Source organism: Trachurus japonicus, chromosome 6, assembly GCF_045865225.1.
Source record: "Trachurus japonicus isolate A0001 chromosome 6, Traja_1.0".
In the NCBI taxonomy this organism is placed as follows: domain Eukaryota; kingdom Metazoa; phylum Chordata; class Actinopteri; order Carangiformes; family Carangidae; genus Trachurus; species Trachurus japonicus.
The window spans coordinates 6,836,320-6,980,498 of NC_140912.1; the positions used below are offsets into that span (position 1 = coordinate 6,836,320).

The 144,179-nt window shown below is 41.6% G+C and overlaps 1 protein-coding gene across 1 annotated transcript; it reads right to left on the reverse strand.

The window, feature by feature from the left end:
- Positions 1-8,966: 8,966 nt before the first annotated feature.
- On the reverse strand, positions 8,967-85,638 carry cspg4 (chondroitin sulfate proteoglycan 4). The gene is made up of 11 exons (XM_085778521.1): positions 85,464-85,638; positions 41,388-41,551; positions 36,532-40,083; positions 34,656-34,844; positions 34,203-34,478; positions 30,315-30,491; positions 20,007-20,205; positions 18,524-18,655; positions 17,206-17,366; positions 13,902-14,085; positions 8,967-12,874 (listed from the first exon to the last, which is right to left on the reverse strand). Exons 1-11 carry the CDS (start codon positions 85,537-85,539, stop codon positions 11,058-11,060), a joined length of 6,927 nt encoding a protein of 2,308 aa, XP_085634647.1. The 5' UTR covers positions 85,540-85,638; the 3' UTR covers positions 8,967-11,057.
- Positions 85,639-144,179: the final 58,541 nt, after the last annotated feature.

Here is a 144,179-nt window from a genome sequence, read left to right on the forward strand (position 1 = left end):
AATGAGATAATAACGGAACGCTACGAGACAGAGTTGTTTTGAGGTAAATTCATGCAAAACTGCTGATGCATGTTCCTGTCAAAGCAGTTTTCTGGCAAGCAGTCTCTGCATTTACCTCAAAAACAACTCTGTCTGGTAACGTTGTGTTATTATCTCATAGCGTGGTGAATGTGCAGGTCACAACTTGTTCACCAGAGCGTTGTGGAGTTGTTGGATTGTGTATTTGATGAGTTTGATGAGGGAAACCAAGAAATCCCATTAGCCTCCGTAGCCTAGCTCTGAGCAGCTCGCAGCTCTGCTCTGCCGTTCTAAAAATACCTCGCAACACAAATGAAGGTAACAAACCTACTGCTATGAATGTAGGGATTATGGCCAATTTGCCAAAAATGTTGAACCATCCCTTTAACTTTCTCTGTGTCATAGCAAAGATATCTCTAAACAAGATCTCTCTAAATGATTATTTGACTGAAAGTTGTTTACAATAAAGAAAGTAATATCTATTGAACAGCTTGCTAATATCACGGGCTGGGACAACAACTCATCAGGATTAGTCAGTGTGTTCTGGCAGGTACAGTAATCCTTATTTGTGAAATATGCAACAAGATGCAACTGGATGGTGGCCTCAAGGACATAACTCACACTTCACAGTTTCGCAATACTTTTTCTACACCACTGGTTCTCCCCAGACGTGACAGGTGCCTGTAGGAGATTTGTAACATTTGTGTGTGACAAAGAGCAGCAGCTGCATTCATCTCACATGTTGGTTTTTAGAGCGGAGGAAAAAGTGTTGTAACTGTAGCGACTTCTTAAATGACCCCTGCAGCGCCATCTGATTTGTATTGTATGTGTTCAAAGACACAACAGCTGCACTGCTTGAAACAATTAAACAGTATGCAAATGCTGGCAACACAAACACAGTGTACGAAGTCTCAGTGAGGGGACTGAGGTGCACGCTGGGACCGGGTTCAAGTGCTACCTGTTGCTCTAACTCAGGGCCCGTCCCTCCCTGTTACCTGTAATCAGCAGCAGGTCCCAGCCAGCAGGAGAGCTGCTGCAGATTAAACACTGTTAATACTACATTATTAAATATTCATAAAACATTATTCATTCAGGTTTTTATTATATATTTTTAGATGTGTCAGTTAGTGGAAGTCAGTGAACTGACTTATTTTTCTCATTCATTTTATGGTGCTTTTTGGAAAGTAACCTTTTGTCAGGTAGATAAGTATTGTTTGAGGTTGCAGATTTTATTCTTTAACTTTAAACTTTGTAAACATCATAGTTAAATAAAAGGAGAGTCTGTTTTCGAGCTTTATAAATGATGCTCTCTTTCCTTCTCTCCTTTCTCTCTCTGCCCTTTTTCTACGTCCAATCCAACCGGTCAAGGCAGATGGTTGGTCGAGGGAGTTCTTAGTTGCTAAATGCTTGTTATGTTGGGTCTTTGGAAAGAACATCATGAGTCTTGACCTGCTCCATATAAAAAGTACACGGTGATAACTTCAGCTCTGATTCTGTGACACATAAAACTGAACTGAATGTGACACCACAAGGAGGTTCATGTGCTCAGATAGAAATCTGTCAAGGTTAGGGAACAACTGGACCCAAATTCAGAGTGATGGGTACCAAAAGGGTATTTACTGAAAAATGTGTGCAAAAAGGCAAAAGTCTAAGAACAAAAAACAAAAACAACAACCTCAAAGTACCAAAGGAAAGATCAACGGGCCTAAGTCCTGGACAAACGCACAGAGGAATACAAAGTACAGCAGAAAATAAGAAAGTACAACACAAAAGAACAGATCAAGGAATCACTAGGGATGAAGAAAGAAGCATGGAGGGGGGGACAGGTTGGTGAGGAAGGTGAGACACAGGTGAGGGGAGTGTAAGGGCCTGTCCCAGTATGCACACTCCATCACACTTACACACTTGGGCACTTGGTATGTGCGTTCATGGGCTTAGTGTCAGTGCACAAGTGTGTCCCATTACTCCAACGACCAAAAGTGCAGCGCATTTGATTTGCACTTTACCGCATCAGAGCGGTATTTATCCCACAATGCACCACGGTGAAGTCCGCCGTCACCCAGCCAGAGCCACAAGTCATGTTTAGGAAATGCTTTTGAATTAATTTCAATAAAATAAAATTAACTTTCTATCTCATAATTATGACTTTCTAATGTCATATTTCATATTCATCATGCTCCGTTCATGTTTTTATTTTTATTTTTTCGTTTTTCTTGTTTGTTTTATTTACTTCCGGAGTTGGGGTTACACATTTATGATGAGACTGTGATCCAGCAGCACTGTTTATTAATACTGTTGCTGTGCTGTGTGTGTGACACAGGCTGCATGTGTCAAGTATGTCCTGATTGCATAAATATCCCCCCACGCGCTTGGCCACTTAATACAGTACATGCTTGCACACTATGCAAATATACCGTACTGTACGTTCCGCCGGCAAAACGTCACCAAAGTGTGTGCGTAACCAAGCGCACTGAGCCAAGTGCGGCCCTCAGTGCACAGACAAAGGGGAGACAATGAGACACAGGTGCAACACATTAGGGCGGGGCAGGTGCTGATTAAAGGAGGGAAACACAAGAGGGCAGGAAGAAGACAAGTGGTTTTCAAAATAAAACATCAACAGACTATTAAACTAAACCAGGAACATGACAGAAATCAGAGCTGTAGCGTGGAACACACGGTCTCTTCCAGCTGTGCATCGCTCCGACTGAAAGGCCTCTGTCTCTGTCTCTGCAGGACGGAGCACAGCCGCAGCAGGGCGGCAGCAGTCTCTCTTCCTGGCCCCGGCCCAGCAGCACATTACACGTCTCTCATGACCCCAACATATGGCTGCAGGGCCCACCTCCACTCTGACAGCTGAGGTTTGCACGTGTTGTGTTCAGAGTGAATCCCTGAGGATCTCTTTACAGTACATGCACAAAATATCAGCTTTTAACCCAGTTACTGGATGGTTAGGGTTATTACTACAATAATACACACTTTTGTGCTCTTATTGTTGCTCTGTTACAAACAAACTAAGAGCATTTAAAAGTGTACTTCTACAAGTAGGGGGGACCAGGGATGATTGTAACAGCATCACTTTCACCAATACAGGATAACATTAGAGTTATGTGATCAATATTACATGTACCCACTCATTCCATGACATTGCATGTGAATTTGCATGGCTGTGTCAATAAGTGTGTAGGCTTTTTTAGGTCAAAAACTAATAATTTGGACCAAGCCTAAATTTTGACTAGTATCGATACTGTTGAAGTTTGAATTAGGTAACTTGTATAAGATGAAAAAGCAGGTTCTTAGGTAAAATACGAGTCATTTCATCAATGTTTATTTCAAACCACCATTCTGACAGTCAAGCAATGGCTGCCAGGGGTGGGGATGGTTGTTACACCTTTTACCTTTGTTGTTTTATTAGTGTAAGTGTCATTAATTGTCACCATCTTCCCTGGAATTGTATCATCTGCTTCTGACCTCCTGCTGAAAGTTTCCATTCATACATGTTCAGCATTCACTGCTATTATCAGAATATGTTCTAATGTTAGGATCCACACCACTGTTACTGTTCTTCATTTACCCCTCAGTGATGAATTATTTTTGTTCATACTGAACCATAGGAAGATGCTTTAGTGTTGGAACATGCACAATAAACTTACATAGATGCATGTTTTTTTTGGTTTGGTCTCAGTTTTTAGTTTTTAATCTCACTGTTACAATTTACCCCAAGTGTTGTTACAACCCCTGGCAGTGGGGTAGGTAGTAACAGTGGCACTCCTTGCATTTGACATCAAATAGTGAATTCTGTGATATACTTTGTGAAGTTTAGGGCATTGCTATTTGTAGAGGACAAATGAGGGTACTCTTTGAGAGCCCTACCATGAACACTCTGCAAGTTATGGGAGACAAAAAGTGTTCCAACATCCCCGGTCTCCCCTACACTGACATATATATCCCTAGAAGAAGCAGTGTTCATTTACACAGGACTGTGATTCAGCCGCTTTACCAGGTCACTCAGTGCAACATGGTGCCACCAGTGAGTGCCCAAATGCATTTTTACATTTCATGCTCTACTTGTTCTTCCCTGGGAAAGAATACGATTTTGTCCAACTTCAAAGTGTTTTAGCAGAGAAAACATGGACTTCCTGGAATAAACAGATTGCATGCCACTTACAGAAATCACCAAATAACTAAGAAATAAATAATGTGACATTACTTTACCGCCCACACTGACTGACAAATAAACCATTCAAGGTGCAGCACAGTAACTCCATGTTGCCAAAATGAGACAAGCAGGAACTTGTGGATAACCACATCAGTGTGAGAGAGGGTGACTCACTGGATGATTACATTTGACAACGGTGATGCACCAATCAATGGAGAATTTTTTTTTTCTCCCAGGTCGTGACTTTCTGCGCTGATGTGAGAGATGTCAGGGGAAGGTGGGGAGCATGCACTGAAACACATCTAGGTTTGGAGGTTTGTTCTGTTGTATACGCCACTAACGGCGCTGTGAGTGCTGATGGAGTGTGTAGATAAGGAAGCAGGGTGAAGTCCAAAGTAAACAGGCATGTCTCTTCTACTGAAGCTGACTCAGAGCCAGTCTTTAAGGACCAAAGCTAAAGTCAACACAACCCGGCTCAGAGTTATATTGAAGGTTAACAAGCAAAATAATGTCCTGACTCTGTAGCTTGATGAGTCGCTTGTGAAGTAACTTGGGTTATAAGCATGTACTGTAATGTAGCTACACCGATCAGGTATAGGCCTATAACATTATGACCACTGACGGGTGAAGTGAATAACACTGAATAAACTTACAACACAGTGGGTCCTGATACTCAATATTAAAGGGAAAGTTGCTGCATAAGAGAGTGGGTGAGTTGTTATCGTCTCATTTCAATAGAAACCAGTCAAAGCTAACAGATGTTTGATGCCTCGTATTATGGGCTGGGACCCTGTTTGTACTGTTGATGACATTTGGTGCTGTTCTGAGCATTATTTGTGGCTTTTTGATCGCAGTTTGTGCGTGGATCAATAGACTGTGCTGTTTGTTATGGTGCGGTCATTGCTAATGTTGCTACAACTAGAGAAGCTAGCGGTTAGCAGACTTCATCTCTCGAGGGGGGGGGTCTAACTCGGTGTCACGGTGCGTTGGACCATGGGTTAAATTTACGCCAGAATATCCCTTTAAGCTCCATACATCAAGGAACTGCACTTATTATAACATTAACAGCAGAAGAGAGAAGTGTTAACAGTATCAACTCCACATGGTTACAGTCTGCAAACAGATGAAACGCTTTGTTGCCAGGCAACGTGAGATACATTAAAGCCATTTGATGGACTGTTTGAACAAGAGTGGGTGAGTCCTTCACAATCTGCTCTACATGTCTCCAGTTTCCCTTCACTCTAACCAGCCCAGCCTCTGTTTCCTCACTGAACTGCTCCGAGCTTTCAACCACTGAGCCAGTCAGCTACACACATACACATTTACTCTATGACAGAAAATGTCTAGGGGATTTTGAGATGGGATCTAAGTTTTTCTCATCCCGAAAAACAATAAGTTCATTTTCAGAACATAACTGGCACCATCTGGATTGACAAACAAGTAACTACAACAAACTTATGTAATTCTGACACTTTTGTGACACTGCGCCTGGCCCCTTCATTCTCTCTGAGAGTTCAAACATTTATCTTCCCTGGCTCTGCCTTCCCAGCCTTGTGTGTGTTTTCATTCCTCTTATTGGTCTTTTGGGAGAAAGGAGGAGTCTTTTAGTTCCAAACTACAGCTGAGCAGCAACACCCACCAATCAGCTCCTCGGCCTCTCTGACCAGGCTAGGCTACGCCATGAAAGAAGAGGCCCTACATTTTTGATCCAAATCAGAAATCTGGGATCTGCAAAGAGTTCTGTGGTTACAAAAACGACATCCAGCCTCAACACACAGGCACATACTATAGTATCTGTGGAAAGATATATGAGAGGACATTATTTTTTCTCAGACACATGTTGTGTTTCTACACAGGTTCTGGTCGGAGAGGACGAATGTTCCTAATACATCACAACATGTCATCTTTATGCTCCGGTCTGTTTATAACGGCCTCTAATACACAAATCTGAGTGTTCTTTTCAACACTTTCATAAACGTTTGATCTTCAGAGCAGGCATCTTCATTAGCCAATAACTCTTCTACACATGTTTCCCACTTGTTCATTTTTTTTGCGTAATAATTTCTGCTGAAGTCAAGCAAAACAATTGCCCCCCTGGATACTATTTACTCCAAGTTGAAATGAAATCTAGGGCTCTATAGTTTCTTTTACTATCAGTTTCATTTTTGCTTTACTGGATGAAACTTCAATTAGACTTAGAATTACTTTGTAAAGGACATTTGTTAGTTTTAGTGAAATATTGTTTTGTTCAGCCTGATCACAGTTTGAATGTACATTATGGTTTAGACCTAGATTGTCACAGTATTGGCATCAGTGGCCTTTATTATTCATATTAAGTATGTATGTATGTATGTATGTATGACTCTTTTGTTTAGTTCAAATCACAGTGATCAGATCATAACACATGCAGCTTGAGACCTGACATCCACAGCACAGTGACTGCTCAGAGACTTATGACATAAGCAGACACATGTGGAGGAACAGCTGTGCCAAGCAGCTTATGAAAGCCGCAGGAGGAGCGCTGAGAGAGGCAGAGGCCGAGGCAGAGAGATGGTGTGACGCTAGGAGAAAGACAAGAGAACAGGAAAATGTAAAAAAAAAAAAAAAAAGCTGAAGAAACGCTGAAACGCAAAGGCCAGTCTCTGGAAAGAATGACGGCTGGAGAATGCCTTGTTAAATGCTGACGAATGGCTGCAGGAGCTGCTCCGGCTTCCTCTGAGGCCCGGCTGCACTGTAACGCCACCTGGTGGTCGACAGGAGTTACAGCAGCAGATAACAAGCTGAACAAAAAGACGTTTCCCTGGGAAAAGTCATAGGCCTACTGCCTCCTACCTACATCAGTAACAGAAACACAGCTGCTGTCTTTCTCTAGGAAACTGTATTTAACACATTCCCTGAGTAATGAGAAGAATTTCTTCACTTCCTCCCAAAGTCAACACATCTCTGTACAATACACATTTAATACTTTGGACTTGCTGTAAATACATTTGCAGCTTGGTTATTTTATGGTGCATCTTCATGAATCAGGTGATGCAGTAATGATATGTAAGTATGCATTAGTTAAGCATTAATAAATACTGAATTCTTCATTTATAATGCATGAATATTCATTAGTATGTAGTTTATAAATACAGTTAGTGCTTATCAATGATGAGTAAAACATTTTAACTGTGTTTATAAACTACTACATATTGAGTATTCATGTGTTAATTAATGCTGAGTAATGCATACATAATGATAACTTATTACATTATTCAACTTTTATCATTACTTAATTTATTAACTAACTTGGAGTAGTAAACATTAATTAACTGCTTACTAATAGGCTACATTAATTAATGTGTTTCCTAATCCTAAGTAATACATAATACTGATTGTTAATATATCTGTAAACAGTTAATTAATGCTTAATAATGTACTAACTAACATTAATTAAAGGACACTTATTGTAAAGTGTTACCAAAATGAAATACTAATGGGGATTCTAAAAATGTTGCACTGTAATACAGTATATCAATCACTGTAATTATAGCAGCAACTACGGCAAAATGACCACACATTAAACATTTAGTTTTGGACTAAAACTGTGAGTGACATTTCTTTATATGCTGGGATGTTGTAGGCGCAGCAAGCTGGTATCAAAATGGCACAAGAGCAACAATACGGTGGAAAACAGATACTACTAAAAAATGTAGGGCTATGCAACAGAACTGGTAACACTGAGCAGACACTGTTCACTCTGCTTCTTCAACATGTTGTCTGTGTTGTCAAGACAATACTCACACACAAAACCTTCACGCCTTTCCGAATACGTCCCCACACCAAACCTAACAGATCTAAACAACAGGGCCATTAGCATTGCAACCTCAATAGAACAGGACATCACACATCCACCTCACCCCACTCCCCCCAGGATGCAGATACAGGGCACTGGGGTGCAGAAGGACTCCCTATGGGAAAAGCCTGATCCCTGCTGTCATAGTGGCCCTGAACAAAGGGCCTCGCTGAACAGGCGTGTGTGTGTGGACCTTGTTTTCCAATGTGTTTGTACGTATATAAGTAATGTGTTTTCTGTTTTGTTCTGTCTGTGGAACGGAGACGACGATGTGATGCACACAGGGGACAAATAAAGTATAGGTCTATCTGGGAGACTTAGTTACATTAATGGCAGAACAATTCAGAAAGGCACTGTGTTTAGCTAAAACAAACAAACATAAAAAATCAGTTAATTATAATATGATTTTTATCTTAAAAAACAAAACAAAAAACAATCTTGTTGCTATTATTACAATATCATGTGATTTAACGTCACTGGGAGGCAGCAAAGAGAAGCTGTTGCTGGAGTGATGCACATGCTGTGTTATTCTGCACCATTTGAAGATGCAGATGATAAATAATGAATTATAGTAATCTACTTGCAATGACACAAAATCATGGATTTCCCTACGGATCGTAAAAGGTCTGATTGGCCAAAAATATGACAGAAGGAAATGAGTTTCATAATGTTATAACGTCATGATTATGTGATGTAAACAACACAATGACAATAAATACTAAAAACATAATTCTCTGAAGATGGAAGTAAACCGCAGAGGTCTTACACATCAAAGAAGCTGATTGGGTGACTCATCTCCCGCCAGGAGGTTGAAACAGAGATGAGAACGAACAGAGTGAGCAAACATACTACACAGACACAGAAAAGAGACTGACGGCTGTAAAAATGTCCACCTGAAGCCTGGAGGTGAGGTGAGTGCATAAAGCAAAGGTTGCAAACAGAATGATGAACGCAGGATTTGTTGCATGATCATTTTATTTCCATTAGTGCTGAGAACAAGCTCAGAGGCATACTGCAGCTTTAAGAGACATTTAACTTCTATTCTCTGAATCTAAACAATGCTTTGTGTTACCATTATTCTCAAAGGCACCTGCAGGTGTCAGATAACAGTTGAATCTCTGACAGAGCACATCAAATGAGCAGGAGCTGATGTGTGGGGAATGAAAGAAATAATAAATAATGAAGAATAAGGGGTGGTGATGAGCTGGACCTCCAGTAAGCAGAGAACAGAGAGATGAGATGGGCACTAACACAAACACACACTCACACACACACAAACATAGACAAGCTCACACTCATGCACTTTGTAGTTGACTGTAATTGAATGTAGTTACATGTACATATCTGACTGACGCCCACAACTCTAACTCAAAGACAGAACATTTACTGATAGGACGTGGACGTGATGTCCTGAATGAAGGACCGATCATATTATTTCAGTTACCTGTCACTGGAAACAAACACCGAGCTCTGTGAAATCTCTACCTACATTTCCTGCTCTCAAAACACTACAAAAATAGACAATCACTAGATGATGAATACTGCAAAGACATAAATGTATATTCAGTATATGACTAAAGAATAAGGTGTCATCGGTATACAGTATGAGAAAAGAAATATACAGCAAATAGTAAAACACAGTCAGAAAAAAATAATACTTTGAGTCTTTCTCTTCTTTAGTGGATCAAAAGCACTTTCGGAGTTTCTCTGTTTCACACTTTCTTCTTCAGCTTAAGTAACATTCAGCAATGAGATAACTTAACCACGACAGGTCAGAGTGACAAACAATGATGCCTAAAGAGAGTCTCATTTACAGTAACGCTCAATATACAAAACAAGTGTAAAGAGTTAAAGAATCTGTATATTCAGCTTACATATGGAATGCTTAAAATCAAATGTAGCTTTGAAGACTTAAACTTTGTCAGCGTCTTCATTCTAAATCAAAGAAACCTAAGGAGTGGAGCATTTTATTCATCCCCATACAAGCACCAACCAGTATTTATGAATTCTTAATTGCAGACTTGGAAACTGGAAACATCCCAGATTAAAGATGGCCTCACCCATGCCTGTCAGCCAATACGGATGTGTGAAAGACCAATAACACCAAAATAACCTACAAACTGTGTACTGTGTCATTTTGTGGTCAGTGCTGTGCCAGTCCAGTGAATATTTACAAGCACTTTGGAAGCATGCAGAAATAATAAGATATGACAGATGAAGACACGACTGCCGAGCTAAATTCAATCAAAACCTGTGCGAGGTGTTTTTGATTTTAAACAGTTTCTTAGGATTAGAACCATCTGCTTTCCACACAAAGATCAAACTACTGACTGATGACATGAAAAGTAATAGATTGATAGATTTGGGAAATATGCTTATTTGCTTCCTTGTTGAGAGTTAGATGAGAAGACTGATACTACTATGCAAGAGAGTGAATATGCATATTTCCCAAAATTATCAGTGTTTCTTTAAACTGAATTTAGCCCTGAGAAACAACATACAGCGGTACCTTCAAAACATTGAAAATTAAAGAGAAAACACTAAGAGGCAGTTTGTCATCTTCTCGACAATACAGCAGTCTATTTACCTCATCATCTATGTACACACTTATCAACTTTTTAATGAACCGACAACTAAAATCAAATTATTACAGAGACTTTAAATTATCTACCCACTCGAATGAATAATATTGGCCTATGAGATCTTGTGGATTAACAATGACAGAGCACAACCAAAATACTTCTTGCAAACATGTAGCATGTTTATGTCTTTATCTGTGCCCTTTGACAAACAGGAATGATATTACCAAAATAAATAGACATGGCATGAACCTCTTAAGATAAGAAACTGCCTCTTTCTTTGCCAATGCGTATTCAGTGTTTCATTGCCTGAGAATTTGTCCACAGTTGTGTTTAGATAAGCAAATAACCAATGGCGTCAAAAATATATTTTCATTTAAACTGCTGTGGCAAGAGGTCTTTAATACTGAGAGGAATGATTTGAGGAGGCTTCCACCTCTCTCTGTGTCCCACTGTATCTCAAAGGGTCTCAGACCCAGTACTGGTTCTTTTTCAAGGCTGGGTTCGTCGTCCGACAGTGCTGCAACAACTCCGGGTCTGCGTCTTTGGAGTCCATGTTGGACATGGGGATGTTATTGGCTGGGTCAGTTTTGCGAAAGGTTTCTGCGCTGGCCACCTCTCCATTTTTGGGTTTGATTGCTGCCGTCTGGACGTTATGCTTGCCCGTCTTGTTTTTACGGATCAGGTAGTAGGCCAGGATGGCTGCCAGCAGCAAAAGCAGGAGGATCACCAGGATGGGGATGAGAATAGACCAGAAGTTGCTGCGACGAGAAACATGTGGTTTCCCGTTAGAGCTAGGACCAGACGATGCTGTAGTGGGGGCATCACCACGGGGCCAGTCGCCCCTCCAGTGGGGGCTGCCCGGAGTGGCGACCGGGGCATCTAGGGGGATCCTCAACAGAGTGGCAGGGTATACCCCAGAGGCATTGTAGGGGCCTGTCTGGAAGGGCAGAACACATTCAGCAGGAGGTACCCCATGAGCTTTAAGCAGGAAGCGGGCCTCGTCTTGAGTGACATCGCCTTGAGATCCAGATGGTTGAATTTCCATGGCAACGCGGCCCTCGTCCAAGTCCCTTTGGCTGAACGTATCCACGGGCTGACCTGCACCAGGACCTCCAGACCTCACAAATCGAGCCCCCCGTGGCTTTTGGATGACGGTGAAGGTAGGGATCGCTCTGGTCTTGTTTTCCAGAGGAGTGGCATCCAGAAGCTTCCTGTCCAGCTGGACCAGAGACCCTCGGGGTAAGAGAGGGTCTTGAGCGATGTTGGCCAGAGGCTGCACGGTGATGTTGAGGACAGAGGAGACATTAGCAGCCTTGCTACGTGCCATGAATGCAACACTATCTCGAGGTGAAGTGGACTTCACAAACCGGACACTGACCCGGCCCTCTTTGATCTGTTTCTGGGTGAAGGCTGATGTGGGTTGCCGGTCCACCATGACGGCTGCATACTTGGGAACACTTGTGATCTTGTAGAGGATGTTCTCCTCGACGGGGCCCCCGGTGGTGGCCCTCAACATCTCTTCTGTAACCAGGGTCTCATCATCACCTTGTTTCACCTTGATCTCAGGTGCTTTGTCGAGAAACAAGGTGCGAGCTAGGACGCCAACATGGAGCGTGTGAGGCTCCGTTTGGTGTTCTCCATCTGACACAGTGAATTCCATGAAGCCATCTGCAAGGCTGTCGTCGCTGTAGAAGCCCACCTGCCCACGGTTGACCATCTCCTGCGTGAACTCAGAGATGGGGTCCATGGTGTGCGAGTCGACCAGTCGACCGTTGCTTGGGGCTTTTGTCACCTTGAAGTGCACCTCATCTGGTGGGCTGTCCTCATCTTGGGTGTTGAGATGCTTCTTGGTCAAGATAGTCATGGAGCCTTGAAGAACCTCCAAGAGCATGTCTGTGGTGACGAGTTCGGGGGGGTCCGATCCTCGTCGTTTGATTGAGATCTTAAAGACTTCCTCCAGGACCACGGCCTCTGCAGGCGCGGCCACACCACCGCCCTCAGACTTCAGACGAGCTCTGAAAGAGAAGCTGTCGGAGGATGCTCCCGAGTCGTCATGGAGATACTCCACCTTTCCTTGAGTGACATCTTCCTGCATGAAGGACGGGGCGTTACGGGGCAGGTCCTGACCACCCAGGGTTATACGACCGTGACCAGGGAAACTCTTAATTTCAAAAACCACATCCACATCATTTTGGTTAGCCTCACGGACACTGGCCAGAAGGTTGGCGGCGTCAAGGATTGAATCGTCAATGGTCTTCCTCTGACCCTGCACGATATCCAGACCTGAGTGGAAACAACAAAATCAAACAAAAATATCTTAAATGACACCAAGTTCAGTATGCTGAAATACTTTCTAACTAGTTTTGGCTGCCTCCCGTCACTTTTTAATTAGGCAGCACAGTACATTTAGGCTGTTGGCATGTTAGGAGGGACAGATGGAGCAGGGTGCTTGTTGTTTTGGCAGCAATTGAGGCAGGGGTGATAAAACTCTTTATGATTCTGGACCATTCAGGCTGCGATGAATTACAGGAGATAACAAGAAAGTTTCTCTCTTTAAAAAATTTAAATGAAGAATAATGAAGAACAAACTGAGGCAATTTCCCAGAATAATAGCAAATCAATCAGAAATGGACATCACTGTGATTCTGACCAGACCAGACGCTGCGGTTTATTTTTCGACCACACAATGATTTGCTTTTTTTTTCATTGACAGTGACTCAATAGTGATTTAGATTTAAGCAAAATATGTTAATAAATCCAAAGCTGCAAACAGAAACAAGTCATAAAACTACAGTAAATCAGTGTTTCCTACCTAAAATGTACTGTAGCACCTCTACCTCATGATATATAAAATGTATTTATACTCCAAGATACTGAAACAACTTGCGAAGCCACCTGCAGAGGTTCATACGCATAGTTTCTGCTTGATTAATGAATATCTGGCCATTTTGTTTTTGGCAGGAGAAGAGCATGTATGTTCAGTCAGGACACCCTGTATGACTAGAGGTTAAATAAATGAATAATCCCATAGCTCTAACTGAACACACCAAAGCTGCAGCTGGTGAAAACAATATTAATTGATTGTGACTCTAACACTATTACTTCTAATGCAGCTTTGCAGGGTTGGACACTCATCTGTGGATCTCAACATCTGTGGAAATGTGTAAATAGTAATTATAGATTCCCTATTAGTTCTGATGTAATGTGAGTGGTCATTTATCCAGACACTGATTTATTAGACTGGTCTTTAAAACGCAATGTGATTTATCCATCTGAAAACATTTTGTCCCTCTTCAATTTTCTCATTTACCTTTGTTCTTCCACAGCTGTGAAGAGATGTTGCTGTGAGCGGCGTAGTATGAGACGGTGATGGGCAGGATGTGGCGCACATCTGGAGCAGGCTGGGATGAGAGCGTGAGCTCGACGGAGTCCCTCACCACCCAGAAAGGCTCCTCGGGTATCTGGTGTTCGTAGTAGACCGCTCCTGACTCCAGCTGTGGATCAGGGGAAACACAATCAGAGGATGATGAAGCTGCTCCTGGTTAAATTCAAGACTCCCTAAGATCACAAATCTATTATATATTTAATGTTAAAAGTACATTGTGTAGGAATTACTCCCATCCAGCGTTGCGGTTGTAGATCGCAAGAAACTCAATCATATTTTTCATGCTGCATTCACCTGAAATTGGGCAGACGGCAGACGGACGACAGCCGCTGCACGTAACGGCATAAACAAGCCTCTATGTAAACAAGTGGTCGGTCAGCACGAGGCAAAACAATACACGTGACAATGTGTTGTCATGGCGATGTCGTATTGTTTTACCGTCTTTCTCTGGACTTCTGTGACTAAAATGACATCTGGTTTGTTAGCGACGGCCGTCTGCCCGACTGCAGGTGAATGCAGCATCAGTGTAACGCTCCATTCCTCCTCACTGCGTTACCACGGTGACTTTTCACAGACGCCACCTCCACCTGAGCCGACAGCTCCGGTGTCTCCGCTGAGTTTCCGTGGTTACCTACCGTCACGCTGCCACTGAACGTAAAAACATGGAGACACCACATGGCAGCAGCACCGAGCTTACCGTCTCCATGGAGATATGAATGATATGAACGGCTCATTCAGAGCTGAAAGGAACACTTCACTTTGTTGATGGGGGGATTACTGGTTAATGAAAAACAGACTTTTGAATGAAATAATTGATTTTCGTGAATAAATAAGTTACACAATGTCCCTTTAAATATTAATTTTAAAAAGACTAATAGGAAACTGTATCTGGGGGAAGGATTTGATTGCATGGTGATATAAGTTCATTAACACTGTTGTTGATTTTGACTTGATTAATTTTATATAAACAGAGTCAGACATTCAAGTTAGTAAAATTATTTTATTGCTCTGTTCCTCTGACATTTGCAGCCTCACAGTTAAAACACAGCTCTAATGGCTGCAGCAGCGGTTTGGCTCAGCTGAACTGGGATACGTGCTGGAGAACTGGAATGTGACGGCCTGCGTTCGCTCTCTGAGGTCACTGTGTCCTAAACTCAACTCTGCTCTCTCGCTCCGTCTCCCTTGCGCACGCACACACACACACACACACACACACACACACACACACACACACACACACACACACACACACACATGGGGTATATTCACACAAGCGCGCACAAACACACACTGCTGAATAACTCATCAAATCTTGTTTTCAGCTCAACCTACTGTTAGATTTTCTGTCACACTCTAAACGGTGCAGTTTGCACGGAAAGAATTTGCTCTCATGCTCTTCCAAGCACGGTCAGATGTCAGGAATGGAAATGAACGGATTCAACCGTCTTGAATTGGTTAGAGATGACAGTGAGAGCACAAACACTGCACTGGGCCTGCACAGGGGCACTGCCAGTACATATAAATATATCAGTAATATTTTTATTTACATTTTTTCCTCAAATGCAATCTAGATGTTTGGTTATGTGATCTGAGTAAACATTAAAATAATAGTGTGTCTTTACTTTAGAGTCTATCAGAGTATAAAGTTAAAAAAAAAATCAATCACACTCAATGAACAAAGGAAGTCTTTGAATCCAGAGCCACACCCTGATGATGAGTTTTGCTGAAACATTCATGTAGGTGTCAGCCATATAAACACTGACAGTTTCTCACAGTCTTCACACTTCCAACAGCTAAAAGTAGTTCCTGATATCTCTTAGTTTGTGGTTCTGTTCTCTGCCTGAGCTCCACCCACCAGCGTATGTTTGAAACCTCTCCAAACCTGGTGATTACATACCGTAGCTTATACAATCAAAATTGCCAAAGGTAAATGCCCAATATTTAAGAGGAGAACATAACGCTAGGACCCTAAACATCAAAGTGACACAATGTCAGAGTCAATGATGCCCCCTGCTGGTCAAGGAGAGGAATGTGTCTAGACCTTACATGATCACTCAAACACAGCACTGAACAGACTGCAGAATGAGAACACATCCAGAACAATAAAAGTGGAGTTGGATAGTGGTGTGCTCATAATCAGGTGATAAAGCAGGTCAGTGTAACGGTTAACGGTGCATAATAAAAGTAAGTTAGAAGTCTCTGTGTTGAGTAAGCTGAGGGTTAGAGTTACACTGAGGACACAGGCAGGGGGTGTGATGTGTGACCGACAGTCATTAATATTGTAACATTTAATTAGCTTGTCAGTCAAAATGGTTATTTTGCTCCGAGTGTTTCACTTGTAATTATAATGAACCATTTGCCAGCTCAATCTACTTAAAAGTCACGAATGCTCTTATCTGCAAAAGACTTTACAAACAACAACTCAACTAATTATGAGTGTTTAACTTTGTAACTATGGCTAAAGCTCGTTTCAATCTAAGAAACTAAAAGTAAGTGCAGTGAAGTGAAGGACAACTGAACCACACGGTGAATTAATTTCAGTAGTTCGACGTGTTGTTTTTCTAATGAGTCTGTTTTTAGTCTCAGACACGACTTGAGCTTCACGATTGAGTCCATTGCTCCAACTTCTCAGGTGTAAATAAAAGTTAACAAAGAGGAAGATATGTGAAAAAAAACTCTTTGTCAGGAGCTGCAACTTTAAAACTCTGTAATTACTTAATTTCCACTTCTGGAAGAGTGTCTGGTTCTGCAGCACCGGCTTGTGCTGAAAGTCGGATTAGCTGCATTTTTATGCATTCAAGCAGTATTATGTCTTCTTATGTATCTCTGTGATGGAGTGTGTGGCAGACGATGCCTTTAGCTGCCATGACTGCAAAAACCTGCTATTATTGGAATGTTAAACCTGGGAATGAAAAGAGAGGATCTATCTGAAAAAAAAGCAAAGAAAATGAAGCTGAACTTTCAGTGACCTCTCCACTGTTAGTGAAAGAAGAAACACACTAAAAAAAAGCTCCTTCCTCTGATTTTCCTGGCAGCTTTTTATCCACAAGCCTTTTATTATGTGTCACTGTTCTAATATTTACTTTTTACTGTCACTTATATTATCATTAACACGTACTAGAAATCATTCATTGTAAGAAGGGAGGAAGGGAATTTGAACGCGTCCTAGAAGGAATAAATCTCAGAAATACACTTCTAGCATCACACACTCACACACACAAGTAATTACCTGTGTTTGTGAGAAGCGGGTGATTTCCTCATACTGGTTCCTGTCATTGGCCAGGATGAGTCTTCCCAAACGAGGTGGGCGGATGAGTGAGTAGCTTATCTCATTTCCATCCTCATTGGTTACAGCCCCCAGATTGGCACTTGTGATGGGCTGCCTTGTTCCTGTGAAGACACACACACACACACACACACACACACACACACACACACAGTCACACATGCTCCACTGAGTGCTCTGATGATTCAGTGGAAAAACGGCCACTTGGCAGCCTCACTGTGCTTGTGAAATTAAGCGGAGTTTAGAAACACCTCAAACTTTAGTGGTTACAGTAACTCAGGCGCACAAGTGTGCACTGGGGGGGTGGGGGGGGGGGGGGGGGTATGATGTGGACAGTTTCATTGCAAGATTTTATCCAAGCTTTAAAAAAATGTGACAACTCATCTCCTGTGTCAGCTGTAAAACCACTGTCTGTTATGGAAACAGCTGAGCTCTGACTGGCCGTGCTGCCGTTCCTGCTCGTTAAAAGTTTCACTTCTCAAAACTTTCATTGTGTTATGATGTTCTTAAACAATGCACGTAAGCAGATTTTTTTTTATATTTACAAAGTATTTGAATCTTGTAATGAACTGCATGTTTTGCCATGGCAACATTCAAAATGAAGCTTTGAAACACACCATGATATCACAGTGACTGACAGTACGCTGCTATTGCTCTTACTTTGTTTGTTATGACCAAGATTGTTAGGATTGACTCTGACTCTGAACATTATATCAAAGTCAAGAGAAAATGATGTAATAGAGTGACACAGGGAAATAAAAAAGAAAAACAAGAGGTTATTCTATACTACTGTATGTAATTTTTCTTAATGATTAAAAATGATTAATGTGAAAAGCCTAGAAACATAATTTAGTTTTCATTTCCTGTGTTTTTTGTGTTTCTTTTATTGTTGGTGATGGTCTTCCTGTGTTTCCTACTTTCTTTGTGTATGTGATAACATAAGAAATGTGATTTATGAGGAATGGATGGTACATTTTTACTATCTGCACACCATAAAAAGTTGCTTGCCCACTGAAAAATCAATAACCTTCAACACAATAACTCTGTTTGTCTCAAAGTCATGACCTTTATATGGGAGATCAGGACGAACTGTCTCCGACTGTGTTTTGTGTGTCTGTCAAACTTCAAAACAGAAAGAATACACTGGATAAAAAAAGGTTGTTACGCTGCTGTAACGTCAAGTCAGCCCACTCTGTTATTATCCCTCCGTCGCTGCTGTCCTCATCACCTTACAATCTTGGAGGAGATTTTGGCATCTTACCTGGAAACACCATGAGCTCCTCCTGCGTTACCATGGTGATGGTGAGAGGCCTGGCTGTGATGACAAATTGGTAGAGAGGAGACGTGTGCTCTCCGTCTGTCACGGTGAAACTGAAACCACCAGACTCCTCACCTAGAGGAACAGACCAGTTTGTTACTGCTCGTTCACCTGTTCTCTTCTGTTGGGTTCAGTCCAGTTCACTTCAGTAGAGTGCAGACATCTTGGTTTTTCTTTCATTGTATTCATTATTTGGTAACAAGAAGACTTTCCTCTCTTTCTCTGTAAACAATACACCTCTAATGCTTTGGACTTGCTGAATATATTTGCAGCTTGGTTATTTTATGGTCCATATTCATGAATCAGGTGATGCAGTAATGATATGTGGTAACACTTTATAATAAGTACACACTATTAAGCATTAGATAAGCAATAATAAATACTGAATTCTTCATTTATAACAAATGAATACTCATTAGCATGTAGTTTATAAATACAGTTAGTGCTTATCAATGATATGTAAAACATGTTTAACTGTGTTTATAAACTACATACTAATGAGTGTTCATGTGATGGATTCAGTATTTAATGCTTAACTAACGCTTAATACTGTGTACTTACTATAAAGTGTATAAGTATAAAGTTGTATTGTTATAATTGTTGTTACTGTTATTATAAAATGTTATTTGAACAAATATGAATTAAAATGTGAAATTAGTCATAAATCGCAAAAAACTAATATACACATCTAGACCACATCATTACGTCACTTGTGTAATTAGTCGCTTCTGCTAATTCAGGGTTCACTTGTGGAGAACAACAGCAAAGCTTCAGAAATGAAAAAAGAGTATTGCCATGTGTAGGGCGGTATGTAATAAAGCTGCTGATCAATACCAGAGACTTATTGATTGCTTTGCCACACATTAACATTTCTGGTGAGGCTGAAAATGTACAGCTGTGTTCTTGTAATTCAAGTGGTCTCAGCCACATGTCTATAAAAGTCATATATTATAAAAACATTTGGTAACACTTTACTTGAATAGGTATTCATAATATTGACATAACACTGTCATAAACATCAATGAATACTTCTGACAGCTGTGGTTAAGTGTCATTCGGTAAGTTATGTCACTTTTGATGCAAAGTTGACATTGTTTGAGATGTTTTTGTTATGAGAACTTGACATAAAGACAATTTAAACTGTCATAGCAGACCTAATGGACAAACTTTAAACATTATGTCAAGTTGTCAGAACAAAAACATCTCAAACAATGTCAACTTTGCATCAAAAGTGACATAACTTACCGAATGACACTTAACATTGATGTTTATGACAGCTGCTGTTATGTCATGGTTATGACAGTGTTATGTCAATATTATGAATACCTATTCAAGTAAAGTGTTACCAAACATTTTCTAAATCTCCCTGTGTAGAAGTGTAGATATTGACATTGTGGAGCGATCTGGGGGCTTTTGTTGCTCTCACCCTCGTGGATAAAGATGACCTCCCCTCTGTTTATCTGAGCCTGTGTGAAGTTCAGGACGCCCTCCTCAGGCGCCTCCTTCAACGCCACCATCCCATTGGTTGGCACCTCCACGTTGTAGACCAGTTCCTCTACGGGGGTATCAGCATCGTCAGTGTTCAGCATGCTGGAGGTGATATCAGCTTCCTCTCCAGCAAGAACCTGGGAAATATCAGAGACAGCAGGGAAGAGAGGGAGAGAAATGAGATGAAAAGACGCATCAGATCACCCAGTCTGAGTTCTGTTTGAAGGAATGTAATTCAAGGCTGGAGTCCTGAGTTTATCTGAACATAATTAGAATCTAAGCAGGATATAGGAGGACAATATGATGCTGTGTAATAGTCTAGATAGATAGATAGATGGATAGACAGATGCAAAGAAAAAGAAACAGACAAAGAGGAACTAAAGTAATAAACAAGAGTAAAACTTAAAAAAAGAAACAAGGCCAAAACCATCCTACAAACAGCCACTTCCAAAGTAACAATTTAAAAGGTTAATTATTTCTGGGTGGCAGTCTAGACGCTCCTGTTATCAGAAGATGGAGCACAGCAGTGGAGGCTGAACGACTCTCCCAGGGTGGAGGGGCTTTAATGGACTTCTAATGGCCGCCTGGCTGAAAGAAGCATTAATTGAAAGAAATGGGCCAGATCCCCACAGAAAGACTTTCTTAAAGAGTTGGAATCAGTTGGGAGAGTGAGCCGAGGGCACCCTACAGTAAGAGCTGCATATCGATCCTGACAGCCATTCACCCTCTGATACGTATCAGGCTTTCTCTGGCTCGATCCGCCTCTCTCTCTCTAGGCTTCAGGCTGAAAAGCACGAGGCCTCAGGCAGAAGGAGAGGAGGCTTGAGTCTCAGGAGTCACTCATAGTGCCATTCAGATTTACAAATTCATTTATGGTACATGCCAATGTCTGGAATTATTATTTTTAAATCATATTTTACAGGTAAATCACTAAGCTCACTATAATGGCTTCCGATGACATTTGGAGAAAGGACATTAAAGGGATACCAACTTTCTTCGTCCAAAAAGACACACCAAAAAACATCCAAATACCTCCATGCTGCTCGTCTGTAATGTCCCTCTGGTATTGAAGCCCCGACATGAGAAATTGTTCCACCGGTCAGTGCAAATCACACGAGATTTGCACTGACACAGGAAGAGCAGTGAACTGAGACACTGGGAGCTTCCGCTACAAACAAGCTTAAAACATATAGACTTATTTAATTTTTTTCGGAACAATTTCTCATGTCGGGGCTTCAATACAAGAGGGACATTACAGACGAGCACTATGGAGGTATTTGGATGTTTTTTGGTGTGTCTTTTTGGACGAAGAAAGTTGGTATCCATTGACAACCATTATATGGACAAATACTGCTGCGCGGACCCCCCCGTAACTCAGAGAAGGGACGGAGGACTCTGAAAATTCTCACAGCTCTTAGTTGACATGAGGGTGAGTGAAATTTGAATTTTGGGTGAACTATCACTTTAACTTGTGACATTCATTTGTGGGGTAAATGAAGAAGTAAAGGGAGAGACGACATTAAAGACTTGAGAAAAAGTGAGTCAAACTTCAAACTCCTCCTCTTGGAGCAGTGTTGCAGTCTGATCTACAGAGGGCGCTGTTCACAGGCATAAAGAAATATCTCTGGATCAGCCCCGGTGCAAGAAATGAGCCGTTTTCTTCAAACACTGATGTTTATTGTTCACATCGGAATTGCAATAAATGCTGCTGCTATTTCTGTAGTTACCATAGCTGCACTACGTGATGTCACACTGTGTACGTGTGCCCAGTTTTCTATGGGAATTTGAAAACACTCCACTAAATAATACAAGTGAGCCAGAGAGTCATGGTAGATTAACAACAGCTGTTTTCAAAAGTGCTTCAATGCTTCAGGGCAGATTTTCTACCTAATTTACTGTAAGAGCATAAATACTTGATCCAGTATTTAAGTTAATACTGTAAGCGATCCAAACACACATCTAGACTCTGAAATTAAAATGGAATTCAGTGGAGAACAATATTGTGCCAACCGTTCCCATCTCAGTGATGCTTGGAGCTAAATACAAGACTGATACCAACATGCTAACCAAGTGACTTCTTATATAACTCACACTTGAATTTTATAATGTTATGTATAATTGAGGGCGTGCCACTTTAAGTGACAGGGTGACTAACTGTATGTCTAGGTTGCATCTTTACTTACAGTCTATGGTGCTGACATATTCACAGTGAAAATGCTAATATGTTTATATGCAGGTGTAATGTTTTACCAGTTAAAGATGTTAGCAACAAGAGCTGAGGCTGATGGGAGTATCATTAGGTGTTTTTCACCTGAAGAGTTAACAGATCATCTGTTGCAGGGAAATACATGTGTGAATATTACTGTAATGGTAAAATGTAATTTTAATGGGAATCCAGCAAAGTACAGTAACTCATGCTGAGATGTACTCCAAACCACAACATCGATCTCATGGTGGTGCTACTGGAAATGTTGGTGAATAGCTGACATCCCTGGAGGAACTGGGTATCAAACATCTGATTTTGACTTCTCTACTTCAGAGTAAAACCCAGAAAAGTGCCGTGTCTTCCACTGCTCTGTGTCATTCTGCTGCTCCACACCCATCCAGACCGGCTAATATAACAAATATGTTGTAAAGTGTATAATTTAGTTGCTTTTCCAGTCCACAGTTCCTAACATCCCATTCAGTTTGACACTGCATCAAAGCTCCACCACCGTGACGCACTGCACCAGGAGTTCAAAGCTGTAATTCATCATGACACACTTTGTGCTTTCTTGCTTCCTCTCAAATTATAACTTTTAAAACAGGTGACATAAAGGGTTTGAGCTGAAGTCAAGTCAACACAACTGTTCAGCACAGCTTCTGCAACTAGATTTACTTCACCGGTATTGTGTAGCAACAGCAGATGGCATTAAAAAGTAAACCGCCTGACAGCGCTGTCACTGTGTGTTCAGCTGATAATAAATAATACGTAAGAAATACATAATGTGCAGAACACACAGTGTAGCCACCACATTCACACAGGAAACTGGTTTTTGCTGTGACTGATCGATGTTTATATCTGTTCTTCCTAAATCACTGGTAATTTCATTGGAAACTTGTAGTTTTTTTCTTTTCTTTTATTCAAAAACATATTTTTATTAATTTTTATTTGATAGGACAGTGTAGAGAGACAGGACAGCAAGGAGAGAGACTGGGGGGATGATATGTGCTTCAGACATGGGACATGCTCTCTAACCACTGAGCATCCCTAATCTGTAGTTTCAATTGTTTTCCACACCTTCATAGCTCAGTCAAAAAATACACAAATTAGTCACAATGTTAAAGGGATAGTTCAACATTTTGGCAAATTGGCCCATTGCCATAATCCCAATAGTCATAGCAGTAGGTTCGTTACCTTTAATTGTCGGTGCAAGCTATTTTTAGAACAGCGGAGCAGAGCCGCAAGCTGCTCAGAGCGAACTCTGTCTCGTAACGTTCTGTTATTATCTCATAGCGTGGTGAATGTGCAGGTCACAACTTGTCCCCCAGAGGGTTTTGGAGTTGTTGGATTGTGTATTTGATGAGTTTGATGAGGGAAACCAAGAAATCCCATTAGCCTCCGTAGCGTAGCTCTGAGCAGCTTGCGGCTCTGCTCCACCGATCTAAAAATAGCTTGCACCAACAAATAAAGGTAACGAACCTACTGCTATGACTATAGGGATTATGGCAATGGGCCAATTTGCCAAAATGTTGAACCATCACTTTATAACCAGCCAAATGTTTCAATGGTATGGCTGATCGATGTATAAACCAATTAAAGCAACCAGGCAGCATTTAAGTACTGTAGTAATACAGTTTAAAAAGACTTTCAACGAGTTTGTGACAGTAAATGCTCCTGGTTCAAACACAAGCACTGATGTGATGATGTGTATAACTGTTGTCATCAGCATTAAAATGACTATTTTCAAATCTATACTTAGCCCTGGTTGCACTGAGTGTAGCCATTAAAATGCTCCGTGGGCAGCTGTGGGTGCCAGGGTGTGGAGAGCAGCAGAGGTTTTGATGTTTGTAAGGAACACAGTTTGCTAAATTTAGGACGATCCGTAAACTAGCCACCAGTTTGCAGAGGAGAGAGGCCTACTGCTCGGATCGGCAGTGAACAGGGACCCCTGCTATAATCTCTTAAGCACCTGAAGTGGAATTGGAGTAGAACTGCACCGTATCAGCCTACAGCAACAAACAGGGGAGCATTTTTATCCACTGTGTTTTTGAAGCCTGCAGAGAAACTGTGATATCGGGTCTTAAAGAAGCTCTGCCTCCATGGGGCAGTTTACATTTCTGGCCTGCAAGAAAGCTGAGCCTGATAGTTTGTCTGGGGGGGAGAAAGCCCTGGTGGGGGGTGGGGGAACAGAACCCAAACATTCTGAGTCAAATCTGGACTCTGTTAGGGAGAGTGGAAGTGAGTGTGTTTGCCTGGAGGCAGAGGACCCAAGGAAGAGACAGCTGCTCAGTGCATCCCCCTCCCTCTGTTTTATCCTTCCTCGTATACAGACTCAGACATGAGAGGCTCAGAGTCCTTCTGGTGGCTCTGGACATGGTACGGTACGCACAGATGACTCAACTCAAAACAGCACCACCCACCTGGACCATTTCTCAGTATTAAGAAGCACTGTTTCAGGCAAAAAAAACTAAACAAAACAAGTGTTACTACGTACTACACCCAAACACCGTTCCTCCAGCACCACTAACAGAACTGGGGCTGTCAGAGATTTATTTTCAAAGAACGGGGGAACGAGCTTCAGGCACCGAGCGGCAGGAAATATGGTGTTAATTTTGAGAAATGTTTTGCACAAACAGTACCACAGCCTGAGGACAGAAAGCTTCTACTCATCTCAAGCATGGTTTAATTTGTTTTTGGTAACATTAAAAAGGTATTACAAAGAAATGGCAGAATTACTCAGGTTCTCCAGCAGATCCAAACACAACAATGCTTTCAAAAGAAATTTCACTTTTTTTTTTTTTTTTTTGCTGTCATCTCTAGTTAAAGGTTTCAAGTCTACAGTATTTCACCTTTGACAATACGGATCATCCCTGACGGGTATGGTCGAAGGTGTGTCTTTATGGCATCCTTCAATATATATAAACACATACACATAGGCTATATATTCCATGTTGTAAACTGTTTTCTTGTCTGTTCACAACATCTATTGCACGTCTGCCTGTCCTGGGTGAGGAATCCCTCCTCTGTTTCTCACCCTGACGTTTCTCCAGTTGTTGTTTTTTCTTGGGAGTTTTTCCTCAGTGGATGTGAGGGTCTAAGGCCAGAGGATGTTGTCATGATGCTGTGTAAAGCCCTTTGAGACAAACTGTTTGTAAAAATGGGTTATACAAATAAACCTACCTTGCCTTGCCTATAAATAAATCTGTTTCTTTTCTCTTGAACTACCTTATTCATTTCAGAATCATTTAGACATACAAAATGAGGGTGAACAAAGACCCAAAAATAGATTTAACACCCACATGGAGGAAGACAAGAGGTTTCACCGACAGACTGAGACCGATCAGTAAAAGGCCTTTGACTGCTCCTGCTTTTGCATCTTGTTGCCACTGTTTCCCATAATAATCCTTCTTTCCAAATCAATTGTGCACTTGGACAGAAAATGTGAACAAACCCTAGCAGTAGCTCATGTGAGATAGTGCTCACACTTCTTTTTCTTAAAATTGATCATACATTATGTCCATTATGAAGATGATAACAAATGCAAGTGGCACTGATTAACTACTGAGCTGAATAGCAAAAGTGTACAGATCTGAATAATAATAAAAGGTTTCAGCCTTTACTGTAAAATGAGGTCACATCACTTGGTTCATTGTCAGCAATAGCCGTCTAGGATGTTATTCTTTGCAGCTGCAATTCACAATCGTGACCACCAGATGGCCCCATCATCCCACCATGTGCCCCCATGCAGAGCACCAGACAGTCTGGGGCAGGTAATCTGAAAATGGCCTTGCAGATGGATGGTTTATGTAACAATCAATGCGTTTAGCACCTAAGAGGATGGGCTGCGAATTCAATTTGATCGGACACAATGGCTGATATTTCATTTGGAGGCAGAAACGAAGGAGCTGCCACCGGCAAATGACTTAGTTTGCTGATGACTCAACAGGATACCACCTTCTCTTAAGTGTTTAAGACTGTGAGGGGCGCCACACGTCTGAAGCTGTATCCCATCCTGCCCGGGCATCTGAAATCTTGGCCGGTTTAAGTGCAAGGTACGCTGCTGTGTTCCTAATTCTGTGTTTGGGAAGTGGGAGGTAAAGCTGGACAGAATACAAGACAACAACAACAACAACAACAACAACAAAAAGGATGATAGCAGCTGTGGTAACCGAGGAGGAGAGGAGACTGTTGTTGGTGTATCTGCTCCTCATCTGCAGCCATGAAAGATTAACTGCTTCTTCCATCTCTGCTTTGTGTTTTCGATGAGGAATAAAATAAAATAAAATGACTCTGCTCCATCAATCACTCACTGGTCATATGAGGGATTAGGCTGCAGTCAACAGCAAAGATGATATAATCCAGCAAAAACGTGACAGACTCAAAAGAGATGGCACATGGATAGATAGATAGATAGATAGATAGATAGATAGATAGATAGATAGATAGATAGATAGATAGATAGATAGATAGATAGATAGATAGATAGATAGATAGATAGATAGATAGATAGATAGATACAGTAGAGAGATAGATGGAGAGATGGATAGATAGATAGATAGATAGATAGATAGATAGATAGATAGATAGATAGATAGATAGATAGATAGATAGATAGATAGATACAGTAGAGAGATAGATGATAGAGAAAAAGAAAGATAGATAGATAGATAGATAGATAGATAGATAGATAGATAGATAGATAGATAGATAGATAGAGAGATAGATAGATAGATAGATGATAGATAGATAGATAGATAGATAGATAGATAGATAGATAGATAGATAGATAGATAGATAGATAGATAGATAGATAGATAGATAGATAGATAGATAGATAGATAGATAGATAGATAGATAGATAGAGTCATATTGGAGCAGGCAGAGAACTATAAACTCTAATAGAGACCAGTTGTGTCCTATAGACTGAGCCAAGTGGGATCAATGGTGAACTTGAGTGGAGTCTGATCACAGCCATGTTTGTCATCATGTCTGATCATCTGCTGCAGAGGTCACTAAACACACACACACACACACACACACACGTTTCCTGCTGTAAATCACTCCCAGTGCCTGTGGGCCGGCCCAGGCTGTGTGTGGGTTAGACATCCACATATGATTATGTTGCATTCTGCAGCCCCTGCTGAGGAGGCGCAGGGATTGGATGCCGCCCTCGCTCTGCCAAAAAGCCGCGGTCTCGTCGACCATCTTGGTTTTCCAAAAATACAGGTTGCCACGGAGACGTGGAGCTGCAGGCAGAGCAGGGAGGGCTGAATGACACAGTGGGTTTCCAGTTCTGTGAGCTGATTACTGCTGCTTTTTCCTACTGCTGCTTACTCTTACAGTAAAACCTACGTCACTGATACAAAAACTTTACTCTTTATGACAGACGTGAATCAGTTTGACAGAAAATTGCAAACACACTGTGATCCTCCGAGAGATTCACTTAAAGGTCCCATCTTATATGAAGTGACACTTCCATGTGTTTTTAAGATTATAAAGCAGCTCTAGGTTCTATATTAATACTGTGGAAGTATCAAAGCCAACAAGAAATACATACAACCTTTATTTTTACACACAACAATTTACTCTAAGTGAGACTTAAAATAAACTGCCAGGGCTCCTGTAACTTTGTGATGTCACAACAAAGCGCTCAGCCATGCCCCAGGCTCTGCCCACCCAGACCCATCATCCAGACTTGCAGGATTGGGTTTCAGTGAGTGTTTAGCTGAGATGGGCTGTATTTTCATTCCATCACTCCAACAGTGAAGCCTGTTGTTACTGCAGCTCCAGAGAGAAGCCAGAGAGTCGGAGATGTAAAACTACACTGAGATGGTTTTTGGTTCTTAAAATCACAAACACATGTGTTGATCCATGAGAAAATATATTTGTGATTTTAAGGAACTGAAAACCATCTCAGTGTAGTTTTATGTCTCCCCTTTAACAAAACAAAGACACTAATGAATATCCACTAACAAACACTATTTATAGGGATGAAATGATTTAGTTACAGAATGTTATTTAGTAAAGATGTTGATGATAGAATAAAGTAAGTACACACGGGATGGAGCATAGTTACTACATCCACATCACATGGTGGCACAGTTCTCCTGCAAATCAAGAATATGAAAGAAAACTGTTGTAAACTTAGATTGTGTAAATTTAGGCACATGTTGAGCACAACATGTCTTGGTAGCTGTAATCTCTGCAATAGCACACATATACTTTATATGTATGTGAAATGATGTAAAATTACTGTTTTCATCGGGGCTGGGGATCAATTATTTTGATAGAATCACAGTATTTATAAATAATGTATTAGTTCTCTTATAAATATTAATTAAATATCTATTCGATTCTGAGAAATGTTTCCCATTTTCACATATTTGAAGTAAAAACTTAAAGTTAATTTTTCATGACATTTATGGAAATATAATTTATTATTACATTATTATTATTCATTTGTGGCTCTTAAACATATATTTGGGTGTTTGTCTTGCCTTCCAGCCCCCAAAATGTGAGAATTGACAAAAAAAGGCTGCCTAGGTTGAAATCGATTGTTGCTGTTCCCTCGGTTCTCTGGCAGCGATACTTGTTTTCGAATTTGCATAATACCACCCCTACCTGGTACCGGTAGAAGGGGCGGGGCAAGCAGTGGTTTATTTGCATTTAAAGGGACAGGCACTGAAACCAGCCGTTCTGAACAGGGCTGTTTAGAGAGGATGAAAAGAGCTGTGATGTTTGATCCTTGGGGTATTTTGACCAAAGCATGTCACAGACATGTCTTTAAGACACCTGGGAACTATTTCAATTCATGGAAAAGGGGCATGATATGTCTCCTTTAAGATATGTGCCTCAGTACAGACACTGACTTCCAGTGGTAAACTGTTTCCAACCCTGTAGCAGTGTAAACTGACATCATTAGCTAATTTGGGACTGCCTCACAAAATGCACACAGATACTGTTAACCTGAGGTTCTGCTTGTCACTGCATGACACACATACAGTAGTGAATCACCGCCCTTTCATAGTTCTGGGACTTACATGATTCACTTTCCACAATGTGGGGCAGACAAGCCGAGAATGTGCTAATTCACTTGTGTTTTAAGCTCTTTATAAACACAAATAGGCTGCTGGGGCCACAACTGCACTGATGCAGCACGCGTCATCATGTGAGAGGTCAGTCTCTGCATCTGAGAGTAAAAACGTCTCTGTGTTTATTATACTTTCAGCGCCGAGTCGATTTAAGTCTCAGGTCATACAGGATTCATGACAGCGGGCTGTAAGTGCGGATGAAACTATCCAGTATGGATGTGAGAGAGAGATCAGTCAACTCACAGGGTTCACTCAGAGTTCAGAGTTTAGTAACTCTTAAAACTATGATTCTAGTTCAGATCGGGCTGATATGCTGATCAATTTACCCTTGAACCTCTGATTCTGAAATAATCCCGGGGGTGGGGGGTGAATCTCATGGGACTTAGTGTGAGAAATCAAGACTAAATCAAAAGCAAAACGCAGCAAGGAGGAATTCTTACATAAAGTGACCTTTAAATATGTCAGACCCTCATCAGCCACCCCAAAGCCACTCATCTGCCCTGCTTCCATGTTTTGTGTCTTTGACATCAGATTAATCACACAGAGTCTGCAGCAGGTGGAAATGCCTCCTCCTCTCCATCACAAACACACCAGTCAGAATAGTTCTCTTTTCCAGCAGGACACAGTGCAAACACATCCACAATGGTAACGAGAAGAAAAGCTATTTACTGAAAGCGCAGTGTACCTGTGGGGAACTTCTTTTCTCCACGGCTTCATCTTTTTTTTTTTAGCATAAAATATTCATTCCAGTGTTTTGACAGACTGCAAAGAAAAGTTTGCTCTTCCTCCTTTACACAGAATGATGGTTGTGGTCAGCTCCAATTCTCATCAGCCTGAAAAACTAACTCAAAGTTTATATTTTATAAAGGTATAAAAGATTTCCCTACAGCTACACTTCTATAGCCGTTGAGTGTGTAGAAGGAGAGCTCAGAGTAAAGGAGTAAAACATTACCTCCAGGCCCGTGTTGCGTGTCAGTTTTGGCGGCTCGTCGTTGACGGGGATGACAGTCACCGAGATGGTGACGGGGACGCTCCGGCGCTCAATCTCATAAGCCGTGGCGGAGAGAGTAAAACTGTCCTCGGTGCTCTCGGTGCTGTCATGCATGTAGTAGACGTGTCCAGCTTTCACCTGGAGGAGACAAAGAGTTCCCAAATCAGACCTGAGTGTTAGGAAGTATGAGACAGTAGGGGAAGGCTAAGACTGTGTCTCTTTACACTTGTATCCAAAGGACAGAAACAAGGAGCCATGATACCTTTGTTTACTTGGATGAAGTAAGTGACAATTGGAAAACATTAAAAATTCATGATTTCATTTTCTTCTAGAGCTTCATTTCACAACTTGATTCAGGAATAGCAGAAAGTCTATGTTAGAATCATAAGTTCGAAGTGTGCAGACTGATTGATTGCATTATGGGAAGTGTATTTATACAGTGTCAAACGATTCCTTTCAGTGTTTATTTCAGTTAATGTGGGAGAAAAAACATCCACTGCTCTAAGAAAACCAAATCTTTCTGAAGTCCACACTGTATCTTTTGTTTAGCTCCTGAGCAAATCATAGTATATCCCTTCAAAAGTTGTGAGTGGACGGCTGTAATCAGGTCTACGGTGTGGCAGCGGGGCAGCGGGGCAGCGGGGCCGGAGCAGAGAGGATCTCCCCTGTGGGACCAAACCTTGAGGGAAACCAGATGCACAAAGGAATCAGTCATCCAGTGTCAAGCCAGTTAGATGGAAAACAGCACCTGCGGCCAGGACAAGCCGACTCTGTTGACTCTCCTGCGCGGACAAGAGGAAACCTCAGCATCCCATGATGCTGTTGTTTCTCAGGTCAGTGGTCCTGTCACATAATCTGTCTGTCAAACCTCCTCCTTTGATACTATCTGACAAATTTACAGAGCTTCAAGGACGCTCCCCTTGCAAAAGAGGACAGGCTGAAACTTTGTGTAAGACAAAAGCCAGTAAGCTGCTGGGATGAGAGGACCCACTTCAGCAGAGCAGGAAGTACCAAATGGATCCCATATGACTGGCATCCCTGTGGAAATAACAACCCCCATCATCATTACTGATCGGGGAAAGTCGGGGTAGACAATCAGTCTTCTGGCTGGGACAATAAACAGTGGGTGGTTGTTGGGCATGTGGCCTTCACATCTACTCGGAGAAAAGACTGATGCGTGTGTCAATATTTGATACGAGCTGCATAATTTATTTTTGCTTTCACTTATGATTGATGTAATATCCCAGCTTCTGTGTACCTGTTGCGTTTTGTGGGTTTGCTGATTTTGTCTCTGAAAACATTTTGTACATTGTGGAAAAATAAAAGGCACCTGTGCTGCGTGTGGGGTTTTAATAGGTTTCCGCAGATGGAGGAACTAATGCAGACCTGCTGGAGAAGCCAACCTGATTAAAGTTCAGGTGTATTAGAGCTAAGTGTCTCAGATTTTCCTGTACTTCTTCAAAATTGGATCCCGCTCTGCACGGCATATGTTACCGAGGGCGTTCACGACTTCATCGTTCAAAGCCAAGTGAATCGTAGTCGGCGCTGTGGTTGGCAAAACACCATACATTGTCTGACACAGATTCTATGCATATGTGACACATCTGGGCCACACGGCACATAGACTTATTTAGCATTCTTGTGGTTGGTGTTCATGTAGTTCTTCTGCATGAGTCACTCTCAGTTTTTCCTCACTACCCCCCCCCATGTTACTGTTCGCTTACATAACCTCAGTGAACCACCCCAAATGATGACTTTATCACAAAATTACTGCACACTCCAGTAGGTCCACTGTCCATTCCCAAGGGTAGGGGGACTTGCCCAGTGGACCTTAAAACAGCTTTTAACTCAGAGGGGGAAATAAATGCAGTAAAGAAAAAGGTACACAGACTTCCGACTTTTATTTTTGGAACAAATAAAGTCTGGTTTTAAATGCTGACTGAAGCTTGGACGTTTATTCCTCAATGTGGTACTCATTTGTAGGAACTGATTACGTTTCATGTAGTGAGTGTAACAATAAAAGAAAACAGGAGGAGAAAAAAAAAAGCACCCGCATAAAAATCACCAAGAAGCAGCATAAAAGAAGCTTTTCTCTCATTTCCATACTGGCAGATGATGATATGTCTGTTCACATTTGCCTCTCTGCTATACCAGTGCAATCGCTGCTACAGTATGTTACTGGGCCCATTTGAGTTGCACATTAGGGTCTATGAGAGACAGTATGAGTGAGTCTGGCAGTAGCAAAGTGCAGGAGGTTTGGGTGCACTCACACATTATTATAGGAATATAGCGGGCCAGTTTATTTTGGCTTAAGGCGGTCCAAAGGCATCGTCAGTTTTTCCACAATGGTTCAGCAAAGTAGAGAGGAGTACAGGCAGAGCAGCGCTAGATGTACAAGCTATAAGATATGTGTCCAGACACATGTGCTCCACTAAACTATGTGGTCCATTCAGAATGCATGAGGTTTTTCCACTGGTAACTACTCATGCATTTTTAATATTTTCCTAAAGCTGGGGCCTCTGAACCACAAGGAGGGAGACCAGATAACTGTGCTGCAGCAGCTCCCAGATTCTCCCTCCTCTCTCTCTCTATCTGGTACAACATAACAAATCCAAAACAGCACTGAGTGTGTAAGTGGTAGAAAGTTCCCTGGTGATGCCTTGCTGTGGTAACCACCATGGTCTAGTCAGGAGAGGAGGATGTTACACTCCCCAGAGTCACTTAAATAGGATAAAATATGGATAGTTTTTTTTAAAGGGTCTTCTCAGAAATAATTTCCCAGAGTGAAAAAGAAACATATTAATCTCTGCCTGGGTGAAATTCAAATACTGGACTATTAATCAATTCTATTTAATCCTTAAAAACACTTTATGTAGGCCTACATTTTTTGCTGCCAGCAGTAATAGTTATTGGCTATTGTGAATGAACTTCAGTCATTCTTATGTTAACAAGACAGGAGGTTATCATGCTGTACTGAGGGCACATTGGACACTACAGTGACTCACTATTAATAAGTAGTATAACAAGACTGGACAGGCCAGAGCTTGGCAGGTCAGCATGCTTCTTTCAGAAGAACATTTCTGATAGAAGCAAAGTAAGAGTTAAGACAAATCTTGCATAACTGAATTAAGTTTGATGCTGAACTTGTTTTTTAAATCTGGTGAGTAAACATCTATTCATCAACCATTTGGCGTATGAAAAATCTTTGTCTCAGTTGACAAGGCTACTATCTGCCAATAGGAAGGACAAAAAAACAAATGAGATAATTTTAAGTGGATCTTTGAAAACAGCAAGAAAAGGCCAAATTAATGTAACCCTGCGATGTTTAAAGTGGGTAAAATGAATGTTTTCATGTTGGCAATGAATCGCATGACTACTTGTTCGTGAAAGGTGTTGCTCAAAGAAACAACCCCACACATCAATATTAGCCCGCTCTGCTGCTTGACTCTAGTGGAGCATTCATTCACTTAGTCAAAACCAAACAGGGACAATTGTTTGGATTCACACAGTGGATATAATGCAAGCTAAATGCATATGGTGATGCAATGGTGATGCATAAGAGAAAAAGGCAGTACGATTTGATTGAGAAGGCAATGGTGGGGTAACTCTTTATTTGACGCCTATCTCTATAACGCATTATAACCATACTTATAATGAGTTATAATGCAGTTATAGCACTGTATAACTATAGTTATAAACACTCATAAATGATCATAATGCTTTATAACAACAGTTATACAGTGCTATAACTGCATTATAACTCATTATAAGTATGGTTATAATGCGTTATAGAGATAGGCGTCAAATAAAGTGTTACCACACTGTTACTTCCATAAAGACACAACGTACCTCTTCCCACGTAAAGTAAGTGACTTCGTCTCCATCGACGTAGCGGAGGTCCCCGTGCTGTGGTGACTCCTCGACAATAAACTCAATGTTTATTGAGTTGTAGAAGGGATGTGAGATGTTTACAATGTCTGCATTAATGACTCTGCTGAGGCCTTCCTTCACGGTGAAGTTGAAGAACTGGATGGGGATGAGACGGGGGACGATGTTCACAGAGACCCGCAGGTCCTCCACTGTGGTAAAGCCATTACTGACATCCACTGTGAAGGCGTCATTGCCCTGAAAGAAATGGACATTGAAATTCTTCATTGATATACTAAAATTAAACCTGATGCCTCTGAGCCATGATAGGCTGAGACTGGCTTTTTGTCTGACTTTACTTTGGGTGTGAATATGAAAGGGAACATGTTGCCACGTTTGATTTATAACAACGGAATAAATCAAATGCCACCAAACCTGGATGGATGCAGACACATAGAGAATGTGCCCCTGATCGATGTCCTCCTGGGTGAAGGAGTGAATGTAGTCGAGGACAGGTGAGGCCGTGCCGTCTGAGCTGTTTGTCAACTTGACCACATGACCAAGCCGAGGGGGCTCTTTAATGGTGAACACCATTTCTGTCTGCAGAATATCGGCTTGATCCACCTAAAAAGCAAAGGTAGTGTAGAAAAGCACAGGTGATTGGTACTGTTACATGTTGTAGAATTATACGTTTGCACACATACATACCCCTGTTAATAACTGTGTCCAAAATACCATACAGAACCCTGATTGTAACTGTGTTCTGCACAAAATAACAATTATTATTCAGAGAAATCAAAGACACACATGCTGTGCTGTGAAAATCATGCATCTACTGTACAAAAACATTTGTTAACAACTTTTCATGAGCTTAGAAAAACAGCTTTGGGAGTGCATGTGCTTTCCAGGGGGTTTTGAATGGTTAATTTCGCTAAAGAAGCAGAGGATCCCATAAAAAGAACACTTAATCATTCAGTCACACTGAGAAACTTTAAATCACCAAACTTTGTTTTTACTGAATGGCGACAATGCTTTAATTGGTTGACTTCTTCCGTGTGGTTAGGGTGGATGTTTCTGTCCCCAAACACACCACATAAGAAAAATAGAGGAAGTTCCCTCAGCTGAAAAAAATAGGAGAAAGTTGTGCAACTTCTCTGACAACAGTTGGCAAAACAAATCAGATTAGCTAATGAAATGTCGAAAAACTGTTTTCATTTGAAATTGGCAGCAGTGCTTCAGGGATGTGGTTTGACTGACAAGGAGTTAGGAGGCACAGTATGCTATTTAAAAGTTAGTGCACTGCATTGATCTACTGTTCATTTAAATAATGTAAGTTAGATTAAATACATAGTGTAAACTGACAACTATAGTTGTCTATACAGGAAATTGGGGCACAGTGTTAGACAGTACAGTGAACCAAAGCAGACACATCAGTAAAGCTGTAGATTCACACTAAGGCAGGTTTACTGTCATCCCACTTTGGAAAGTCTTAATAAACTCTCTGGTGCCTAAAGCCTTGCAGTATTTAGCAGTCACGCTTGTGTTTGATAATATTTCACAAAATCATACTGCTTTCCATTTCATAGTAAGGACACATATTGGAAAGGCTCCCAGAAGCTAAGTCAATATTTTACATCCTGTAAAGGCCATTCTGTCAAGGCTTCGTTCAATACATATTTCAATAGTATGTGCGCTGGGTGTCGAGGTTCTTCACCAGTCAATACTGCAGTTTCAAGATGTGTGCACTATTGTGAAATGAAAGTTTAAAAGGAGGATTATTTTACTTTCAGAAATGCTCCTCATTATTTTAAAAGTCAAGCTATATGTACAGGGAATGCGTTATGAATGGTCCGACAATTTAAACCTTATTAATTGCTTTCAAGATGAAGTGCAGGCAGACTCATCTTATAAATTACAGTGGGCTTCAGGAAGCTCCTCAGGGGATACTTAATGCTCTGTTTTTCACACTTAATAGACTGTAATTTAGTACATAAACTAGATGAAAAGCAGCAACTGCAGAGTCATATTTAGCTCCGCTTTCATCTGGTTATAATTTAGACTAGAGACAGGGTTACACAACAGGGCAGTGTGGTTGAAAGAGTCATGTGAAAGATCTTTTTCACACAGAACAAATAAACTTGAAAAGACAAAGATGATTTGCTGTCACATTGTCATTGCCAAATTATATAACAATTAAATGCTGTCTTTTTGAATGAAACCAAATGTGTGCGGCACAAATGTAAATGTCATGAAGGAAAATGAATGTAAATTGCAGATTTAAAGTGCAGATCTCACAGTAAGTAAACATTACCTTGAGATGATCCTGGTTGATGATGGTGTGCTCTCCCTCATAGGCAATGATGACTTCGTTGGTTACCACCTCAGGCTCAGAGAAGTAACCTTGCTTGAATATTTTAATCCTGAACGTGCCCTCCTCAGAATGTCCTTGTGCTTGGACTGTGAAGCCGAAAGAGTCCTTGGACCTCAGACTCTCATAATTATGCTCATATGACACAACACCTTTTTTCAGGTCCTCTTGGGTGAATGCTGAAGCCTCAATCCCACTCACGATGATTCTGCCGTCGCTAGGTGGTGTTGTAATCTGGAACTTGATCTCGCCGTCGTCTCTGATGTCCATGTTGGTGTCGGCGCTCAACAGGGTGGTGTTGAGGGTCTTGGTGCTTCCATGGTCGATGACGATGATTGTGTTGTTCACCACGCGCAGGTAGGGCTCGCCTGCCTGGATCTCCAGTAAAGTCGTGGTCTTGTGGAAGCCGTCCGACACTTGGAGCGAGAAGCGTTCCCGATCCGCTCCGTGGTGAATGAAGAGGATGTTCTTATCTCGCAGGTCGGCTTGCGTGAAACGGAAAAGAGGCAGTGACGGATTCGATGTTGAGACGATGTTGCCTGAGAGGATCCCCTCACGAGCGTAGACTATCTGGGTGTCATTGAAACCCGAGTCGTCATCCTTGAACTGGATGACGTCGGTTGTTAGCAGACGCTGACCGTGGCGGGCCACGTTGAAGATCTTATCCACAACCCTCACGGGGGCATGCTCGTTCTTGGACTGGATCATTATTCTAAAAACACCACTCACTGTTTCCTGAACATCTGAACTGTCTCCTCCTTGATCAGCTGATGAGAAATGGAACTCATCACTGGTTGTCTTGGAGCCGTCGTGCTTGTAAATAAGCCTGTCAAGGTGGAGGTCTTCATTACTGAAAACTCTAATTGCCCCTTCAAATCTGGGCTGCCCAGGAGGGGAGTCCCTTATCAGTCGCCCATACTTTGGTCCTTGACTAATCCGGTAAACGAAATCTGTGGAGCTTGCTGACTGCACCCAGAGAAAGTTTTTGTTCAGAGTATGCTCACCGCCCTGCAAGACAACCAGCATCTCATTGGTCAAAACGGGAGCATCTGCATTTGCGAGGATGTTGATTGGGAAGGTGTAGGTTGGAGAGTACTGATCCTCGGAGAAGACTCGGAACTGAAACTGGTCTATGCTATCCACAGCTCTTTGTACCCGAACTCTGTAGCTAAGGGTATTGCCCATGACGTCTTTCTGGGTGAAGGTGTCACCCTCGGCTAACTCTTTGTCAAACAACTTTAGACTACCCAGTGTTGGAGGCTTGACAATGATGTATTTGATAGCTTGTGGATCTGGGGTTTTTCCTTGTACTTCAGCTTGAAGCTCTGTGAGTGAAATTTTTCGCTCCTCACCAGCCTCCATCTCCAGTGGAACCAGGTTAGAAACTTTTACTTGTGCAGGGGTGATCTTCACTAGAAAGGTGTTGTTCCAAAGAGAGAACTGCCCCAGATGGGTGTCGAACTGGATCCGCTCCACCACGATATCTTCCTGGTCCCTCGAGTCAGTGCTGACGTACCTAAGTCGGTTGTGATCCAGATCAGATTGATGGAAAGTGGTAATCTGCTTGTACATTCCATCATTTGTCATGATCTGCAGCTCTCCAAATGTCAGCGCTTCCGTGACGTTATACAGGATATCTCCATTGCGAGGATGAGCGATGGCAGCCAAGTTTTGAATGCTTATGGACGCGTTGCTTCCTTGAGACAACAGAATGCCAGTGTTGGTGACAATGGTCATATGTGGTGATGTCACAGACAGCTGGAGAGTAGTTGAATGGCTTACTGACTGTCCATCAGACACTTCCAGGGTAATCCTTGCAGCACGACCCCCCCTGTGCACAAAGTAGATATTCCCGTCTTTCAACTCCCTGCAAGTGAACTCTGAGATGCTTTTTCCGGGCTGTTGACCATTTTCTAAATAACCAGCTTCCATGGACGGCTCTGATGTAACAGTGACTACTAATTCATCACAGCGGGTGTCAGAGTCCGTGATTCTTATGAGGCTGGGGCTCAGACGAGTTCTGCCATTTTCTGTGATGGTGATTTCTCCTCCACTGATCTGTGGTATATCATTGACAGGAAGTATTTCAACAGGGATGACATACTCACGGGGAGTGCTTAGACATTCTGGAAGGTAACCACTGCTGTGAACAACCACCTCCAGCTGGATCTGATCCGCATGCCTCTCATTTCCATCATGCATGTACTTAATTTTCTTATTGACAACATCCAGAAGAGTGAACTTCAGTGTGCGTTTTGTGTTGATGTTCATGTCAATCAATCCATACCACGGGTCATTCTGGAGAGTAAAGATAATGTCCGACTGACGTATTCCTGCAGCACTGAGGTCAAATGTAGGGATTAGGTTGCTGATATCAAGAAAGCCTTCCCCACCTTCAGGCACAAGCAATGGGATGACATCGAGAAGTTTTGAAACATTTTTGAATATCTCTGGCGTGTCGGCTGTCGGGAAGCAATGTTGTTCATTCAAGTCCATATCAACATATCGGATCTGGACGGGAGGAGAAGTTGTAGCGTCTGCATCATAGTAACTTGAGTAGTCATAATCCTCTCCTTCACATTTAACATGAACATCTTTAGTCACCAGAGCATCCTGCAGGCTTCTGTCCTTCTGGTTGACTTTGATCTCTCCCAAACACCCAATAAAGGACTCCACTGTAATTTCCTCCTCTGCACGATTTAAGGAGCCGCTTTCACGGAAAACATCCTTCATCTTCCCCTGGATGCCTCCCAAATACAGGTTTCCCACCAAATCCAGTTTTTCTGATGAGTCAAAGGGGAGAGAGGAGGCCTGGCTATCAACGTTAATGGAGAAAGAATCCTGACCGACCTGAACCCTGACTCTATGCCACTGATCATCATCCAGCTTCACGTGGGTATTCTCCAGGACCTCCATGCCACCACCGATGTCCAGAACTCCTTTGAGAAAGCCACCCGAAACACCAACAGCGATGAAGTCTGACTCTCGGCCAGGGTGGAAAACAAGCAATGCGTCCTCAATGGTGGTTTTCATCAGGAACTCCAAGACCCTCGGAGCTCCACTGGCTCCGCTCCAGGTGGGAAAAGAAATGAAGGAATCAGGGGTGCTGAAACTAGTTGCTTCACCATCACCGGCCTCAAACTCACTGCTGCAGGACTCCTTTGTGTCGTGGCACTGTTTAAATGCTGTGCTGAGGATATCAAACTGATGAGACTCAAATTTGACCTCGGTCATGCACCCACGGAAAGGGGGAATGGCGTTGCTGAGGTAGGGAGTGTCCAGGTCTCCTGTTCCCCCAAGCCAAATGCCCTGGTCGATATTGAGCTGTTCCCCATCATCATTCACGGGAACATATGTGGAAAATAGCTCGTCAATGGTCATGGTGAGTTTGTCATCTTGCAGCATCAGAGAGATTTTGTGGTCCAGCAGGTTGTTCAGCTGTACTCCCTGGGAGGAGGACAGAATGACCTCGCCAGCTCCCATGTTCATCCGGGCCTGAAGGAAAATGAAAACATTTTAAATAAAATACATATCCATTTTTTTATACAGTATATACTGTATATAGTAGCATATGAAGTATTTATCATTTAGTATTTGGTTGTCCATACAAATTGATTATATCCAGGGATAATGTTTAAAATGAAATGCCTCCTCTGCAGGGAGTGAATTAAATTACCTTGTGCAGTTGTGTTAATATTTATGAACAAGAAACTTTTTCTCGACCACAATATCAAACCAATCTGCTCATGAACACTTCTGGATCCTTTCACCTATGAAAGGCTAATTCGTTGACCCCATAAAACAGTCAAGATTTGTTTTACTAGAATATTGACATTTATGGTTTTGGCAGTGTATCTGAAAACCCCTGAACTTTTTTTTGGTGTGCTCACAGTGTAAACTAAACCATTTTTTTTTTAAATTAGCCAGTTCAAGAAAGCTTCATCGATAACATCAGAGATCTGACTTTTGATTGAAAGATGTTAAACATGATTATACACATGCAAGGCAGATGAAGCAATTTAATTTATGTCTATTTGTTTACAGTGTCTCATATCACTAGGTAGAGCAGAATGCAGAAGATTAAATAAAGGTCACATTCCCTTCCAAACACGGTGAGATGTTACCCCATTACATAAACAAGTCTGGGTAAATATATATGAATTCCTGTGATTGCACACCTGACACTTATCTTGCTGCTTTTTTGAGCCTCTAACTGTGGATTTTAAAATGTCATGGCTTTTTATTCCAGTAAGACAACAAGAGAGAGACAATCTGATCAATTTCAGATGGTGGTGAAATAGCACCTAATGAAATGTGTCAAATACAAATACCACACTGAAGCACAAATGGAGCTAAAATGCCCATTTAAATTCACAGTCTTCACAACCTAATATTGCTTCCTTGTAAAGCATTCAATGTGTGAAGTACATTTTGCAGCTAATGCACCCAATTTCTCTTTAAATAAGATATTTCGTATTTGATGCCTTTCAAACTGTAGCAGAGCATGAACCAATAGGTTATTACTCAGCCAAAATAACATTTGACTCTAGTGTCACTGCAGTGTACAAGACATTCTCCCTGTCTTAAATGATTCTTAAGTAAAATGCATCTTAATAATACAGTAACTCACAGGCTTCAACATCTCTATGTAGGCTCACACCACATGTGCTAATTGTGCTAATAGGTGGAAACCAATCACCAAGTGGTGCTACCTGGTGAGTTTTGGGACTGACCATTCAATGTTACATAACCCGTTCTAAAAATACATCAGCCTTCACCACAGTTTGTTAACCACTCACCTGTATTTTACCGTTTTGGAGCTCAAGGAACAGGTAGTCCTCCATCCCTGCAGCCAGGAGCAGTAGCCCACTTCGCCGACTTGTCTTAATCTGAAGTGACAGGTGGAAGGTGGAGACATCTTGGAAAGCTTGTAAAGTGCAGTAGCTGTCCCCAAAGTAGGATTCTGTGAAGAGAGAAAATAGTATATAGATAAGACAAATGCATAATGTTAGCCCACAAATCAAAAGTATACAAGATATTTATGCGAACATATGAACAGTATATTTTATTTGACAGTGTAGCTACTATTGAGTGAAGTGAAATGCCCAGAACTAGCACCAAATTCTAGTTGGCAAAAATAAAATAGTTGGATTTCACTACTTTCTCTGCACTGTATCAACACAACATAGCTCACTGCCTTGGGATAACACCAAAAGACACCTGCTTACAACGTTATATACTCATCCTACAACTGCTGACAGGCAGCTCAGCTAAAACATGGATGTTTAGGGAAACCAATTAGCTGAGCATTTTTCTGATTCTCATTACAGTGCAACTTTCTCAGGACTTATTTCTGTATTATCAGGTGTCGTCCAGCTGCTTCTCGGTTAAGAGGAGCTCCTCTGGCCTCAAAGGGATTCTCTCACTGAGACATCAGGCATTACTCCTGTGGAGGTTTTTCCAGGCATATACAGTCTTGAGGCTGCAGGATTTCCCAGGCTTGAGCTGTCTCATTTCCAGTGATATGCAAATTCAGCCACCTGCCTTCGACTGTGCTGTCCGGGACCCTCGACAAAATGTAAACCACGGAGGAAGTCAATTATTTCTCAGTGCATATGCTCTGAGATTAAACTGGACCACCTCCAAGACCCTGTTTCCTCAGCATGGGTTTTCCATGGCCTCTGCCAGGAGATATAGTAACGGGGCTTTCCATTAGCAATCCATTCAGCATCTTTGGGGTGACATTTCAAGACCCAGACACTCATTGGGAAACAGAACGAGGAGTGAAGAATGCTAATGCTTTGGAGCATTTGGAATATTGAAGCAAAGAGAGGCATTGCTGTGTCAAAGTTAGAACATTCTTAGGAGATCACGGAGGCCAAAACATTCCCCCAGAATCAACAGCAGCATCCAGTAGCTGAGCAGGACGGAGGGCTGGATGCCAAGGGGCAGAGATCTCCAAAAAAACAACAAAAAAAACTCTTAGACACGACTGAGTCAGAAAATAGAAGAGAGAAAGAAAAAGAAAACAGATGCTAAACATTGATATTCCTAACTATAAATGGAAAAAGTATTTTCTCAAGAGTCTGTTTGAAGGTGTCCATGTGAGAGCAACTGTCTGTGCCTTTAAAGGGCAGTCTGTGTGTCTGTGTCTGCGTCTGTGTTGCGTCTGCATTAATGCCATGCTGCCAAACTTTCAAACACTGATGGGTACGTTTGTCCTCTGCTTTCTCATCCTGTAAATGAACCCTTCCTCCCCAGAGCTGCTACCGACGCTGGAGACGTTGGACAGAGGCGATCATTTTGATGTCAGCAAGCGGGAAAGCGGAGCTTTTATCATCACGCCCATGCTTTTGTGATTTACCTAAGAGGCGATTGCTTTTGGTTCCAAGGCTGCTCTGTCATGAACAAAATCGGTGATGAACGGTCTCAGCACCGGGCCAAGTACACACAGACTTTCAATAATACACAGCTGTGCAGCACCGGCCTCCTGCAGCCACACAAACCCCATGTAGGTGGCTTTGAGGAATAAACATCACAGGAAAACTGGTTCTGACAACATCACATGCTTCACTTTGTAATCCATATGTGTGGATGTTAAGCTAGCAAAACTAAAGCACTGCCATCCCTTGCAAAATATGCATGCAAATATTATTTATGTTACTGAATCCAGCAAAATTATCACAGTTACACATCATTCATTTTCCAAATGTCACTTTTCGGAGGCTATTGTCGCAAGTTGTTGCTGACTGTGCTCTGGGCTGTTATGGTACAGTTCAGAGAGTTTCTGCTAAGGCTAAGGTATTCCAAATGAAAGACTACTGCTAATTGCTCTGGGGCCTTCAGGCTGAAACTGAAAAATGGGGGAACAGAATCTTTTCTTACAGGCAATTGCATTAACAAAGAAAATCGCAATGAGCTCCATGGTTCTTAAACCCAAGCTTTTGTTGGATTGTTCACTGAGCATGGGGATAAAAAGCTGAAGGAGAGAGCGATGCCAAGACAATTCTGCCTGGGGATTTTCTGGTTCAAATTCAGCCTGCTGCTGTTGCCTTCAGGAAAAAGGAGCACATTTTCTAATGACATACACAATAGCTTTACTCTCTGCTGTGTACCTGGACCTGGAATTCATTAGTTCCCCGGCTAAGCTGTGTAAAGCTCTGTGTAGAATAGGCTTCGTGTAGGAAAAGCACATTTTCAGTATGCTATCTGTACAAATGCCCCACTCATTGACACTTCTATTGTCTCTGCACCCTTGCTTAAACTGCCTCTGCAGTCACAGCATCTAACAAGTTTGCACAGAGGGAATCAGACCTACATGATGAAAAAAAAGAACAACAACACATGATTATGAAGGGCTTTTGACAACAAGACTGCAACTCGCAAGTTGCCTGTTATCTACTGCAATACTGCACTCCGCTATATTCCCCATGTCCCAGGGGCTGGCTGGAGATGGGATCTAGCTGAGGTGATTTTGCTGACAAGGCATCATTATCTGTAAAGAGTCATCTCTGGTGCTGCGAGGCTGCTGCCGCGGTTGATGTGGGCCCGTGTGAGTTGGTTTAACCATCTAAGAGGACGGTCTCTGATACCCTACAGCGGCCACGCCCCTCCTCACACTACTTTATTGTGCATCAGGCAGAATCCTGGTCACAGGCCAGTGCAGATGGCTATAATTTGATGACTGACTGCGTTTGTATTTATAATGCTCGGAGGAAACGGAGTCTTCCTTCTCTTTCACGGACCACCGAATGAATTACTCTGTTGTCTCTCTTTCCCTTTCCTCCTCCTCCCCCTCCTCCTCCTCCTCTTCTCTGTCCTCTTTTGGTCTCGATCTAGCAACACATGTCCGGAAAATCTATGGGGAAGAGAGACACGCTGACCACAAGTGCAGGAAGATTGGAGACATTCAGTCCGCGTCGCGTCCTGTGACTCGTCTGCGCTGATGAGTCAGAGTCACTTCAGTCGTATTTTAAGTGCGTGTGAAGATGCGTGGGACACACACATCTGAACCTTTAACAATGCTGATTTTTCACTCCTTCTTTTGAACTTTTTCACTTAAGGAAATTCTCAACAGTCCAAATGTTTCTCAAATAACACTGTTTTCCTGTTTCAAATGTTATTCAGTAGCAAGGATACCCAGCATGTGTTTCTCCTCTACAATTTCACCATGGTAACACGGCCCCAAACAAACCACCTACTTTCATAACCCATGGTTAAACCATGGTTAGCTTAACTCTTACGGTAAATAGTGGTTATGTCGGCCATTCATTTCCTATGCTGGGCTGTGTCTACTACAACAGGGCACAATGGCTCCTGGATATAATTATATGAAGGATAGGGTGTTGTTAACCATAGATAGAACTGGAGAGCCTGTAAGGGTGTAACAGCGTTTGCCATATGCCAACACGGTCATTACCACGATGAGCAATTACATCCCTCACAAGGGTCAATAGCTCTTGTGCCTGTGACAAACATTATTTTTTCCAGTTATGTCTGAACAAAGCTTCTCTGTGGATTATCAGGACATTGTCAGTATATAACAGTGGCTGAGCATCAGGAATGGGCTGCCTGACTGTCAGAAAATTGATCAACAATATATACATCAATATATAATACTTTCTACTTCTAAAATTTGACAACTTACTGCTTTTCTGTCATTCCATGCTCATTGAACAGGACAAAAGGTGGAGACCACACATGGCATTACGGTTTAAACAACAGAAACTCAGGAAGATGTCACTGTCACACCATCATTGTCACAAACATTAAAAAACCTTACAAGCAATCTGATCAATCAATCAAAAACAGGATTCTCAACTAAATCCAAAATTCAAATTCTGTAAGTAATTATTTGTGGCTATTTAGGTTAGAAACATATAGACATATTTTCTGTGTTCCAAATACATTGAAGTTATTGTGGTTTGTCAGTGTTGGAGCTTTCTGCAGCACCTGTCTCTAGAGATCAGGTCTACTCACAACCGGCACACAACAAAAATACACACACATGTGATTATACCTGAAATATTATATTGCATTATGTCAAATTCAGCATCTAAAATTGTGTCTTCTTCTGAGTGTGTTTGCAAAACAAAGAGATGATAAGTGTGTCTTGTTTTCCTTACAATTTCCATGTTTTCGTTACAAAAATCAGACTGAAGCAACTTGAGCATGAGTTATGGTTGTATTTTTTGTATTTTTTATTTTTTTATTGTTATGTCTAGGAGTTCAGAGCACTTGGTAAATATAAGTTCTGGTGAAATTTTGAAAAAAGCCAATTACAAGACAGAAATACGCTGCACTTTTATAGGCGAAACCCAACCACACATGCAGTCAGGAGGCCCTCGCTTTGCGCCATTCACCCCACCCGCCTCCTCCTGACTAACCTGCTCTGAAAGAAAAAAAGAAACTGTCACTAAAATTAATCTATGCACATAATTAGCAAAATAAATGAACAGTAACAATATCTAGGCAACACAATCCCCAGTGTATTTTTGTGATGCAGGTGGATGTGTCAATCAAATGCTCATTGATAATTACAGGGAAACCATTCAGGGATAAACACTTGCCACTATAGTTTTGGTTTGTTTTCAGCTGTGTGGTGTATCAGATGGATGAAAATGCCCACATACCTTTAGGGAAACTTTTTTTTTTTTTTTTTTCCCCAACAAATGATTTTCCCACACTAATGACTGCACACTAGCTGCTCATAAAGGAAGTGACCATGTTGCTGCAACATGTTTACAGACCAGACTTTGTAAAGGGGCAGTGTGTAGGAGAAAAATACTGTTAAACAGCAGACAGCGGAGCTACAACTCTGCATACCCTGACAGCGCTGCTTTATAAGGACGTCCCCCCCCTCCCCTCTTCCCCCCACTGACTTTTCAGAAGTCACCAGGGACACACTTTTACGGGCTTTATGGAGCCATTTCTCAGACCAGTGAAAGCAAAAACACAGCATCATTTTAGTTCCCTTTCAAAAAATCGCTATCCACCTCTGCATCCCTCTGAGTTGCTCCAATGTCAGCCGGAGCAAAGAGCTACAATACCTTAGTAAAAAAAAAAAACAGGCTTGTGGAGCCACAGCGTGAGGCCGCCTCCCTGCAATAATTAAAACTTTTCAGGTTCCGTCTCTCTCTGTTAAAACTCAACACTTACACAACAGACAAGGGGCGGAGGCAGCGGCGAAAAATTATGACCTTTCCTTGTGAAAGAAGAATGGGAGTGTAATGTAATTTCAGCTTAGGAAAATGGACCTGTGAGAAAAGGGAGGGAAAGCAGCATGTGAACAAGTCAGTGTTGTCTGGGTTTGTGTTGTTAATGTTCTAAAAGGCTGGGTTTCCATATAAAATAATAAAAGGCAACTTTTTTTTAGAGGGATATAGAAAAAAGGAAAGGGACTTTGGCTGTGCTGCTGGACTAATGACATTTGTAGAATAAGTGACAAACAGGCTGGATTGAGACGAGGCAGAGCAGGAAATCAGAAAGGATCAGGTTATAGGGAGTGTAGTTTAAGCCTCACAACATCCAATCAAATCATTGGAAAGACATGGATCAGGCTTGTTTTATACTTGGGAAACTCTCCGTGAACTCTTCTTTACGGCCTCTCTACGCTCTCTTAAACAGTTGCCAGAGAAAATGTTTCCATCAAACTTTGGCTGCATTTCAGCTTCGTGTTAACCTCGCTGTAACGTATTTCACAGCTAGTGGGAAACCAAAGAAAGACGTATTGTGCTACTTCAAAAAAAGTATACAATGGGACATTCTCAAGTTCTCAAGTCAGGCTTCAGCTACAAGGTAAACATCTTTGCTTTAACTCAGACTGCCAGCCAAAAAAAAGGCGTGCAACAAATTGGCTCATCGCACTCGACTACGAGACCCACTGGTCATAATGACTTTAGACTGATGATCTCACTCACCTAACAAAATTGTAAGACAAACACGGGCCTGAACAGAAGCATTGTAGTGACTCAGGGCTCTGCTGTAGTTTATGACTGGTTCATACAAAGCACGCCTCTGTCGGCCCAGCCGCGCTACGGAAGCCATCAACCGCCAACGTCCCGGTGGGTGGGTCCTGTTAAAATAATCTCCCCGTGACATCAGAGGGACTCACCCCCTCTACTCCTCAGATTATTCCAACCTGTACCCCTCCTCTCCCCTCCCCTCCACACACCCATTCATGCTCATGTACCTCAAGAAAACGGCTTTCTAACAAGTGATTGTTTACACATTTAGCTGTGACTTTCTCTGTTTCCCCTCAGCCAGAGCGCCGCTGTTTACAGACCGAGGCTGAAGGACATTTTAACATACCCGTAATGAATTCCAGTGTGAAAACTCACCATGTGAAAAGTGGGCAGAAGAGAGTGTCGAGGGAGGAGGACGGAAAGAGAGAAAGTACGAGGAGTCAAACAGCCACTGAAGTCACGTACAAACTGTTGAGACTAAGACTTTCACCATGACACACTTCTCATCTTGCTAAAACAGAGAGTGTCCTCTGCTCCTGCTCCTTTACAACAGACGTATCCTTAATTAAAAGGTCGATAGAGGATTTTTTTATTCTCCTATGTACTTCCTTTTAAAAATAAACTTTAAGGTGAGAGAACAAACTGAGAACACATCATTTAATGCCCCACTGCCTGGACTGCTTTGGCTCTGTTCCACAGCACTGATGGTCCAGGGTATAAGAGCTGCCGGAAATTAGCTCGCAGTTAAGCACAGCCACTTAAGTCTCCATTATTTACAATGTCAACACAAAGTCAGAGAGTGTAGAGGTTTTGTGTCCTGCTGTTATATCCACTGATTAGCACGGGTGATGAAAGTAAATTATTTTAATGTTGGTTATTTTAGACCACCGGTTTGAAGTGCGATACCATCATGCCTCTTTAAAGGTCTGGCTTTAACAAAATGTATTGCTATCATTGTCATCTCACATTTCTATGATGCAGTGCAGTGAGAGGATTTCTTCATGCCTCCTCCTGCATGACTATTTACAGTAAGGACAATGTCTAGCACTGGCAGGTGAACCCACTGTTCTCTGACTACAAACATAATCTGATGATAATTATTTTATTCGCTTATCTCAAATACATATGTAAAACACAATGGTTCACATAGCAACAATCACCATCCTCACTCCTGTTGCTATCAGCATCCAAAGTTTCGCATTTAGCAACATATTGACAGAACAAATAAAACAAATAAACAAATAAAACATAATGAATAAGATCAGCACTGCCTAAGTGGTTTACACTTGAAGTTTCAGGGGACTCGTTTTCATCCATTGATCAACAATAGGGTCTGTTAGTTAACAATTTCTCAACTTAAATAACTGACCAACTCAGAGACATTTGTAGAACTGCTCTACCTCTTTTCCCTAACCTCACTGTTATTTTAACTTATTTTATCCAATGCACTGTTAATGTGGTTTTTAGATCTTGTTCTTAATAGTAATTAATGTCATTTTGTGTTGTAGCAGAAGGACATTTTCAACCCCATGGTAGACAATAAAGATTTATTCTATTCTATTCATTTGCTAATCAAATCAACTATAGCCATCCACAAAACAAAGATAAGATAATCCTTTATTCATCTCACAGTGGAGACATTTACAAGGTTGCAGCAACAGACAACAGCAAGGAAATGTATGGCACAGATAATAAATAGCAAATGGCAATAGCAGCAAAAAGAAAGCAGTATTTGTAATAGATTATGATTAATGAATAATATGAATAAGAACAAGATAAAAATAAATAAATGTGTGTGTGTATATATTCCAATCCATCATACGACAATAACTTACAGTTAAACTTGAAAATGTTGTGTAAATACATGTGCTTTCTAATTAAGAAGCAGATGAGAGGAGCAGCTGTGTGTAGAGTATGGAGCTATAGACCCAGAGGGCAGTTAGCTTAACTTTGCACAAGGACTGGAAGCAAGAAAGCAACCACCTGGCTGTGTCCAAGTTCAAAAGCGTGTTCAACAAGTTGGGCTTCTACATGGAGTTAAGTGCTTTAACTCCTGACAGTGGAGCGAGCTACATAAGCTGAACTCCTCCTGGCACCGGCTTTTAGTCTTGGCAAGAATTCAGTTAGATGTATTTCCCATTACGCTGAGCTGTTTCTTCAACTGTACTGAAGAGAGTACAAATATTTGATGGTCGAAAAAGACACATGATCAGTGGAGTTCTTCATAATCTGTGTATCTGAGGCTTTCCAGCTCACACATTCTTGATGTGGCCGCTGTCCCTGTATCATGCCTCAGACACTCCTCTTCATTCTCTGGTACTTCACTTAATATGAGCAAACTGTGCTCTTGAGGTTTTTGTCCTCAGTTATTCTCTGGGCTTTAACATTTCCAACATACATACGATTGGCACACTACTGAGAGAGCCTGAAGCGTTATTAGCGCTGTCATTATTCTAACAGTGACTGAGCAGAGAGCACTTAACAGCACTATGATTTAGTGTCATTATTTCCACCATGACACACTTGGTATGTGTGCATGTTTGCTCTCATCCTGATTCCTTTCGGCCTCATTCATTCGCCACGAACAGTCATTTCTGACATATCAATAGCTCCATTCAGCTCTGCCCATGACTGGAGTCACAGACGAGCGCGGGCATCCGTCACTCCACCGCTAATTATCAGCATGACATTGGCTTTGCAGTGGGTTGGAAAACACTTTGCTGAGGAGCAGCGCGCGCTGTCATAAATCATTCCACTTAACGCCAGCACGACGGAGGAGATTTAAGACTTGGACCCTGAGAAACCTCCCTCAGCTGGGGTCTGGGGCAGGGGATCACTTGATAGGGAATCGGTTTAAGTTGGCTTGTCTGCTGAAGGGGGTGCACATACTTCCCAGGCACATCTAATAAATTCACAGAGTCTCTGTGTTTTTGTTTTATCTCTATTTTTTTTATCTATATTTCTCACTAGGGTCCAATTATTACAAGTGTAAAAGAATTTGTAGAGGCCTGGGTATTGTTATTTATACTATAAACACATGTATATAGATACATCAGTGCTAGTGCTCATTCCATTCATGACCTTTGGTACAGATGCCAAAACTATACTTGATTTGGCACTTTACTTTGGCAAATGGTTTTTTCCTAACAAATGATTTGTTTTGTCCATTAATCTCAACTTTAGTTCAATAAGCAAGATACCAAACCCAGTTACTCCCAATGGCCAAGCCTCAGACTAGCTCCACTGCCAATTGCGTGTGTGAATGGGTAAAGTGGAGGTAATTTGATTTGTCTGGACAGAAAAGAGCTATGTGAGTCTGAAGAAAAGCGAAGCTACTGTATGTGAGTCCATTTAACAAAAAATGGTTCTAGGGGTTGGTAGTTGACTGATTTTGATCTTCCCAGAGTTTCATCCCAGCACTAATTCCATGTTAAAAGGAGAATTCCGGTAATTTTTGACCCCTAAATCGTTTTCCTGATGGTCACCCAGTGTTGGGGGGAGCAAAAAATGTGACTAAAATTGATGCAGGCAAACCAGAGTTACCATGGCTACCCGGCACTAGGGATAGTGACAACGCTAACCAATGGGGGCAATTCTTTCAACCACAGCAAACACAATCAAATATCTATGGTAATAACCGGTCGGAGATATTATGGACATTACCACTGCACTGCTCAACCATTTATTTTTGTAAAGAAATCATCACAACAAGGAAAAAGTGTTTGTTTCTGTGGTGGGGAGAGCAGGCGCTCTGCGATCGGATAGTAATGTCTATCCAAGACGTTTCAGAGTTAGGCTATCTGAGTGACTACATGCAAAAACACAAAGTTTATACTGTTTATACTGCACACTATATGAGTTCAGTGGTGTCTCGTAAGGATTCCAGTCATGTACCATAGATATTTGATTGTTTTTTGAGTGTTTGTTGTGGTTGATAGAATTGCCCCCATGGGTTAGCATTGTTGCTATCCCTAGCGCTGTCTCGCCATGGTGTAACTCTGGTTTGCCTGCATCAATTTTAGTCGCATTTTTTGCTCCCCCCAACACTGGGTGACCATCAGGAAAACGATTTAGGGGTCAAAAATGACCAGAATTCTCCAGTTTCAAATTCCGCACAAAAAAACTAACAAAATCAAATAAACCATTAGAACCATGTGATATTTCTCACATTAATCTAACAGGAGCCAGGACAACTGTATTGACATCAGCCTTGAACCTCATTACTACACATTTTTACTATGGTTAAAATCCAATAGGGAGGCCTTTCTATAAATGAGGCCCCCGGTCTTTCCAGGCTCCAAGAAGGGAAACTGTGATACAGAAGCTGCAGTGAAGGGGGCCTCCCAAAAACCCATATCCGGCTTCAACCCGGGCCTGCAAAGTCATTTTATGTTTGCGATCAGAGCGTCACATTAGCCCCATAATGAGAACCAGCTGAAGGCACACTCCACCAGACTGACCTTCTCCAGCTCAGACTGACCCCCCCCACCTCCCCTCCTTCCCCTTCCCTCTCCACCACTTCACCCCTACCCCCCACTCCCCTGGAGACACCTCGCTCACTCAACCCCGCTGAATTTGGGCCCAGATAAACGCTTTATCCAGATGCTCGCTCTCAAACCCTTCCATCACGCTGCGTTACTCTAAACCATTCCAGCGCACACACCCACAGACAGAAGTACATGGTGCAAACATAAACACCCATGCACTTATTAGAAGTCATGACACACACACACATACACCACACATACATTCCTCTTCGGCCCCGCTGGCTGAGTCAGCCCACAGTTCTCCCGCCATTCACACAAGCGTTTTCCACCAGGCTACCGTTGAGGAGGCCAGCCCTGCTCCACCCAGTCCACCCAGGCACAATTTCCTCCAGCTCAGCTCCCATTCAGGAGAAAGTATAAGGAGCGCTTTCCCTCCCGCCAACACCTCTCTTTCCCGTCCTCCATCCCCGCTCTCTTTCTCTCGACCCGCCGTTTTCGGCCCAAAATAAACAGTGTCGAGCATGGAAAACCCGGGAACTCTGTGTAACAACTTAAACAGCACTCCAATGTTCCAGCTCCAACTTATGCGTCCATTACATTTTTCCACAGTTTGTACGCTTTGGTTTCATTGTTGAGGCACTAACGTGAAGATGGATAGTTGTGGTTTCACTGGAAAATGTTGGTAGCTGGTAGTGATGAAGGGAAGTCTCCAGGGATCTGAATTTGAAACTAAAGTCTCTCTTTCTTCTCAATTTGGGTTCTTTTCTATTCCAAGCGGATAAAATAGATAAAAACCCATTAATGTTCATGATTTTGTTAAGAATTGAGTTTCATATAAGTTTACTTTTGCTATGGAAATGACATTTGAATCATACAACTGTAATGTATGACTCAAAGCAGAACAGAACAGTAATGGTTATGAAGTGGCGCAGGCTTGGATTTAGTCAGATGTGGGAATTAGTGCTTAAATCTTTCTTTAAACAGAGTAGATTCACTGAACACGAAGACCTTTTTCCAGAAACGCCCTACACCACACATACATACACACACCTGGCAACTAGCAATACAAAAAAAGAGCTGTGGTAAGGTGGTAACAGAGTATCTATTGTTTATTTGAGCATTATTTCTTTGGAACTTATAATTTTAGACAAAAACTACTACATTTCCCATAAGAACGTGTTACTTTGAAACAACTCTTAGTCAGTACAATGCGTTTTCTTTTATCTCCTATAATATACAGTACTGTAATAACCCATACACTGTTGATCACAGGAAAAAAAAATCAATCACAGGCAACTTCTGCGCTGTCAGTCAACTGAACGGCTCAGTTTGAACCTGGCAGTGGCACAGAGTGAAGGCTTTATTAGATTAGAAGGAGCCAGAACATTTTTCACCTGAGACCAGACTCTATCTCAAGTCCACGTTTGGAATTTTAACAAGAAACAAAGAAATATTCCTTTGGTTTGAAATGTTTGCTGTGTTTACCACAAACAAACCATCACCACCTACAATAAGTAGACACTGTGTTGAGCATGTTGAGATATTAAACTGACAGATGATCATTTTTGTTGATGGCCATTTCTAGGAGCTATGTTATTTATTCTACAGCCTTTACAGTTACGTCAATGAATAAAGTACATGGTTATTAGGCACTGTAAGTGCATTAAGTGTCATGTAAAAGCAATTACTAATAGTATTATTTTTGTCTGGCTCTGAATGAGGGGTACTGTACAGTATATGATATTGCTCATAAGAACCTTATCTGAGGTGATGAAGGAGGAACAAGCTTCCTGCTTTGACAGATTCCTTCTTGGTTCTGTCACTGCTCTGCTTCTTTTTCTCAGTCAAACAGAAAATTGTTCCATCTGACCCGTGAAGTCATGCCTACCTACACATGGCATATATGCTTCAACCTAAGAATACACATTCAACATGAACACGGGTTATGTCGCGCCAAAATACTCATGCCACATATGTGGCAATGGTTTTAACATGTGGTGACAAAATTGCCGTATTGGGAAAACACACTGTGCATCCCTGAGAAATCATTCACTGACGGCAGCCACTCCACACACACCGCACTGGGCCTGAGGGGATGTCGTGGCAACATGCATCCTCTAACACAAGCCTCTGTTTACTGTACATAACTCATGCCTGTTGGCAGCTGCGCTGTGCAGCGTGTAGCAACAGTGTAATCTATGGTGGTTGCTCCAACCTTCACGTCGCTGGTAAAAAAAAAATGAAATTCTTTGTTCTTCCAGCCATCTGTCATGGTTTTTCTTAAAAACAAAGCCTTTGCACATGCTGATAACAAATTCAACAGAAACCCCTCTGAATCCATCTGAGATGACCAAGCTCTGTATTTAGATCAGCTGTTCACAGACACTTTTTCCTCAAGGTCTAAATGTCTGCAAAACTGGTGGCACTATCATTTACTTATGGGAGCAGCATCGGAGACAGAGCCGATGGCCCGGGCCACCACAGTGCAGAATAAAAGCAGAGTGGGAAAGTTCAATTTTGGCCGATGCCGTGTCCTCTGTTAGACCCAAAAGGTGTTATTTCAGTTAGAGAGGTGGAGATACAGTACTGATTGATGAGGATCAATCACAGGGTGTGATTTAGAAAGTATGGTAACACTTTATAATAACTGCACACTATTAAGTATTAGTTAAGCTTTAAATGCTGAATTCAGCATAACACATGAATACTCATTAATAGTATGTAGTTTATAAACACATTTAAACATGTTTTACTCATCATTGATAAGCACTAACTGTATTTATAAACTACATACTAATGAATATTCATGCGTTATAAATGAAGAATTCAGTATTTATTAATGCTTAACTAATGCTTAATAGTGTGTACTTATTATAAAGTGTTACCGAAAGTACAATTTCCTGGATAAATGGGAGAAAGTGAGAAGACGGAGAAGGTCAGGTTTAGTTCAGTATTTGTAGTCAGTATTGCTACTTGGCCAACATTAGTGTCTCTTGTGTAGTTACCAGCATCACTGACATCTGTCTGCAACAGTAAAAAGCAACACTAATGCTAGCTCTTGTCTCTATCACATTTTATTTCTACGTAAGTTAGCATGCTAACCAGCCCATCTTATACAGTAGCTCTCCGATAGGGACTCATGTGGCCTCCAATCTGCCCTGAAGATCTAGCACTCCTCAGCAGATACATTATAACCCTTTATCTTGCAGATACAGCTGATGCTCTTGTCAAGCAACTATCTCCACCACCACATCCTCCAGGCAAGAAACAACAACATCTCCTACATACTAAACAACCAGAAGGTTGCTTTTCCAACCCTCTGCATGATCCATAGGATTGTCCACTGAAATTGGGCCTTGGTTGGCATGGCTTCCATAATAAACATGCCACTGTACTCATTACCACCGTGGTTACTTTAATAACAGTCATGGTTTGATTAGGTTCAGGCACAAACTACTACCCCAGTCTCCTCTTAATGTAGATTTTGTCTGGCTTTATACAACTCCATCACTCTTGCCCCTTTACTCCAGTCATATACCCCGGCCGGCGTATCCATCTCGTATCCAGATTGTATCCAGGCTGCATCTGCATACAATTTCAGCGGATAGCATTTACACCTGGCATTAATATGCGTCTCCAGTCTCCACAGTGAGATCCAGTTGAGATTTGATCACATATTTTGCATGGGTAAATTAAAATAGAAAAAAATAAAATAAATAGTAGCAGAAGAGAAAATGGTAGCCATCTGTGACATTGCGCTAGGCACCAAACTGAAAGGAGATACTTGGTCTCATCCTCACTCCATCCACCAGTATCCACAACGGTTTCTTGTGGCGCTGACCGCTGCTATCCACCAGGCTAGTTTGATTTGGAAACCGTACCGCACACCGCGATGACGTATTTCCGCCCGCATAGCTGTATGCGGATACCAGACACATTGCTGTTTACACAATGTAGTCACGACGCGTCCCTGACCACCTTTGGAGGTGGTTTGGCCAATCGGATCACAATCCATCCTCAATATGTCTTGGGTGCATTTACACCTGTACTTTCATGTGGTCAAACACTATCTGATCGCAATCTGATCACTGCATGTTAATGCCAAGTGTAAACAGGGTAATAATTACTATGGCCACTAGCTGTCATTAGGATATAATAACTTGCTGCATAAACAACCTATGGCCTCGTTTTTTAAATGGCAGCCTTTCAGGAATCCTTGGTTAAACTTAGCAGCTTACAGATAGTGGATCTGAGCCATGTTGGTTTGTATTCTAAACTATCTCTGCCAGTTGAAGAGGTGTTATGGTTGTTTACCATGTCCCTAACCCTCTTTCCTGGGGGGTTCAGTCCTTGTTTGAGTGGATGCTCATCGGGGCATTCTGAGCGTTTGAGTAAACAGCCACTGCTGTCTTTTTTATCTAGCGAGGACAGTCTCCTCGGTTTAATGTGTGAAAGTGCTACAAAGGAACGGGAGCTTGTGACAAGGGTCATGAGTCACATTTGAAGCCACAGTACCACGAGTTGATGTGCATCATAACTTTGCTGAACCTCAGGGATGCCTCAAAGACAGAAAGCATGAAATAATAAAAAGGAGAAAAAAAACTGGAAAAAATTAGAAAGAAAAAATGCTCAGAGAGAAAGAAATATGATGAAAAATAAATCTGAGAAACTGGGGAGCATGCTTCTGGGAGAGTGAATACAGAAAGATTGAAAGCTGCATCAGACATCTTTATTTCATTCTGCTGTTCCTACAAGTTGGCACAGAACTTCAGCAGATAGACAGACAAGGTCCTTATTACACCCAATTTGCATTTAGATGATAACAAGAGCAGGGAGTTTGAATGGGCCGTTGTTCCAACAACTTCGTCGTGTATCCAACAGATGTAATTGCGAGTAATGCACCTCATTGCCTCTGACTGATTACGGTGTTATTTCCTCATTCTGTCTGAGAGAAAGTTGCTCATAATCTTCCTTTGTGTAACCCCCCAAATGTGCCTGGCTGATTCCACTAAACGCTGCTTGTTTGAAGGAACCATATGTATCGCAGACGACTGTGGAGAAATCAAACTCTCTCCCCTACCGTACCACCCACCTCGAAGATGATGGCACATCGAGGCGGTTATTGATGGAGGCTCACTAGACTTCTCAAACTCATCTACGGAGGGGTGTGTCTTGAAAGTGAAACCGCCGTATACCACGGTCCACAATTTGTCTAAATTGAACCAGAACTCTGGATACAAAGAGCAACAGTGTGTGACAGCAGAATGCAGCCGTCACGGTTTGCTCAGAATCCATGATCCAAAAAAAAAGAAAGAAAAGTACATCAGCTCTGTTGGTTGCGATGCATAGCTCAACAATAAACTATCAATGGAGAGAGGAAGGGAGTTATTTCTGGAAGTAACAGTCCTGCTAATAGTCTGTATGAAGAAAAATATGCAGCTGGGACTAGCAGCACCTCTGAGGCTTGGACAAACACGAAATTCTCCTGCTTTAGTCATCAGTGCAGAAGATGAGTAACGTTTGGAGCTTTGACAAAAACTCAAAGGGATTCAAAAAAAAAGAAAAGAAAAAAGAAGCAACCCTAAAAAGACAAGTCAGCTATGACTACTGAGGAGGTTTTTAAAGAAAATAAACATCAAATAACTGAGTTTAAAATCCTCACTGAAATAATAATAATAAAAAAGCTTTGAAGAAACTTGATGGAATATCTATCGATTTAATAAGTTCACTTCTGTGTCAACATGACATGAAGTCAGAGGGGGGCGACTATTGATTGCTCTTATTGACTGAGCAGATCATGTATTAACTGATAGTCCACAACCACCCAGAAACGTCACGCAACTCAGAAGCATCACATTTGAGAATCTGGAATAAGTAAATCTTATATTATAGTTTATTTTTAAAGAATGACGTAAGGATCAGTCATTAATCATTTCTCCTTTACTGTGAATGACGCAAGTCAAAAAAATAATGAATTGATATTTAAATTAGTTGCAGATTGTTTACTGTCATTTGCCAATTAAATCAAGTGACAAACAGTGACAGCTCCAGAATCTTGCAGCAATGAGTGTATTGGATTTGTGTGTGTGAAACACAGCTCAAAAACAACTTGAATAAATCAATTGCTTCATTTTTTGGAGCATACAGTACTTATCCAGTTTTTAGCCACTGGTAGCTCTTGAAGCCTCCTGTAGGCTGTTGTTACTGTAAAGAAGCTATAAATAAAGTTATTTTGTCTTTCTGTAAAAACAGGGGCGCATGACAAATTAAAGAAACCATCCAGTATGCCTCAACTGTTTCCTGGATTTTGTATCTTCATTTAAATTCACTTTATTGACTGAACAAGATTTAGGGATGGGGGAAAAAAAAAAAATCTATAAACTCTCATCTAATCTGTTTACCTGGTCCGTGGTTGAGAGCACATGTTCTTCAAACCTGCGTACACCGTGTCAGAATGTATCTGTTAATCCAAACCTGCTGCATCTCGTGGGGCTTTCATCCATCATCAGGTACACAAATCTTTAATCTTGTCACAGCACAATTACACGTACTGAGTGCCACACACGGGTGAGTAATCTGATGGTTTAAAGACGCCGCCATAGGCACAGATGGCGTTCGCAGATTGGGTGCATAATACCCACATCACTACACATAGTTCCACATACAATGCTGACAGCTCCTCGGCTGTATTTAGATTTATGAGCACATTTGTTCATCTAATGGAGGCTCGGTGATGGGGTTTTTTCGCCCACTTTGGGTGGTGGATATTGACAAGGCTGTCAGGCTTTGATGACTCCAGTGGTTGGATGAGCGTAATGTTGAAACACACTGTCAATGAGAGAGAGAGAGCAACAACATGGCTCTATAACTGAACAGCAAAACCAGGAATATGTTTTTTATTCACTGCTGGAGGAAAACGCTCCACTGAGACATGTCGCTATCCGGACTTAAGACTAAAACAAAGCCCAGGACGAAAATCAATGCTTGCCTTCAGAAAACCCTGTAGCTGCAAACACAGCCTGATGGAGGCGGCCATTGTGAACTCTGACGTGTCGGAACAAACAAAAAATAATGAAATGAACACAAATCCTGAGGGTTTAGAAGTCAATCCAGACAGCTGGTAATTCCAAAATATTGATTGTACAAAGAGTTTTACTTGTCAATGTGTCTGTTATTCAGGCGTTTCCTCAGTGTTGAACACCAATTCCTGTCTTAAACTTCAATCTCAAAAATGGGCACTCCCGCGAAGTGCTAGTGCTGTCCCGATTCTCAGGATGTTGAGGGACAAATTTCAGGAGATTTTCCGACACCACCCTTGGGAGCAAAGGCTACCCAGAATGCATTGAGTATTTTCACCAAACAAAGATGGCGCCGAAAGCTGCAAAGAAAGCAAACTACAAATGTACGTATTTTCTTTGTTAATAGAGATATAAATATTACAAAAACCATTGTATTATCTTAGTTTAGGCCCATTTTATGGATTATTTACCTCATTGTTGCATAACATTTATTTTTTATTTTACAATCTCTTGTCAATAGCCGGTGTGGACAAGCCATGTTGCTATCATTTGGTACAAAATGGTAATTTTTCTCAGTGGTAATGTAGCTGTCAAGTTGTTTTATGTAAAACATAACACTTGGTTTTGAGGGCTACTAAGATTAAGGATTGAGCTTGAGGGTTAAGATAAGAATTGGAATTCACCCTCCAAAACAGCAATAACTACTCTGACCACTGACATTTTACTGCAGACATTTTACTGCAGATTTATCACTTTAACATTTAAGTAATCTTCTAAAGTGATTTAAGTTATAAGTTATTAAGTTAACACTGAAACAAATGAAATAGCCTTAAATCTTTATAGGTTTGAACTAATATACAGTTTCCAGTGTGTAACCAGGCAGCAGAGCTTGTCCACACTGCAGTGAAGCAACATAACAAGCACATGACATTTCAACAAGCTCATATAACACAGTATATCAGTGCCGAGTTGACCAAGTTTACTGCGTGTGTGTACCATGTTTAAAATATGCAAATGATTTTCATTAGAGAATCCATTTCTCTGCTTTCCCCACTCCCTCCAGATGAGTGAAAGCATGTCACAACGGTGCCATTACAGATAATGGAGCAATTGTTCTGTCCTTCACCTTTTTTTTCTTCTCCATTTCCCCTCTAATGTTTCACCGACATGTGCTCAACATGCTGTCGTTTGGCAGACGCTGGCACCCTGACCACACGTCTTGTTTAACAGCCCTGCCGGTCAGTTATGTGGGGCTGTATACACACCGGATCTCCTTTCAGTGGTGAAACGTAAACTTTTACTTTCCATTGTGACAGTTTTACTTGATTTTTAAAAAGCTAAATCGACTCTGCATATTGAGCTACAGCCAGCAATCCTATAGCAAGTCTGTTTAAACTCTAACATTTGAGAAATTAAAAGCAGGAAAAGGAAATGAAATCCTGTGTTGCTAAATTCAAGTGCTTGTCCTCAAGTTTCAAAACAAGACAAATATGATGTCAAACTCCATATGAAAGCCTGTTAACATGCAGAAAATGAATGAGGTCTCAGTCTACAAATACAGATTTGATCTATGTGATTTTCCACAAAGATGGCTCAGTTTCATTCTGTCTAGTTTCTATCAAAATCCATTTAGTTTCTCCAAGATGGCATGTGGAGGTAAACCTGGCTGTGTGCTGACTCTAATATGGTCTTCATGGTTCAACATTAAAGGAATCAACGTTCTTACGGCAAGGTGGATCTGATGATGATGTGGTCTGAAGAAACTTGGTGGCTTTCGCACCAGAGCTGTTTGGTCCGCTTTAAACGGACCAGAGTTCCTTTCCTCGGATCATCGGCTTCATTTGTGTGAAAGCTCACCCCAACTTTGGTGTGGACCAAACAACCTAACTCTGGTCCACCTGAAAACATGGGTCTTGGTTTGCTTGCAATTGAACCTCCTTGCCGATCAAACCACACGTAGGAAATGTCGCAGTGCACGGTGCATTCAACACTTTACCACCAGAATTGCAAACCATCAATGACCTGCTGCTGTTCTTTTTTTAATCATAAGATGTTTTTATTCAGAGTTACTTTTAACATTGAGTAATGCTGTAACATCTTCCTGGTTTTATATGTTTTGATTTTAGTCTGTGTTCTTCAGTTTTCATTTTTATTTCATGTAAAGAACTTTGATCATCATTTCAGATGCTTTAAAGTGCTATAAATAAACTTTGATTTGATTTGATTGTAGAGAACGGACAACAAACACTGCCCGACACCATTTTTCCTTTATTTTTCTCATTGTAAAAACGAAATATACTCTGCCTCACTGCCTAACCTGCTAACAGCTAACCTAACATGCTGCTCCATTTGTTTTTTTGGGTAGGGAGGGAGCGATTTCCTCCAACTTTGTCCGATCGACGATCGGCCTTTTCAACCATGTGATGTTGTTCAGAAAGTTTGGTGTGCTTCAGAAATGGCAGCGTGAATGTGAATGGAAATAACTGATTAATGCAACAATGTTACGACTTTCACCCCCTAACCCCCCCCCCCCCCCCCCCCAGTTGAACCGAGTCCTCTTGGTCAGGTGTAAAAATGACTTTAGTCTGAGTATCTGACCACACTTGTAGGCAGGTAAAATCCTGTTGTCATAGTGACCGCAGTCTAGCAGGCCCCTGATCTCTCTTCAGTAACGTTCTGTCTTCAGCCGGTGTTTGTGGTTTTAATTTCATAAAGCTGAGGGAGACATCGGTTTGTGCACGTAAACCAGAGGAAAGGTCGGAGTTGACTCATCACACAGTTACAATACTAATCTAGTGCAACTTTGAGGTAGTGGAAAAGTCATGAATAAAGAATCAATGTTCCACCAACCTCCTCCTGTTTTCGATTTGGTCACCACCTGACTTTCTCCATTGCATCATAATTACTTTGACTATTAGAGGTCACATAACAGTGTTACACAACTATGTGCTCAGGATGCAGCATCACAGGGAATACTGTGGTATAAATGTACAAAAAAAGAGAGATAAGCATCCAAAACAGTTTATACTGACAGGTAAAAACTCAACCAAATACTAAACATCAAAATTTCCCTCCTGCAGATACAGAGACCTTGTGTGATGTAAATCAGTGGAAATGCGACGCTCCTCTCTGATACAGCTCTGCACTAATCACTTGAGTTAAACTGATATGTTAATATTACATCTTGCCCGGTTTAGCCAAGGATTCCTTTTAATCGTTGTCTATTGATGTATGCCTCTTTTAACTTCCCCTGCTCTTTCATAATCACAATGTGTGGATTCAGAATAAATAATTGGGCCTTTAAATCCCCTCTTGCCATCCACACAGAGGAACATTTCAACAAGTTAAATATCTTGATATCAATTATGGAGCAAAACACCCAGAACTCGGGGAAATTGCAGTGATAATCCTTCTTTAAGTGTTAGGGTTTAGGGATTTTGGGGGCTTTTTCAATTAGAATCGCTCTCTTTTTACCTCCTGCACAAACTCCCCTGGTTCACCTGTGTTTGGAACAATGATTGTGATTCATTAGTTGTTGAACGAACTATAAAAGGATGTATGAAATCCATGCGTTGCATCTTATCTGACTCACGTGGGCGGGGGAACAGTTTGTGAAGTTTAAACTTTTTCATTTTCTCCATTAGGTAGGAAGTTTTAAAACACGAGGTGGGGGTGGCAGCTCCTACAGCAAAGAACAAAATCTGAACCATCTCCAGATGTGTTTACTGCAAAAGTAAGCAAACATCCCAGAGTGTCAATATGTGTGAGAAGTGATGCGCCACATGCACTGAACATGCATACATCTCATCTCCTGCCTCACAGGGAGATCAAATTCCACGCCAGCAGATATGGTAATCATAAATCTGAGGATTAGCTTTTGGAGTATTTCACAGATCTGGATGATCTGTCAAGCTGGCAACGCGCTCGCTGCAAAAAAAAAAGAAAAAAAAGTCTGAGCTCTGTCACAGCCTCTGTCTCCAACATCAGACAAACAAATGAAAAAAAAAACAGTCGATCATTCATGTGCACATTACACATCTGTCACAAGATTTCTAACATCTGATGAATGGAAGTGCAATGTTTACCTCAGTTACACTTTCTTTTTTAATTAAATGCATCAAATGAAAAATATTTCACGTTTTTCTCAGACGCAGAGAGATGATCAAACCAATCAACCAATCAACTGATCATCAGCGGATCACTGAGATTTGACACACGCATCACTCTCGGTGAAATGGCTAAGGCAACATTTAACAAGGTGTCACTGACATCACCTGTGATGTTGTCATTGGTTTGTTTACTCCTGTCTGAGTTTGCGGATGAAATGAGAACAGCTTACAAAACCATTAATTTAACACCCAAACAACACAAGCTAACCCACTTGAAAGCTCCCCGAGTGTAATTAAAATTCCTCTGGATTTAAATACATTCTCGAGTGCGCATGCTAACGGCCCTTTTGGGAGCTTCTTGGACTAATCGGAGCCACTGAGAAGTGTGTTCCCTCCACTAATGGGTGAACACGTGATTTCACAGCTCCCAATGTGATTATACTCTTATTAGGGTCAGACATTCATAAAGGCTCATTAGTAATTTTTTTCTCCATCATGTGTGTGGGTGATATCATTTCTATCTCTTTTGGTGTGTGCAGTCTCGCTTTGATTCCAGTGACTCAATCTCTTTGAAACAATTTGTAAGCCACTGAGCGCTTTGCACCCAAACTTAATGCAGCCATAATAAACAAGCCAAAGTCTCAGGCCCAAAAAAAAAGAGCCTCTCTGAGCTGGTGCACATTTTTTGACAGACTTTGAGGGATCATCCCGAGACGGATACTTTTCTGAGAAGTTCATTTTGGACAGACAGTTTGTGAACGCTGCTGTTCCAGACAAAATAACAGAACATAAAAAAAAGAAGAAAGAAAGAAGGAAAGAACAAAAACAGCCAAAGCAATAAAATGATGACAGAAAATGTTGGAAAAGCCAACTCATTGCCCTCAGGTTCAGAAAACATGGTTGTGCTTAACAACAATAGCTATTTGAGGCCACAACACCCTCTGTTTTCACAGAGGTTACTGCAGGTGATTCACTGCTCTGTGCTCTCCTTTAAATCAAAACCCACTAAAAATAAGAGGCCACACTTTCCTGAACATGGGCAGCCCACCTGCAGAGCTAGTTTACATTCAACTTAACTGAATAATGCGTAAGTGCTCAGTGTGATTAACTGTTAACAAGCCTTTGCTACAAATAGCTGTGCGTGTGTTTTCTCAGACAATTAAGACCTGGTATTTCAGCAGAGGTGTGAAGTTAGCAGTTTTGGCAGAAGCTGCATGACATTTTGTTTCCTTTCTTTGAGTCATATGAAGGGCGGATCCGCACACACATGCACGCAAACACGCACTCGCACGCAAACACACACTCGCATCGGTCGGCGCAGACAACTCCCAGTTAGAATTCTGCTGCATGAAATCAATGGGCTTTTTATAACTTTGCAGTGTGTAAATGTTACCTAGAATGGAGTGATGCATGTGTGCTTCACTATACTCCAATAAACTCATCTCCTGTTTAAAGGGAAAGTCATAGCAGTAGGTTCGTTACCTTTAATTGTCGGTGCAAGCTTTTTTAGAACGGTGGAGCAGAGCTGCAAGCTGCTCAGAGCTACGGAGGCTCATGGGATTTCTTGGTTTCCCTCATCAAACTCATCAAATACACAATCCAACAACTCCAAAATGCTCTGGTGGACAAATTGTGACCTGCACATTCACCACACTATGAGATAATAACACAACGTTATGAGTCAGAGTTGTTTTCGACAAATAAAGGTAACAAACCTACCAAAATGTTGAACTATCCCTTTAAGTGCCTCTGCTAAATGCTGAGAGAAATCAGCTTTCATTATAATTAGAAACCATACACTGGGAAAACAGACGTGTTAAAACTTATTTTCACAGAACAAAAGGCATATACGGTGAAAATAAAACAACACATCTCAACATATTGGCGGCAGGAAAGTGAGAAGATTAAAATGTCTGACTCATCCATCTGCCTTCATGCTTCCGACGGCCACACACATGAAAACGCACACATAAACAACATAAGGATCCCCGTATCCCGCTCTCGCTGCATCCTGCCAACGAGCCAAAGACGACGACGAGCTCGATTCAATCCCCTCGACAGAAACAAGCCACACACACACACATACACATACACACACAGCCTCTGATGCAGATAAAGGACCTCCTGATTAAGCGAAAGCATATGCGTGCGCCGGTGGCATGAAGGTTATACAGAGGAGGGCTTATGACTGCCGAGATGTCAGTTTGAATCCCCCAAATGAGCCGGGGGTTGAGTGATGCTGTTGCCTCCCACTGAAAAACATCCAATGATGTGCCCTTGAGCAAGACACGTACTGTAAGCCACAGTTAACACCGGTGGCTCCCCAGTGTGGAGGTGCCTAACCAAATGAACCTGAAAGTGAGTGTTGGGAGAGAGAGAGAAAAAAAAAACTCATCTCCGAAATGCTCATCAGCCTCTACACCTGCCATATGGAGACAATATCAGCACTCATGAATGTTGTGAACACGGAGCGCATAAATCTGCAGCAGCTCCCTGCATCATCATCCTACTTAGCAGTTGAACATAAAGTCACCAGAAGAGGCTGCACAGCGTCTTATGGGGTGTTGGGAGCAAACAAGGAGGGGGAGACTTGCAGTGAATTGGCACATCATTGGAGAACTGAAGTGCACGCGCGCACACACGCACATGGATTTAGTTCACAAACACACGCTGCCTGCACAACCAAAGCTGCTTTGTGCAGCTGATGACATGGAATGTGTTTGTCGTGTTTTACTGCATTTGTCCTTTAGCTGTTCCAAACTTTGAGGTGGTTTTGGATGGAACAGAAGAAGTCTCCTCTTTTTTTTTTGAACTTTTATAAGCTTCAGGGCACTCTGTTGAAAAAAAAAAAAAAGGAAAAGAAAAGGGAGGGGCTGTCCAAGCCCAAGCCGTAGAGGAAACCGCCTCCTCCAAAAAAGCAAACCAAATAAATGGCACAAAAAGTTATTTTTCAGATGGCTACTGTAAAAGGAGCCTTTGTGTCCTCGAAAAAATCTGCTCCAACTGACACTTGACTAAATGCAGCGAAGGAAAGGACAAATGGAAAGAAAGACTCAAAGAGAAAGTACGCCATGTACCCAGTGGGAGGAGGAGGGGATTTTCTGGTGAGCAGCAAAAAAAAGATGTATTTTGGGGACAAGAGCTCCTTCTTGAGGCTTCTGATCTGCTGTTTCACCAGAAGGCCTTGGCATGGTGTCAGGGCGTTGGTCTGGTTTCCAATAGCGTCACTTTCTGTGCGACAGCAGCTTCATAAGACCTTAATAATGCGTTTTATTTTTAACTGCTGCACTTATCTGATGTGGCAACACCGAAATGCAACAGTTCAAGGAAACACACACAAGCTACAAGTGTGGTACTCTGACAGATAACTCAATAAAGAAATGTGCTGTGGTGTTAGTCCATGGGGGAGACAGACCATGGACTAACACCTTCCTTTCTAGCTGCAGTAGCTGCTAATGGACAGTGACACTTCCATGTGACTACCTAAAAACCAATTCCAAGCATTCTACCCATTTCCAACCAACTTACACTCAGACTGGTTGTGTCTGAGTGAGGTGTTGGTGCACCACATGCTGCCATGACAGCTTCAATGATCCTTATCATTGATCTTACAGGTCTGTGACCTTTACTGCAGGGATGAACACCTTTATTCCTGTTAATAATCCCTTATCGGGTGTTTTGAGGATGGAGGTGGACAGCACTGCTGGACCAGTCTAAAATCTTTCATAGGTGTTAAGGGGACATATTATGGAAATATCACTTTTTGAAGCTTCTTCAACATATATTTGGGTGTTGGTCTTGCCTTCCGGCCCCCAAAATGTGAGAATTGACAAAATAAATCTGTAATTTTTGGGCTCCCTAGGTTGAAATCCATGTGACTTTACAAGCTGTTCCCTCAGTTGTCTTCCAGTGATGTAACTAGTTTTCGAATTTGCGTAATACCGCCCAGTTGTTTATTTGCATTTAAAGGGACAGGCACTGAAACCAGCCGTTCTGAACAGGGCTGTTTTGAGAGGATGAAAAGAGCTGTGATGTTTGATCCTAATTGGTGGAAAAGAGGCTTAATATGTCTCCTTTAAGTCAGGTCCAGGTTTGGACTGGCCATGTGGCATACCAGGCACTGTGCTGGTGGGCCGATGTCTAATGTGGGCTGGTCAACAGGTTATAATGTTAGTTATGTGGCTAACTGGTCAATTGGGACAGCCCATTGACACATCCCATTAATATAAGTGTCAATCACCCAGTTACTGGATGGGCTGGACCAATGACAGTGTTGCGGCAAGGCTAATTAGCAAGCCAGGTCTCAGGTTACAACATAGAGAAGCAACTGCCAAAAATGCTGTGGGCCGGTCTGGGTCAAAAACGCCAAGGTTGATTTTTAGCCCTGGTCCACCCCTAGTCAGGCCTAGATGAACAGTAGTGACTATGAAAGTCAAAGAATATGACTGTGATCCTACAAGACCACTCTCATTGGGATAAAGATGATAAGATAAAATGGATTGTCTCACTAAAGGCTTCAAGTGTTCAGACCTGGACCCTCTCACACATGAACTTTTTCCTCTTGAGGTGAATATGATGAAGGATGACTCTTCTGTCACTTTTTTCCCTCAAATCTCCATAGACCAGTGTCTCTACTGAACACTCAAATGTGCACTCATCTTTGTAATGAGGGGTTTACGCACTACAACCCTACCATAGCATCTCCGTCTCTATGTAATTGTCTTCCAGCTGTCACAGTCTGATCACGTCCTGCGCTGACACTCCTGGTCACCTGAGGAAAAACTGCTTCCTTTGTTTTTCTTCATATCACACTAACGCACAAGCATAGCACTCAACAAATGTTTGCCGGCGTTCACCGCGATGTCCGTTCATATTTACTGAAGGCTTTCCAATAGATCTAAGTGCTGATGTCACTGTAATCCCTGTTCCTATTCAAATATGAGCCATCTGAGCATCTTTGTTAGTGAAGCTCCCACTCACCCTGCCCCTGTGATGAACCCACTTTCAAAGTGGCTTACATCTTTTCCCTTTGCAGCCATCTTGATACAAAATCAGAATCAACTATAGGCCTGTGCAGCATCTCCATTTGTGACTATCACTTACTTTGTTTTACAGTTTGCTTCAAAGGCCTCACATCTCTTCACATGCCTGTGAAATTAAAGCCATCTAAATCATGTCCGGTGTTCCAATCACAGCTATTATAATGGGGGGTGAAGCGTATGCAACACAGTATACAGTACGTTGAAGCTTTTCAAAATTCACACCGCTGGTTCTGGGAAATATAATGTAAATGAGGTCTGCCCTTTAGTTATGAATATATTTACAGTTGTTTATTAGAATTTAAATGAGGTTGAGGAATTGAATTTCACAGACCAAATGAAGCAGCCCATATATTTCTGACTGCTAATGAATGCTGCTCTGAAACTGCACTGATTCTCAATAATCCTGCCAAAGGCATCCAATACCATCCAGCTGGCATTCAGATGTTCTACAGATGTGCTCAATTCACCAAGAATAACGCCCATGGAAATAAACACATCCAGAGCAGTGCACTGCAAACTATGGAATGCGTCAAGGATGCATTTTCATAAACACACTTCTAAACCAGTGGTCGCAGATAGTAGAGTAACACTATGGAGCCACAACTGTTCGTTTGTTGTTGAATGTTTTGGTCCCAGGGGACACTGAGCTTCATACACTGCACTCATGAAATCAAATGAGCTACTTTTGATTCATGTCATCCACTTATTTGCTTTTGTTGTCTACTGTGTATCCTATAGTGAATAAGAAAGAATGTGTGTGATCTTTCTGGAAAACCTATGTATATGTTCTGGTGTAGCTGGATGAGGATGTGCAGCGCTGCACTCTCAGAAATGATTCATAAGTGTGTTTCAAATGTTAGTTATGCAAACACCTCTGGGACACAGGCAGAAAGTTTTTCATTTATTTGTGTGAAATCTCAGCGGACGGGCACAGAACCACAGGATGTGGGATAAGAAAGGCAGAGTGAGGCGCAGTGAAAGAGCTGAGACACATCAGGAGGTAGCTGTTATTGTGAAGTCTCCTTCTTTCTGCCTTGTTGAAAAAACCCGCAAGCTGTCTTTTTGTTATCTGCTTTTAATTTCACCGTGAATGCCACACGAAGAAAGAAATCGCTGCGTTTGTCTTTTTTTTTTTTTTTTTTTAAACACGTGTTTTTTTTGCAAAAAAGATCTTGGCGTGTGAGGCGGCGACGGGAGGGCGCGGCCGGGTGGAGCGGGGCAGCGCGGGACCGGTTCCTGTTGGAACTGGCAATGAAATGTCCAGCTCTGCGCCATCACCACAACACCCTCATCACACAATGTTTCATTTCAAGTCCACACAGTGATTCACTGAAATCATGCACGACACTCTGTTTGTCCTGAGGCTCAGATTATTTATCTATATTTCACTAAACAGCACCACAGGGCCCTTCCTTTTCCTAAACAGTATATACTCTTGTATAGGTCAAGACTCGCTGGAAGGAAGTACTGTATATAACATGTGAACATGGGACACCTGCTTATAGTTAAAGTCCCATTCATAAATCCACAACAACAGCCTGTTCCAGTACAAATGATCCAAACCCCCAGTTTTTTCTCTCTCACACAGACAGACTTTTTCAGGGCCACTAAGTTTGATTCCAAATGACCTCACTCTGCAGCGATGTGAATCAGGAGTCAGCAGTGAGTTCAGACGGAGACCACCATCAATAGTTTATGACTTGCATTTAAAAGAGGCCCGGGGAGGAACTGTTCTGGTCAAGGTAAAACTATTATCATCTGTGAATGATTCATACATCTGATAGGAGGGTTTCACACGACCCACTGCACAGTCCCCAAACCTCATGCTTTAGAAAAAGCAGTCGCATAATCGGGCTTTTAGATCAGTGTGTAAGGGTCTGAAAACGGAACGTGCAGACCTATACAGTAATGGCCTTAAGTGACTTTGGTGATGACTGGAGATGTAAAGCCCTGTGTAAAGCTCCAGTGTCATTGTATATCATAATATGGTGATTATCCTTGGAGTAACGACTGTCCTGGAAGTGGTGCTCCAAGGACAATCAAAGGGCACTGTAATGATTACATCTGAAGTGGTTTTATCTTTGCTAGAATGAAGGTATATGAAAACATCTGAATCATCTAGGAATCATAAATATCCACAGAAAACTACAGATATCCACCTCACTTGTCAGGGATGAAGGTGTTTTTGACTAACCGGGCCTGCAGAGATTCCTAAATCATTTGCTGACCTTCAACATCCATATGAAATGTCCAGTCCACAAATGACCCTTTTCCATTACACAGTTACAGCTCTACTCAACTCGGTTTTGGTTGATCCATTACAACTGAGTACATCACAGAACCTCCTCAACATGGGCGGGGTCTTCATAGCACGGCTGCTACGGTCGCTTCGTCTAGCTCTCTCTTTTTGATTCTCTCGTCAGCTCCAAACAGTCGTCTGCACCCCGTCGACAGACCACAGTGTGATTTTCTGCACTGAAGCCATTTAAAGAGGAACTATACGATATCTTTTAACCTTAATTAAGCAAAATTGGAGTAATTGTGATGGTTAAATGACTTTTTACAGGAAGAATGGAGGCTCTCTGCCTTCCACGTAGAGTCTCTTGGTCGAAAATTAACCTTGCAAGATCAGTGCCTCTCGGTGTCCCGCGACACAAACGCCCTTGTTTATGACAGATAAGACTACACAAAAATACACATATAAAACATATAATATATAACGTTATCCATCACTCAATGGATTTTTTTCTTGCCGGCTTCGTTGAAACAAATGCAGACGGATAGGGGTCCCAGTACAGATCATTGCTCGCCGTTGCTAGTGTTTTTTTTGTGTGTGTGTGTGTGTCGACTGTCGGGTGTCGCAGTCATGACTCTTCCAGTGACAACATGGCCAATCAGTGGCCAGCAGAGGCAGAACCTCACCAAAGTACCAGGTACCAGGGTCTATCCTGAGTGGAAAATCAAAAAGACAAGTTGAGTTGAGTCAAACCGAGTACTGCCAGTGGAAAAGCACCATAGAAAAGTGTCCATGGGCAAGATACTGAAGCCTAAATTTTCCCCTGGTGTATCATAGGGGTGTGTATGGTAGAAAAATGCAAGTTCATTTAACCTTTACTGTGGATTGTGTTACACAGCTCTCACATTGTAATGCCATTATTTCTTCCAGTGAGGACTGGAAGAAGAATTACAGTGACTAATGCTTCTTTCAGTTGCATGTGAGTTCTGTTTTAGAGTCAGACACAAGTGAAAACTGTGAACCTGCTCTTTAACAGTGCTGTGTTTTTCATCCGGTTGCATATCAGAGTGTCAACAAGACACAACTCTTCAACCGCAGTGACAGCCACACCGCAATGACCCGACCTCACTGACACGTCTCTGCATCTACGTCCCAATCTGCATCCACTCGGCCCGACAATGAGGTTGAGGAATGCTGACCTGCTGATGTCGGGTCATGGCTGAACATTCCCTGGCCGTACTGCATTATTCTGAATGTCCAGAGAATAGTGCTTTTAGTAGTAGTAGTAGTAGTATTGTAGGTGTCATAATGAGAACGGCCTCTTAGGCAGAGCTCTCTGCAGCTCAGGCTTCCCGGTAAAGCATTGCATGGACTTTATTTTTCTTTTTTGCTCAATAGAAGCTGTTTAGAAAAAAAATCAGTCAATTATAAAGGGAGAGAGTGAAGGTTTCCCATTAGTGGAGAAGCGAAGGTTACAAGATGCCGTGTGTGTTTAACAAGCACAGACTGTAATTTGTTGAAAGCTTCGAACACAAAGTAGTAGCCTGAAGTGAGGCTGTTAATGTTTAGAGTCTGCAGCATGTATGGTAATAGGGATGTTCATGATTAGGCCCTAATCAATGATCTACCAGCCGGGATTATTCTTGATTATGTGTCACCGCAATCATTGTTATCAAGCTGATTAATTTCACTGGCAAAATTACCAACATGATTGCATTCTCTGCGTTTCCCTTGAAATGTATCTTAAGGCGGAAACAAGAGTACACATATGACTTCAAATGCAACACGACAGCACTGTCTGCCTTTGACATCCATGTTCAATTAGGTCTGGGAACAAAATCCGTAATTTAGCAACGCAGTGAACCCGGTTTATTCCACGTACAGTTGCCAGGAAAATATTTGTGCTTGCAAGAGCATGTTGGATGACCCTAGGATTTCTGTGCTGCAACAGCTGCTGAGCAAGTGAGTATGGAGACTTCCAGCAAAAGACAAAACATGACAAATAACAGAGGGAAAGTTTTCATTTCTCGAAAGTCAACTTTTGGGAGCGGGATATTTTTTATTTTTCATTATTACTCTTAATATAAGTGACTGTCTCCAACTCTATTTCTGTCCTATCAGCTTTCTGAGCTCACCAACAGCCAACTAACAGATGTGCTATCTGGTTTAATAACATGTGGTTGCAAGGGTGAAAATGTTTGGTTCGTGAAAGTCCGTTGAAGCTGTAAAAACCAACAAATTAAATCTTATCATGGGGAGATCTTCCTGTTACAAAGTGATGAACACAACACCCAGTCATCACAGACTTCTGTGTTAACCTGCTGACCTCTCAGTTGTGTGTACAACTCCATACTTAACCACCAAACTAAGTTTACTCCACCATCCATGTCGTCTCTATTGACCGTTAACTGAAGCCTGATTGAGAGCTTCCTGCTCTCCTTCACCTGTTGTGCTTCTCCGGTTTGAGCCTGAACCCTGGCTGATTAGTCGGCTCAGTTAAGGGTCACTGCTTTCACCTGTGTTCGCATGCTGACCTAGAAAAAGCAGGTGGCTCTAATACTGTCAATATAGAGTTTCACTTATTTATTTAACAGTCAGTTAAACTATCAATTCAGCAGGTCAGGGATCTCAATTTAAAAAAATATTTAGGATCTCCAGTGAATTGCCAAACACCAGCCTCCTTTCCTCGGTCAACATTGACTAAGTGGCTGTCTGGTTATTTTGTTTTTCCTTGGCCACTTTCCTCTCCATATATCTATAAAATGTGTTTAGTGGATGGAGGGCAGAGACACGCCAGGCGCTCTCTCATTTCTCTAATAAATTAATGTGCATTAGAGAGTCAGGCAGCCAGAAAAACCAAGTTCATTTCTTTTCCCCCTCAGGCTAGCCTGAAGCTAATTGCTACCCAGTGGTTGCTGGTAGCAAAATGCTCTCACACATTGCAAATTAGCTACCAATCTGACAGCATTGCTGTTAAATTACAATACCTGAGCAGGTCACGTGTGGTCACGTTTGGTTTATGAGCTGTCGTGTCTCCATGGTGATAGTGTTGATTCCCCTTACAGAAGTCCAAATGTGACCCGATCCAGCAAAATGAGTCACAGTGACCCAAATTTTCAAAATTGTGATTTTGGTATCAATGGAAAGAGAGGTAAAATAAGCTTTAAAATGACACCCTAGTCAAAGTCATACATTGGATGGTTTTCAAGATATGGCCACAATGGTTTTCACTCTCTTTTTCCGATTGAAAACCTGAGAAAATTGCATTTAAAGACCAGTAGAGCTGTTGTTGTCATAGCGGTACCAGTGAATGACCTTAGTGTGGCAAGGTGAAGAGGGCCCGGGCGGGGATTGAACCCACACCTCCCGGGTAAGAGTCACGCGCCAGTCTGCTTGCCAGTCCCCCAAAGGGACATCCCTTTGGCCAAGTAGCCAGGGCACATGATCAATTGGAGGCATAGTGACAGGAACCTCAACTGTCACATTAGGAAAGCAGATAATCTCACAATTCAGATGCTGTTTATGGCTCGTCTCTATCGTAAACGGTTCAGAAAGTTAGCCTATTTGATATTTTGTAAAACATGTGCAAGCGTTGCATCTGTTTAGCATCGACGCTACGCTCAGTTTAGCGTCTCTTCCCGGACTACATGATTACACGGACCCTATACCGTCCTTTGTTGTCATAGAGGAACCATTCAAGGACCATTGGAAAGGGGAGAATCTCATGATTCAGATGCAGTTTACAGCTTGTCTCTATCATAAATGGTTCAGAAGTTATTTAATGTTATGCTCGTCCTCAGTGGGTTAAAAGTTGCAAGTCAACTTTAATAATAATCATTTACATGCCTTTTTTCAATTATCTGGACTATGAAACTTTGGGAGATTGTTTGTTTTTGAATGTAATTTCTTTGAAATTAGCTAAAAAAATAGTTATTGGTTTTCCACGTTATCAGCTGATTATCAAAAAAAAACAACGTTACGACTTTCGACTAATTTCGCCAGAGCTGGGCACAGATAATTGGGACAGCCTGGCAAATGAGCTCACAAAAATCTAAACTGAGCTCAATGATGTTGAAAGCTACCCGAGTGTGGTCACTTATGTAACGGAGCTTCGTCCTTGGGAGGAGCTTGAGAATGCATCCTTGGCTGTGAAGCGACAGGATGTTGCACACAGTCAGCTTCCCTGTTCGCTGTCTTTACATCGCCCCCCCGCCCCCCAGAGGCCCGTTCCCATGGCGAAGTCTGGCACAACATGGCACATCAGATTGCATAGTTGGCCACGAGAATACTGGTTGTTCTTGGTGCACACACTCATCTCTTCTGTCCTCTGGTTTGGCTCATTGTCTGTTGTCTTGAGCGTGCTCAGCTGTTGTCGTCAGCTGCTCCCGGACTCGAGACTTTTCCTCACTTACTTCATCCTCCTCTCCGTTTTTAAGAAACATGTAGTTTCTCTGTTTGTTAAATGAAGCGTGTAACCACTCCGAGCTGGGTCTCTTTCATGAACTGTGAATAATTTCTGAAAAAAGGTAAATATGTGGTTGGAGTCGAGGCGTGAAAAGTGAAACAGACGTGCTTTTTCAGCGAGGACGGATGTAGGAGAAGGACCTTATCAGTGACGGGTAGAGGTCTGATGGTGAAAGCTGCAGAGAGCAGGCTTGTTATGATGTGAGCACACTAATAACTCACTATTATCTCACTGGGATAAAAGCCAATATTCATGTAGCAGACATACATAATGTATACAGCTGGAGACTAAACTAATGACATCATAGGGGGGAACGTGAACGTGGGAATGGTGTGGGTAATAGAGCCCACAGAGAGGTCACTCCAGGCCAAAAACATCAACATCATACTTTCAAATGAAGAAATAAGTCAATAAAATGAAGAAATTATTCATTTTACCTTTATTCTAACTTCAAAAGAATTTATACATCACAGTTCAAATGTGATTCACGCCCACTGATCACTTCACACTAGTTTATGAAACTCTCCCGCGTCTGTTTTGCCATAACTGTGTGAAAGATTCAACAGGATTACCCAAGGAGCTGGGCTGTCTGGCCTGTTAGAGCGGTGACGTGTGCTCCGGCTCGGCCGTGCAGCTGTTCCGTGCTCCACGCAGACGTATAAGTCGGTCTAACGCGGCTTCATGGGACACATCATTTCCTCTGGTTATTTTAAGCCTTCATAACCAGAGGGATGACGACATGCGCTCTGGCCCCTCAACAGTAGGATCTGTGTGAGCCACACAGCACATACAGAATACACGCCTTCACACAACCATGAACACAAACACACACACACAAGTCCCCACCCTGGATCCCCACCACCCCATCCCTCCTCCCCCTTTTTTCCATCTTTCGTCAACCCCGTGTGAAGCAATACGCTCTTTTGTTAGTTGTCCCGTCCAGCTATATTTATCTGGTGCAAGCTATCCCAGACTGTCATCTTCCAGATCCCAGATCCCAGGGCCCGGTGCGATCCCCGGCCCCGCCGATTCTGTCTGAAACCAAGTCTGTAATGAGGCCGTCTGGCGTCAAATTACTCAGAACACTTCATGGTCCCTCGGCGGTGCTGATGAAGATTTTCAACAGGATGGGAGCTGGCGCTGATCTGCCTTCATGTCAGCATGCTGTGAAAAGAGGCTCTCTTTAACTGCAGCCTCCCACTGCCATGCAGCAGGAACGACAGAGTAGGAGACGAGCTGGTTGAAAGAAGAAATTGGGGGGGGGGTTCATATTTATTTTATACAACTCCCAATCATCCATGTGAAAAAATAAAGGGAAATGAAGTGGGTGCCGTCCTTTAAGGTGGCGTGTCTTTGCCGAAACTTTGTTGGGAGTGCGTGTCCAAACTTTGTCTGTGACTAAATGCACCAAGAAGAAATATCTCATTCCTCTCAGCAGATGCACATATCACACAGCACCTCCAGGCTGGAGCTGGACTGTGTCGTCCCAGAGCAGAGGCTAACAACACGGTGGAGTCGAGAACTAATTAGCAGCACAAAAAAAAAAACTATTAGTTTGGAGTCTGATGTCTCATGATTAACCACTGCAGCCTTGTGCTTATGAGTCATCCAGCCTCTGGGCCGGAGGGAGTCCCCACACTTGCAGTCGATTTTTCTATATTTAAAGTGGTGAGTCATATGCATGTGTGAGCTACTGTCCCTGCTGGACTTGTAAAAATAGTAGACAGACGTCTTTAGGGGGGTGGTGCTATGAAGAGCCAAACTTAATGTGCATGAAATGTAACATGCGATACATGAATATTAAAAGGTGTTCTGTTGCTATTGTGCGTGGCTTGTTTGCTAAAAAGATCTTAGCTCCCAGGAGATGAAGGCTCGCCGAGCGAACATGAAACACATCTGATAACGAATGGGGAGGGGAGGGGAGGGGGGGGGGGTGTCTCTCCATCCCTGTTTCAACAACCACTTCACTTCACTTCACATCTGACGTTCTCCAAAAGTTGTCGGCTGCGGATCGCGGCTCCCTCGCGTTTCTTTAGATGCAGTTGTTTTGTCTATATTAGGGAAGAGAAAGCGGAGGGACAATTTGATTAAAGCCTCCAGCTGTGGCTCGCTGCTAACTGACCGAGCCGCCGCCAGATGTTGCGAGTGGAAACCTCAGGCTTTTCCTAACGCGTCTCAGATGAGTCAGCCCCGGCACACTGGAAACATTTCCCATGATTCACGCTGCTTTTCCAGTAGATTATTGTTACCCCGCTGGCCACATCAGTCTAAAGCCACTGATCAGAGCATGTGAGTTACACGAGATGCAGAACATTAGACAAAGCAGGCTTTCTTCCTCGGTGCAGATTTCAACCTATATGGTAGATGTAAGGTGAGTGAATGAGGATGATATTTCCAGTTGATAACAGTCACAATCAAATAGTGGGGGTCCGGGGGTGGGTGGGGTAAACTGACTCAGTATTTCCACAAAAGCCCTCTGGGGTAAGAAGACATTTTGTTATTCCTCTTTGCTTTTTAATTTGTTTTTAGTGGATAAGAGAAACAACTGCAGCCAGAATAGAACTAATTCCTCTTTATTCAACCGAAAAATGATAAAACAGACTATTCTCTACAAAAAAAATAAAAAATTGAAAAAGAAAAAAACCCACAGAGGCCACTCGTATCGAGACATCTGGTCATGCATAATTCCTGCTTATTGAAAACTTGGCAGTTCTGTGGTGATGAGAATTTTCTCTGGAGTTTTCATTTTTGGGCACTAAACTCCCCAACAGCTCTTATCAAAAATAAACACACAGAGCTCAGCTGCTGCAGTGGGGGAGGCACATAAGCCCCATCTTTCCCAGGGTCATAACACACACTTTGATTTAAATATTCCACCTCAGGTATCGGCCCCTCTGTGGTCCAACAGGTATCTAAACGTGCAGGACATTTGTCTGTGGGTTTTTGCAGCAGTCCTGTTTATTTTACTATTATTTTATTATATTTCCCTCATGTCTGATTTTGATTATATTGAATAATTGACATTTTGTTATTCTTGTTCTGATCCATATCCTGTCTCATGCTGCAAATGTCCAATATCCTCAAAATAACATGAATCAAATTCAATCTTTCGGTCCAGACTTCCGAGCACGTCGAGCCTCAGCCGGAGGACAGAAATTTAACAGGACTCAGTCCTGAGCACTGCTGTTGTGTTTGCTGTTGTGTCTGATTTAAACCATTTCGATCGTGACTGTAATATCTCCTCAGCTGTTGGTTGGCTCTTCTTGACATTTTGCACATTCATGATGATTTCCCAACTGACTCTGGTGCTGCCCTGACTTTTCCTCATGTCATTTACTAAGGTCAAAAACAAGACTTCTACATGACAGCTACCTTTATAAACCACATACCTGCAGAAGTAATCACATTTCCACCTGCCTTGTGCCTTCTGTGTAGAGCTACCGTTAGCATGCCGGAGTTAGCATCTGACTATAAAGCATGGCTGTAAAGAAATAATCAAGACTTGAAAACCCTTCAGTTGGCTGCGGTCCAGTGGTGGTAAAACTCTTTGGTTCATAAGTATTAAAATCTGTGAAGAGAATGATGCCCTTCAGCAAAGCGTTTACTATTTGTTGTTTTTTTTCTCAGTGCAATCCTCTGGAGTAAATGTTGGCTATTTTCCTCCCTTATTCATGCAGCTCTAACCCACGCTGCTGCTGCTGCTGCTGCTGCTGCTGCTGTAGGTAAGACTGTGTCCTTAGAAATAGCTAAAATTGCATGGCATGGAGGTAATCGCAGTTTAACAACAATTTGAAATCCCAAATTGCTACTTGCAGACCTGAAATCTGAGTGTACACCATCCGTCACTAAACTGCTGGAAAGCCCCCTACCATCAGCTTATCTGATTGACGTGGAAGGGGTTAAAACAACACAGGAGCACACCATGAGATGGCCTTTGACCTTCCACCTAGGGACAGAATCTGGGCTTGTGTTTATGTACAGAAAGTCTTTTGTGTACACACCCAGGGCTAAATGAGGACTGTGTGTGGGCCGCCTGCCTGCTCTAAGCAGATCATGGCCCTAAAATATAATCCGAGGAGCCTGCCATTGACAGCCAGCAACCTCAAAGAGAGCAATGTGGGAAAGATCATCTGCCAGGGGAGTATGGAGTCCTCAAGGCGAGGGACATGTCTTTTTTTCAGTCTTCTTGCATCACAATGAGAATAAACTGAGCTATGATATGTGCTTGCGCTTTGAAGTCACTGAGTCCTCTGCTTTAAGTCTGACAACAATGCAAGTGCTGCGCTGAGGAGAAAGAGAGAGTTTCTTTCCTATTTTGGATGGGTTGTGCATCCAGCACAGCTCTGCCCGATAGCTTCATCACTTCATCTCTCCTCTGCTTTTAAGGATAATTCTAATGCATCACGACTCGGGTCTTGTTTTTGTTCTTATTTTTAGACATTATTCCTGTCTGTAATTACAACATTGCACTCGCCGAGTTAATTGCAGAGATCTAGAAGGTTTAACAAGAAATCAGATGGAGGGAAGTGGGGGTGGGGGGTGCACACGGTCGGATGATCAGACTGGCCGTAAAGACACCCCTGTGCAGGGCCTAATTAACAGTCCTGGTGGCCTCGGGGCAAAAATGAACTGGTGGGCCCCCGTTGATCCCACCGCTTCGTGAACTCTCTTTACACTCAGTATGTATTATTTTTGAATTAGCAATTAGTTTGTGATACTTTAATTCGGCAGATATTTTACATAATTATACTTCTGAGTGCAGCGGTAACTGAAATAATAAAGGTAAGGTGAGGTATGACGCATCAAATTACCACAAAGTAGTTACCACAGAGTCCCTTGGGAGGCTTCAAGGCCTTGGGGCAGTTGTCCATGTTAGTAATGCAGCTTTGCCCCAAGGTTAGGCCAAACCTGTATAATATATCATCAGACCAACTGTTGTAAACATCCATCATCATTTTACAGATCTTTGACCCAACTTAACAAACCATGTTCACTCACCTGCACCTCCAAAACCTCCTAAGTGGTGTGTCAGACCTCTAACTGTTCTTGCCCTGTTTCATTTGTTTGCATTTTGCTTTTGGCTGACATGCTTATCTGTCTACAGCAGCTACAGCGCTGTCAGTGAGCAGCAGAGGCCCAGTGTCTTGTTCAAGGATGAGTTTCTGCTGTTGCGGGGAGTACAAACCTTTAATATTTCCTTTATTGCGCAAGCACTGTAATGAACTGGGCAGAGCTGCTGCCCACCTCGCTGCTGCAGGTCAGATAGAAAGCGTTATCTATAGTAACAAGATGAAGCTACACAGAGGAAAGGAGGAGGGCGAAGGCGGGTTGTCCCGACAGCTAACTTTGGATTCTTGCAATGATGTTTGCCTCAGGCCAGAATCCCAATAAACAGATAAATAAATAAAAACAGTTAATAAACCATGACTCACTGAAACTTTCTCTCCAAGATAACGGATCAGGCAGGAAGAAGTCAAGGAGGTTATATCGCATTACAAACTTCATGAGATGTTACGGGGGTTTCGTTCTCATCCAAACTTCAATAAGCAGAATGTCCTCCAAAAGACTCAGATGACTCATGCTCAGCTTCTGCTTCTCTCTCTACAGCAGAGGAGCCTCCACAGTTTATTCGATTTTTCATGGCACTGGATGATCAGATTATATCTTGTATTTTTAAGATGAAGCTGTTCATCAAAGTGACTGAAAATTATTTTAGAATAAAGAACTCCCCCTCTAAGACATGTCTCACCAAGATGGGACATTTACCCCCCTCCCCTCCTTTGAGAAGGGGGCCGCATATCCTACTCTGCATTTATAAACACTGTGATTCTCTCATCTGGGTCTGCTCCAAATGCCCCATTTCTGCTCTGTCCTAACACTGTGTTGTGTTTAAATTGAGAGGCGAGGGAGGGGTCACAAAGTGCGTCTGTGTGGGACCGGTGCACATCCAGCCTGACACTAATCTCATCAATTTCCCACTGCAAATATTGGACTTATTAATCTTCTGTGCAGACACTTGTAGTCACACCATTCTCTCTGCCAACACTCCAGGAACACATGGAGGCCTTGTTCACAAAGCCCAGGCAAACTCCATATTTATTTTTTTCCCCTTGTTGCCATAGTGACATTATACTCTGGGGAAGATAGCAGGCTCATATGCGGTCTTGGGATGCAAATCCCCTCGTTAAGCTTTGCAATTGAAAATGCAAACACATTCAGAAGCAAGGCATCTCTAAGACACTCGCAAATGTGCATAAACCATCAGACAGTGTTTGTAGTAGATACTGTCTTATACATGTTATTCAAGTAATTGAAGATAAGCGTTCACAATTAGATGTGTGTAAATTCAATTAATGCTCTTAGAATAATATCTAGTAGCTTTCTCACTTCATACATATTGATAGTGTTTTACATGGAGTACCATTAGTTCTGCCAGCAGTCAGTCTGTCTGATTTGTATTCTGGAGAATGCCAAAATGCTCCGAATGGGTTTTCGGGAAAGACAAAATAAAAGGCAACACACAAATAAACTTTGAAGACCGGCTGACAACGAGGCAAGGAAGACGTTGTTAAGTTTTCACGCTGTTTGGCCAGAAGACGGGAGTGGCAGCAGACGTGGCTTCCTTAGGAACACAAAACTTCACAAACAGACTTTACATGACTACATCAGACTTGTGTGACTATCAGCACACAGAGAGAAACAGACAGGAAACAAACCCTATTACCAGGCCAACTGAACAACAAGCAAATACTGTAGAGCAATTTATGGTTTTGGAAATAACTGCCCGGCTGCTAGTGCCTCTTTTTCCCTTCAAACCCTGGTGAAGCAGTGGTTAAAGGGCAGCTTTAATAGCCACTGAAGAAGAAGTACAGAGCTGCACAGAGACTCAGAACAGGAACATGTCATTTCTAATTTCAGATAGAGCCGTGATAAAATGAGCATCTCATGGTACCAAATGGAGAACGCTGCTGCTCGTCAACTTTCAGTGTCACTGAAAGAGACAGGTTTTTAAATTCTACAATGGTCGACGTTGATACACGCGATCCAAAGGAGCAGGGGTGTCAAAGTCATTTAAGTTCATGGGGCCACACACGGCGCAATTTGATCTCAACTGGGCCGGACCAGTGAAATAATAACATAGTAAAGTATACATAACAAGAACTCTTTGTTTTAGTGTGAAGAAGTACAAGTACATTATTAAGATGTTTACAGTTAATTAACTATAATTTTAACGACAACAACCTGAAATTTCAATCTGCACATTTGACACCCCTGATTTAGTGAAGAGTTATCAATCATAGGTGAATCATAAACAGTATAAAAGCTAAAATATATACATTTATGTGTAGAGAGAATGATAGGAGTAATACAGTGAGCGACTGCTGATGCTCACACTGCATAATTGTGCCGGCGGCTGCTGTGTGGGCGGATGAAACACGCTGGTGTAAGACTATGGGAACATGGTAAGAAAACTCATGGAAACTCTTATTATAGGGGCCAGTTCACTGTTGTGTGTTTGTGATTGGACTCCTACTGTTCCTGCTGCTGAGCGAGGAGCAGGGTTGTGGGTAAAGTCTGAGTACTCAGATTACTTTTGTGTTGTAATGAGAAACGTAACCCATTAGTTCTAGTTTTCATTTTTAGGTAAGTAAATCCATTACTTTAAGAATTTCTCCAGATAAGTAAAAGAAAATCCCCAGTGCATGATGCCACTGTTTGTCTGGCAGTACGCAGCCACCTGTGGGTGTGTCAGGGCGCTGCACCTGTGTGTGTGTGTGTGTGTGTGTGGCACTGTTTACATTGTGGAAGTAGCTTCTTGCATTATTTTGAATTTGCAGGCGAAAAAGGACAAGAACATCACAGTAAAATGCAAACTATGCATGGGTAATATGTTTCTGTCAGCTGCAAATAACTCAACTTCAAATTCAAAGAAGCTCAGCTCCGCTCCCTGACATGCTGCCCAGCATTCCTGATATTACTTGCCTGCAGAGTTACAAATTCTGGTTCATAGGACGATGTGTCAGGACTTCTAGGTTCATTTAAAGGGGACACATTATGGAAATATCACTTGAAGGCTCTTTAACATATATTTAGTTGTTTGTCTTGCCTTTCGGCCTCTAAAATGTGAGAATTGACAAAAAAAATCTGTAATTTTCAGGCTCCCTAGGATGTGGTTTTACGAGCTGTTCCCTCAGTTGTCTTCCAATGATGTAATTAGTTTTTGAATTTGCATAACCCCACCCCTACCTGGTACCAGTAGAAGGGGCGAGGCAAGCATTGGTTCATTTGCATTTAAAGGGACAGGCACTGAAACCAGCCATTCTGAACAGGGCTGTTTGAGAGGATGAAAAGAGCTGTGATGTTTGATCCTTGGGGTATTTTGACCAAAGCATGTCACAGACATGTCTTTAAGACATCTGGGAACTATTTTCATTTGTGGAAAAGGAGCAGAATATGTCTCCTTTAAAAGTAACGGATGGTAACGGAGGAGTACTCTAACGCGTTTTTATTTACAGGTAACGCACTTTTATTTGACAGTAACATTGTTATGTAATAAGTTACTTTCTAAAGTAACTACGTATACCCAATAGTGGCGAGGAGCTGCAGTAAAGTTGTTCAAATAAAGAAAGAATAGATGCAGGGAACAGCATCTGTGCGACTCCCGTTCCAGAAAGGTGCCAGTGTCTCCAGGAGCAGCCGAGGTATCTGAGCATCATGTGGCGCCCCCCCCCCCCGGCCTGGGAGAGTTTCAACATGTAAACACAGGCAAGAAACGAAACCCTGTGTTAAGCCCTTCTAGGTAGTCGGCTGGAAGAGTCCCCCGACAGCTTGTGGCAGGCATTTCATGGAGCGAAAGAGGGGTGGTGGGGTGGTGGGGGGGTGCAAAAATCTAATCAGTGACTCGGTACATCTGGTCAACATTAGCATTTAGTTCTCCAGGGTCAGTGGGTGAGTAGTGTTCACACTGTGGCGGCGAGGATTGTGCCAGCAGATAATTAGATGAGGAGAAATTGTTCCCTGGTACAGTTCTCCCTGTTCTCACCCTGCCATCGTTTTGATTAGAGGAACATTTTGCTTTTTAGATAACGTGGAAAATCTCATCCCCGACGCCGTAAGCCGTCAGCGCTAACCATGATGCTAATTGCTGTATCTATGTCTATATAAATATACCGCACGCTGTTATGCAAAAGGTTCCTGTAAATTACCATCAAATGTAATGTGACCGCGCTCAGACGGCAGCCGCTGCGTTCACTCGGCGTACGGCTCATTTCTTCGGCGGAGGTGTCGCCGTCACGCCAGTCGCTGGGGGTTTTATCTAGAAACGAGGGAACAGACGGGGCCGGGGACTCTTTCATGCTCACGGTGAATCCAGCGCTCCAGCTGAGCTCTGAAACAAAAGCAACACTCCTCCGTTCAGATTAAGAGACACTTTTTTTCACGTTAGAGGTTTGCCCCGGACTTAACTGGAGAAGGAATTTTTTTTTTTTTTTTTGCAGTGAGAGTTTTGAAGAGCTGACAGCAGCAGGAGACAATGAGACAAACAGCTGCTCTGAGTCCACCAGCCTCGTCCTGCCAACTCACCATATGTACGGGTTTTCACACTGAGGTGAGTTGGTTAAGCTGTTTGAAGACAACTCGTTTCAAACTTCCATCCATCCATCCATCCATCCATCCATCCATGCACGCGCGGGATTTCGCTCACTCAAACACTATGTATCCTACACACATACACACTCAGAGCTTACTGAGAAAGGTACATCTGTAGCTAACTTTACTCCAGCTCTATGGGGCCATTGTATACTTCAGCCTTCCAGCATCCCCCTTCCCCAACACACACACACACACACACAGGCTCTCTCACCCCTTTACTAGCACACACCCCCCCCCCCACCCCCCTCACCCACCCTTCCGTGTCTCACTTTCATCTCTCCTCTCTGGGTGTGCAGGGAGCAGCTCTGCCTTTGCCACTGTGTGCACTGCCCCTCTGAAAGAGCCATTCATGGCTGCCGGCAGAGGGACCTCAGCTCACCTTCTAACCACAGAGGGCTTCAGCTTCACCAACACACACTCTCAATGCACACATTCTCAAGGTAGATGCACTCACACACTCCGGCCGGGCACAAAATGAAAGGGGGGTGAGGGGGGGGGGAAGAAAAGTGCATTAGATGAGAAGCCAACAGATGTTGTCTCAGACCCCTGGCACATCTTCCACCCGTGTATTGAGTTTCCTCCAAGAAAAGTTAGCTCAACAATGAATGGTATGAGCTGAGAGAGAGTGGACTGGACAACAAATGTTTTTAAAGTAGGAGAGAAGACCTGATGTGGAGTTTGTGCTCAGTTCAGTGCAGTTGCAGGTTAAAATTAAAGCTCTTTGTTCCAGTCTGAGGCATTAACTCATCAGCTTATCATGCTTTGACTTTCTGCAGGGAAGCCTGTGAGAGGGACAGTGACCTGATTCCCAGACCATGCATCTCTGACAGAGAAGAGGAGGGGAGGGGGTCGCAGAAGGAAGGAACAGGACACCAACTTGAGTGATTTGCAGTGGCACTTACCTCCACGAGCTGGACTGGGGAGGCAGAGCAGCAGGGTCAGGAATGCACCGGCCACGAGCGACTGCAGGGCTGTCATGGTGTTACCGCTGAAAAGTTAAAGTCCTCTCACTCTCACGTTAGAGACACGCCATTCAGAAGGGACTGAATGAGTTTCCAGTTTTGGGACCTGCTACAGGATACTCCTCTATGTGAAGGGGCAGGGCTGGGGAGGGACCACGAGAAGGACGCCCTCTTTCAAACCCACCCTGACACACACACACACACACACACACACATCTTCAAAGATTGAAATATCACATCCTGCCTCTCGCTGCTGCCCTTACACATTCAGAAGTTCAAGTTACCAGACATGTGCAAAAGATCACACACACACACACACACACACACATGCAATTACACATTTGAGTTGACAAGCATGCTTCCTGCATACTCTATACTGTGTCAGTCCACCCCTGGACCTGGACCGTCCCCGCTTTTTTTTTTTGTCTCATTCAGTAATTGGAGTGATCTCTGGAGACCAACAGCTGCTTTCTTCGAGGATAAACCTTTTACTTTTAATTAAAGACAAATCAGGTTGCTCAACTCTCTGGGCGCCTTATCTCCCTCTCCTTTTCCCTTGATCAATGTCTCGTTCTTTATGTTTTTGTTCAACAAACCTGCTCCTGGAGCTAATTAAACTCACACTTTAGCATGAAGCAGAGGTGGGTTGTGTCGGATTTGCATTCACCGTATCTCTCCTCTGTTAGGGCCGGGACAATGGGAAAGTTTTATGGCTCAAGTTATCTCCAGCACTCAGAGAGAGAGAGGCTTTAATCGTGGTGAGTGCCGTCGCTGATTGTTCTCCACTTGGCTTTCAATTTTTAGTTTTTTTTAGTTTTTGTTTTAATTTATTTATTTTTTCTCTTGAAGAACATGCACACACTCCTCCCAAGGATTAGTATTTTCTGGTTGGATGCTAAGATAAAACCTCGAGTTCACTCTCAAAAAAAAGCCTCAAACGTTCAATTTCACCTGTCTCACAGTCGCTGGTCGGCAAATTATTCCTCCTTCTCTCTGACAGCCGAAATGGGAATACAATTAGAATTTTTTAAACACTTCCTCTCAGGTGTGGAATAACTTAACAACGGTAATTCACTCATGACTGCAGCTCCTGCACTTCAATTAGAAGTTTTCCTTTCAACCGCACAAACAATTCTTTGGAAATGATCTTCAAATTAGCTGGCATATGAAGTATGATTATGCGTTCCAAAACAGCAGAATAAAAGAGGTTACTTTACACAAATTAGGGAGAAATTGTGTTTTTCTTTTTGTCTGGAACTTGTGTGTGCACACATTAACCCTTTATAGGGCACGCGCTGAAATACCTGGAAATTCAAAATTTCAACTCCAGAGTTTTAATGGAGACTTTTTTTCCCCCATAATTTCTTATTTTTATATTGCAAATCAAGGTCATTGAAGTTACCACATATGGAACCTTGCCCGACATTTTCAGTATTATTTTTTTTACAGTTTTTTTCATTTAAAGCACTTTGACAGTTTCATCATTTACCATATATTTTATTGTATTTTAGTTCTGTGTTTGAATTGGTTAGCTTTATCTCGCTGTAAATGGGTTTACAGTCGGGAAGATTTATACCAAACCAAAGATAATCTACTATGATAGGATGGCTCATTACAAGCTTCACCAATGATATGAAATGGACACTTCCTGTCTCCTAAGTGGGTGTGGTCACCTGTTGGATAACAGTTGCCCTTAGAGGGAAGTGAACTGTTTATATTTTCTTATGATAACATTATATATGTACACAGCTTACAGTAATATTTAGCATTATGGGTTCCTACACATTTGAAATTTCCAAATTCCATACTTTTTCCAGACCCTAACATTCAAATAATTTGTGATATTTAAGTAAATAGACATGCATAATATAAAAAAGCATGCAATTTATCATTTGTTTTCATTATTCTGAATGTGTATGCCATTATGCAGCCAAATAATTTCCAGGAGATTGTAGCTCGGTACAATAGCGAATACAAGATAATTAACCCAAATAACTTCAGATAAGACCAAGATAAGATGAATAAAATAAATATATTTCCATACAATAGTTTCCATTTTACTTTTCCAGACCTGGGAATGTATAAAATCAAATTCCATACTTTTCCATACTTTCCATAGGCTACTTGCGTAGGAACCCTGAATAATCGGTTCAGGAACATTAGTTGGCGTTTCCTAGGAGATCTGTGCCAGATAGATTTGTCTGAAATTTGCCATTTTCATGTCCGAATGTTCAGAAGAGATGTGGCTTGTCAAAAATGACTCCAATATTTACTTGAGTGACTAATCTGTGCTCACGTTCAGTTCTTCCAGTGAAGTTAACAGACTCCAGACCTGCTGCTGGTCTCCTAAAGGGGCGGGGTGGTGGAGAAACCCACGTGACACAGACACAGGAAACTGACTCCTCTTGTTTCTAAACCATCTTTGATTACCATGGTGACCAAATATTTTCCCACTATCCTTTGCTATTTACAGTAATATACTGTTCACAATATTGTGCTGCAGCTGCACATATTACAATGAAATACTGTTCTAATTACACATTATGAACAGGGCGTATGGTCAAATATGGTGCAACAATTTTTCATGCAGGGTTCACTCATTTCTTAAACCTGAACACATATCTTAACATTTATTCAACCATATACAAGTTTCATAAACATGTTATTTTAAGTGTTAGTGTTAAAATCGTAGATTTGGGTGTGGTCGGGTGTGGTTTAATGCCATCAAAGTATCACTTTTTGATGGATTTCTCTGATCTGTTCAGTAAGGAACAACTTCTCCTTCAACCACAGTCTAAATGTTTTTGTCTTTAGATCAACAGCACCTCCAGTGGAAAATAATCTCATGATGAACTGACGTTAATTTGTAGGGAAAGACACAACGCCGCGGTGAAGATGAAGTGGACCTCTCATCTCAGCACTCGGCAGAAAAGAAAGGGGCTGCTGTGAAAGATCACAGCCGTAAGAAAACCCGTAAAATAACACATGGCATTTGTAACGTGACACTATTTATTGCGGGGAACCTTTACTGACACCACAGCCTCCCTGATTATTTCAGCATAACACGAGCTACAATTAAAATGCTCCCTCTGAGCCTCAGCCAACCGTTTGCACCGATGACATGCTCTCGCCTCCCTGGGGATGCATAATTTGCCCTAGAGGGATGTCACCCACTGATATGAGTGGGCTCCTGCAGTATGTGAGAGCACAGACAAGTCTTATGCAATCCGCGGCACCAGTGGCCCCTGTAGCGTAAGTGCTCCACATGATGCAAGTAGATGTGTGTGTGTGTGTGTGTGTATGTGTGAGAACGAGACTTTATCAAAGTAAGCTGATGCAACACAAAAGGTCTTTTTGGGCTTAATAATGCATGGATGTGCTTTGATTAAAGGTGTCCTGTAGAGTCCATATTAGTTGAATGTAAATAAAATTGCCGATAGTTTACATTCAACTGTTCTCTACAAAAAATAACTTATGTGCATCCTCAAGGGCCTGAGTACATGCTGAATGCATTACACACCTCATAAAACTTCTACAAATCTTTTTAAAAATCCTTTTGAAACCTGTTCTGTTTACATAAGCACCTCTCTTCCTCCATTCATCTGCTTTTATAGCCACATCGCTACAGTTTGCAGTGCAATCACCTCAACTCCCCCACCCTATGTGAATCCCTGTCGTGGTGGAAGACAAGATAAAAACAAGTCATTACCACAGAATTACTAGCGCTCAAAAATCTCCAGTAACCTTTAAAGGCGCACCGATGGGTATTTTGGACACTTGGGGGCGGCAGAACGAGCTGAGGGCACAATATTGAATAAATAAACTTGGTGGCAAACAGCAACTAGACTCGTTTGGCATCTGTCCACCTGAACTTACTCTTCCTCTTCTCCTCTTCTCTTTCTCTATACAACGTAGCCAATACGATGATCACTGAGGGTGGGAAGTTATATGCTGTGTCTCAATTGGAATACTTCCATACTTACACTGTATGTTAGTGCATATACACTGACAAGTATGGCAAAATGCAGTTTACTGTAAGTACCCAAAAAGTTGAGTGTGGAACAATGGAAACTTCCCACCCTCAGTGATCGTCGTATTGGCTACGTTGTGGAATATAATATAACAGTTACATACACCGTGTACACCACAGTTAGGCCAGTGTTCTCTGCCAGTAAGAGGAGCCGGCTGACGGGGCAGCGGTGGAGTAATCTCCACCTCACATTTAAAGGGATAGATCAATATTTTGACAAATTAGCCCATTGCCATAATCCCTATAGTCTTAGCAGTAGGTTCTTTACCTTTAATTGTCGGTGCAAGCTAGTTTTAGAATGGCGGAACAGAGCCGTGAGCTGCTCAGAGCTACGCTACGCAGGCTAATGGGATTTCTTGGTTTCCTTTCTCAAACTCATCAAATACACAATCCAACAACTCCAAAACACTCTCATGGACGAGTTGTGACCTGCACATTCACCACGCTATGAGATAATAACACAACGTTACGAGAGAGAGTTGTTTTGGAGGTAAATGCAGAGACTGCTTGCAGAAAAACTGCCCCCGACGGCAACACACATCAGCGGTTTTGCATGAATTTACCTAAAAGCAACTCTGTCTGGTAACGTTGTGTTATTATCTCACCAAGAAATCCCATAATGAGCCTCCGTAGCGTACTCTGCTCCGCCGTTCAAAATAGCTTGCACCAGCAATTAAGGTACAATTAAACGAACATACGCGACGATAGCGGTCCAAAAAGAAGAAGACATTGGCAACCATTGTGATGGTTAGTTCGGTACAAGTGCACAATGACAGTACTGGATTTGAGGCAAGACTAACTGTTGAAAATTGCGCACTACAGAAGCACAGGGGTGGGCAAACTCTTTTGTCTCAGGGGCCAAAATGAGTTCTGCAATTTGATAGCTGGGCTAGTATCAGATGGATGGATTACCTAAAAGTAAAAGAAAACTTACATTCAGGTAACATTCAGTTTCAGTGGGAGCAGTGTTTGTGGTCATCAAAGTTATCTTTGCTATAAATTGGACATACAGTATACCAACAGGCCGCATACGGCCCACGGGCCGTAGTTTGCCCTTGCCTGGTCCAGCAGAAAATATCTAACTAACTAACTGTCACAGCTTTTTCAGCCGAGAACAGCGACCTCCTGTGGCGGGAAGTGAGCTTAGGATGAAAAAAAAACTGTGAAGGTCTCAAACTTTCAAGAGCTGCATAGGTAATAATAATTCATCTCTTCCTCGCCAGTCATTTCATTCATTGCTGATATTAAATACATGCATTGCAGCTTTAAAGGTTCACTCTATCTCAACTCTAACTTCAAGCAATACAGTCATTGGTCACTGGATGTCTGGATGTACACCACCAACACTGGCAGGAGAACGACACAGAGGTCAAACCATGGATCTGACGTTGAGCACAAACACTTGAGTTCCAGAGCTAAACAAATACAGTGGGTATCTTCCAAAATAAGAGTCTTTTTGGTATGAAACTCCTCCTTTGTCTCACTGTCACTAGACTTTTTGACTAACTCAGCCAAACCTCATATTAGCTCCAGATGAATTGTAGAATGAATCCCCGCCCCCCAATCACTTACACTGTCATACTGGGAAGGGGTCATTATAGAACCATTGAGGAAAGGGAAAATGATTACAGCGCTGAATAATTATTTCACTATAATATATATATATATATATATATAAATATATATTATATGGGCATGTGAGTTTTGCAATTAGACTCAACCTATCGTATAAATAGTGCATTCTGTAACATATGCCATATGTGATTCTCCCACCTCTTCATGTTACCTGCTGTTGTATCTCTTGAGGTTGGAGTCAGTTCGGCAACTCTCATCAAATCTCATTTCAGCTGATGTAATCTTCACGCAGAGCAGTAACTGGGGACATTGCTGCTGGAATACAGTATCTCCTCTCAAGCTACAGTATCTCAGGCAGAGGGAAGAAGCTCTGCATTCACCGCGTGGTCTCAAAAAAATCACTATGGTGTGTTGCTGCAGCCGTCTAGCCAGACCACCGCTATGTTCCCCGAGCCCGAGACTTGATTAAACCGCAGCAAGTATGTCCATGTGATTCCAAACCGTCTTTTTTCTTTTTCTTTTCCAACGTTTATAAGAAGTTGAGCCAAATGCCAGATAATCACAGCGTTCTGTTTTGATCACCATGATTTACTGCCTTTAAAATACACTGTAATAAGTGGCCCCAGAACAAAGAGCTTCAGTGACACTGGCAGGAACGAGGGAAAATAAAAGCTTTTCATTACAGGAAATGCTTAATTTTGACCAGGCGATATCGCTCTTCTGTGGCTTTTCAGCTACTATGAGGCCACTCAGCGGCTCTGGCTCAGTGTGGTGGTTCACTTCTCATTAGCTCAATTGTTTAACTAATGTTCACTTGTCCTCTCATTTGTCTTCATTGTTCTTTCTTCCGCATTCAAAGACAAACACTGTGGAAAAAATTATCCAACATGAATAACATTAATCTGTGAGTCTGTGATTTTTTTTTTTTCCAAGTTTCACTGACAATAAACAGAAGCCACATGCAGACCATCAGTGCTTCCTGTGAAGTACACCTCAGGCAACGGTTAGTGGACAGGAGTTTATGAGTGGAAAGGCTTTTTTTTGATGAGGTTGCAGGTTGCAACCCCTGTCAGTTAACAGCGAAGGTAAACACTTTGATGAGAAGCCGGGAAAGAAAACAGCTCACACAGAGGTGAAGCTTCACGGAGACCTTGATTCTGAACAGGGGGGGAAAAAATGCTTATTTCAAAATGACGTCTGGTATAGATCAGTGGTTATCGGAGAGAGGCCTTCACTGACAAAACAGAGAAGAGAGAGACTTGTCATCCTACAGCAGATCTGTTACACTAGTACAAACAACACATTATTCATCACAGCTTTATTGGATGAAACAGAGCATTTCTGTTTATAGACCCTTCAGACTGGAATAATTTACCTTTAAATATACGATCCTTGACCTCATTTTGCACGTTGAAATATGGTTTGTCTTTCTTATTTTGAGTTTGCTTGCACATGTTTCAGATGATGCACCTTTTTATATATATTCTACACCAAATTATTTATTCTTTCTAATAGTTTTGCTCATGGCCTATTCCTGGCCACCAAGTGGTTGTGTTTATTAATTCGTCTGAGTTGAGTTTTAACTTTTTCCCTCCTCCATTTCCCAAAAAATTCACTTCCACACCAGCATGTTTTTAAAAATCTCAGTTTAAAACACAATAAAAAAGCTGTGCATTACAAGCGGTGCCATCATTTTAACTTTAAGAAACACACTGACCAATCAGCATAGTATACAAGTACCAAAGTGTACTTCTGATCTGATCTTTGTTTACTACATCCTTGACTATCGGTCATAGTACTTTCTGTGTGACGCCTTTAGGGGTCGTTCAGATGTAGCGTCTTTTTTGTGCAACTATCCATTACTTTTAATGTACAGTAGACACGTGTCAAGCGCGTTTTAAACCCAAAGCGACGCCATACCAGCTGGCATTTGGTGCAATACGCATGCAGCGAGCGCACCACATGTCATGTGATAAGAATTAACCAATCATCCGCTGACCTGCTTCTCCAGCAGCAACCTGCTACCCAGCGCCCAGAGCTTGCAAGTGTCTTGGCGAGCAGCAGCTCACTCCCCTGTGCAGCCAAAAACTCTGTTTTCCTTCTTCACATGTAAACGTGAAAACTGTTTTTTAAAAGTATACTGCCAAGTACTGTAGGTGTTTTTGAAAATATCTGTTTTTATGGACCAAAAACACTGTTTACATGTAGGTGGATGATGCCAGAACACATACAAAAGTATCCACTTTTGGCCATTTGCATTTCATGGTCTTAGTATGTTCTGCTTTTGTTCTTATTGTGTATTGTTAGGACCCCCTTGAAAACGAGATGATACATTTAAGGGTTTTTTTCCTAATAAAATAAACTTTGAATATATATAATATATATGTACAGCTATATTTATGACCAATTCATAATTCTCTTCAGGAAATCTCCTGAAAAACTGAAGGTTCTGGCTTCTCCAGTGTGTGACCAGTGAACATCTTCAGGCTTATGACCATAAAAGGCATCAGTATGGACTGCAAACATATGGTGTCATGTTTCAAAGACTAAACAAAATATTAATTAAGCATTATGTCCTGCCCTATGACATATTACGCCATCCATAACTTCTACTGTACATCTGTGTATTAACTTTCTGCTCTCGCTAGTTGTGACTTGATGCACGGCAGAGATTTGATGAATTTTAAGTGTTTCAAGCTCTGGAGCCCAGACTGGAATTTGTCACATAGATTATTAGAGATAAGATTAGCATTCCAATGTCCCATATATAATTGTGTACGTGGGCTCGCTGCCAAAAGGCTAAATATGTCCTGCACAGAAGAGACTTATATGGATACAATCTGGTGGATTTTCAATTCAAATAAATCTATTTTAAGATACGAGAACCTACGTCTGCCTAAGTGTTAGAGTGTGATTAACGCACCCCGACTTTGACGCAGAGGTGTTGATTGAACTTTCCAGGTTGTAGCTCAGTGTTTATGGCGCAGACAGCACACACACACACACTGCTGAAAGGATTTGAAATCAATAAAATAATCCAGACTTCATGTTCTGCACCCACGGTGATTGTCTACCCACCGACTGATAAAGTCAGTTCACACACAGGACACATTTTCAACTTTCAAAAACAGGGTTGACCAACAGCCAACGTTTTCTGATGATAAAAAAAAAGAAAAGCATGGCGAATATCATTTTTCCGGCTCCTATTCTGTACCACGACATCAGCAGACGCTCGTTGTCAGAGTTACTTTCTTCCCGCTGTAAGCCTATTACGCTGCTTTTTTTGACAATCCATCAGCAGTGTCAACTTAATTTGCTTCTCTCACCTCAGCTAACATCACGGGAGAAGGCTTGAATCATTTACAGCGTGCTCTCATGTAATGTTGGTTCTTCTATGACAATATTTGTGTCACCTTCAATTTCTCTTAACCCCCCCCCACACCCAAACTTAAATAATCACTCGTTTAGATATGTTTGCTCAAGGAGTCGAGAGGATTAAAATTGCCAATCAAATCATCCCACAGCCCTTTAAAGCGATGCAACTCTAATAATAAGTGTTTTTGCAGCCTGAACTGAGTTTTTAGCATTTGGCTGTAAACTTCATTTCAGGGTCTTAATCTTTATTAGCATGTAGTTTTCAAGGCACATGGCTCTCTGGTTAAATCCTCACCAAATCCAGTTGGTTTATCTTTTCCCTGACAGCTTTGTGACTTTGAATCTTTGTCCCTAATGCAATGCTGTGGGCCACATTGTCTGCAGATAGATGTAGAATCCTCAGGTATTAAATGATGATACAGGAATAATAATCATAATAATAATAATAAACAGAAATAAATTAAACACAAAGCTGCATGAAAAATGGAGATAAATGACTGCACGCTGTCAATGGAAACAGACTCAGGACTGTTAAAGATAAAGGCAGCACATGGCAGTAAACATAAAAAGCATTTAGTTTTTCCTCCGTTTCAGCTCATTAGCTTTAGTTACCTGCCATGTGCTCACTAACCGGGTTAGCGGCTTCTATCTCATCTGATTTGTTTGAATTTCAAGGTTAAATTCTGACAAGTACGCTCGCTCCGTTACGGGAAAAAACTTTTACCAATCCTCATTTCTTGACAGATGCGTAATATTGCGTGAGGCACAACATCGTATAGCTGATCGCCTACAACTGGATTTTCTTCCCCTCCATCAAAGCTCCGCACGTCGTCGGTGTGACAGAGTGGGACAGAAATCTTTCTAACAATCAATTGTGTGCCAAAGTCGGCGTGTACACAAAACTAAATTCAAGGATTTCATGCGCTGTTTCACTTGATAGAGAGGAAACGTCAAAGCCGCTCCGGCGCTCGCATATGAACTTGCTAAATGGGAGTAAAAGGAGGGGAGGGTGGCAAACAGTGTGACTGTAACACTGAGTCCCCCCGCTGTGCCCTGAACATCACAGCGCTCTAAAGCAGCAAATATGCAGCATGAAGAAAAAGCGGAACGTATGAAGCTGCCAGGAGAGACGAGTCAGGCAGTGACTGAAACAGTCGGAGAGGAGCGGTCGGGGCACATGAGACTGAGGCGCTTTCATTCACCGTAAACGAAAAACATCCTTTGATTTTCTCAAGTCTTCAAGTCAATAAGTAATGTGTTGCAGCATGTTCCTGAAACTCCTGTTGTAACAAAACTGGATTCAAATTCACCCTAAGAGATATTTAAAAGGTCCCACATTGTAGACATTGATGTTTATTTTTTATTATATAGCAGGTCTAGTTTCTATGTAAATAATGTGAAAGCATCAAAGTGCTCAGTCGACACAGAAATGCACACAGCCTAACAGTACACAAACAACAACAGTCTTAACACACGCTGACAGGTTTTCTGTCACTTCATGATGTCACAACAAAGCAGGGGGTCTTCCTGACCTGTGCTATGATTTTATTTAATCACTCTCTCAGCCAATCAGAAGGTGTCATAGAGCTTCATAAGAGGAAATGTCAAACTACACAGAGGGTCCTTAATTGGCACTTTTAAGACTCCAGACTTATATACAATATATATTGAAGAGGATTAAAAAACAAAAAACAAATTTAGAATATTAGGGTTTTAGTTATTAGGTTTTTGTCTTATAATGTTTAAAGTTGAGTGGAGCTGGAGTTGACATATGTTAATCAAGGCAAACAGATGTGATATTATAGAAACTAAACTTATTAATAATCAACAAGTGTTGTAACTGAAGAGAACAAAATGACAAGAACTGTTTAATCAAGATGGTTGGTTTTGAATCACCCATGATCCTTTGCTATGTGTCCTCCTCTCTCTGTCTTCCTGTTTATTTCTCAATCAAAAGGTATAGATACAAAAAGTTATCTTTTTTCTTTCCTTTAAGAAAGAAGGACATAGGATGATCCACTGTGGTGCCACTGTTGTTGACTTCACAACTCAACCAATGTGTTTAAAATGAAAAAACTGAAGAAATGTACCATCCACAGCATCTTCAGTGTTTTCTTTTCCAACTAACAGAGCATCTGGCCGTCACTTTACACAGGTACAGCGAATCAACAAGACACACTTCTCGCTTCAGACTTGCTTTATATAAGTTCCTGAATTGGAAACCTATATTTATATTTAATAATAGGAAGTGAAGGCATCGTTTGAATGCCAGGCAGTGGGTGGTGAGACACTCGTCTTTGCAGAGGTCAGTGCACAGCAGTAGCCACGCCGGTGAATACACATGAAGAGAAAAGACCTGGCTCGCAGTTATAATATTCAAAAAGAATAAGGGGTGCAGGCTAAGGAGATGTCTTTTTCTCTTTAACAATATTCCTCCACTAACAGCTACACCTCATAGAGCAGCCTTGTAATGCCTTGTCTCTGGTCGAGGCTTCCATCAAGAGCACAAATTAGCTTCATGGTGTGTATAGGCTTAAATGACTTAATTACCTTCCATTCTCTAACCTTGATTGAGGGTGTCTGGTGGAAACTGAGGATCGCTCTTTTTTTCATTCTTTATTACATTTAAAGAAACCTGCTGGGAGCCTAAAAAAATAATATTTGACTGCCTTTTGTATTTGTGTCGAGCTTGTTCAGACACAAAAGAGACACTCAGATTCAAAGCTTAGCACAGTGCGACGAGGCGATTATTAAAAAAAAAGACAGAAAGAGAGCTCAATTTCAGCACTCTCAATGATTCTGTGCATCCTCTGTTCTTGTATTCCTTTTTTTTTTTTTTTAAAGAGGTCCTGGCACAGATCCAACGCACCATCTCTGCTTTGAGAAAAAGAGTCAAGGAAAGAAAAAGTTTCATCCCACACTGTCTGAAAGTCAGAGCTGCACAATGCCTACTAAATACTATACAGCACACTGCAGGAATACAAAAATGAACGTATTGGACGGGATTACTGTCTGCGGCAGCGTGCTGCTGCTCTTCACTCGGTTGTAATCATGCTAAATGAGAGTGCTGAGCACAAATAAACACAGCTCTGGGGCTCAGTAGTAGGTGGATGAGATGCAGCCTCGGCCCCACTGGGGACTCCCACTGAGCTCTGAGGTCAAGAGAGCACTTAGCACTGCCCTCTGGTGGAGGATCAAATGAGCTTTGATGACCACCCATCAGGCCCGTTCGCCTGCACACGCTTCAATGTGTAATTGCAATTATTGTAATGAATAGATTGTTGCAAGGGAGGCAGAGTTTTTTCTTTTTTTGCTTATAAAAAGATCCTGATGAGGATGCGTGACTCACAGGAAAACTGTCGCGTGGGAAAGATTCTCATAGTAAAAAGTCTTCCGGTTCACAGAGTAGGGGATGGTCACGTTGCTCCGTTACATCAAACTGTTCTTGGAATGATTGAAACATGTAAACAAAGCCGTGGTGAGTCAACAGGCGTTTCCGCTGTGCTGAGATGAAACGGTCAGAGAGGCAAGGTCGGTCCCCGGGTCTCTGGGAAAAAAAAAAGGCAGTGCAGGATGCTCGCAAAATTAAAATCATGCGTGTGAATATAATTTCATTAGTTAGTCGTGGTTAAAGGTCGGCGTCGCTTAACGGCAAGGGAACAAATCTGAGAAGACGAGCTTCTCTCAAATGAGGAGAGCAACTGCAATGTATTCAACCACAGTGTGGACCACTGGCAGATCATGTTTTTTTTTTAGATGTTGATTTCCTCGACGCAGAGCACAGCTGGCTCCCTCCTTAAAACCTTGTTCTTTTTATTAAAGCCCCAGTGTGTAACTTATTTGGCTTTTTATTAGCAAAAATCAAATATGTCTTTCATAAATACGTATTTCACTGAAGTCGAATCACAGCTGCATACAAATGAAAGCTTTCTGGTTCCTTAGAATGAGTTGTTACAAGTCGTTACAAATACATAAGGAGCGACGCACCGAACCGAGGCGGCCATGTTGCAGCACCATTTTTTACGTTGAGTGGCAGCGTGACCGTAGGTAACCATAGAAACTGAGCGGAGCTGTGGGCTCGGCCTGTTAAAACTGTCACCACTGTGTAGTGTGAGGAAGGACGGAGGCACTGGTGTTGCATTCAGGTGCAGTCAGGCAGACGGCCGTCGGCAAACCAACCGGATGTCATTTTACTCCACCAGAGAAAGACGGTAAAACGTGGGTCAGGTAAACAATACGACATCACCATGACAACATATTGTCAGGCCTGTTTTGCCTCGTGCTGGCCGACCACTTGTTTACATAGACGCTTGTTTATCCTGTTACATGCAGCGTCTGTTGTCTGTCTGACGTCTGCCCCATTTCACGTGAATGCAACATCAAGAATACGTTCAGATATGCAGCCGCACCCCTAGATGGGGGGAATTCCTACATATTATACCTTTAAGAGAAGAAAATCTGATTGCAGTTTATAATTTCAGTGGCATTTAACAGTGGCTTGTATTTTTCATGCCAGCAATCAATCTGGGAAAGGTTTTTCAAAAGCTGCCTTTATTATTTCATGAGCTGTGTGGCAGTCCATTCACAATTCCAACAATACGACACCCCAGAGTGACGGAGAAGGTTCTGGTGAAGTACTATGGCGACATAATGCACGGTGCAGTGCAGCATGAGTGGTTTTCAAAATCACGGTTTTTAAAATGAACAAGCCTCCCGCGGGTTTCTGTCAGACCCTGATGTCTTGAACGATATCGATGGTGAAGTTTGAAAGCTGGGGGTTTTTGTTCTCAAAAACGGTCCCCCGTGTGAAGATGATGCAGATCTCTCCGTGGAGATGTGCGCGTGTGTAGGCGCACATGAAATCAACACCCACTCCTTTGTAATTCAGCGTTGAGCCAATCTGAATGTGTTTCTGAGTCGTCTGTCGTCGTCTCTTGTCTCTCAGTGGCAACATCTCTGTCTCCCTCCTCCGTGTCCTTCCCCTCTCGTCTCCTCTCTGCTCCCTGGTCGTTGTAAAACCCTGGCCAGGGTCCCAGGCCCTCAGGAGGCTCAGGGGCTCAGGGTTGACTGATCGCTGGATTTCACCACAGGCTCCCAGAACGGGGATTGTTCAAGAAGCTTTTCCTTCCCACTGAGACCCCTGTGGATTAAGGATTCCTGGCTTCTGTTGCAATAATAAGGCCTCACACACTGCCAAAAGAAAACACTGCAGTAAAGCTCTGCACTGCTTCAACTGTACATGCTCTGCAGCGACACATTTTTGCCCCTTGTAATTTTTCACCTTCATTTTCCCTTTCTCTCATTGTGATTGGAATTTAACAAGTGTTTCCAGAAACAATCATGTTGTGTATTTATTCTTCATTTAAACAGTGTATCTGCTTCATGAAGTGGGTGATATTATCACAACCGTATGAAAGCAAAATGCTTGTAAATCACTGTAAGTGCACTTATAGGGACATTTAACAGTGTACTGCCTGTGTCTCGGTGCAGCGCGACGCGCCGGTGTTTCTCAGTGGGGGGAGAGCAGAGACCTTTCTACTGCATCTAGTGTACTTAATGGGCATTTGTAGTCCATACAGTACAACGCCACTTCAAAAAAGCTGAACTATCCCTTTAAAGTAGAGTCAATGGCAGACATGAAAATCCAGATATATCACAACCTTCATCTTACAGTTTGCGCCTAAATGGACAAACACACAAAAGTTCAATATTTCTAGTTAAAAGCCAATCTCCTTCAGTCAGTAAATGCACACTTTAAAGGGATATTTCAACATTTTGGCAAATTCGCCTACTGCAATAATCCCTGTAGTCTTAGAGTAGGTTCATTACCTTTAATTGTCGGTGCAAGCTGTTTTTAGATCTGCAGGGCAGAGATGTGAGCTGCTCAGCTAACGCAACAGAGGCTCATGGTATTTCTATGTTTCCCTCATCAAATAAATACACAATCCAACAACTCCAAAACACTCTTTTAGACAAGTTGTGACCTGCACATTCACCACAATATGAAATAATAACGTAAATTATCTAACATTAAGACTGAACTACTTTTGCTTTTGAAGTTACTCTGCCGAGCAGCCGTGTTGGGAATGTATTTCCGGTTTGCCTCAAAAACAACTCTGTCTCGTAATGTTCCATTATTATCTCATAGCGTGGTGAATGTGCAGGTCACAATTTGTCCCTGAGAGTGTTTTGGAGTTGTTGGATTGTGCATTTGATGAGTTTGATGAGGGGAAACCCGGAAATACCACACACCGTGCAGCGCTCACGTCTCTGCCCCGCCGATCTAAAAACAGCTTGCACTGGTGATTAAAGGTGATGAACCTACTCCTAAAACTGTAGGGATTATGGCAATAGGCGAATTTGCCAAAATGTTGAATTAAGGAGTGTTGCTAGGACTCACATACTGACTCTAGACACTACATCAGTGCCTGCATACATACATACAGACACCTAAGGCGGCTTTGCAGCAGCTGAACCGCTCCAGAGATGAATGTATGTTCCCCACGTTCCTCTTCACAAGCACTTTATTACTCACTCAGCACTCTCAGCTGAGCGCCTGTAGGTCCACTCAGAAAGTAAGACGAAGAGAAATGCAGGAAAATCCCCGAGCAAATAGCAGGATGGAGGCAGAGAGGTTGGATGTGGAGATAAATCTATACCGAGGGAAAGAAATGATGAGGATTCTTTTACCGTCAGAGAGATTCAGTGAGGAGGTCTAAAGGACGACAAGCTCAGCTTTTGTAAGCAGCTTCCTCTTCACACATACATTAAACAAAGCTTTACTGAAGATTTTTCAGGTCTCCAGTTACAATTTACTTTGAATTGAACATTTTTTGTGGAAGTGTCTCCCTTGTAAATCAGTAAAAGGTTCTTTACTTATTGACTACACTTACATAAATTCTCTGCTTTTAATCTGCACATGTCTTCCAAAAGTGTTTTATTGTGAAAAAGGAAGAGGGGATGTTCCCTGAGTCTCAAAGCTTCAGAGTGGAATCCTCAATGAATGATTGCAGCAGCGCTCCAAACTAACTTCTTTTTACTAGGAGCACAGTGGCAGCGCAGGCAGACATTAAAATTGACTTGCAAAGATATTCACATCTCCTTTTCATTCATGATCCTCTCACACATTGGCCTGTCAACTGTAATGACAGATTTTAGATTTTTTGAGTCGCTCCATTCACCTCTGTTAAAAAAAAACAACAAAACAAAACTTGCAGATGTACTGGTTGCACATGTGCAAGTAGATGAAAAATTTACTTGCACTGTGTCTCACATTTTAGGGGCAGTCTGGAGCCCTATATTGACAGCCAAGTATGCAGTGGGAGCTAGAAACTAATGGTTTACCCCAGCGATGGGTAATTATTTTTTCATGAAACCCATGTGGCACGGGGGGGCACACAAATTTTTCACCCTGTACCTTCATTTTACTTATACTAATATCAAAAACATACAGCACACTCACTCTTATTATTATATGAAATGACTAGAAAGAGCATCTTATTGAGAACAAGTATTATATTAATACACAAACATGTAATAATAATAATTATTATCATAATGATAATAATATTTCCATCACCTCAGGTGTGACAGGAGAAGCACAGCTGCACTATGCATTTCAAAATAAAAGCAAATTCAGATCTTTTCATGCAGCTATATAAAAAAGCCTCATTAGTAAATTTGTCTGGTTTGTCTTCGATCTCACAGACTGGACAGAAGAGCAGGACGAACCGGGTTCGGCCCGCGGGCGCTGCAATGACCAGGTCTGGCTTAGAGGCTATGGACAAACAGCATTTTGTGAACAGTGGTACTAAATAATAAAAAGGTAATATGTAAAAGTCAGGGTGACATTTACAGGTAAATATTTAAATTTCAGTCTACAGCAGCTGAACAGCTCATTCATTATCTACCCACAGCAGCAGATAGTATGACAAATACAATGAGGTCCAGTTTGTAGCTATTTTGGGGGTTGGTCACATTTGTCCATTAGAGAAATGATGGACAATAATGACATTTGAATTAAAATGTAAATTTGACTGACAGAAACAAGAGTATTGTGAGCAAGTCTGGACTAACAGAGGCCCCTGGGCACAAGGTCCCAGAGCCTATACATGCGCTCGCCACACTCATGCAATACAGGTTTTTTCAGTTAAAGGTTTTAAGCAAAGCCTGACTGTTGGGAAAACCTAGCTTGTACAGAATTTATACTGACAGACGGCAGCCATGTGATCACAACCTGCAGAACAACAACAGCACCTGTGGATGTGTTCACACAGGATTTACACTCTGAACCAGCTGCAATAACATCACTGTATGAGACTATGGCATCAGGTTTACTGCCCCATCTCCATCAGAGGAGATGAACTGTAGAATTCAGATTCATCCATCAGTCTCACACACACAGACACATCTATGCAGCAACAATACAGTATGAGACAGTTGCATCACACAGGATTCCCACCATGGTACACTTCCACATAGGAAACAATGCTGTCTATCACTCCACCCTGGCACCTGAATGGTTGAAATGAAACTATAAACTATTATAGCCACATAGACTGGAGTGTTGCTGTTAACTCTCGGATGATCCTTCACTTCCATGACCCCTGGACAGAAGGGGACACCAGTTACTCCCCAAATATCTGTGATACATATAGGGCAGGGTCTTGACTAATCATGAAAATCACTTTTGACATGGGTTTCAATTTTTTTTAACTCCTTCCTGGCCAGTTTGCTGCAAAAACACAACATTTCTATGGGGCTCTATGGGGTTTATGGCTGGTGACAGTATTTTAGTGATAAATCACTATCCAAAGATATCCAAATCCCCTCAGTGACAACTTCTGACTATAATGTGTCAACAAAATAAAACAAGAATTTTGACGGGGGCTTTATCCATTGTTCAGATTTCGGTTCTGGAAATTAGCACATTTCATTAGATATTGCCTCATTTACATATTTAAACATAAAATTGGGGATAACTGCTGCTCCAGACCCCGTCCCCCCTGAGGTCTGAACAGGCCGCTGCTTCCTCTCGATGATCCGCGCGGCTGATCTGACCTCACCGGACACGTCATCGTCAGAATCGACCGTAAAGCCTAAATAGCCTGTTTACTTATTTATTTATTTATTTATTTATTTATTTATCTATGTATTAAGCAACCACATACTTAAAGTCATTCATTAATACATAAAATAACAAGAATTGTTTATTGGTCTTAAAGTTTTATTCAAAATATTTTGACCAAAGTTGTTTGTTCTATGCATTTATTTATTTGTTATTTAGCGTATTGCTTATACTTTTTTATTTTGTTTTGTTGTGCTATTTTTTTACTGGTAAAATAGTGTGACAAAAATAGTGACAATTGAAATACTTAACAGACGTTACAATGAGATATAGGCTACTATCACCAGACACATTATGGTCTCCCCATTACTGTAACAATTTGCTTGCTTATACTTATTTACTTAATGTTTATGAACTGGAAATGTCTGATTATCATTTGCATATAGTGTATAATACGTACGTGTGTCTCAATAAATTAGAATATAGGCTACCTGTCAGGTCAGCAGTCTTCTCCATGATAGTGGAGCTAGTGAACCAGACTAGGGACCATTTACTGTAAAGGCTCAGAGTTCAGTAGCTGATTACAGTGTGACATCATTAGGTTACAATAGTGAACTGTTTCACTATATTCAAATATTTAAGACACTGAATTTTGGGTTTTCATTAAGTTTAAGCCATGATCATAATCATAATCATTACAATTAAAAGAAATAAAGACATGACATATTTCAGTCTGTGTGTAATGAATCTATATAATATATGAGTTTCACTAATTGAATGGAATTACGGAAATAAATGAGCTTTTCTGTGGTATTCTAATTTATTGAGATGCACCTGTGCATAGGCTACAGTACATACACAGATGCTCTTTATCTATTTTTTCCCCACTAAAGAGTAATAATGCAATGTAGGGAGAATAACTTAAAAACGACAAAAGCATGCCATTAGTCACAAGGAGAAAGTCAGACACAAAGATGTGACACAGGGGAAGAGATGGTGCAAACACAACTGAGATAGAGACCAAACCTCCTCCGTAGTGGGCTCCTTGTGCCGTCGACTGGCCCAGGTACAGGATCAGTGCTCATTGCTAATGGCATATCCAGGCGGCTGCCATTGGGCTGCAGCTCCAGATGGCTCTCTGCGGCGTTTTTGACGCCACAGCCTTCTCCGTGTAAATTAGTGGCCAAGCCTGACCGACATTAGCTCTTTATGGAAGTCAGATTCCATTAACGCCATTGATTACATTATTGTAGAGTGCCTCAAACAGCCATTGCCCCCTCATCATCATGCTGTCTTTCTAGCCTCGTAGAATAGAGCCGGAGGAAAAAAAATGATGTGTGTTTTGGGCACAGATGTGAACGGTCAGATGAAGCCTTCTGAAGCCTGAAATAACCAGTTCATACAAAGAGGTGTAATTTAATCCAGAGGAAGAATAAAGTAAATGGACAGTAATGACAAGTTGGACTTGAACACCAGTTCAGTAGCACTACTGACATCATCAGATGCTAAACCCTTTAGACTCTCGGGAATTGACATGCTGCTGCCAGTTAATTAAATGTAACCCTTGACGACTCGACACCAATACTGCGACTGATACTTTCTGAATGGATTGATCTCACTGGCCTTCATCAACATGGGCAGCAAATTCTAATGTAAGCTGGTGCAAATACAATGAGACACCGCTCCCATCGCACAATAGCAAGGATTACAGAAGCCTACTTTCCAGATCTCCCTGAGGTCAGTGGAAAAGTAATTGCTGGACTTTTGCACCAAGCCAGAGACAAATGGACAGCCTCCGTGGTTTCGCTTCAAAGTAAAAACTTGTCAATAATTCCTCTGTTAATCCTTTCTCCGTGCTTTGAGAGTGCTGAAGAAAGACTTGAAAGACATTTAAGGGGAGGTGGAAAGGGAAATAGGTGGATCGTTATTTTTCTCCGGAGAACAAGAAACTGCACACACCATCACTGGTTTGCAACAGTCTTTTATTCAGAATGTGATTTATCAGTTATTCTGCCCTGTGCATGCATCAAAAAACCCTACACAACTATTGTATTATTTATCCAGAGGCTATCATACACTGTGGAGAAGTTATTTCACTTTCTAATGACTGCAAAGTACTATTGATTGCTTAGCTTTTCTTTAAGTACCACCATATTGACTACTCTTATTTAACCATCCCTCAAAAACCAGGTCCTGTTTGAAGATAGAGACAGAGGAGCAGGTGTAAATATTCCTTTGCTTCTGTGCAGATGTGGCTCTCAAACAAACATCCAGGCAGCCACCCAAAGTTTTTCAGTATTGCATGTCAGAGGATGCACTTAAAGAACAATAAGAAACACATATATTTTCTGCATTTGCATTCCATTTATTATTCTTATTCTGCTGTTTCTCTCAGCTCCAGTGTATGTGTACCGTTCTCACTCCACTCACAGTGTTGGACGGCGTGTCCTGCTGGTACATAAAATTCAAAGTCACCTTAGCTCAGTGTGCTCACACGATTCCTTCTCACCTTTGAAAGTGATTGCAGCTCCCTCCTTGTCAGTTTTCACCCACAATCCATTACTGTAAAGTAAATGTTGCTGTGGTGGAAAGGTGTTTGTTTTTTTCTTTCTTTTGAGACAATGGAAACAATGACACAGTGAGACAGAGTGCTTTGACATGCAGCAGGTGATAAAAGCATACAGCGGAGGCAAGATGCTCTATTTTGAGTTGGACTCTGTTGTATTATTATTTCATATCATACATGAAGGGTACAGATGTTGTTCTGTTGAAATAAAACTCAGCAGCCTGTCACAAGCAGAGCTAGACCAAGTCAAGTAGCCGTTAATAAAAACATTCAGATGCTTCGTTTTCTCTAACTGGAACTCTTTTTGGGGGGGGTGAAAATGATCTCAAATTGCCACCTTTTGGTGGGACATATTAAAATGAAACTGTCTCATTTTTTTTTTTGTTTCATGCTTTTTTGAAAAAGTATCAAAATAAACAAATATGGCATCTGCTTCATAGTACATACATTGTGTAAGTATAAGGATGAATGTCAGGTGAACATTATGCAAATCAACTCATGATAAGAACATACACATTAGTGCTTCAATATAACAAATTCAGAGCAATTTGAAATAAAATTCAAATAAACATCTCAAAATAAATAGTCAAACTGCCTCATTCTCATATTCTGGTTCAGATTCTTAAAAATGTTTTTGACTGACAAAACAGAAGGTAATAGTAGCCCAGCACATTACAGACACACATACACATACTGTCAGACATTTTTGTCAGCTACACCTGCTCAGACCTCTGAGTGCTGATAGACTCTACTCATTACAAGTTGAAAAACTCACTACATTTTGTTGTGAATCAGCATACTACTATTTGTGATTAATGCAAAGCTGAAAAGTGCTGTAGAAATGCACCTTAATTACTTTCTGTTGAAAGTAGTTCATACCAGATGTAAAAACTGAGCATCTCACACACACACACACAGGGAAAAAAAACAATGGCAGACAAACGACCAGTCTTCCGAGGTCAGCTCATCTAATATCTATGAGGGAAAGACTCCTCATTGAGGGCTGTGCACTCAGTGACAGGTTCAGCACTCACTATTCCCACGAGCTTTTACCTACTGTAGAATATGAGCAAGCAAACTGTGTTCTGACTATACTCACAAGTGTCTACAAACACAGAGTGGACTAGTCAGCAGCTGGGATCTGACTGCATCGTCAGAGCACAGTGTGCAAAAATAAACAATCAGATGACAGATATGCCACTGTCCACTGGGCTGTGAACATAGTGATTAGTCATTTTAAATATGTGGGCAAAGACTGGCTAGATCTTGTTTCCTCATTTGGAAAGTCACTATTTGCTCAAATTCTGTGCCTTACTGTAGAACAACTTTTGGAAGTTTTTACTTTGCCTGAGTTTTATCCTTCATAATACTTCCCCAATAATGTACTTATGAACTAAATAATGTAGTTTTTAATCCACTATATTTGACAGCTCTGGTTAATGTGCAGATTGGGATTACACATACAAAATTTGATTGATTTATATGATATTATGTATTGCTATAGCTAAACAGTACTGTAGTGGTTACAATAGCTCCATTAGCTGCAACATTTAAGTGCTGCTTGTCATTTTAATGCAGTATCATTATAATTACAAAAAAAATATATGAGTAGCCACTACATTTGCATTATAACTGCTTGTGATACTTAATGTTATGACCGTTTAAATTTAAATAGATTATACAACGTGTATAGCCTTTATTTCAAATTCAGAATTTTGTAAGGCAAGGCAATTTTATTTGTATAGCCCGTTTTTACAAACAGTTTGTCTCAAAGGGCTTTACATGTACAATGTGTTGACCAGAAGAAATCACTCACTCATTCACTACTCCCTCCACTATATAGGGGATTCTATATAGAGGACTACAGTACATAGTGAGCTCACTGGTAAAATTAACAAAAAAAACAAAAAAACAAAAAAACGTTAGGACACTGCTCTGCTGCACAGTTAATTACATTATTACTGTTGCATAATTAAAACGCTGTAGATCAATGCCAACCGTGACCATGACTGTGACGCGTGACTTCAGTGCATTATGGTAGGCCCTATTGCTTGTTTAGATCGGTTATACACTGCTTTTCACACTGCATTGTGGGATACTATGAGTCCACTATAAAGGGTATTGTTTCGGCCGTAACAGTATATTAATTCTCTCACTAATCATTCTAACAGCACTACAAGTATACGAGTGTAGTGAGTATAGTGAGCGATTGCAGACACAGCCAGGAACACGCAGGACAAACGTGCGGCATGAACACAGACAAAATACATGAGGGGGAAATAAGACACAGGAGGGGCAATTAAACACAGGTGAGACACATGAGGTAATCACAGGAGGGAGAGCACAGGAAGACAAGGTAGGAGCTGCAAAATGAAACAGGACAATCTTCTGAACCCTTGGTCTGAATCCTTCACAGGGCAGGTGTAAAGGATTATGACAACACTGAATGACTATCAAAAATGTTTGACTTGACAGTGGTTTAGTATAATAAGACTTTAAAGGTGAACTATGCAATATATATATTTTTACCTTAATTAAACAGCTTGGGAGTAATTGTGATGGGTATAAATGACTTGGGGAGAATGGAGTCTCTCTGCCTTCCACCTAGTGTGGAAAAGCGAGAAAAAAGCAACCAAAACAGAGAAAAAGTGACCGGACTTACATAGTTCCTCTTTAAAGATCACAACTTTTTGTTCTTTATATAAATCATTACTCATAATAGCTCTGTGATTTAGCTTAAGTACAATTTTAACTCTCTGATTCATCATCATCATCATCAACCTTATTCAGGCAAAATTGTTAAGGAAACAGATGACATCACAGTAACAATAAACAAAAGAACACCTGGACAGACAGTGGTACCAGACAAACATAGCACAAAGTACAGTGTTAAAAGCAGCACAGCATTAGCAAAACAGTTCAACTGCAGAAAGAGGAAGAGCGAGTGGAAATGACTTGCTCATGTAGAACTTTAGATGAGGCATCTGCAGGTGAGTTTTGGGGAATTTGTTATGGCAAGTCTGAAAGAACTGATGGAGGTGAGGTGAGGCAGAGTTTTTTGGAGTTGGTTCCAGCTGTCAGCAGCCACAAACTGGAAACAGGAGCGGCACAAGGAGGAGTATGCCATAGAGGCATTTAAAGGGATAGTTTGACATTTTGGCAAATTGGCCCATTGCCATAATCCCTATAGTCTTAAGAATAGGTTCGTTAATTGTCGTTCCAAGCTATTTTTAGAACAGCAGAGCAGAGCCGCGAGCTGCTCAGAGCTACGCTACGGAGGCTGAGATAATAATGCAACGTTACGAGACGGATTGGTTTTTGAGGTAAATGCAGAGACTGCTTGCTGAAAAACTGCCCCCTGAACACGCAGTTTTGCATGAATTTACCTCTAAAACGACTCTATCTCGTAACGTTGTGTTATTATCTCATAGCGTGGTGAATGTGCAGGTCACAACTTGTCCACCAGAGCGTTTTGGAGTTGTTGGATTGTGTATTTGATGAGTTTGATGAGGGAAACCAAGAAATTCCCCAGCTCTGATCAGCTCACGGCTCTGCTCCGCCGTTCTAAAAATTGCTTGGGTTTGCCAGGGTGTATAGATCACAGTGGTGGCACTAGTGGCGGAATAAAGGGCAGAATGATACAGAATATTTAGTGCTCCTTTGCGGGCAAACCTGTATCACCATAGTCGAATAGTGGTAGCACAATCAACATTCACTTCTAATGGAGTATTTTGTTTATTTATTTATTTAACATTGTTGCTTTTCTGCTTTATTTAATCAAATAAAACACTCCTCTCCCTGCTGCCTGTTTCTCTGACACACATTTATGTAAATACATTCAGACTCACACATGCAAACAGCAGCTTCATCTTTACCTCCACCCCTCCTGTGCCCTTGTGTTCAGGGTCGTCGTCTGATGGTATGAAAACTCACACAGGTATAGCATCAGCAGCTTCTAATTTATTTGCGAGGTAAAAGTAAGGTTACATCTTTCACAGGTTGCAGACTTATAGAACAGGCAAATGAATCTACTTTGCGTTACAATGGGCCAGGAGTGGATAAATACCAATCCCCCAGGAGGACGTTTCAACGCTTTGAATGAGACTCTGATATTCAATCTTCTATGAAAAGCAAAAGAGATGTTTGGGAGAATTATGGTAGAGACATGTTCAGAGAAACACAAAACATTCTCCACTGGAGAGAGGAGAGAGAGAGAGAAGGAGGGAGGATGCACAGAGACTGAGGGAATCAGAGGACGTATGAGGGCAGGCAGAGCTGGCAGACTAAGCATAACAAGTATCTCAGGAGGAGCAGCTCATGTCTCTGAAGTGCTCCGATAGCAGGAACTCAAAACGGTGGCTTGGTATTTACAGCTAGTGGGATATGAAATCCACTTGGGCCTTTCTTGGCTCATTAAAGATGAAAACAATAAGTGTTTTGGATATTAAATGTGAAACATATCGTCTATCCAACCATTTTATGTTTGCTCATCCTGAGTTGGGTCACAGTGGCTGCAGGTACCGTTACAGGTACGGCCCTCTCCCCAGCAACACTTCATGTGTTATTCCTTTGGGACTCCTCAGCATTCCCAGGACGGATGAAATATGTAGTATCTCCCATGTGGTCTGGGTCTACTCCTGGGTGCTTCATCAGTTGGACGTGCCTAGAAAACTTGGAGTGAAGTGCAGTGTGCCCTGGAGGCATCCTGATCAGATGCCCGGACCATCTCAGTTGGCTCCTTTTGACGCAGAGGAGGAGCAGCTCCACTCCCAACTCCCTGCAGATGTTACCATATCTGTGAAGAGGGGAAGCCCAGACCCGTTATGGAGGAAACTCATTTTGGTAGCTCCTATTCACCATCTCATTCTTTTAGTCACCACCGAGAGCTGGTAATGATGATATCTGATGGTTGGAATAAACTAGATTGACTTGGCACATTGGACGCTGTGTCTTCTGGCTCAGGTCCCTCCACGATGCCTTCGCTGCAGCTGGCACCGCACCAGTCCACATGTCAATCTCATGCTCCATTTTACCTCCACTCATGAACACAATATTTAAACCCCTCCACTTATGCCAGCAACTCAGTCCCAACTCAAAGGGAGCAAGCCACCATGGCCTGAGACTTGGAGGTGCCGACTCTCATTCAGCTGCTCCACACTGAAGTGCCGACTGGAGCCAGGGCTCCAGGTCTGATGAAGCCAACAGAACCACATTATCTCCCAATACATGTTACGTATGTGGGGGTTTTTTCTTGGTATTCATTAGAACTGGAAAGCTTTGCTTCACTGAAATTCTCTTATGATCAGTGATAAAGTTGAAGATTGAAACATGTTGATACTTTGTTATCTTGTGATTTATGTTGTAAGGTTTATGAAAGTAAAATAATATATGTGAAAGTTAAATTATTGGAGATTAGACCTGACAAGGGGAAGGTTTTGGAACATCTGTCACACAGTAGTGTATGATCCTTTTTTACCAGCAGTTACCACCATTGAGAAAAACACAGGACAAGTAAATAGTAGTATAGTGTTTTACTTAAAAGCAGTGACAACAGCTGTTGTTTAAAATGTCAATAAAACAGTTCAGTCCTTTAAAAAGGGGAGGAGAGGGGCGACTCAAGTCCAAGGCCTGGGGTAGGATGGGGAATGGGACCCTGGCTGTCTACTCCTCTGTTCCGGCCCTGTTGTGGCGTGTTGGATCCATCCTTACTTAGCGGTTTGTTTGCATTGAGCCTTTTGCCGTCCGTTTCTTCACTCTGCTCCTCTGTGGGCTCACTTACTTTTTTTTACTGCAGTTCATTCCCCCGTCTGCCTCCTTTCACACCGTCGTCCTTTGTGTATTTTGTTTAGTTAGTTTAGTTTTTTATTTCCACATTATAAAACCTGTATTATAGTGTGTATATGTGTGTGTCCTTTGTCTCTCTGCCACGCACACCTGTATCAATCAGTCCAGATCCCCGCAGTGGAGATCTGATCAGTCTCATTTGCTCAAAACAAACAACAACACAACACAAACCAGGCACCAACACACCACAAGCAATAACATCTATTATACAAAGTTAGAGCACATCAAAAATCATAATCATATACATGGATCAAGCAAAAAGAAACAACTTATTCCCACCTGTGACACATCTTCAATAATAAAACAGAATTTAGTTTCTTTAGTTTTTGTTCTCTGGTTAAAAACACAAGAAGAACACAATATGATAAGATACAATACAATACAATACCTTTCACTTTATTGTCCGCATGGGGAAATTTCTCTTGGACTCATAAGACATAAAAACAAAAGAAAACACATTACAAAACAGAAAGGGCCAATAACAATATTGCACATAGAACTCATTAAGAAAGCACCATGACAACATTACACAACCCTGTGGCCTTAAAAGTTTTTGTTTAGTATTATTGTTAATTGAAACGGTTAAGATTACATCTGGGGACATGGTATCATCTTCCTGAAGGTCAAAAGTTCGAACACAAGAAGTTGCAAAGTTACAAAAAAATAATATGTGATTGAAATGCATCAGAACTTTTAATTATGAATGTATTTGTGAGAGGAAAATGCAACTAAACTAGGCCATTCAAATAAGGATCTTCGATAGATCTTCTTTTCAGTTTGAATATATATAATCAGAATTCTATATTAAAAATACAGACTTTAACTTCCTTTAAAGAAAATGTCCACACACGAGTCTCAGAGTCTCACCCTCCGTCTGTCTAATCCAGTGAGGTCAGTATAAAGATGTATGCGTTCAGATCTTCACGGCTGTTGCCTCTGTTTCAGGAAGGAAAGAAGAAAGTGGAGACAGTCCAAATTCCCCCTCAGGGCACGTCTTGACTGTGGAGTTCAATAGATGTAACACTAATTGGCCTTACCTCCTCTTACATTCTTTGTGACAAATTTCAGAGCTGACCAGGGTCTGAGGGGGGAGCTGTTGCTTTAAAGCTCGACATCTGCCGACCTCTGATCAGCAGATCACCAGGCAGCGCTGTGGGCCCGTCTTACTCTGCTGAGAGACAGCTTGTCACACCACAGCCCATACGAGCTCACAGACCTCATTTGCAATCAGACTGTCAGTAGTTTAAGTACTTAACCTGATGGAGATGGCTCAACAGCTTGACCCCCCCCCCCCCCCAACCCTCCTGCTTTCCTAGCCCCTCTTCTGTCACCTTTTCAAAGCTGCAGCCTTTGCCAATTTCATTTGTAGCTGTCTCTCACGATAATAGTAATTGTTTTAATCTCCAGAGCTCACTGTTTCTACTTGTTATCATCATTTGCATGATAATAAAACAGACAGGCATTCAGCCAAATCATTCCAATTTTTCTGAAATGATTTTTAGTATTATGAAAAGGTTGGACAGCATCATTATAATAGAGTCTATATACAGCACAAGAGCCACGAGACCTTGTGACATTTCAAAATCTGCATACAAAGCCTTGTCGCTTCACAAATGCTAACCTAGTCTTTTGACAACTGTGACATTTTCCAAACTTTCACAAAAATATGTATCCCACTGCATAATAGAAAATGAATCTGTTAATGTAGGGCGAGCCCCAGAGGCGAGCATTTTGACACAGTGGCCACAGTCAGAGTGGCAGCTCGGTCCAAAAAACCTTTTTTCCTAACAAAAATCACCATAAAGGAAAAACGTCTGCGAAACAATGAACAAAAACTCTCTGTGTACTCTTACTCTGTATTGTCACAGAATGAACCAGTGGGTCCAATAAAAACTAAAACCACATGAAGTAGACAGTGTGTAAATCATTGTCAGTTTGCCAAAAGAAAAGACTCCAACTTGTCTGAGATGCAAATAACTTTTAATGGAACATGGAGGAAAAAACAGCATTAAGGATTCCAATTCTGTAAATCCATGATTCAAGCTTTTCATCAGCTACAATTGCTTTCAAAAACACGACTCTTCTCTCATTGGCAACAATTAATTAGCTATTTGGATCAGCTTCCCACAGGTGAAATTTCACAGTATGCTTTACCCTGATTGTGTCTGCTGTTTTGCTACTAACTATGCAGGGTGGCCAAACCTTTGCTGCAGGTCCTTTTCCTTTTCTGTCATTTTGAAAATGTAAAAGATAAAATATATATATATATATATATATTGTTTAAAAGGGAATGTGTCATCTGTAACTTTATGCCTTTTGGAGATCATTTCATCTTCCACTAACTGTTCACATTAACATTTTGACCAGGGGCTCCCAAACTTTTGCATGCCTCTGTACATGCATGGATGCTACAGTGTGAACTCCTGTGGTGTGGCCCTAACGTTACCAAATTAGCCAGAGCTACTGGCTACTGTTAATTCATTGATTGATGATTCATTCTGTAATTCTGTAATATTTAATCTTTTATCTTTCCATTCATTTGCTTTCACATTATTCTTTTTTCTTTAATTGTACATTTATTTTACCTTAAGTATATTTCCATTTTTTTTTTTTTTACTACTATTTCATTCCTTATAGCAAGTTCCACTGTCATTATTACTGCCATCTTTCTTGCTTTGAGGGTTGCCAGGTTGGGCTACTTTTTAAGTGTTGCCGTAGGTAAAATAATTTGTCCGTGGGTTGGGCTTGGGCAGAAGACATATGACATGAATAATGCCTATGAATTAAGATTCATATTTTGAACGGCAAATGTCAAACTGACTCCGGGCCAGATCAGCATATACATGTCCCACCGACACAATATGCCGACACCACCACAGCACATAACCAGCCCAGCTGGGTGGGTTTTGGGGCTGGTTTTGAGTTGCTGTTTGGCTGCTTTTTCCTCACAGGAAACCCTGCTTGTTATCTATACCAACAACCAGGTTGTCTATTTTTGAAGGGGTGTGTAAGATAGGGGGTGCAGGACTAAGGGCACCCAGGGTTAGGAAGAGAAATTGAGAAAAACTGAGAATGCCTTGTACTACATTTCTGTGTGTTTCTTTGTGTTTGCTACATTTTCTTTAACCAAGTTGCACTAACAAGACTCGGACATTCAGTTTTTATATAGTTTAAAGCCAAAAAAATAAGCGAATGCCAACTCATACATTCCTTGGGAGTCCTGTTTGTTCAGTTTTTCAAGAATTTATACATTCCATAATGATCAACACTGCAACAACATACCTGTACAAAACTGCTGATATTCCCTCTATAATATTGGCCTTGGTTAAAATTGGACTGAATGGACATCATCAGTGTTGCTTTGACCTTCAGGTACAAGTCCAACTAGTTCTAAAAGGGGTAAATATTCTGAATGAGTGGGTGGATTAGAGAGTAAACAAGAAAAAGCAAAACATTTCTCCTGAACTGGACCAATGATGAAGCTTTTTTTTTTTTTTTTTTGGAGAAGGTCCTTTTTCAACAGGCAGTGACATTCACATTTAACAGTGTGTGCGAGAGAAACCCGAGACACGCAGCCTAACTAAATCACACTGAAACAGATCTACTGTGACATGCAAATTAATATGTAAATGACAAATTTTCGAGCCTCACATCCACTCAGCTGAATTAAATGTCTGGTTCTAAAGAAGGGCAAGTGACTTCTCCTTCGTGGACCGGGGTAATTCTCTGAAGAATTGTGACACTGAGAATGAATTCTAATACCTATTGTTCTCCAAAGGTGGCGCCCATCAAACCTGGTCATTACTCCAGACTTTAATGGTTTTGGAAGTTTTATTTTGCTCGGTTGTTGTAGTCATTTTGTGAGGAAAACAAAGATGTCAACATGATGTGTCTGAACAGGAGGCTGCCAAATCCAAAACACAAATTCATACATTATCTTATGCACATGGAAATACAAATTTGCCATTTCACTGACATGACAGGTGGTTTTACAAGCAGCTAAGGCATCTAATTCCTGCAGCTCAGTAAGAACGTTACTGAGCTGTTCCATGGCAGAAGGTTGTTTGGGCATAACCGCGGTATCTCTATGTTCCAATAACAGACAAAAAGTCCCGTCTCGAAAAATAAGACTTGGGCTGACTCACGAGCATTTCTTCTCTGTCATTTAAAAAGGCCAGGAGACAGTTTGGAGAAAGGGCCCCTGTAAAATGGAGGTAAGACACCTCGAGCACTTCAGTGTTGGTGGTTTGTTGTGAGTCAGTCGGTAATCACTGAAACAGATTGCACTTTCCTTTCACAGCTCAAAGAGACTGAGGGAAGGAGTGAAAAACGGGAGCTGTCAAGGAGATTGTCCTTCTGACTCAAAGCCTGATTCTAATCACAGAACAACTGTGTGAACAACAATAACATGTTGCATGTCCATATTCAGCTCTGCACATAACAGAGGTAAACACATTATTGTGACGCATTCCCGTCACGTCACCTCTACAGGATGGGGAGTGAATGTGGGTTTTCTTGTAAACAGCCTTGAACTGAATTTAATGAATGGCGCAATACAAATGAACACTCACGATTTTACAGTTTGAATGACAGCAATAACAATATTTCTGCTTGGCTTTGATATTTCTCAAGCCTTTTGTATATGTATTTTTTTTATTATATTTACATATAACAACAATGCACTGTGACGTATAGGATAGGCTACGATATACAGTAAATCCATAGATTAATAATGTTAATCAGCACTACAGAGTCCTCTTTTAAGTGATAGTGTTATGATAATCACAAGATGATTAAATGTTAGTATTATGATTTGATACACTTTTCTCATACTAAAAAACTCCTCCCTGTAGCTCTGGAAACAACAGGTCAGTGAAGCAATCAGAAGAAGCCTTTCCTCTGATTGGCTCTAAGTGATTTCAGTAATCATTACAGAAAACTATTTCCTGCAAGGCCGTGACATCACAAGGTTACGGAGAAGACACAGTTTTTGAAAACAGACCATACAAATTTTGAAACTCTCACAGTACTCATATATCATCTAGAGGGATAGGGATAAAAAAATAAGTGATAACATTATCACTTTACCACCTTACCAACTCTCAAGATAAACATCCTTAGCTGTCAACACATACTCCATCTGCCGTTTGGCTCTAACCAGTTATCGTGTACAGTGGGGTTTTGAACAGGAGAGTTTGTCTTCAGAATCAGCCGCCTCTGGCTGAGAATAACATTACGAGAGCTGTGAGAGAGAAGACAGATATTAAATTTGTGGGCTGGACAGCTAAACGCTGAGTTAAAACCCATTACGAAACTCTGTAAAATGGAGAAAAATCATATTGTGAGGAAAGATGAACTCCTTTTTAACAATGTTGTTTTCACACTGCCATTTGATCTGATGTGATTATAAAAACATCAGTAATAACTGCTGTGAAGAATATCTCTGATTTATTCCAACTTTTGTTGTTTTGACATCTTTTATTTCAGTTATGACAATATTGTTCTAAGCCACATTACTGCTGTGACTATGGTACACAATCCATTTATACAGTAAGGTTGCAAACAAGCTACCTTTGGCCAGGGTAACTACTGGAGTACATCCAAAGTGTCAGTAATAATGTATTGCACAAAGAAAAGAAAAGAAATAGAAAACAATAGCAGGTGTGAAAGGTTAAAGCTGAAGCAGCAACTGTGATGTTTACATTGAGCATCGGTTTAATCCTATTTATTTTCTCTTCCAGATAAACCTGACCTATACTTCAGTGTTACTTTTTAAATTTGACAATTCAGCAACCGGATAGAGCTGGAACACCTCTGTGACTCAGTGTACTTTAATAGGATCAACAAAATCAACTGAAAACAATAGAGAAGAAAAGACATTGCATTCAGTGAAAAGAATTTTGTCAATATTTGTGAAATCATTCAAGCCAGCAGAAGATCCTCAGGGACATGTCTGAAGAGAATGTGACTCAACAGACCATAATGTGAACATGATCATGGAGAATCCCATTTCACATGCACGGTTTTCAGGATGAGATGTGGTTTGGATACTGCAGAATGTAAAGTCATACTTATGGCCGACAGCATTGTTGGAAACCTCCATCATGTACACACACCGCCACTTCAGTCCTAACACACTGGAAAATGGTTGTAAAATCCAGCTGAATGAATTCTCCTGCTGAATGCCTGTGTTTATTGTTTGACACAGATGACAACTCCCACTCATGCTGCATCTTTTGCTGCTACAGATTACAGTGTGGAGGCCTGTTCTGTCAGGTCTGTGTCCATTATGGGCTGTCTGTTGGCATTTGTTTATATACAATGTTTAGCAGATTGATTCCTATATCATTTTTGTGCTGATGCACTTTACGCTGGTGTGGTTAAAATGAAGTTATTTTACTTCTTTGAAGCTAAAAGAACATTTTATTGGTATATCGGGTGTACTGTAGGTATCACTTTAATACTCAGCAGTGAATGGAAGGACATGACATATAAATCTCTTAGCTGTTCTAAGTGCATTGGAAGTTGTGTGTGAAGATGTCAAATAGACCTTGGGCATCGTAGCAGAGGAAAAACTTTGAGAGTATTACAATTTGCTTTATATCCTCAGAACTATTGACTGAAATCCATTAGTTTTTGATATGCTGTGTATGAAGTAGTAGACAATTCAGCTGGTGTGCAAAAGGAAATCTCATTATTGTGTTGAGAAATGTTTCTTCCACTGCTCTTGGTCAATCTCAGGGTGATCTGCTCAATCATGCCTCTTTATTTCTGGTGTAAATTGAAGACTTGGTCTTGGACTTGGAATTTCATGTCACACAACAGGTAGCTCTCCTATGAGTCATCATGATCAATGTCAAAACAGAATCTCAATAATCACTACATTCCAGGCTATATAAAGATATTGCTGTTGGGTGGTCCAATTAACCAGCTGATAGCTGTTTAACAATGATATAAACAATACAATACAATCAACATACTGTATGGAATATCTTCAGTGTTATGACAGACATCAGAGAATTTAAAACAGTAGCCTGCTCCTATTTTTTTTTCTTTTTTCTGAATTATAACATTAATAATAGCCAAATTGGATTTTGGAGGAGGATTTGTTTTGTGTCCTCTAATATGTTTTCTGTCATATTCTATTTTTCATAGTGAAGTGCTGCTAGAATGGAGTGTCTCTCTGAGGCTTGGATCCAAATAAGCTACAAAACACTGTTGTGTTCGACTATTGAAGGCTTTTAGGTCATTTTCAGAGACACAGTTCATGAAAAAAGGAAAACACAAAGGACGAGTGATGAGACAATTACCTAACAGGTGCCCAAGTATAGATTGCATTCATCATCACAATGTTACAATGCAGTTCATAACATATCACAACAACTTAGAACACGGCTCTCTTGAATACTCGATTCTGATTGGTCAATCACCAATATTCTGCGGTGTTTATTTCTCGATAGACCACCGCTGAGCGGACCGTTGCTAGGGACTCCATAGCAACGGCCGACTCTGCATGTCCGGTCACGGCCGCTGTTTTGCTGAGCCTCCTCCCGTTCGTGCATTTGAAGCCTTTGATAATCAAACAGTGGATCGATGGATTACCATACACGTTACGATGTATTTTGTGTAGTCCATCTGTCATAAACAAGAGATTATGGGGTGCGTTTGTGTCGCGGAGCTACAGAGAGGAGAGGAGCTGTGACACGGTCAGAGGTTCTGATGCAAGTTTACTTTTCAGCCACGATGTGGAAATAACTTAGGAGCCTCCACTCTCCCTGTAACAGGTTACAAGTCGTTTATCTAACATCACTATTAGTCCGAAGCTATTTAATGACGGTAAAAATGAAACATAAAGTAAATATCCTGCATACTTTCTCTTTTCTGTGCTGCGCTGGTCAGAGCGGCGTCCCGAGCAACGGTCTAATTTTACATGAATAAAATCTCTTTTTATCATTATTTTGTGTTACATTATTGAATGATTTAGTTGTAGGCCGTGTTCTAAGCGGGATAATGTATAGTTGGTCGGTTGTTATGGAGAAATAAACCCCGACAGGTTGTATGGAACCCCGACCCCGATAACAACCTCCGAACTATTAGTGGGGCAGATAAGCTCATATATGGAAGGAATTGTGCGTTTTAATGACTAAAGCATGGAACTTTCAGCATTTCATCTACATACCCCAAGGTTTAATTTCAGACGTGGAACCACTTTGGTGGCTGACCTTTAGGGGTCTTTAGGGGTCTCTTTCCACATTATTCCATTATTCTCCATTGGAAACCTATGGAAATCTGGGAAGTAAATCTTTACCAATAAATTTCTTCACCATTGTGTTTAGGAAGGTGTGTAATATCATGTAATAAAATGTTGAAATTCAACTCCAGTGGGAAACCCCCTAAAAAACTACTCAAAGTTGGGGTACCGTAACCAGATTTTGCGAAAATTCCGAAATGTTAAATTTGGCCTAAAGTAACTTGTGAGGGGTCAAACTATGGGTTTTTCATGATTCTGAGTTGATCACAAACATTCGTTTTTCAGCCAAAACACTCCTTGGTGGAAAAAAACAGCCACACCCACTTTTCCTGCTCATCGGAACCCCCCCACCACCAATAGAATGTATTGCAGAGAAGCCATTCCTTAGCGTGGCAGAGGTTGTGTCACATAATACTACTAAATACTCAATAATATAACTTATATTCTAGCCTTTTTTCTTGTAGGACATTATACAGACCCTCCAGGATTTTGTGATGTCGCTAAATTTTTTAAAAAAAATAATAATAAAAAAAAAATAAGAAAGCAACCTTTTAATTTACATGTAGGCTACCCAATAGTGAGAAGGGTGTGTGTATGTTTCAGTTTTTACTGGTATGTGAAATCTGGTGTGCACCTGATGTCTTTCCTTCTCTCTCACTCCCAATCTGCATAAAACTTAATGTTATATGAAAACAATAACTAGTAATAAAAACATAGACACGCAAAAAAACATGTAATGGAAACATTGTGACCACAGCGGTCTATGACAGCAAAGAATTCATAAATGAATTTGCATTAATAGTTGCAATCATGACATCACAAAATCCTGGAGGGTCTGTATAATGTCCTACAAGAAAAAAGGCTAGAATATAAGTTATATATTGAGTATTTAGTAGTAATATGTGACACAGCCTCTGCCATGCTAAGGAATGGCTTCTCTGCAATACATTCTATTGGTGGTGGGGGGGTTCCGATGAGCAGGAAAAGTGGGTGTGGCTGTTTTTTTCCACCAAGGAATGCTTTGGGTGTAAAACTAATGTTTGCGATCAACTCAGAATCATGAAAAACCCCTAGTTTGACCCCTCACAAGTTACTTTAGGCCAAATTTAACATTTCGGAATTTTCGCAAAATCTGGTTACGGTACCCCAACTTTGAGTAGTTTTTTAGGGGGTTTCCCACTGGAGTTGAATTTCAACATTTTATTACATGATATTACACACCTTCCTAAACACAATGGTGAAGAAATTTATTGGTAAAGATTTACTTCCCAGATTTTCATAGGTTTCCAATGGAGAATAATGGAATAATGTGGAAAAAGACCCCTAAAGACCCCTAAAGGTCAGCCACCAAAGTGGTTCCACGTCTGAAATTAAACCTTGGGGTATGTAGATGAAATGCTGAAAGTTTCATGCTTTAGTCATTAAAACGCACAATTATATTGCTTATCTGCCCCACTATATACATTATCCCTTACATATCACTATTTCAATAATGAATACTGTATGATGATAACATTCTGTAACCAGGATTACTGAGAATTTGTTCTTTTGAATCTGTAGCTTTATACTTAAAAGATCTCAATAGCGAATGTTTTTTGGGTGCAGGGCCGTTGTATAGGGGAGAAAGGTGATGATAATTCTAGGGGCCCAGCGCCCAGTAGGGCCCACAAAAAACCCCAGTAGTCTAATCTTTGTATGACTGAATTATTCTGCATAAGACCCTGACTGATACTTATAGTAATGCTGCATTAGCATCAAAACAAAGTAGGCTAAATAAAAAATGATAATACATACGTAGTCTAAGAAAAAAAGTTGACAAGTCAGGGGGCAGGGGCCCACTTTAGTATTCTTTCAGGGGGGCCAGAATTCCTAGCAACGGCCCTGGTTGGGGCTTTCATAGGGACAGAGTATGAACATACATTACAGTATGTAAATATACTCGATTGTGGCAGAAATGCTACAGTTACAGGTAGTCTTACAGTACAACACACACATGCTTATAGAAAATACACAAATAAAAAGACATGTGTGAGGGAAAATGAGCATGTCATGACAGCTCAGTCAGGGAGCATGTTGTGCTCCTGTGGTGAATATGTTAGGTGACTGTCGTGTCCCTGGCCACCCTCTGGGTTAACCTAATTGTTATTCCGCTTTAGGCAACTATAAAGAATTCCTCTTCGTAATGTGAGCAGTCTCTGACAATACAATAGGTCTTTTCTCGGCAGTGTTAGGAAACGTCATTTGAATGAAATATGTAAAGACGAGCTGCTTAAGAGATCTGCAATTATTAAAAAGTCCATCAGACTTTGGGGAAGTGGTTAATCTTTTATCTTACAACCAGACATGTACAAATGCATACATGAACACGCTATGGTGGCAAGAGAGAGCATCTGTCAGAAAGGCCATGGCATCACTTAGTGTTACCACTATTGGCCATGTTTAAACAATGACTGTCAGTGTTCATGTATAAAAAGGAGACATCATTCATTGTGCATTCTGCTTTTCTCTGCTTTATCGTTTTTATTTATTTATATTTTTTGTTTAATTATGTTACAGTAGTTCATTCTTTTTCACTTCATTAAACTGTTAACTTTACCAACCATACAGTGGCTTTGTGAGCGGCTGCCCATGCGCTCCTTCTCCCAGGTGTATTCTGCATATGTATATTCATCTGAATCTAGCAGATCTTGTTTTTCTACCATTTCTCTTTTACTGCCATTCCTTCTTGTACAGTACGAACAGTAACGAAAACAACTTCCACCCGACTGATCCACAACAGCACACTGAACCTAAATTTGGGTGTATCCCTTGTTTGTGTGTTTCATTTTATTGTGCTTGAGTGTTTTTTTATTTACATAGTGCACACATTATGTTATGCTCTGCTTCCTGTCAATCACCTGATACCCACAGGAGGACATGGATGTCTGTGGATGGAAAGTTTTGGATTTAAAACAATAATATATATAACTTTTCCACATTGAAATGATCCAAATAATAAGACCCATATATTTTGAGTTTTGTACCAATATCATTCCAAATGTTTCAATCAATTCTCAAACCTAGAGAAATGTGTGACAGAGAGGAAATGGTATATGGCTGCCAGTGATGTTATATCCCCTATGCATCAGCCTCAGCGTTGTCGTTTTCATCTGGAGGCTCAGAATTTACTTTTTGCCCTTCTATGTCTCCCAAAGAGCATCGGTGAATCAAAGGCTTTTAATGCGAAGCCGCTCTATTGTGAGATTCTATACCGGTTTTAATCTCTTGTTCCATTTGTTATGTAGAGGAAGACATCTCTGTGAATAATTTGGCTGCCACTGAAAACCCACTGAATGTCGGGATCATCAGTTATCAAAGAAAGAAGCAAGCAAAACAAAAGTTGGCAGCAAACTCTGAGCCCTCTCCTGATGTCTCATGTTGTAGCACTGGCACAACACTGACTTCCATGGTCTTTACTGGGCTGCAACCTGGAAAAAGCTGATGTAAATGGTGGTGAAGAAAATAATTATTACACTATCACCACCCCACTTCATAATGTCACCAAAATTGGTCTTTTGTTATGGTTTTAATAACTAGTAGATCTACTAAATACTAGATCTAGATCTATGAGAAATTAAAAAATGGATCAGTACATTAGAAATTGGACAATACATGCCTTTACAAAACTGATAAATAAACTGTATATGTACATCACTGTGAGCAGCCATTCTTGGAACCAGTGTGGTACATTGTGTTGCAAATCCATATAAATGAGGAAAAACACAGGTGCTCTTAGGATGCCACCAGTTACAGAGGGTGTTATAATGTCTGATTCATCTCTCAGTAATGCGTGTTAACATTTACGAATGCACCTCAGGTTATTCAGACTGAGCCTGCTGCAGGTAGTCCTGTAAAGCCTCCAGCTGCTCCTCTGACAATGAAGGGCAGTCTGACTTTTGAGAGTCACGCGAGGTTTATTTGAGGCTTTCTACACTTGAGTGAGCTTTATTTTCTTTAGTTCCACACTGTATGCCGTGCTGCCACAGCACACAGTGTTGTGTTTACTGTCGGCCGTAAGTCAGATGCTGTCCTCCTGAATAGCACAAGAGACGCTGGTGTCCTGTTCCTGTGTTCATTTCACTTTTAAACGTATTAGATCAGTATTTAGATATAACGTATGATGGTATTTCTCATTTCTTAGTGCCATACGTGGCCTGTGAAAACAATTTCCTTCAAATAAAGTGTAACCATACCCAGAAAATTATATAGGAAGGTGTTGCCGCACCTTCATTACACCGACAGCACCGACATTACAACTGAGTAAAAATGAAAAAAAAAATCCTATTTAATTAGAGAACAGACTGATTTGGTGAGAGATGTTTCAAAGAGGGCTCACTGAAAGACAGAACTTGTACGAAGGAAGGTACAGTGAGGCAGAGGAGCAGGAGAGATGCGCCTGATGCCTCAGGGAGAGACAGAGAGAGGGAGCGGTGGAGAGATGGTCAGAGCGTTAGGGAGAGATTGAGAAAGCAGAGTAGACACGGAGCCAGAGGAAACCAATTAGGACAGTGATGGGCACTTAAATCAGGCTGTTATTCAATACTGCACAGTCTGTGTGGGAGTATTACAGTTCCCTGAAGGTTGATGGAGTATTTCTTGTCTCTAGTTGACAAGGGCTTAAAAGGGGGATAATACTGATTTTTAGCTTTGTGTGTTACTCTTGTGCTCCAAAAAAAAAAAAAGAGAGTCTGTATTAGAGAACATTTTCTGCAGCCTCTCACAACCAGCAACAAGAACAAAGCTTGTCCTGCCTTCTAAGCTGTAATGTGACACCTTCTGTTTATATCCGCTCTGTACAAACACATTTTTAGGAGATTAGCGTTGCAATAATACATTTTTTGAATTGTAAAATGCTTCCGTTAAGCACTATTTAATCATAGAATACAACAATGGTGGCCATATTGTCAGCAGTTGTGCACAAAATGTGCTGTTGCTCTATTTGTTTTCAGGAAACCCTCCAGTATTAAAGCTGCATTAATGCATTTTTTCCCCACACAATGTCTGACATACAGTCACCTTATGTTAGCAAACAACTACCTGTGTACACATTTAGGAGAAACATAAGATTCTGTAGGAGTAACTTTTTATTTTTTATTTTTTACTTTTTATTTATGTTGTGCATTTAATTCATATACAGCAGTGGTCCCCGATCTTTTCTGGCTCGTGACCCTATTTTCACATCACAAATTTCTGGCGACCCCGTCAATCAAGATGCGCCAGCTCAGATATCTCTATATGTTGCATTTTATTTGAACTCGATTTAAATTTGAGAAAGTGAAAATATAGAATACAGTTGTTTAGTATTGTGTGTGGTGTTTTTAATCATAATTTACAAAATAAAAATAAAAATGTTTTCATCAGTAATTTTCTTTAATCAATTACAAGATATTTCAGGCGACCCCACATGGGGTCCCAACCCCAAGGTTGAAAAACACTATACATTTAATGAATGAAAGAAAAGGAAAAAACAAAACACAAATCACACAGTTTGAATAAATAAGTAAATAAAACTGCACCTTTACAGAAAAGAATAAACACCCAAACTCACAGGTTCTCACATACACATAATGTATTATAATGAGATATAGCAGTCATAATGTAACATTTTGTTAATGACAGATCATCCATCCATGGTGTCCAAACAACAAAAACGTTAATTTTAAACTGTATTTTAGTGTAGAAGTGACTTTCATACAGAACATTTTGCAATGTGGTACAGTATTCGTATCAGTATGTGATTGTGTAGAGTCTCTCCTCAGTCAGATTCAGACAACACTGTAAGAATTCACTCAGATTTGATCATGAGACATGGACTTCATCGCTCCCTGTGGGGAAAGTTTCCTCATCATGCAGTAGCTTAAAATAAAAAGGCACCCACACATATCAGAGCAAAAAACACCACAACAAATCTGATCTACTAAAGAGCCAGCAAATTAACTGCTTGCACTTGTTATCCATTAATTATCCAACGGATGTCGGCGGAGGAGCGCTAGCCCACAAACTGATGCGATGTGATGGTGGGAGACTTTTAAAAAGAAGGTGTTTGTTCGCGCTAACAAAAACTGATTAGGCCGTCTACTTGATTAATTTAAGAACAGAGGTGTTTCCTCTTTTTAATAGTCAGAAGCAGAAGCAGAAGAGCCAACTCACTCCGCTGAGCCGCAGACAAACGACAATGAAATGCCGTATACGCAAACTGCCAGCTCTGCAGTTTCTCTCAGCTAACAGAATAAACTCTACATTATGTTGCAGTTGTAATTACCTCCAACACTGGTCCCCCCCCCCCCCACACACACACACACACACACCCTCCTCCCCCCACGACTACCAGACTGCACCCTCTCGAGATAATACGTCTAATCCAAATTCAAACTGATATCAGATTTAATATTTACTGCCATTAAAGCTGATGCACCTAATTAAATGTGTGGGGCATTTAGTCTTTGTTTGCTCTGCTGGCACTTAAATCCCTTTACATAAACACACACACGCACACACACACACACACACACACACACACACCCTAGTCCTCCTTTCCTCTTGAGATCTAATAGAATTACTGAGTGTAAATAACAAGGTATAAAGAAGGACGGCTTTATGTCCAGTTGCCTCCGATCTGTGAGGGAGGGGGCTGAGGGGGGGGGGCTGTGCTGTGGCCAACTCTCTGGGATGGAACAGAGCCAGCTAAGTTTTTATGCTTAAAGGTACATTGTGTAGGAATTACTCCCATCTAGCGTTGCGGTTGTATATCACAAGCAACTCAACTTTTTTTTCATTCTGCATTCACGTGAAATTGGGCAGACGGCAGACGGACGACAGCCGCTGCACGTAACGGCATAAACAAGCCTCTATGTATATCGATGTCAATGTAGATATGATATGAACGGCTCATTCAGAGCTGAAAGGAACACTTCAGTTTGTTGATGGGGGGGGATTACTGGTTAATGAAAAACAGACTTTTAAACAAAATAATCGATTTTCGTGAATAGATAACAGGAGAAGTTACACAATGTCCCTTTAAGTGACTTGTTTTTTTTGTTTTGTTTTTTTGTGGGTATGCCTCACACACAACCCTGCCAGATTGATCCGCCGGCAGAGCCAAATGGAAAGATGCCGGGACAGTTTCCCCATTCCAGTCGGACATCTTCATTTCTATTGATTGGATAAGAGAGTCTCCGTATATCCCTCCATGCAGCTTCAGTCTTGTCCTCAGCAGACCTGTATTAACTCTGCTGCGTGGTTAGCATACAGTGATCAGCAGTTGGGGAAACAGCAGAGGCAGGAAATTCATCCATCTTGGCACTCACGTGTGCAGCAGTTGCTTTGTTAGCAGACACACACACACACACACACGCACCAGCAGCTTCCCTTTCCATAATCTAAGTTAAAAATAGCCTGTCAGTAGCTAAACAAGTAGCACAAGCTCCGCCAGAGACGATACAAAGACATTAAGCAGTGATGGAGTTTGGTTAGAAGCAAATAACATTCTGTGCTGTTGCCTTTATTCACACTACAGACAATTTATCTTATTTTTCCTCTCCTGGAATGAAGGGAAGAATTTGCCCAAATACCTGTTCTGTAATGTTGAGACCCTGGTGGGTCAGGGTAGTAAATCAAAGGCACCGTCCATGCTGCAGCGGTTCACCTGAAGGCACCGTCCATGCTGCAGAGATCACACCTACTACCTGCTCTGACATCCCATTTTATTAACAAACAATACTGTTTGCAAGGTGGGTTTCAGATATTCCTCGGGACCTTATGTTAGCATGGTTAACCTTTCGTCGAAGCCGGATATCATACTCTGTAAACTATGTTTATGAGGTGATCAATCTCAGGTTGCAGCGATGTTATGAGCGCAGTGTAATGGGGTTTATGATGCCAGGCGCTGATGACTCCAGCAGCGCTACACACAGACAGATCAGACATGGTAATCCCGCTGGGCAGAGCCGTCATTATTTCCATTTTAATGGCTATTATTGTCATTGTCAAGGTTACAGCTGTAGCTATGCTTGCTGACATTTTGTGTTTGCGAGGTGTAGATGATGCATATTCTCCCTTCACTGCACACGGTTATTGGATTCCCCAGAACATATTTATGTTTTTAATCCCCCTGCGACAAGTCACCAGAGGGAACACGCACATATAACCAGTCATATCTGCCGCTACGTCCGGTGAGAATCTGCAACATTTCACCCTCAGATATATAGAGCATTACAGCCGCAGGCCTTGAGATAAATAGCTGTATGAGTTTGTCTTGACTCGCTGAAAATTAGATGTACTCTCGGTTAATTCTAAATGGCCTTGAGTGCGGCTGCTTGGCATCACAGGAATTACCACTGTCGCTATCTTTAACAGTTAATGGCGCAGCACTTGAACTGACAAACTTTAGAAATGAAGGTTTTAAATGATCACACCTGGAAATTCAAAGCCTGTAACTGTTTCTCCTCGGGGCTTCGCCGGCTCTTTAGCTGCAAAGCTTTGTTTCACAATGTACTGATAATGGCTGGCACCTTGTAAAAATGTTGAGGGAATGGGAATATTTCAGAAAACATCCAGAAAATACATCTACGTATAATTGATGCAAGTTTTATCCATTTATTGGCTAATTTTACAGCTGCAGCAGGTAAATGCGTCTCCAGAGAGGCAACAGCTGATAGTAAAGGGACAGTAACAGGCAGAGGTCCAGCTTTTATTCAAGGTGAAAGCAACTGCCTTCTTTTAAAGAATCAATTTACCTCTCTATTCTTACGCTTTACCACTTTATGTGCATGAAATTGATTTCCTGTCAATCTCCTAAATTTAATCTAATAGGGATGAGGCACTATAGCTGTTGCACTGTTGCAGTGTCTCTTTATATGTGCAATAAGATTTTTTTTTATGCCTCCACGAAGCCAGAGCTTGAGGCATATAGTATTGTTTTTGTCTTGTCCATCCCTACGTCTGTATTTTAAATCCTTTATTTGAATAAAAAGAGGAAAAATAATAAGGACATTTGAGTATAGCAACTCAGTGTGGAAATAAAAAAATACAGAAACTTCTGCAACTATGACATGTTTGAACTCTACAACAGCAGAGGAGGACTAGCTCTTTTATTTTGATCTATTCAAGAAGACAAGCTTTACAAATTTATACCATGTTAGGTTTGCTTTATGTCATGTGAACATATAAACGTCTGTATAATAGAAGTTGAAGGTCATGAGTTATTGATGGACTGCTAGATTAATCATGATGCAGTCTGGCTGCGCAACTGTCTGACGGGATGGGGAGTATATGGAGATATTTTATGGATAATCATCAATCATCACTTTCGTGAATCATCAAGTTCACCGAAGCGTTCCAGTTCTGAGCAACAACACTCCTGAGTGACGCGGTCCTGGCACCCTCACATCTCTGTGTTGGGAAGAAGTTCCTGTAGGAAGTATCTATGTGTGATGCGTTCAGGTGTGCAGCTTCTGTGTTGTGTTATACAGTATGTTGTTGAGTTTTTAATAGTGTATCTGTGTGGCTCTCAGCCAGCGGGCAGCTGGCAGCCAAAGGAGTTGTGTGCATGATGAGGTCGATGTGCGTACAAAAACAGATGGTAAAGCAAAGCGCCATGATTCATACCAGCAAAATTTTAAAGGTATGTGATAAAGATTGTTATTAAGGAAGAGCATATGTCATTTCCTACTGGGAATGCAAATGCTGAGAAAATGAAGATTTTTTTTTTTTAAAAGAGTGTGAAAATGCAGGATAAGCAGAAACCCCCCTGAGTCATATAAATGAACAAAATCTCCCCTCACCCAAACAGATGTTTTTCTTTTTTTATGTTTACCATCCAGCCGGTCAGCAATGATTTCACCAGCCTCTGGTGCCCGATGAAAAATGCACTGCAGAATATCCACAATCCATACCACCACTTTCTCCTGCTATGTGGCCAAAATGACTGATTCCTGTGTTGTTCTGCTATTCCCCCTTGTACGTGCAGGCCGGCATGCTTCAGCGGGCACCTGTTTCAACTCCACTGGCAAGGAAGCACAACACTTCCACAGCGCTGCATCTCGCTCCTGGCGCTGCTTGCAAAAATGAAAGTAAAGCTTCTTTCTTTGATGTAGATGTTGAGGCCTGTGATCTTACTTCAACTAATTAATTAATGGCATTCAAAGCCTTTCAGTCATCATCCTGGCAGGTTTTACTTACAGCCCAACCACTGTTTGTAGTGCAACGATCAGCAGCTCCGGCTTTCACCAGACTCCATTGTGTATATATATATTTATCTTGTATTAATTTGGGTTGTGATATCATCATCAATTCATTAATCATCTGCAGAACTAATACTTAAATGTATATTTTGTGTTTAAAGGGATAGTTCACTCAAAATTCAAATTGCACTCATGTCTAAGTTCGTCCAAATTGGACAAACCAGGAAGAGAAGCTTCCGCTACAAACAAGCTTGAAATATAGACTTATTTAATTTTCTCCGGAACAATTTCTCATGTTGGGGCTTCAATACAAGACGGACATTACACACGAGCAGCATGGAGGTATTTGGATGTTTTTTGGTGTGTCTTTTTGTTACGAAGAAAAGTGGTATCCATTTGCAGCCGTTATATGGACATGCAGTGCTACGCCAAGACCCCCTGTAACTCAGAGAAGGCACGGAGGACTCTGAAACTTCTCCCAGCCCTTAGTCCACATGAGGGTGAGCAGATAATGAGTGCAATTTGAATTTTGGGTGAACTATCCCTTTAAATTTTTTGTATACATAATTTCCCTTACTTCTTAGGGAAAGGGAACCCCTTATATACTGTATATATTTTCCCTTTGGAAACAGAAAAAATGTGTGTCTTTTTGACAAAACAAGTGATCTTTGCCGTCTTATTTTTCTCTTTATATTTTTTTTCCATACCAACCTTACTCTCATCAAATATGACGACCTGCTTCCATTCTAATACTTGCAATGCCAATGAATATCTATAGACTTTGTATTGTTTTACTATGGATTCCTTATGACCTCTTGATCTTTAATTGTCACCCACCTGTGTTCCATTCCCATGGGTGGATCTTGGAAAACCATATGAAGAACACCTGAAAGCATTTCATTCATTCATTCATTCATTCAACATTTTGGGAGAATACAGTGTGGCGAGTTCCCTCCTTTTTGTCTCTTTCACTTGACACCGCCTGACTGACCCCCCCCCCCCAGTCGTCCTGTCCCCCTAAAAGCACGACTCATGCAGCGAGTTGCTTGCTTTGCCCGCGAGTGTAGTGGCTGTCCTAACATCCACATGTCCTAGAAAACTGATCACACTTCAATCAGACTGTACAGTATTCACATCACTCTTGTGAGCCCCCATGCTTAGTTCCCTGCCTTTTATTCTGGGGGGGGGGTTGTGAGGGGGAGAGACAGGGCAGCTGTTGTCGGCCGACTAGATGAGACCTAGATTCGATGTGGCTCTACTCTGTCAGACCTGCCAGGAGAGGGAGATGGACTCTTACCGCGGCAGAAGTGGCATCCGGCGCGGGTGACGAGGTGGAGCGGACAGCGGACTGACAGCTGTCATCAATCACTGGCCCCGCCAGCCAGATGCAGGTTGACAGGAAGGGGCAGCGCCGGCTGGAATGGCGATTCGCGCACAGTTTACCGGAGATGTCTTTTTAGCCAGCTCGTCTCTCTGGTGGAACGCTGTCGGTCATTAATCCATCTGACCGTCCATCAATCAGTTACTGTTCTGGGGTCAAGCCTGTATGTGGCACGCTCCATTTCACCGTGGTGTTACGGAGGCGTAGCGCCGCGTCATTGACATTTTCTGAGCCAACAGGCAGAAGAAAAACTGTATTTGTCATTTTCGCCATCATTAAAGGGACAGTATGTAGCTTATTTGGCTTTTTATTAGCAAAAATCAAATATTGCTTTCATAAATACGTATTCACCGAAGTCTAATCACAACCGCATACAAAGCTGTCTTGTAGCCCACCGGAGGCGGCCATGTTGCATCGCCATCTTTGAATACGGTACGCACAAGCGGACAAACCTGGCTCAAACGCTCTATTGAGTGTCTGTGACTCGGCTTGTGCCTGGAGGATGATCAACGTAGTTGTTTTAGTTTTTTTCTGCCGTTATAAAACACACACGGTGCTACAGCTGAGCAGCATTAGCAGCTAGGTTTAGACAATGTTGAACTGTTCTTATACAAAGTGCAGCCAAACAGCAGCCAAACCACCGGCTGGAGAGCACAGCTACGCGCATCTTTTTTTTAATAGCAGCGCTGTTGTTACAGGTGATGCATACCGTGTCTATGTCCAAGTACGTTGTCCTCTGATCTTCCTTCATGTGACCGCACTGCGTAACTGGCACATCCTGTAAGTAACTTTTTGCTGTGAAATATGACTGAAGGCACAAGTGGAAGTCTGCATGTGTGTTAATAAAAAAGATAATGAAAAATGATGGTAATTGGTCAAAGATATTGTTATCAGTAAGCGGTTAGTTTGCGAACGCGCTGCAATCTAGAATCTGAACGCTGGATGTCACGGTTCAGCCCCAATACTACATACTGAGACTTTAAGACGATTCTTTTCTAAATGCTGTAAGTGGAGGAAAACTTTGAATTTTACTTTGAAAAGTTACTCAAAGTATTCTCGAGCTGCGTTCCTTGAGAATTTCTAGACAAGGCAGCGAAAAATGTGAAAGCATGGATTTACAAAAGGCAAGTGAAAAAAAGGATAGACTGAGACGACCAGAAGCTAAATAATGCCAGTCTGGGGCAGCAGGATAGACAGGAGGAGATACTGCTTTGTCTCTGAGGAGTTTCCATTGGTTGAAGCTCACTGATGCTGAACACTCTGGACAGCTCCAGCTAACTCTTAACAAATCTTGTTTTCGCTTCCTCCACCATATAGGTAATGCTCCCATTTCCCCAGACGACATGGAGTCATGTTTGCGGCCTGGCAAACGGAGCGATGGAATAGATGCATCCAGGGCATGAGAATATTACTGTACATGCGAGGGGGGGGCCTGCAGTGTGCAGCATAAAGCAAAGTTGCATGATAAACATTCATAATTGAACATTTTAATAACATAGAACATCCAGAAAACATTCTTTAATATTTAATCATATAGTTTAGACCTACTTAACCGCGTGCACATCAAAGCCTCGTTCCCTTGTGTACTGTGTCTGCACACTTGTTTGTTTTAACCCTCACAATAAACAAGTTGTTTTCTTACGGTGGTCATACAAATCAGGGCAGTCGCAGGAGTGCGGCGTGTCGGAGGCTACTGCATGATTTAATGTTAATGATCTGTGTTATAGAACCACTATGCTTCCATCCTCTGCCTTGCATAACATCTTTGTGTTAATAATATAAGGTAAGGAACTGCAGCTCTAAACAAGCCACTGCCTATTTACATACTGGTCTCACCCCATGACACTAATGCAAACGAGCCCACTTCCACTTTTTTTTGCGCCGCTACAGGTGCTTAATGAGGTTGGGTCTGTTCAAGATGGCCTCAAATGTGCAGCTGATTACTTCCCTCTCTCGCCTCAGGTTTGAAATTGTGTGAAAATCCATGTCAGTAGAAAGTGCCAGATGATTACCTCAGGGCTACTTATCCACAAACCTTTACTAAACTCACATTTACCACACTGAGTTTGCTCCGTGCTTTCTTTGAGTGGGTTAGTGGAATAATACGCAGCGCTCCATGGTGCTACATTGAAACAACTGATCTTTCACAGGGCATCGGAGCCCACAGTTTACCTGAGGAGAAGAAGGTCAACTTCCATTTTACAAGTTGGGTGTGTATATATCAGATTTAAGTGTCACAAAACACTGAGGTGACAAGCTCTTTGGGATGTGATCAAGTGCAAATATGATTGGAGTGCAGTGGAGCAGTGACGGCGCTGCCTCTGGGATGGGCTTTGATTATGCCAGGAAGCTGGCTGCTAAATCAATAGACCTTGACACTATCGCTGTCTGCACAACAAACACCCAGCTTTCATGTACCTGTCTTCTGTGGAAGCCGTCGACAATCTGTCCAAACTGACTTTTAGTTTCAGTGTGCATCATTTGTAGCATCAAACGTTTGTTCAAATTCATCTTGGTCACCTGCTCCAGCTTCCTGCGCCAAAACCACCGAGTGTTGTTCCATCTGAAACGTGCAGCGTGCACACGTGAAGGGAAACACATTTGAAATGTGCTGCGACTCTGCGCAGGTGCTCAGCCACGGCCGGCTTCATCAGGTGTGTTTGAACAAAATTTTAATAACCCTGTCTGTTCACAGTTGACTGGCAACTTAAAGGCCCTTTGGGCAAAATGGTGCAGAAAACAGAACGGTGCAATGGCACAGATCTTTATTACTTTGTCCCGAGGGCAATTAGATGTATTTACTATCTTTTTCATTTGCTCAGTAGAAATTGTGCTTTTGACAGAACAAGACAAAAAGAAACAATCTGATAGCGGCCTGAAAGGAACTGAAGGGCTGTTCTTACAAAACATCCAATCTGAACATTGTGTGGTGTGAAAGTCACTTTGTACAATCTGGCCCTTATTTCTTTTCATGATTCTAATCACCAGTCCTTTCAAGTTATATGAATGCTTCACTCATCAAGTCCATGTCTGAGATATGGGATGCTGTGATGTTGTGACAGTGTCCTGTCGTTGTCCAGTTGGACGACAGAGCTGCACCACCTCACATCAGCTCACTGGCTTTGGGGGGAGTTCCCTGACTTGCCTAACAATTAAGTTGATAAGCTTCACTTAATGACATGAATATAAACTATAAAAGTTGAACTGCCTGAACACACCAGGGTTTGAGATTTTGTTTTTGTTTATTGTTACTTTTTATAAAATAAATAAATAATATATATCATCATTTATATTCAAGTTTTTATAGATGCTCAGTATAACAGCTATAACTACAATGTATTTCACATAGTACAGAGGTATGGGAGAGGGCAATCACTTTTTCTCTGTTTTGGTCTCTCTTTTTTTAATACAGAGCCGCCCCAATGTGCTCTACAGAGTCTACACCGCTCTAAAAACTCACAGCTAACCCTCCTCCCTCCCCCCGTTCATGTGTACAAAGCTGTTTAATTATGGTAAGAAAAAAAAAAAAAAAAGCAGCAGTTATCAATTAGCAGTATCAGGCCCCACCCCCTTAACTTGTTACCCAATGCCCGTTTCACTTAAGGGATAGTTCAACATTTTGGCAATTTGGCCCATTGCCATAATCCCTATAGTTTTAGGAGTGGGTTTGTTACCTTTAATTGTCGGTGCAAGCTATTTATAGAAAGCTGCTCAGAGCTATGCTATGGAGGATAATGGAATTTCTTGGTTTACCTCATCAAACTCATTAAATACACAATCCCAACAACTCCAAAACGTTCTCGTGGACAACTTGTGACCTGCACATTCACCACGCTATGAGATAATAACGGAAAACCGCTGATGTGCGTTCCCGTCAGGGGCAGTTTTTCGGCAAGCAGTCTCTGCATTTGCCTCGTAAAAACAACTCCTTCTTGCAACGTTACATTATCTCATAGCGTGGTGAATGTGCAGGTCACCACTTGTCCACCAGAGCGTTTTGGAGTTGTTGGATTGTGTATTTGATGAGTTTGATGAGGGAAACCAAGAAATCCCATGAGCCTCCGTAGCGTAGCTCTGAGCAGCTCGCGGCTCTGCTCAGCCGTTCTAAAAATAGCTTGCACCGTCAAATAAAGGTAACGAACCTACTCTTAAGACTATAGGGATTATATAGGGCAATGGGCCAATTTGCCCAAAAAATTTGAACTATCCCTTTAAGTAGCATTGCAGAATGAGAGAGTTCAGGAGCCTATGAGGCACAGTTCAGAGATACATTGGGTGTTGTGCTCACAATGCATGAGTGCAATCATTAATAGCACAGTGTGAGATATTTTAGCAGTGGCTCATAATCAGCTCTGCTCCTGCATTCTGCCTCCCACTGACGAGGCTACGTCACTGTTACTTTACAGCTGTTCAAATACATCCATCCCATAGTGCATATTCATACCGTTGTGCTTTTTATTGTGGTTACACCATCCACTGCTAGATTAAACATTAGTGTGTGACCTCTGATATCATTGACCAATGACTTTTTCTTGCAAATGACTCACAAAGTTCTGATGCCAGGATTTGGTCGGAAGTCAGTGTGCACATTCACACATAACTGGCCTGGGAGCGGATGGCTCAGCTGTAGCTACTGGAAAACAGAGCAGTGCTGCAACACATACAAGGAGGGGATGGATTTTTAACATGCTCTACAGTATTGTACCCTTTATTTCCAAATAAACTCTGATAGTCATTTTTGATCCATCTTGTTGATTCTTCCCACAAACGGGAAAGTAAATAAAGTAACATGAGAAACGACCACAATAATATATGTAGGCCTACTTATGTGGTGGATTGCATTTTGCATATTAGAAAAAGAAAACAAAAAAGTTGTAATATCATGTCAGTATCATAGTTTTAGACTCTCAAATTGTAATTATAAGCAGTGCCATCCACATGCATAAAGCTGTTGATTTTTGTTTAAATGTGGTGAGACTTGTGGGTGGATTTTTTTGTGCCTCGTTGTGGAGCTTGTAGCGATAAAACTACAGACACATTGACAGAGAACTGTGAATAACAAGTTGTCATTTCTTTTTTTTCTTTTTTTAAATGGCGATATCTCCTCTCCTTCATGGCGCTGTTTTATAGAATGAGTGGCTCCACCGTGTTTAACGCATCATTTCCCTCCTCATCGTGAGCGCGGAGGGGAGAGCAGGATGATGGGTGAGTGGGGAAGGGGCCCAATGTCCTTGCATTTTATTGTTCCTCTCTCGTCCTTCCAGCATGGCTGGTCAGAGCAGTGCCCAGGGTATTACAAATAAGCAAATGCCCTTTCCATGCTAACACACGACTGGCATGAGCTTTTCATTTTCTATATGACCAAAACACAGACTGGGGTCCACTCTGTTTGCAGTGTTTTTTAACGTTTCATCGTGAAGAAATGGCTCAGAGGGATGAGCAATGAGGGATTCATGACTGAGAAACAAGAATTTATGAAATTAAGAGTGCAGGATTGGATGCAGTTAGGGGGAAAGCATTAAAGGAATTAAACACAACTTCATGCTGTTTTAGAGAGGGAGAAATATCACAGCTGCTTGACCAGGTCTGCCTCCAGATCACAGCAAATCATCTTCACTCAGCCTGATCAAAAACTGGTGCTTGGCCCTCTCCAGTGGCTAGATTTAGTATTTAGACCCTCGTATCACGGCTGAACTTCTGAACCCCCCCCCAACAAAAGTTTGAAGTGGGTTTCTTGCCTTTAATGAGCCGTGACTAACTGGTTTTACATTTCACTTTAATTACAGATTGTTAATATGCAACTGCCTCAAATTGTTCATAGCTGGGTAATTTTAATTTTGCCTTCCTAAATTGATTTATTTAAGCGTAATGAAAGTGTTATCTTCTAAGTGCACCATCATCACTACGGCATCTCGTTATGGCCACACATCAGTGCAGACCAACAGCCTTCTCTGGGTGGGAAATGCAGCAAGATGAGAAAAAAAAAAAAAACCTAGAACATCTTAATATAAATATGTCTAACTGTGTTAACTTCAAAGCTTAGTTTTCTATGAAGTACTTCCAATACATCCTCTCTGTGGGTTTACAGTCCTGATGAGCTGGGAATTGAGTTAATACAATAATACCTATAGCTCTAGCAACACAACAGTTCATAACAATACTATTAATTACAACACTAACGACCACATTACTGAGTATTGATTATAAAGCTTTATTTGTCATTTTAACTACCCACATTTCTGTCAATATAATCCTGTCACCACTGATCATCTTAACCACATTTGATTTCATTGTAACGTGTAAAATAGCCTCTATTGAAATTCTTATTTAGCTGGCAGCTGTTGTTGCAGTAATATAATATTGTTCGATTAATGAGTTTAATATGAAAGAAACCACTGCTTTCAGAGCCCGTGTCCAATGAGCCGGTGCATTTCATTGACACTGAGTCGGACTTGGTGCTAAAACAACCACAGTACATGTGTTGCACGGTGCTAAAACAACCACAGTGCATGTGTTGCACGGTGCTAAAACAACAACAGGACATGTGTTGCACGGTGCTAAAACAACAACAGGACATGTGTTGCACGGTGTGAAGGAGTTACCAGACGTTGTCTGCTCAGTGAGATGACGGCGGCGGACTGAAGGCCAGGCGTCTGCGTCTTAATCTGAGTTAATCAGTGTCACTTCATCATGGCGAGGACGGCTAAGTCATCCTGAACACTCCCATCGACTTTCCATTTCCCTCCCTCCCTGCTCTCGCGCCAGTATGACGGACAACTGTGACCTAGCACATAAGGCAGTTTAATGGTCTTCAGTAAGATTAGACTCAACAACACAGGCCATATGTTCTGTCAGTTCGCTTATGTAAGGCCTGAGCCGCTCAGTGTGACACAGGCTGAGAGACTCTTTGTACGGTGTCCTTATTCTGAATGTGCAAAATGTAAAGGCATTTGAATACAGTCTGGAGCCACAGGTATCTGGTTAGAAAGGTTATGAAAGGGCTTTAAGAACATTATGTTTTATCATGGCCAGAACTGAGGCTGATTTGTCCTTTTGCTTGTTTTTAAAAATGTCAGTGCAGATAAATGTTTTGCATTGAAGGAATAGATTGATTTTTTTTCAGGATTTAGCTTCCTTGATGGTGGAATTTTTCACATTCATAGAGCGTCCTCCCAAGGCATCATGGGGAAATAGCCAGTTGGCTGGTATTTGTTTTTTAAAGCATGTTTTTGAACCATACGTACAGTACTGTGCAAAAGTTTTAGGCGGGCGTGAAAAAAGGCTGTTAAGTCAGATAATACCATCAGTGAGGCGTCTGATTGGACCCAAATTTATTCGCAACAACCCCAAACATTCATTGTCCAGTGTCATTTAGAACTATCATCAGCATAAAGAAGAACAACAAGTCCTGGAAGTCCTGGGAGTGATGGTGTGGTGTTTTTCCACACCTGCTTTGCACAGTACTGTATGTGCACATTAAAATGCTGAGTTTTGAGGCTAGTTGCACTGTAAACGTAAATCTTTGGGAGAATAACCCCATCAGAAACCCAACAGCGTGTGTCAAACCGTCAGCTGACACCTTTGATACAGTGCAGCGCTGCCCCGCTGTTGTCATGGTGGGAATTTGCTTTTAGCAGAGCTGTGATTTTGCAGGCTACTTTGTATTGAGATGTTTTTTCCCCGTTTGGTTCCCACCCTCTCTGACAGCAGACACACTGATAGAGACAGACAGATGGAGATACGGGGCCTGGTGAAGACGGGAGGGAGGGGTGGGGGTGGGGGTGGGGGGGCAGACTGTGATGAGGAGGTAATAACTCCACCTCGTCTGTGCAAGGAGACATCAAAAGACCCCTGACTTAAATGAATTCTGACACGCTCTGGGTAGAGCCCATCAATATCCTCTGCCACCATTAAATCAACATCCAAAATCAGAGCTGGATACCTGCTCATGAAGCCGCTGCGCTGTGACAAAAGATTTGGAACTTAACGAGAAAAAGCAGGTGATGGATGTGCAAACGCTGAGATGGGGAGGTTACGGTATGAGCAGAATTGTTAATTTTGGGTTATTTCAACCCCAGGAATTGGGTTAGTCTTTTTGACCCAACCTTTTGGTTGAATATTCAAACCAAAGGTTGGTTTGTACTAACTACAATGCTGGGTTATTTTTAATCCAACTATTGGATCAAGAAAGCGCTTAATATGCAACCAAATAGTTGAGTTAAAAAAGAATAACCCAATTCTTTGGGTTGAAATAACCCAAAACTACTTTTTGGGTTATTTTAACCAAAGGAATTGGGTTAATCTTTTTTGACCCAAATTGGGGTATTTTTGTCTGTCATAGAAATGAATGGGAGAAGTGTCACTGTTTATCAAGTTTGGAGCCCTCTCTGGACCCACAGAACACCAAATAAAATGTTTTTGCTGAAATAAGCTTTACTGAATAAACAGACCTAGATTGAAAAATGGTGAATTGGTCCTTCAACTACAATTACTTATCATGATTACCTCTTTAAAAAAAAAAGGAAACTTCCTGGATCGATTATCTTATTGTATAAATAACAGTAATAGTATGAACCTATTAAAAGTAAACTAATAATAGATAAACTGTAGATATACTATAAACATAATTGTAGTCTTTCTCACTGAAAAACCAATAAAGGGAAGAGCTTTAAATCCCATGCTGCTTGTCAGCTCAACATTCACACAGACAGAAAAAATAAGAACGGGTGCCAGAAGTGGACTGATTATTAGATTACACAGTATATCTAAGACGTCATTGCTCCTTGGCTGTGCTGCTGGAGGACATCGCTGCCCTTATCTCTCAATGCCTGCAACACCAACACAGTCAAATGACACTTTAAAGTCTTTGGATACAACATGTGTCATCATGTTTCTTTAATCACGGGTGAGAGGAGGTTATGTCTACGAAGATGCCATCTCCAAGATTTTATTTCTTAACTGATGAAGTTTTATAGATTAATAAGAGTCTTCACAAACAAATGAGAAGTTGTGAGTTCACTGTAGCCCATCACTGCACCACCACCGCCGCCGCCACCCCCCCAAAAAAACTTTACAAGACCCAGAGTTCTGTCCTTGTGAGGAGAGGAGGAGGAGAAGAAGGAGGAGGGGCACATGGCAAGATCAGTCATACAGACAGCCTATGCAGGACCAAGTCTGTAATGTAGATCTATGATGCTGGACAGGGTCAGTGGAAGCAGTGGAGTGTGTTTTAGTGCACCATAACCTCAGACAAATGGGCAGGGTGGGCCAGTGCTCCGAAAAAAGAAAGGGAATAAAAGAAGAAAAAAAAACACTGCTCTGCTCTCAGTGACTTTCTGCAGGAGATAACTATTTATGAGCAATTCAAAGTTGTTTTGTGTTCCTCTGTGATAGCCTTTAATTTACAAAAGTGTTTTATTATCCATATTAGACCCCTTTATAATCTAAATTAAGCTAAAATGGAAAGTGATCAATGAGTGGTGATTACTTTCAGATCAGAATATAGAGACGCTCCTGATTGCTCGAATGTTGTCAGTCAATTTCAATTGCTTGTCCTTTGTGCATTCAGTATAATTTGAGTTGCAGCTCATCATCGCAGTGAAATAGAGAATTTCAACTCGCGGATACACCCAGCTCGCCAATAAAAGCCTCACGTTACAGGCGAATCATTTAGATTGACAACAGGGGCAGAAGCAATTGAAGTGAACTTAAGTCTACCCCCTGCCCTATAAATAATATTTAATCCCTCTTTGGAAGGGAGAATTGGTAATGAGTCCCAGAGCTTTTTTTTTTTTTTTGATGCATCACATTGCCTTCAGCTACAGCTGACACCAATAGGATATAAAGCAGAGAGCTTTCTGTGGCCTACAATGGTGAGATACGACTGTGTTTTCCAGATCAGATCAATCAAATAAAGTCTGGTTATATCAAGTTATTGAGGCGCACTCGCTCTTTTGTCCGAAATGTGAAAGGATGTAGAGAAGTGAGTGTGTGAAACACGATAAAACATTCTGTATCCTGATGTATTGTTAAAAATCTAAGAGGTATTAATTCAGATACTTGAACTTTGAGTTGGAACAAATGGTAGATAAATATGAAAAAGATTGTGTGTATAAATCCAATAAAGTGAAGGCTAAGTATGTAAGCTCATATTGACGCATACTAAAGCCATTAACGGCTCTTCTCAGCCTTGTTTTCTCAGAGCACTTGCTTTTATTTGTTGATGCATTTTATGTTTCTTTGTTTTTATGACTTTCTCATATTTAAATGTTTACACAAAGGGATTGAGCACAGTGCCTGAAATAATAATGAACACGTGTGCGTGCAGCATGTAGGCAGTGTTGGGCACAAACAAAGAGCCGGAGAAGATTTTGTCAGGGCCAGATGAACCTTTTTTTGTAACTGATCCAGAAATTTGACCAGGGTTTTTCCCCCGCAGCCCATTGGCCCTTCTGACTGTGGCTATTCTTGTTGTAACGCCATTACAGAGTACTGTACGGGCTGCTCACTGGCTGGGCTTTGTCGACCAGAGGCTGGTGGGTCAATGGAGCCTTTTAACCAAAAGATGTCTCTGGTGAGCTTTCAAGTAACTCTATCTGAGTTTCCAACCGAGTTGCCCTAAATTCCCGATGCCTAGTCTTGGCAGGGGTTCAGCTTAGGCCCAGCGGCCTGCCAGGCTTGGAATACACTGGTGGAAACCTTGCAAAACATGTCAGCTGTCTGCTTCACCTGATGTGAACCAAAGAGTCCAGACATTAGGAATCCAGCGCATGAATATGTATCAGTGCTGCAACAGTAATATTTGTATTTAATCACTCAGTGTTTTGCATTTCACTGCATGAATCTTAATCTCACCCTTAGGAATGTACCAGCCCAGTAACATGCTTATGTTATCCAGCTATTAAAACGAGTTGCCAGCCTTAATATACTATTCTGCTGCTTCACTCGGATACAAAGTGAGTGTAATATTACTTAAATGGAGAGTAAATAGATTCCACAGGGAATAATAGCCATCAGCAGTCTGATTCAATAAAGAAGTGAGCAGGGAGAGTATGAAGGGAAGATGAATGAATCTTATTAAAGAGTACTGATGCCTGGTCAGCAGGAAAATGAAGAAACAGTCAGACTGGACCATACCTGCAAAATCAGAGTTGATATATGCAGCTTCACTCCTGTTTGGGTTTCACCTGATTATCAGCAAGGCGTTCGCTGATTAAACATTTGACTGATTCATTCAACTTGAAGATCAAATACAATTTATTGACAGCAGCAGACCTCTGCTACTACAACTACGTGAGGTGCGACAAAAAAGATTGCATAATCCCGTTAAGGAACACTACATTCAGCCAGGCTGTGTTCTCATTCACAGCATCACATCAATGGAAGACAGCGCCACAATCGATCAGAGAATCTCCATCATATCACTCATTCCAAGCTATTGTTAATAACCAGCTTGTAGACACCCAAAGATGTGAGCACTGATGTTGTTATTGTTGTCCAAATGTGTATTTATTAACATGGACACGCATCACGTTAACGTCGTCCAAATGTGTATTCATTATGTATGTATTTATGTACAGTTAGTATGTGTATAGAATGTGTTCTACCCTATGTGGTACAATATTCTTTTAAAAGTTTGCCTTGTACATTCTGGCAAAGGGACAAACAATGAAAACTAGCTTTCTAAACTATGCATTTACATGTGTTTTTCTACAATGTTTATTAATGTGCATTGTCCCTTTTCAAATAAACTAAACTGAAACGGAAACAGACAGCATTAGTCGGAGTAATTATCTATTTATAAAAGAAGGCAAATTGGCCTCAGCAGCTGCAGTGCTGTGTGTGTCGTTGTGTTATTATTTCAGGACAAATCTACAAGCATGTGTTTGGGAAATAAAATACGTGCCTTTTTATTGTTCCTATAATCTCTCAATGTATAAACACAAGACGGGAGTAGTTTTATTGGAGGTCATGTGAAAGTCCGTTTCTTGGCTAGTAGTTATAAATCTTTGAAGTAACCACCGGTTGCTGGGCAACTGAACAGGGTCGGACTAGCTGTCCCCACCTGTCTCCTCGTGGTAGCCTCATATTTACCATACAGGCATGAGGGTGGTATCAATCTTCTCATCTTATTCTTGACAAGAGAGAAGATGAGCGTATTTCCCAGGACACCGAGCTATTGCTGCAATCTTTTATTACCATCGGTTCTTTAGAGGAGAACATGTTTATTTCCAGCGTTTCTGAAAAGGGGCTGCTGTAAGAGAAAAATCCACTTGTCTGAAACATTGTTAGCCTGATTGTCAGGTCTTATTGTCCTCCGAATCACAGAGAAAGGATTTCTTTATACA

Bases quoted from the DNA above. Each gene is read 5' to 3' on its own strand.
- cspg4 (XM_085778521.1), bottom strand. From the start codon at position 85,539: ATGACAGCCCTGCAGTCGCTCGTGGCCGGTGCATTCCTGACCCTGCTG. The intron at 40,084-41,387 runs GTGAGTGGTTAA...ATTTTCCTTCAG, and splicing joins TCCAAAACGGTAAAATACAG to GCCCGGATGAACATGGGAGC. The intron at 34,479-34,655 runs GTTTGGTGGCAT...CATTTCTTTCAG, and splicing joins ATGTGTCTGCATCCATCCAG to GGCAATGACGCCTTCACAGT.